Source organism: Myxocyprinus asiaticus, chromosome 21 (genome assembly GCF_019703515.2).
Source record: "Myxocyprinus asiaticus isolate MX2 ecotype Aquarium Trade chromosome 21, UBuf_Myxa_2, whole genome shotgun sequence".
NCBI classification, from domain to species: domain Eukaryota; kingdom Metazoa; phylum Chordata; class Actinopteri; order Cypriniformes; family Catostomidae; genus Myxocyprinus; species Myxocyprinus asiaticus.
The window spans coordinates 17,348,191-17,473,853 of NC_059364.1; the positions used below are offsets into that span (position 1 = coordinate 17,348,191).

General features: G+C 37.6%; 6 protein-coding genes and 1 pseudogene across 8 annotated transcripts in view; 3 read left to right on the plus strand and 4 right to left on the minus strand.

The window, feature by feature from the left end:
- Nucleotides 1-6,435: 6,435 nt before the first annotated feature.
- Nucleotides 6,436-32,980, minus strand: LOC127412085 (protein kinase C eta type-like). Its single transcript, XM_051648135.1, has 14 exons — nt 32,281-32,980; nt 24,234-24,297; nt 23,117-23,270; nt 22,337-22,371; nt 22,152-22,234; nt 21,389-21,518; nt 21,143-21,276; nt 19,988-20,128; nt 19,338-19,511; nt 16,130-16,284; nt 13,793-13,931; nt 12,441-12,629; nt 10,691-10,837; nt 6,436-8,485 (listed from the first exon to the last, which is right to left on the minus strand). The coding sequence occupies exons 1-14, from the start codon at nt 32,629-32,631 to the stop codon at nt 8,282-8,284; spliced, it is 2,100 nt and encodes a 699-aa protein (XP_051504095.1). The 5' UTR covers nt 32,632-32,980; the 3' UTR covers nt 6,436-8,281.
- Nucleotides 32,981-37,081: 4,101 nt separating this feature from the next.
- LOC127412217 (probable sodium-coupled neutral amino acid transporter 6) lies at nt 37,082-53,499 on the minus strand (annotated as a pseudogene).
- LOC127412216 (tRNA (guanine(37)-N1)-methyltransferase-like) lies at nt 53,494-56,550 on the plus strand. Its single transcript, XM_051648421.1, has 5 exons — nt 53,494-53,524; nt 54,072-54,718; nt 55,014-55,138; nt 55,257-55,908; nt 56,392-56,550. Exons 1-5 carry the CDS (start codon nt 53,505-53,507, stop codon nt 56,445-56,447), a joined length of 1,500 nt encoding a protein of 499 aa, XP_051504381.1. The 5' UTR covers nt 53,494-53,504; the 3' UTR covers nt 56,448-56,550.
- Nucleotides 56,551-57,735: 1,185 nt separating this feature from the next.
- Nucleotides 57,736-90,751, minus strand: mnat1 (MNAT1 component of CDK activating kinase). 2 transcript variants are annotated; one of them, XM_051648512.1, is made up of 8 exons: nt 90,563-90,751; nt 86,213-86,365; nt 86,041-86,114; nt 85,810-85,913; nt 78,636-78,776; nt 77,141-77,272; nt 66,541-66,662; nt 57,736-58,122 (listed from the first exon to the last, which is right to left on the minus strand). In XM_051648512.1, the coding sequence occupies exons 1-8, from the start codon at nt 90,649-90,651 to the stop codon at nt 58,008-58,010; spliced, it is 930 nt and encodes a 309-aa protein (XP_051504472.1). In that variant the 5' UTR covers nt 90,652-90,751; the 3' UTR covers nt 57,736-58,007. The 2 variants fall into 2 exon arrangements, with proteins under 2 accessions (XP_051504472.1, XP_051504473.1); XM_051648513.1 differs by having other exon boundaries at nt 86,213-86,410; nt 90,563-90,709.
- Nucleotides 90,752-91,772: 1,021 nt separating this feature from the next.
- LOC127412402 (homeobox protein SIX4-like) lies at nt 91,773-102,449 on the plus strand. Its single transcript, XM_051648720.1, has 3 exons — nt 91,773-92,936; nt 97,362-98,044; nt 99,941-102,449. Exons 1-3 carry the CDS (start codon nt 92,152-92,154, stop codon nt 100,459-100,461), a joined length of 1,989 nt encoding a protein of 662 aa, XP_051504680.1. The 5' UTR covers nt 91,773-92,151; the 3' UTR covers nt 100,462-102,449.
- Nucleotides 102,450-108,723: 6,274 nt separating this feature from the next.
- six1a (SIX homeobox 1a) lies at nt 108,724-111,631 on the plus strand. The gene is made up of 2 exons (XM_051648133.1): nt 108,724-109,552; nt 110,648-111,631. Exons 1-2 carry the CDS (start codon nt 108,993-108,995, stop codon nt 110,940-110,942), a joined length of 855 nt encoding a protein of 284 aa, XP_051504093.1. The 5' UTR covers nt 108,724-108,992; the 3' UTR covers nt 110,943-111,631.
- Nucleotides 111,632-114,756: 3,125 nt separating this feature from the next.
- six6a (SIX homeobox 6a) overlaps nt 114,757-125,663 on the minus strand; it is a 12,047-nt gene continuing 1,140 nt past the window's right edge. Inside the window, exons 2-4 of one of the 2 annotated variants that reach the window (XM_051648712.1) lie at nt 125,211-125,304; nt 115,489-115,565; nt 114,757-115,384 (exon numbers count right to left, since the gene is read on the minus strand). In XM_051648712.1, the coding sequence (XP_051504672.1) occupies nt 115,351-115,384; nt 115,489-115,565; nt 125,211-125,304 (205 nt within the window). In that variant the 3' untranslated portion in view covers nt 114,757-115,350. Of the gene's footprint in view, nt 115,385-115,488; nt 115,566-124,833; nt 125,305-125,663 lie in introns of those variants that run through there. The other variant, XM_051648713.1, reaches the window with a different exon arrangement.

Sequence of the window (125,663 nt, forward strand, 5' to 3'; positions counted from 1 at the left end):
CATATTTTTGACGGGACTGAAAACGAGGCTGTGAGGGAAAGAAATCAATGAACTGAACAGCTGTTTACATTGTGTTTGATCGTTCCACTGACAAAACATTTAAAAAAAAAAAAAAGAAAACCGTAGCCAAAAAAACATCTACAACAACAGGAGTTGTGAAAATTAGATGTGATGTAGGACATTTATATAACTTCCACATCCACACTAATTTGTTTTCAGTTTCCTAACGTCATCATTTTCCTGAGTAAAAACCTTATTCACAGTAGGGCCACGTTTGATTTTTGACGGGAATGAAAACGAGGCTGTGTGGGAAAACTTTCAGTCTCTTCAATAGCATGCATAGCCTATATAAAGCTCCAAGATCACATCTAATTTTCCAAAACTCATGTTTTCTGTAGTTTTTATTTATTTATTTTATTTTTATTTTTTTGACTACTGCAATGTTTTGAAAAGGTGTTTATTTCTCTTCAATGTTTCGTCTGCAGAACGATCCAAAACACACTTTAAACAATAGTAAACCCCACTGAAAAGTCTGTACGTCTATCCCTCACAGCCTTGTCTTCATTCCCGTCAAAAATTACGTGCTTTACTGTGAATAAGGTCAAAAAGCTCTGTTTTTGGTGGAGGAACCAAACTACTTTGGTGTGTAGGCCTATTAGAGGCGTAAACATCGCAAAATTAATGCGTTTTCAAAGGAAAACGTATTAGTGTGGACGTGGCTTTATACAGAGCATGCCATTGATCAACATCCACACTAATACCTTTTTGTTTGAAAACGCATTGATTTCACTATGTTTATACCTCTAGAACACTTAAAGCATTTTCCTCCACCGAAAATGGGGCATTTCGAAAACGCTTTCCATTACTGCATACTTTGGAAAACTATGATTAGTGTGGTTGTGGCCTAAAGCCCCGGCCACACTAGGCTTTGAGTAGGCTACGCTGAATTATTTCAGTCAATGCACCGGACCAGTGTATCTCATGCACGAGGGCTTCTGCTTTTAACAAATAATAAATCCCAAATAATATTATATGCAAAATGTTAGAATATACAGTCTAACTCAATTTCCAGCAACAAAATAAAAATATGCAGCTTGGAAATATGTAACCTTTACATTGAGACAAGAGGTCAGTGTGTGATGTTTTGATCTTATATTGGTCTCACGTCTTCTTGTCATCTGGATATGCATTTCAAAGTTCACCAAACTTCAACTTTCCTCCGCCGCATAGCACGAAATTTCTTCGCTTGAGCTTGCATTTCTGGTCTCCCGTGCTCGGATGCGCTTGAATGTGAGTAAATGGAGTGAGAAGTGTAGTGTGACCAGTGAGTACCCCTTCGGTCCATCCATCACAGCCTCATTTTCATTCCTGTTAAATATGCTGCTACTCTGAATAAGGTCTATATTCCATGAAGGACCTGTAAATTTAGCCTACCATGGTAAAACACTGTTTAGCCAAAACATTCTAGTCCCTTATTTTGTGTTATTGCTGTAAAACCATAACTAATTAAAACGGGAAATTCTGGGCCTGGAGTCACGAGTTCGAATCCAGGGCATGCTGAGTGACTCCAGCTAGGTTTCCTGAGCAACCAAATTGTCCCGGATGCTAGGGTGGGGTAATCTCCTCCTGGTCGCTATAATGTGTGGTTCTCGCTCTCGGTGGGGTGCGTGGTGAGGCGTGGATGCTGCGGAGACTAGCGTGGGCCTCCACACGCACTACGTCTCCGTGGTAAAGCTCTTAATAAGCCATGTGATAAGATGCACAGTTTGAAGGTCTTATACGTGGAGGCAACTGAGATTCGTCCTCCGCCACCCGGATTGAGGCAAGTCACTATGCCACCACGAGGACTTAGAGTGCATTGGGAATTGGGCATTCCAAATTGGGGAGAAAAGAAATTCTGCCTCTAACCAGTTTCCACCAAAAAAATCATAGTTCCTACTGTTTGTGTTATTGTTGCAAAACCAATTAATATGGTTTTATATGGCAATTAACATGGAATATCAGAATCTATGTCATTTTCTTTACTAGATTTTTTATGGCAATGGTGGCTAATAATACGTTGCCAAAGAAACAATAACTGTAAAACTAGGGTATTTTGGCAGACACTATGACTTTTATGGTACATTTTTGTTAGGGAACAGATTTTGATGTTGCAACTAGGTCTTATAATTGACATGAATCAGCTAGGCAACTTTTCATGTATAAAACCTTTTTTTTTTTTTTTTTTTTTTAAGCATTTTCCAACCCCCTGAAAATCTGGAAAGCAGTTATTTTCCACAAATTCCATCCCCCTGACCAGGATGAATCGTGCAGACCAGCATACACCGTCTGTCTCATCCTTTTCCACACAGGCCAATGGAAAACCCTGAAGATATTTCCCCGAAACCAGCAACTGCAAACACTTGTGTGGACTGTTTAGAGTGTTTAAACATGTTACATTTAACATTTGCACTGCCTCTCCAGAATAATTGAGGGATATTAGAGTGCACCTTTCTCATTGTAATGCTTTGAAAGTCACAATGTACCTGTGGCATGGGGGGCGTGGTCATGTGTCAGTCTGCGGGAGAGGGAGAGCGGTAAAGCTCGTCACTTGGCTCATAATTATTTCTAACACCTGTCTCTCATTATAGTGATGGCAGAGGGAGGCTTAAAAGGCACGCCAAAGCATCAGAGGGGGAGAGAGTGTTCATCAAGCACGACAGCCTGTACACAGAGAGAGCTTGTGTTTGCTTATGTTTAGAGTGCTTTCAGTTATTAGAAATCTTATTCCTTTGTTATCGATGGCTACCGTCGATGGTATGGTTCAGAAGGACAATAAAAGGACTGACCTTGAACCTGCTTCGTTGGCTCCTGACTCCTCCATTGCCCCGAACTAAGAACTTGTTACAGTACTCTTTTCACATTTTCAGGTTTGGAACATAGAAGTTAACTATAGCAGGGTAGATTTTTATAGAGTTGCATGAGGGACCATAGCAATATGTCGTCTTCCCATTTGCTCCACCAGCAAAAGGAAAAATTCCACTATTCCATTTTCATGACTTTCCAAAAGAAGAAAAAACTCGAAGATTATGACAGTCAGAAGAGACAAAAAATCTTAAAATAACTTTCACTTCATCAAACAACTACATTTAAAACACCGTTGCAGTTGTGTTGATTTTTTTTTATTTTATTTTTTTTATGTCAGGGTAAAATTAACATTAAAGAGCCCATATTATGCTCATTTACAGGTTCATAATTTTATTTTGGAGGTTTACCTGCTTTAATTTTAAAAATTAAAAATGTTAATTTTTTAAGCCCAGACTGCTCTGATTGGTCAGCTGGCCCAGTCTGTTGTGATTGGTCAACCGATTAGAGCATGTGGCGGAAATGTAACGTCCCTTACCATAACCAAGTTTCAGTTTCCAAAGCTTCCTGAGGCAGGCATTATGCAAATGTAATACATAGTTCTTGCTTTGTAACTTTGCAGACCTTTTACATGCAAAAGTAGCTATATGACACACTAAAGGAAAGGTTAAATCCCAAAATGCATAATAGGGCCTCTTTAAATAATTTAATAAAAAAATTATAATAATTAAAAAAAAAAAAAAACCTTGATTTACACTGCTAAATTAAGGCAGATATGCACCATCAGTCTGTGAAAATGGTCTATTAGAAATTCTGTAAAAGGAAGCTGAAGAACATTTCTATAATACGTACAGGCAGCTTCAGGCTCGGACTTGTTCAGTTTCTTAGCAGTGAGTTTTTTGAATCAAGCTTTAAATCAAGGGGCTGTTCAAGGGAGAGCATGGTGGGCAACAACAGAGCTAAATGAGTGCACAGTCATGCTCCAACTCCACTGTGTCCTTGAGGGAAACATTTGATCCTGTGCAGAATTCCAATGCAGGGACTGTCCGTGTCCTTGGCCTACTATACAGTATATTGTTTTTAGATGAAAGTTTCCCTGCAAAATTACATTTTCAATTTATTAACAGAGCCGCTGCCGGATTGTAGTAAAGAACGGTAATTCTGTGTGCGTATGAATGAGGAAAGCAGATGGACCTGTGCCAGCTCTAATCTGCAATCATTTTCTCCATCCTCCTATTTAGAGATGATTCCTCCCATCTCTCAGCAGAGGCTGGATGGACACAAAGGGACTTTAAAGAGAGGGATCAAAGAAACATCTTTCATGCAACTCTTTGGTGAAGTAGCACAAAGAACATCAAGCTGCACACACACAAACATGTATTATTGCTGTGTCAAGCCTCATTAGGCAACAAACAGAAGCTTAGTGAACACTGAAGAGCTGCTCTACAGGTGAAGGACGGGTTTGTACACAACTGCCCCTTAAAACACAATAAGATAAAAATGTGGCTATGATATATTTGAATGCACCAGAACCGTCAGGCACAGGAACAGTTTTTTCCCTCAGGCTATCCATCTCATGAACAGTTAAATTGCCCCATTGGGCAATAACTATGTGCAATACACAGTTTAGTTTTTTTATATTTATCCAACACATCCAACCTCTTCTGCCATTTCATTCCTCTAAAAAAAATAAAAATACATTTGCACAGTACATAACAGATTGTATTAGATTTGCACTACCCATGTGTATGTATGTATATGTATGTGTGTCTGTACGTATGTGTATAATTATTTTTTATTTTTTATTATTATCTATGTCTTGCTGCTGTTTTTGTATTGTTTTTGTATGGTTGTACACTGGAAGCTCCTGTCACCAAGACAAATTCCTTGTAAGTGTAAGCATACTTGGCAATAAAGCTCATTCTGATTCTGATTCTGATTCTGAATGAGCAGAGTCCACCAGGCTGAGACTCCTCTTGATGTCTTTTTCACCACAGGGACTCCTGATCAAACCGTTACTACCCTTTATTTATCAGGACAAAATCAATAGAATAAACATAATCGGTCAAAAGACGAGTGTTTAGGGCTGAAGTGGTGCCAAGACTGAAATGGATTTTCTGCATCCAATAAGGCAGATCTGAACTGGAAAAAGAGAAATCAATAAAATGTAATTATGGTCCATTGGACCTGGGAATGGCTAGAAAATGATCTGTCACCAAGGCCCTTTAAGAGGCGCATTACGGAGGGCTAATTTTATAACAGCTTGAATGAGCTGGGAGGGCATCTGTCTTTCGCCAGCACACAAACTGACAATTAAATCTGGACCACACACTTCCATATCAGCTTGTTCAGTGCATTTATACTGACATGCATTCTAAACAGCCACATTATCAGTGTTGGGTGTAATCTGACTACAAAGTAATTAGTTACTGTAATCTAATCACCTTTTAAGTTAAAAAGTAGTGTAAAATTACATTAAAATTTTTTGTAATCAGATAACAGTTACTGACTTTCAATTAATTTAAAGTACATTTTTAAAATATTTATGTAGAATACATTTAAACATGACTTATGTTCATTTGTACATCTGTTTGTATTTCTGTGTCACAAAAAGCAAAAGTGAGATAATAGAGCATTAACCTTAAAAACCTCATCTTTTTTTCTAGTTTTAAATACAAAAAAAAAAAAAAATCGATGTCCCTACCCTATAGACTACACCTAAACATAACCGATAGTGTCATAAAAGCAAAAGTGAGATCATTCTGTGGTGCTTTTATGACACTTTCAGTGGACGTGTCAACTTGCGTGCTTTGGGGAGTCATTTTAATACAAGTGGTCCATCTTGGGCTAAACAGTCTTTGATTACATTAAATGTGTTTAGATGTCATTAGATTGCATTATGTGAGAAACAGAGCAAAAAATACATGTATATGAAGGGTTAATCTGCCATTTTACTAGTGATTTGTAAGAAAGTGAATAAAGCTTGTTGTTGTAGCGTATCTACTGTTTATTTCACCAGAAAACTGCTGGGATGCGTAGAATGAGGCACGTAAATCTAATTTTGCAAAAATTTAGTTATAGTAACATAATTCAAGAAGACCAGGTTGTTCTTTCATGCAATGAGAGTGAATGGTGACTCAGGCTAACATTCTGCCTATAATTCCCTTTTGTGTTCCACAGAAACTCTTAAGGGTCTGGAACAACATGAGTGTGTGTAAATGAAGACAGAATTTTCATTTTTGGTTAAACTCTTTAAGGAAGCTGAATGTCATAATAATGGAACCAGACTTTAGAATTTAAGAAATACAACCTGAAATGAAATGCTACTAATTTCTGTACTCCTGCGATATTTGTAATTTGAAAATAAGCGACTTGCTATGTACTGTACCAAAATAGGATTTTCAACATGGGCAGTCAAGCAGGGAACAGAGCAAACTCCCAGCATGAAAATTTTGATATGGTGAACAGTTTAGACATTGTTTGTGAAGAGAACATCACATTTTGCATCCACAGCAGCCAAAATCAACATCCCTAAAGATACAAAGGACCATAGTAAAGGAATAGGGGAGGTTGTGAGGTATGGCAAAAAGATGGATAGATGTTTGAAGAAGAATAAAGGGGTGATATTATGCAAGACAAAAATGACAATGTACTGTATAATATTTGTGGTAACTGGTAAGGAAGGACCAGGGATCTCCTCTGTGTAGGCCAATGTAAGCAAAGTCATCCAAGGGCCACAAGAGACCATCCATGACCAAACAAGGATTTCCTAGTCCGCCTACCTTCACCTGTTGCCAATGACTGTAAATGACTTAACACAGCTCTCAGTGTATGTGAGGTGTATGTTGGCTCTCAGGGGTGCTGTCTCCCATAGGAAGGTGATGTGGATTCTCTAGCAAACCTTCCTCTGATGTAATTAGGGCTGGGCCAGACTTGTATGGGCAAGTTGCTTAATCAGATCTCCCATGACATCTTGAATGTTTTTCACACTCGAGACCAGAGATCTGTTGCTAATTCTTCCATTTGCATCAATTCTTCATCCCTAGCAAAATGATGCAAGCATGTTATGGCAGAAGTCTTTGACAAACTCATTACTGTTTTTATTAGTATAATATCTTTTCTTCAAACCTTTAGACACCTACCTCTAACCTTTCAGACTTGTCTGAGTTGAGTCTCTGATTCTAAGGTTAATGAGGATTCCAACTTATCCTTTTGACTGTTCAAAGTTTTGTTTACAATCTTAATAACAATTATTTAAAGAATTGTAATGGTGGCATGGCCAGATTAACCATAAGTGGTTACATCACCCTCCATTTCCCTATGGAATTACTGTGGAATGAGTCACTACCATAAAATGGATGAATATGTGTTATACTATACATAGAGAAGTTTGATAGAGATTACACACAAAGTTGCTCTTGCTCTCTTTCTGCTCTGGCTCTTATAGACATTGTAAAACTACTGCACAAAAAGTAATAACTGGAAATCAGTGACCAGTATGTACTAACATGGAAACATACACCGAAATAAATTTTGCTCTGCCCGGACTGAGAAAGTCCAAATAAGTGACTGTAAAGAATGATGAGGACAAGACGGAAGCAATGCTGGCCTTATTTTAAAGAATTTAAACGGGTCAAAGTCTCATCTGAGTGTGTTATCCTTTTAACCCCTCAGAGGGCTTTTGATGGAGTCACAGACACAGAAGGTCTTACTGCAGAGTACTTAATTCTACAACCTTTATGAACAATAAAAACTTCTACAGATACTTGGGCTAAATCACAGATGAAATTCTGACCTGAAATGTAATACCAATCAAACAAACAACCAACCAAACAAACAAAGTAATAAATGGCCCAGAGAAACACAGAAATGTGTGCATATATTAAACAAAACTAGAGCTTCCATTCATACATTCACCTGAGAGTAATTTTCCTTGTTCATGGACAGCAATGCTAAGAGAAATAGTGATGCTGCTGCTCCATGTTTGGATGTGGTAGACACAGCAAGTGCAGAGAGATCAAATCAAGTCTTCTAAACATTTGGAACTGAACACTGGGGCAAACCAACAAGATCGGTGCGATTTGGAACAGAGTAGTTCATGATCAGCTCTCAGATGCTGCTGTATAAAGCAGCCCTGCTTGAGGGCAGAATTGGTGTCTTCTGGGGTAGAGTGCATGTAAAGTCTCTCATGAAGATCTCTCTGTATCCCTCATGATGCTTCTGACCCAAAGACACATTAACCTACATCATGTCAAAGCAGTAGCGTAGGCCTAAACAATAACAGTTTAGGTACAGACTAAAATGCTAACCGAAAAAAACGTTGTTTTCTCAGACATAACCACTGAAGTTGACTTAAAGTCTTTCACCTGTTTCAATAAGCCAGTACCTACAGTAGATGTTCCTAGAACTTCCAAAAGTTTCCATTTTGACATCACAATTAGTTTGGTTCCATGGCATCATATATTTCTTCGCCTCTGCCCTGTGTCTCAGAAACCAATTTCAAAAGTTCAGGAGAGGTGAAAGAAAAGTCACAGAACTCGTCCTGACTGACTGAGGGGATGGGGGAGTCATCAATGGGGGTAAGAGTGGGATCCTCTTGGGTGAAGTCTGGATCAAAGTTATTCACGTCTTCTGCAGTTTTCTGCGAGAGAAACAAACAAAAAGTTTTAGATGCAGTAACCCCGTAGACCCCGGGGCCAGGAGTGAGTAATACGTTTATGCCTTAAATGTAAAAGTCACTGGGTATATAAATAGTCATATGTGGTACCATTTGAAAGCTTGGAATATACATTTTTCACAGAATTCCATCCGTTTTTGCATTTATGTTACATAAAATAACAAGATAAGACCTGAGATCCGTGTTGCAAATGAGCACTACCCTGCAGTAATGATATAGAAATAGAACTATAAAATTTTTCCAAATAGCACTAAAATAAGGGGGTATTCACACTTGGTCACTTCATGCGTATTTACTGATCGGATTGCTATCCCATTGAATAAGCACATTCCATTTACACTTGGCCACATCAATGGCTCTCCGTCAAATGGATATAAATCCAATCTTCAATTCCTGCGCTTTATGCAAATAAAATGGTGTTCACTCCCATGATTATGTTAATGCCTGGCAGCGAATTTAAAAGATGTGATATATTAATAGATTCCAAGTGACTTTGCTCAGTGTGCGTGCATGTCTGTGTGTTTGCACTCTGTGTATATTTCCCCTCTGGGCTTCTTGAAGGTAAGACTCGTCATAGGTGATGGGTCATTCATGAACGATTCATTCATTTTGAACAAATCTTTTATATGACTTGGAAGAACAAGTAGTCTTAGAGAGTGATTCATTAATTTTGTCACAGCCACGCATGTGCAAAATCTGTGCTTGTGTTTCGTTCATTTGGCACAGGGACAACTCTGCACAGGAAACAGAACTGATTAGTTCACCTCCTGAGTCAGCCTTCGGGTATAAATTGTACACTGACAGCCGCAAAGTCTCTGTATTGCAAACAGAAGTTACTTTATGCTTCTTAATACTGCCAACAAGCGGACTGAGATGGGTTTTTTTTTCGTTTTTTTTTTTTTTTCGTTTTTTGCCCTTACAGTCACATGAAGTGTTTCTGTTCACTAATTTTAGCTTCTTTATTTCTTGCAATTCATAACTTTGTGAATATTTCTGTCATGATGTTTTTCCCATCCCATTGAATCTGGTACTAAAGAGTAATGTTTTAAACTTTGAATGACTTATCTTCTCACCAGAAAATATCAGACTACAAGAGCTATAAGGAAACCCCATATTATTTACTTGTTTATTGAGTTTATTTATTTTTCCTTCATGATGCATCCCATCGTTGTATTATTTATTTATTTATTCTTATGTTCTTGTTGGGAATAGACCCAAAATCAAGCATTAATTATTTATTAATTAATTGTACATTTGGGATAAAATATCGTGTCTACACTTCCTGCATGAAATACATGAAAATAATTAATCATGACGATTCATATGATTTTAAAAAGTCATTTATTGCCGTACTGATCACAATACAACACTGACTGTGAGCTGTAAAGAGAAAAATAATGAAAAAAGACCAGTTATTGTCATTCGTGAATGAGTGCTGAGCCTGAAGGTCACATGTCAAATGAACGAAGACTCAGATCCGAACTCCGAAGACCGACTCGGGAGGTGAACTAAACAGTTCTGTTTCCTGTAGAGCCTATGTCACATGATGAACGAAATGAACGAAATTACTTAAAAAAGATTCGTTCATTTTGCTGAGCGAGACTGGATTTTGCTGATCCAAGTCAGTGAAATTATCCGATCTTCCCATCACTACTTGTCATGCGCACGTGTTTAGTTTCAGTTTCGACAACAATCTGCATCAAGTAAATAAAAAAAAAAGTTCTGTCTCTCCTACAACTTGCATCCGTTTCATAATTTGTTATTATTTATTGCGCAATGCGAACCCGATGCAAATATTCGGTTACAGCTATTATGTTTCACATTTTCCCAATGCTGGCGTGGCACTGTTTGGGCAAAGTGAAGAGGTTTGAGTGATGGTTGAGTGATGAAGTTGGTTTGAGCGTCTTGGAGGGCATTCGCACTTGATCTTTTCACGATCGGATAGTTATCCGATCAGCAAAAACTCATGAAGTGACCAAGTGTAAATACCCTCTAAGGGGCATACAGCAAGCAAAGCCTGAATTGTAGGCTTTTAAAGACAGGATAAAATATTTATTTTCATCATAAGACTTTAAACACATACAGTTTAAGGTGTTAAAATGTGAAAGTTAGGTTAAATTCGATGATTTTAAAATGAATTTTACATTTTAAGGTGAATTTAAAACTCACAATTCTGGGCTTGAAAGGCGGTTCTAGCTCTCGACGATTAAGTTTGTCCCAGTCAATGCCAGTGAAAAATAGGTGACGGGTAACAGCACTCTCTCCGCCATCTGCAGCCACGCAACCCAGGCGGCGAGATGGATTCTTCATCAGAAACTGAGAAAAATAAAACAAAAAGTGAGATCTCGTTCTATTGAGACAGATATGTATGCATATGTTAGATGCAAACCTTTTTTTGATATGCTGCTTTTTCAAATGTTCATGAGTTAATGTTTCTAAAAACGGATTTACTAGCAAACAAATCTGAAAGTGCCCAAAAGTGAATGTTAAACAGTAAGATTAAACCCATTTCACATCAGTAATCAGAGTCTGACTATGACTATCTCCACACTAAGAGAATAGAGACAACATAACACACACTCAATCTCTTGTGGGAGGTTATGTCGAGAGTATCAATGTGCGCTATTAAATATAACTAAATTAGATTAAATCAAATCAAATTCTGCCCTCCTTCTATAGCTATATAACACAAACATGCACGTGTTCAAACACACACACACACACACACACACACACACACACACACACTCTTGGTAAATCTATTACCCTTTGGGAAGTGCAGCTGGGTACAACTCATCATCTCTAAACAGCAACAAACTGTTCAGAGGGATAATCCAGTTTTACAGAGCAAAAACATTATAAAAAATAAACCAAATCCACTGCGTGTATGGCTTCAACAAATGCAATAAATAAAGTGCTATTTAACCAACACTTGTTTAACAAACAATAGCTTCCTGTAGGTCAACTGGAAGAGCAAATTACTCGTAATACCAAGGTCACTGGTTCGATTTCCAGCTAACGAATGTACTAATAAAAATGTATAGCTGGAATACACTTATGGGATAGAAGTGTCTGCCAAATGCATAAATGTAAACGCAAACACAGCACATAACATTTGTGTTGTATGTGTATTGAATAAATGATTTACAAAATCAAGGTCATTGATGGAAAATTAAGATGACCTTCACATTTAGCTACAGAAGAACCTTCAGGACACTCTCTGTACTATGGATCAGTCATGAACTGTGCTTGGAAGGTCCATTTCTCTACTCAAAACTGATATTTCTGGTTTATCTACATCAGATTACACAGCATTGCAATAGGACTGAGGTCTGCCACTCTATAAATAGAACTCTGTTTGAGTAACTCTATTGATCGATTGAATCTTTGTTTGGCCAATGTCATGTTGGATGACCCAAATTTTAGTTTTTCATCATAGGCAGCCATCCTGACATTCAGCTGTAGAATTTCCTCGATACAACTGGGAATTACTTGGACCTTTAATAATTGCAAGTTGCTCTGAGGCGGAATAAAAATCAGCCCAAGCACTATTATAGCTCCTCCACTATGCCTCACAGTCAAACAGACATTATAGAGTAAGAACAGGCATCTGTGTGCATGTGTACATTTGATGTGAAGGCTCTTTATTTTTAGCTACAGTCATGTGAGAGCTGTGGATTGTGGATCGAGGCTAAATATAGTTACATAAGAGAGAGAGCAAAAGGGGCAGAGAGAAATCAGATGGTAGGTAATTACTGTTTGCTGATGTTCTTTGATGCATGCAAAGATCTGACACGGTTTCATTCACACCATATGCTTCTCTCCAGTTAAGATGTATAAACAATCATTGTCCATTCAAGGTGATCTACTGTGTGTCTGTATTAAGCCAGGGCTCTTAAACGACCACTGAGCAACTCACCGCTTTGAGTATGTCAACAGCACTGGCGCTCAGCCAGGATGCGTAAATGATCTCTTCGTTCAGGATGGACTCAAACAGATCATCCTCATTTTCTGCCTCAAATGGGGCGTGGCCAGATAGCATCTCATACAGAAGCACACCGAGAGCCCACCAATCAACCGAAGGCCCATACAGCATCTCCTGGAGGATCTATACGTGCATTTTAATACACAAAATTACATTTGCAATCCTGTCATACCGGATTTATACACGCATATACAAAATTACATTCACTATCAAAAATACAATCACTATCATACACACAATCTCACTCATATTTTACATAATGTAATGTATATTTATTTTTAAATATGTAATGGGTGTGTATTCTACATTGCTTAGTTGAGTTGTATCATGTGTTCTAGATTCTTTGGTATGTGATCTAATAATGTATTTTAGCATATGTGGCAGGTTCTAAAGGCCAATTCAACCTGCCCCATCAAACTCCAATAAACACGTCAGTGTGTTCACCCTGTTGGTGTTTGTTGGGGCAGTTTGACAATAACAGTTATGCTTCTCAACATTCTAAATCCAACAGCCAAGCGTGTTGGAGTTTGTTGGGGCAGTGCGAATTGGACTTAAAGGAATATTCCGGGTTCAAAACAAGTTAAGCTCAATCAACAGAAGTTGTGGCATAATATTGAATACCACATAAATGAATTTAGACTTACTCCTCCTTTTCTTTAAAAAAAGCACAAATCGAGGTTCCAGTGAGGCACTTACAATGGAAGTGAATGAGGGACAATTTTTAAATGTTTAAAATACTCACTTTTTCAAAAGTATAGCCACAACACAAAAACAATATGCGTGTTAATATGATTTTAGTGTGATAAAATTGCTTACTAACCTTTTCTGTGTAAAGTTATAGCCTGTTTTACAACTTCATTGCCATGATGATGTCAACAAACCCTAAAACCCTAAAATGACTGTCGAAATGACAATTTAAACAACTTTACAGCTCATATAATACATGAGTTTTAACAGAAGAATTAATGTGTGCTTTTATAAAAGTATACACTTCACATTTTAGTCTTTACTCCCTCTAAAAATTGGCCCCATTCACATCCATTGTTAGTGCCACACTGTAACCTGGATTATTACTTTTTTTAAAGAAAAGGAGGGACGAGTCGAAATTAATTTTTGTGGTAATCAATATTATGCTACAAATGCTGTCACTTGAGCTCAAATTGTATTGAACTCGGAATATTCCTTTAATACATTATGTGAAGAATCCTTTAATACATAATCTCTAGAATTCTGTGATGAATGTGTGGATGTGTGTGTTTAGAATGTCATGGAGTTTTTAATATCACCTCAGGAGCAATGTAATCTGGGGTTCCACAGAAGGTTCCTGTGACAACACCCTCAAACATTCCCTCCTTACACATGCCAAAGTCAGCCAGTTTACAATGACCATCCTTATCCAGCAGAACATTATCTAACTTCAGATCCCTGAAACACAAACACACATAACACTATATCCAGATTCAGAACACAACTGCATAAACACACACATGGGTTAATGATGTGATGCTAATTTTCTGTCTGGATCTATTAAATTAAATATATATATATATATATATATATATATATATATATATATATATATATATATATATATATATATATATATATATATATATATATATATATATATATACACACACACACAGTATATATTTTGTCTTATTGTGTATTCTATATATACTTTATTTTCTATTAAATTTAATTCCATTTTTATTTTTATTCAATTTGTATTTATTTATTTATTAATTATTTTTAATTATTATCTCTGTCTTGTTGCTGTATTGTATTGTTGTGCACTGGAAGATCCTGTCACCAAGACAAATTCCTTGTATGTGTAAGCATACCTAGCAATAAAGCTGATTCTGATTATTCAATAATACATTCAAAATGCAATTCACACAAAAAAGTTAGTTGAATACAAAGTTTAAAGTAATTTTGATATTTTTTCACCTAGAAAAGTAAAAAAAAAGTATCAATTAAAGCTGAATTTCTCAAAAACAAAAACAAGTGTTGGCATAAGTAGTATGGAATAATCTTTTATTATCATTTATTTTAAAAACAAATAAGCAGTGAAACACTTTTATTAAATTTTTTGTAATATTTGAATGCAGGTACCCATTCTGTTTGTGTCATGTGACACCAAAAAAAGACCCCTTTGTCTGAAGTTTTTTTTTTTTTATATATATATATATATATATAAATAAATATGAAAAGTTCAGGTCATTTTGTTCAGGTCAAATGGAGTAACCCTATGAAAACATGATATTCGTGACTCAAAAAATATTTTTTACCTTGAAAAATGCTGTAAATGTTTCTCAAAAATGTATATAAAAAAACAATATGGACACAAAGATTATATTTCTATAAATTTGAAGCATTTTAAAGTACATTTATCAACATTTTTCATTTTTATCACCTCGGACAACCTTACTTCTCAATGACCCACACAGGTCTCTCTCTATACCCTTGTAATTCAGAATAAACAGGAACCAGTAAGCAATTGTAAAAACATAAAAAATATACAATATATGTAATTTTTCAAAATAATGTTTACACTTAAAGGAAAGAAAAACAAGAAACAACAAATTTTCACCCAAAAATAAGAATTCTCTCATCATTTACTCACCCTCATGCCATCCCATATGTGTATGGCTTACTTTCTTCTACTGAACACAAACAAAACATTTTAGAAGAATATCTCAGCCCTGTAGGTCCATACAAAAAAATTTAATTTTTAAAAGCACATAAAGGCAGCATAAAAGTAATCCATAAGACTCCAGTGGTTAAACCTATATCTTCAGAAGTGATATAATAGGTGTGGGTGTGAAACAGATCAATATTTAAGTCCTTTTTTTTTTACTATAAATTATCCTCTTTGCCCAGTAGGTGGCGATATGCATGAAGAATGTGAATTGCCAAAAACAAAAGAAGAATGTGAAAGTGGAGACTGATAGTAAAAAAGGATTTAAATATTTATCTGTTTCTCACCCACACCAATCATATCACTTCTGAAGACATGGATTTAACAACTGGAGTGCATTGCATTGTTTGGACCTACAGAGCTGAGATATTCTTCTAAAAATCTTTGTTTGTGTTCAGCAGAAGAAAGAAAGTCATACACATCTGGGATGGCATGAGAGTGAGTACATGATGAGAGAAATTGTTTATTTTTTGGGGTGAGCTATCCCTTTAATGTCATAAAATTAAATTCATAGTGCATGATCACCGTTATAAAACAATGTCAATTTACTGAATTAATGAAAGCCAACACTAGCATATTTGCCCCAGAGTAACATGAGGTCATGATGACACAGGTGCCCCAGTTTAATAAAGGATCATTTGAGATTTGAGTGTCTGTGTGGATTTCAGATCAGCTCTGTGTTTCAGTGGCAGTGCTGTTTGAAGCTGTTTGAGCAGTTTTAGACTGCAGCTTTAAAGGGCTATGTAGTAAAAGGTTTGTATTAATGGAAATGCTGAGGCACGGATCAGAGTCTGGTAGTTTTAATGAATCTCAGGGGACACTGAAGTGGCAGTTTAAAAATAAAAGTAAAAACACACTTCATAGAATTCAGAGACATTAATAGAAAACAATTCTGTTGGGTGTGTGTTTGTGTGTATCTAACCTGTATACGATCCCCTTGCTGTGAAGGAATATGAGAGCAGAAGTGATTTCCGCAGAGTAGAATCTCGCTCTGTTCTCCTCAAACTTTCTGGATTTCTGAATATGAAACATCAGATCTCCTCCATTCACAAACTCCATCACAAAAAACAGACGCTCCTGTGAAAGAGCACAGAAGAAAATATAGAAATGCTGGTATATCTGTTTCAGACCCATTTCAGATGACTAAATTGCTTATAAAAAACAAAGCAAACAGTGGCTGCTCGTTTTACATGTCAGTCAGAAGATTTTATATTGGCCAGAATATTGAGCAAAGTGTACCAGATTTTATGCAAGTCAAAATTCTGGCTTTGAGAGACTAATCAATCTCTAACTGAATTTTTTTGCAACAAATAACATCTTTATTTTGCTTTTTTGTTGTTTTTTTTTTTTTTTATCAGAAACCCATGGCATGTCCACTAATGACAAAACCCATCACATTAACACTCATGGACACACACATACACACTTCAACAATCCCAAACATGGCAGGCCCTCTGAGATCATCGATTTTTACAGCCACAATGCAACACAATCTGATGTAACTTGGCCCCTATGGGGTCACGAGGGTGCTTTGTATGTCGCTCACGTGTGAACGGTTTACAAGACTGATTGTGTGTGTCAGGGCTGTGAAGTACAGAAGACAAACTGGTTCATAAATTCTTCTTCTCATTAAAAACACACGAACACATGCATGTACATGGTAGCGAGACCTTGAGGATGTTCCTGCACATACATGTTCATGTGGACTCTGCAGTAATAAATCCAGAGAGGTCATCATGTCAGATCTGTTCTGCTCGACTGAACGTCTAAGTCTTTAAATCCTTTTGCAAGCTGTGCCAAATGTCCCCACAAGCATAACAAAACCTGATATTACCTACACTGTGGGCACCAGCCAACAGTTGCCATAAGGAAAATGGTTGAATAAACATACTAAAAAATTTAAATCTTAAAATTTCTTAATGAAAATATAAAAGTGCAAAAAGGTTTATGTAAGCATTAGGGTTAGAGGACAGAAAATATAATTAATTCTGTTTAAAAACAACAGAAGTCAATGAAATGTCCCCACCATGAACATGTGTGTTTAGTTCTCAATAAAGCCTTGTGTACACTTAATGTAAAGTAAAATTACTCTACATTAAGTGAATATAAGGTTTTGCCATTTTACATCACATTCAACACTGAAAACACTGATCTTAATGTAAGATTACAGATGTTACAGTGTGTGTGCGTGCGTGTGCACGCACGTGTGTGTGTGTGTGTGTGTGTTGCGTCAATTGGGTATCAATGACTATAAAAGCTTTAAAGACTATTTTAGACTTCTAACGATTCTACAGGCTTCAAGAGAAACACACGCAAGCAGATTACAGCTGACCTCTAACCTTTCACAACACAGAGAAAGAGAGCGACAATACACATACATTGAAAATGCAGTGTAAAGTGTTAACCAGATTTACATGTACTAATGAAGCTCAACCTGTGCTTAATTTTCTAGTGCCCCCTACTGAAGGTTCTACAAACCACTGGTTTTGCTTCAGGATTCAGATTATACATTGAACATCGAGTGGTAACCCTACATAACAATATTTATCATACAAAAGTAACAAAAGCATCCTTAAAATAAAACATGAAATGTATTAATAATATAATGGGTGGGCCTGGGTAGCTCAGCGAGTAAAGACGCTGACTATCACCACTGGAGTCGCAAGTTCGAATCCAGGGCGTGCTGAGTGACTCCAGCCAGGTCTCCTAAGCAACCAAATTGGCCCGGTTGCTAGGGAGGGTAGATTCACATGGGGTAACCTCCTCGTGGTCGCTATAATGTGGTTCGCTCTCGGTGGGGCGCGTGGTGAGTTGTGCGTGGATGCCGCGGAGCATAGCGTGAAGCCTCCACACGCGTTTATGTCTCCATGGTAACGCGCTCAACAAGCCACATGATAAGATGCGCAGATTGGCGGTCTCAGATGTGGAGGCAACTGAGATTTGTCTTCCACCACCCGGATTGAGGTGAGTCACTATGCCACCATGAGGACTTAGAGCGCATTGGGAATTGGGCATTCCAAATTGGGGAGAAAAAGGGGAGAAAATAAAAAATAATAATAATAATAATAATATTTTAATGGAATGCCTATTAATTTAATGAATATTACAATAGTCCCAACAATGTCAACATTCTTAAAGGAATAATTAAGAAGTTAATAAGTGTGGATGAGAAAAGGATCAATATTTAAGTCCATTTTTACTTAACATTTCTTTCCTGCCCAGTAGGTGGCGATATGCACAAAGAATGCAAATTGCCCAAAACAGAAGAAGAATGTGAGCGTGAACTTGAAAGAGTAGATTGATAGTAAAAAAAAACACTTAAATATTGATCTGTTTCTCACCTCCACCTATTATATCGCTTCAGAAGATATGGATTTAACCACTAGAGTCATATTGATTACTTTAATGCTGCATTAATGTGCTTTTGGAGCTTTAAAATTTGTGTACCCATTCACTTGAATTGTATGAACCTACAGAGCTGAGTTATTCTTCTAAAAATATTTGTTTGTGTTAAGCAGAAGAAAGAACGACATGCCCTCATGCCATCCCAGATGTGTAAGTAAATGATGAGAAAATTTTCACTTTTGGGTGAACTATCCCTCTAGCATGAAATAAGCTGTCTAGGAAAGCTGACAATAGTGTAAATGTGTAAAACATGGCAGAAGTGTGATTTCCCAGGCATTCAATGCATGGAACAAACACCGGGCCAAATACTGTAGCAGTATTAGCCATATGCAAAATGACAGTTCAAACAGTTTGATTGGTTGCATGTCCTTTGATATCAACAACAAAAGATACGGCATATACACCTTGATAAGCAAATAGATGCAAAAAATGTTCCTCCATTTTAAAAGTTGGTAAGCCTATTTATTTTGTACTACTTATTTGTTTTGTACAACTGCACTTATATGGTTAGCAACATTCTATAATTTGCATTTAGCATTGTTTTTCCTCTGCTGACCCTATCAGAACAGTGCTGTGATATAATCTTGGGTCATGACTCACCAGTTGAGAACTATTCCTTTAAACTACATGGCCACATTCAGAGAACAGCTTGAGACTAGCCTTTCAAACATCAGTACAGGTACAGTATGTGTGTGTGTGTGTGTGTGTGTGTGTGTGTGTCTCACCGGTGTCTGGAAGCAGCAGTAGAGCTGAGTGAGGTAAGGATGAGAAGATGCGAGTGTTAACACTCGTTTTTCTGTCATAGTGCACTCCACATCATCATCCTGCAGAATGATGTCTTTCTTCAAGACCTTCACTGCAAACACCCGATCAGAACAGTTTAACCGGACCAGCATCACCTAGAAACACACAACACAAACAGTGTGAAAGAGCATGCTGCATTGTTTCTTTATTTTGCACACTATATGCCTGTTCACATCAAGTCAAAAATTACAGCAGGATAATATTTTATAATGAAACACTGTTTCACCCTTAAAATGTCCAAAAGCCTAAACATCCTAAATCCTAAAGAGTGTCGGTTGATTTTAACCCCACCAGAAAATACTTACCGACCACTAAGATATTAACTTTTGGGTCATTTTGCATAAAAGCAAGTGAATCTTGATTGTCAGAAATGTATGATTTTGCATGAAAGTGAGTGATTGAATGCATTTCACTTTCGTTCAAGTATACAATTTGTTTTTCAGAGAATGACAAAAATGCATGATTCATGAGCCATGATGAATACTTTTTATCAAAACAATTGTTTGCAAACTTTTATGCTATTTATTCACATTGGAGGTGGTGAGAACAAGAATAATTCTTTCACACAGACCTTGCCGAAGCTGCCTTTCCCCAACACTTGCAGGAGTGTGAAGTTTGAGACTCCCAACTTTTGACTCTTCTCTTGGTTAGATTCCCCTCGATATCCTCTCACACTCAACGTCCGGGACTGAAAGTCCAAACCTGCAGGACCCTAAGAAGAGAGAAAGGCATCATTCACTTTCTTTCAATGGAAAAAAATAAATAAATATATACATATATAGTAAGACGAACATACTATATATGTTAAATAACATACAAAATAACAGAATTTTCATTTTTGGGGGGGGTGAACTATCACTTTAACTTGTTTAATAATAATCAATTTTATCATTTTGGTATTTATTTTTTGTGTATGGTCTTTTGTTACTTTTCTTAACCCTCCTTTTGCGTTCAGAATCTGCATACACCTTTTGCATGGAATTCAAGCTTATAAATCATTCATAACCTGATGGTTTTCATCTAAATTGATTTTTAGAAATAATAAGTGTATAAATTCTTTGACATTTCAAAACATGCATACAGCAAAACCAGCAGTGTAATGTACAATTTCTGTAAAATTGTATATTTTTTTATATTTACATTTATTTTATGTGAGAATTACTAGTAATTTGAATGAATTTCCTATTATAACTGCTCAAAGAGTTTTTGAAACCAACATATTCTTTTTTTTTTAACCTAACATCATCAAAACAATTTTACAACTCAAGTATACACCATTATTAATACTTCTTTACTATGTTTTTAAGCTAAATCTATTCGATTTACTTGCATGTACTGCCAAATGTTGATGCGCGAGTATGTTGCAAGCTGGTTCGGGATCAAATGGCTGCATAGTAAAATGTGGACAATTTCCTATTTAAATAAAAATTTTACGAAAATAATTATGTGCATTTTTATAGTCTTGACAAAGTCACAAAGTTTTGTTTCTGTGCTAAAAACTATGTTGTATTTAAAAATTACAATCTACCTCTCCCAGGTCAAAAATGACCTGAACGAAATAGGAGGGTTAATATTTGTATATCGTTTTGTATTATTTTCATTGTATGAAGGCAATCTGCGAATACATTTTGCAATACAAATATAAAGTTATTTGTGATGGCAATAATGCACAAACAGATTTTTCAATTTTTGAAAGATTATGTACACATGAGTATATGTAATGTACCAGTGTGTTGCGTTTGGTCATTCCTCCTGGTTGGAGACCCATTTCTGCCAGTTTATTGGCCAGATCTACGTTGTTAACTCCACAGTTCGGTGCAACATTTCCCTTACAGCGGATATGGACATTCATCTTACAAACTACAAGCATAAAACCACAATGCACAAAATGAGTAGCAAAAAACACTATCAATAAGATCGATGTGTGGATTACTGATGACCTAAATGAGGAGACAGAATGAGAGAGGAGTACTTTTACAGTGTAGTCCCTGTCGTATGAGGCCCCAAAGCAAAGAACCACAGTGGTCACAGAAGGTAGGAACCTTATAATTGTGGATGTTGAACTTATGGGGAATGTTTATACTGAAACCCTGATTTGTAGTCTGAAAAGAAATGAAACAAAAACATAGGGTGAAAATCTGTGTAGAAAATATCAGCAGCTTCTTTCCTGGCCAGCAGGTGGAGAAACAGCCTTTGTGTTCATAAGGACAGAGTCAGAAGTCATTTCAATAATATAATACACAATTGAGAATGGGTTGAGAGAAAATGATGAAGTTTGTCTTTGTGTGTTTCTCTATAAATGCAGGGGCGAGATTTCTAAAAATGACTAGAGATGAACAGCAAAATCCCCACAGGGGCTTGTGTGTTAGAGAGTGTGTGTGTGTGTGTGGTTTACGAGGACATTTTTTTAGGTTACAAACTGGTAATTACAAGGGTATTATGCTATAAATGTGGTTTATGAGGACATTTCTAGTGTCCCCATAATTCAGATCGCTTAAAAAAAAAAACAATAAAAAAAAAAAAAAAACATACTAAATGTTTTTTTGAAAATGTAAAAATGCAGAACATTTTTTGTAAGGTTTAGGTTTAGGGGTAGGGTTAGGGGATAGAATCTATAGTTCGTACAGTATAAAAAATGTCTGTGGAAAGTCCTCATAAGGATAGCCGCACCAACATGTGTGTGTGTGTGTGTGTGTGTGTGTGTGTGTGTGTGTGTGTGTGTGTGTGTGTGTTACCTGTTCCTTTGCAGGTTTCTTCATGCGTGGACAGACTGTAACCACAAACTGATGACATCGCTTGTGTACAACACAGGTGCACACTGTTATGCACACACAAACACACACATTTGTTAATAATCTAGACCACAACCAGTTTAATACAGATCATGAATTATTGATTTATAGAGAAAATGTCTACTAACCTTGACATTGGTATCCTTGTTTCCCAAATACACCCCTTAAAACACACAAACACAAACATCAAGTTGGATGTAACTCACTCACATTGTGTTTGTGCACATATTTCCCTGTAAAGCACTTTTTAAACACTGTTTTAAACAAAAACTGAAATTACTATAAAAGTACAAGTTAATTGTAATTATTAAATGTTACGTTATGTAATGTAGTTCTACATAAAATATTAAAAAAATATATATATTTTTAAATGTCCGACAGAATTCATTTGTTGTCACGTGGACAAAATTTTTTATTTAAAAAGTTCAGCTACCACAGATTAAACTATACCTGACATTCTACAATGTTTTGGTTTTTACCAATTACTAATTTGTCATTTAAATAAAGCTGATGTTAAAAGCAACTTACAGTACACTTACTGTAGAGTTACAGGGAAAGTCCCCCAGTAAAAACCTGAGGTTAAGTGTCTTGAACAATGGCACATAGCTAGTGGATAAACCCACATTGGCTCAGAACCTATACGCTTTCAGCTACTAGCCAAGTTACCAGACCACTACACATTTTCCACTGCGTGTTTCAAAAACCTCACAGAGGATTGGTTCACCAATAAATTAAACAGCAATCATAGGTCATCAGCTATTGTAATTCTTGAAAATATCTCCTTTTGTGTTCCAGTAGAAGAAAGAAAGTCATATGGTTTTGGAATGACATGAGGGTGAGTAAATAATGCCAGAAGTTTCATATTTGGGTGAACGATTTACTGTACGTATCCGTTAAAAGCAAACTACCATATAAACTCTTTGCAGTGGAAACAGAACGTCGGCTGTTTAAGGAAGGTCGACATAAACTTGTGTCCATTGACTTGGTGGATTCTCCTTCGAACTGCCTGCTGCCGTTTTCGGTTGAATTCCTTGTAGGGACGTGTGTTTCCTGCAGCATCCTCTATAAAATAAATAAATAAATAAATAAAATAAAAAAGGAAGGAGAGAGCATAATTATTATAGTATAGAGGAACAAGGCAACATCAGAAATATGCAAATGAACACATATTTCCTGCAATAACACTCTGTTGACTGTGTGTGTGGAAAAGAGTGATAAATGAGCCCCCTGGTTTACTGGTATTAAGTCTGGTCTATTCTCTGCAGGCCTAACCACAGCACTTGAAAGGAAGCCTGTTACACTCCCCCCTACACAGTGGGTGTGCAATTCACACATAAGATATTTTGACAGATGTAGACTAAAAACAAATTTGACCAAAGGTGGCATTGTGTGTGTTGGTGGGGCACTGCAATATTAATGTGCTGACAAAATACAATTATGGTAACAGTTTAAAAAAAAGAGTAAATACATTATACACAAGTGCACCAATATTTCCACAGCAAAAGGCGATAAATTAGGATGACTTTTTGCACACACTCAACATACAGTGTAGCACATGTGTGTGATGGCCTAGAGAATGTAATCCTTCAAGAAGATCTTTATATTTTAATTTTTAACACAATAAACAGGTCCAGTTTTATCTGTGCTAAGCTGAAGTGGCTCTCCATTGCTTTCTGACTAAAGCCAAACTGATTGTTGAATGATTGCTTTAAAATGGAACTTACTAGAAGATTTAATTTCTATTTTTGCATAAGTGAGTTAAATGAAAGCATTTGTTTGCTTGTCTTTTAACAAGTAAAACTACAGTACAATATATAAGTTTAAAATCCATTTTTAATACAAAAAAAATATCTACAACTGATTCTGAGTGGACTTGAAAAACCTTAAAGAGTGTCAGCAGAATAAAATTTTCTCAGAGGACTAGAATACCGCAGTCCAATAAAATGTGTTTGTTAAATAAAAGAGAGACAGAGAAAGAAAGGGAGTGTTAGGGAGAGTTAGAGAGACAATGTGAGAGTGACTTACCATCTGTAAATGAGCCTGTGAGAGTAACCAGGATGTAAACCTTACCCTCAGGTTCAAGGTCAACCTAAACACAAACAAAACCAGTTATAAATAGACAATAATAACTTTAAATTAGATGTTGGGGATTAATTATCAAAAAAGTGATCAGTTAAAAGTTGACACATACGCATTAATAAACACTGTAATAATAAACAAATGGAACAATATGGGAACTGCAAATCAAACCAGTTTTATATATTAGCTTCTTCAAGGTAGCCAACCTTTGCCTAGATTACAGATCTGTACACTCTGGGAATTATCCCAACCAACTTCATAAGGTATCCCCCTGGGATGCTTTTTAAACAGTATTGAAGGAATTCTGTATATACACTCACTGAGCACTTTATTAGGAACACTATGGTCCTAATAATGTGCCCAACATGGTTTTCTGTTGTTTTTGCCCATCCGGCTCAATGTTCAACATGATGTGCATTCTGAAAAAAGCTATTCTGCTCACTATAAATGTACATAGTGGTTATCTGCATTATCATAGCCTTTCTGTCAGCTCGAACCAGTCTGGCCATTCTCCGTTGACCTCTCTCATCAACAAGTTGTTTCCATCTGCAGAACTGCCACTCACTGGATGTTTTTTTGTTTTTGGCACTGTTCTGAGTAAACTCTAGAGGTATGAAAATCCCAGGAGACCAGCAGTTACAGAAATACTCAAACCAGCCCATCTGGCACCAACAATCATGCCATGGTTGAAATCACTGAGATCAAATTTTTTCCCCATTTACATTTATGCATTTTGGCAGATGCTTTTATCCAAAGTGACTTACAGTGTCCTTATTACAGGGACAATCCCCCTGGAGCAACCTGGAGTTAAGTGCCTTGCTCAAGAACACAATGGTGGTGGCTGTGGGGATTGAACCAACAACCTTCTGCTTACCAGTTCAGTGCTTTAGTCCACTACACCACCCCCCCATTCTGATGGTTGATGTGAACATAAATTGAAGCTCCTGACCCATATCTGCATAATTTTATGCATTGCACTGCAGCCACACGATTGGCTGATTAAATAATCTCATTAATAAGTAGGTGTACAGGTGTTCCTAATAAAGTGCGCAGTGAGTGTAAATAGGAATTTAATATATATATATATATATATATATATATATATTGGGCACTTGCTGTCTGTTTTCCCTTCACTATCCAGTCCAAATTACCTATATAAAAATTAATAAATACTATATTTTAGTTTTGCAAAGAAATTCATATATAGACAATTTATTTTTGTCTACAAAACTACTGTCAAGCATTTAAGCATCAATGTTATGATCAAAAGGTTTTAAAGATTGAGAAATAAATGAAATCAAGTATGTTCAAACTTTTGACTGGTACTGTATAACAAGACAAAGCACACAAACTGAAGGCAAGATCTCTGAGAAATGCAACCAATCATGCAACCAATTCTGCTCACTAAACATTTTACCCTACTGAAAACGTAAATGAATTTGGGCAGAAGCTTAATATATAAGCTGGACTGTATAGCAAAAAGGAGAAGCGTGAGAATGGAATAAAAGACCCAGAAATGGAAAGAGCGAGCGAGAAGTAAAGGGGGGCGTTTATGAGCCTGTGGTAAAATGCAGTTTGTAGAAAACCAACTTTATTGGCATGTGTAGGCCTGCATGTCATACATAACTAAAACCTTTGTGTGTGTGTGTGTGGGTGGGTGTGTGTGTGTTGTGTGTGTCAGGCTGTCTCATCTTCATAACACACCACTCCCATTTTACATACTTTTGATGCTAGTTTCACTGACTGAGAAAGAAAAACATAACAGAAACTGTTGGATTCCTAAAGGCAGTTCCCATATACAGTAGGAAACAGGCACACACACACACACACACACACACAGAGGAACACAGTACTGTTTTGAACAGTATGTTTCGCTACATGCCATCTGTCCCAAAAACCTCAGGCTCTACACACACACAGGAGACTGAAGCTTGGCACAGAACACCCACAGCACAGACAGAATATAGGCAGAGTATCATTAATTAGCAGTTATGTGATCTGTAGTTGCAGATACAATAAAAAACCCATTTGTGAGATAAATGAAATGTTCACACTTTTTTAAATTTTTACACATTATTTATGAATGTCAATGTTTGGCCTTTAAAGTGTGACACTGGTGTCAAAGTAAAAAAAAAAAGTATCATTATATGAACTCTATAATTTATACAACACAACGACTGTCCTGTACTGACTAATTAGTGCACACTTCAGTCTTATGCCCAGACCCTCTAGATTCTCATGAAACTTGTCAAGAAAATGTCCTGTTCATATTTAACCCCAAATCAATAAAAATAAATAAATAAATAAATATGACATTTTATTTTGGATAAAGAAAATGAGGCCTACATATCATCAGGATCATTAAGATTGCATTGTGATAATTTTCAGGACACTTGAGCACATTTGTACCCCCAATTCTCATTGCTATAACACGTCCAGACCGATTTACTTGTTTCTATTCCCATTGTTTTTATTGATGATTCTCATTACCATAACACAGTAATTTTTCAAATGTATTACTGTACAAAAGAAGCTGTTGTGCAATGATTTAAAAAAAATAAAAATAATAAATGACAGTGTCAAGTGAGTACAACTGTGATGTACCCTCACTGAGCACTTTATTAGGAACACCTGTACACTTATTTATTCATGTGATTATCTAATCAGTCAACAGTGGTAGCAGTGCAATACATAAAATCATGCAGTAGTTAGCAGAATAGCATCTCAGAATGCACAACACGTCAAGCCTTGAGGCGGATGGGCTACAACTGCAGAAGACCACGTCGGACACTTTATTAGGACCACAGTGTTCCTAATAAAGTGCTCAGTGTGTGTATAAATATTTAAATACATTTTTTTAAATCACATTGTAATAATGACCATCCTTTTTTGCATTGCGGTAATCAGAATTAGGGGGTAAAATGTGTGTAACCGTCTTGAGAATAATGACCCTAAAAATAGGCCTAATTTTTTATATGCAATATATGATTCTTTATAACTGTTTCTATTGATTTTGAAGTTAAATAGGACCAGGACATTTTCTTGGCAGGTTTCATGAGAATCACCCTCCCGTTTTTCCCAGGATAGTTCTTTATTTGAAACCCTTTTCTCACGTGCCCCAACTTAGCTGTCACTAATAAATAATGACTTATTTACTTACATCAAAGGCATTTGAAACTAGCTTGAAACTGAAAAGTAGCTTAAATGACATTTTAAGCAATGATAAAACTGTCCAGCAGTGTGACATGCTACACTGTATCTACATCAAAAAAATGACACATATTGGGTAATTATTATACATGCAGTTTTTATAAGATCATATTAATATTTGTACTTTTTAAAAATGCATTTTTCATACAACAGGACTATTTAAGTAAACTGTGAAAAAAAACACTTTCCCTTATGCATATACAGTTGTGCTCAAAAGTTTGCATACCCTGGCAGAAATTGTGGCATTGATTTTGAAAATATGACTGATCATGCAAAAAAAACTGTCTTTTATTTAAGGATAGTGATCATATGAAGCCATTTATTATCACATAGTTTTTTGGCTCCTCTTTAAATCATAATGGTAACAGAAATCACCCAAATGGCCCTGATCAAAAGTTTACATACCTTTGAATGTTTGGCCTTGTTACAGACACACAAGGTGACACACACCGGTTTAAATGGCAATTTAAGGTTAATTTCCCACACCTGTGGCTTTTTAAATTACAATTAGTGTCTGTGTATAAACAGTCAATGAGTTTGTTAGTTCTCACGTGGATGCACTGAGCAAGCTAGATACTGAGCCATGGGGAGCAGAAAAGTACTGTCAAAAGACCTGCGTAACAAGGAAATGGAACTTTATAAAGATGGAAAAGGATATAAAAAGATATCCAAAGTACTGTTCAATCACTTATTATGAAGTGGAAAATTCGGGGATCTCTTGATACCAAGCCAAGGTCAGGTAGACCAAGAAAGATTTCAGCCACAACTGCCAGAAGAATTGTTCAGGATACAAAGAAAAACCCACAGGTAACCTCAGGAGAAATACAGGCTGCTCTGAAAAAAGATGGTGTGGTTGTTTTAGGGAGCATAATACAATGATACTGGAACAAAAATGAGCTGCATGGTTGAGTTGCCAGAAAGAAGCCTTTACTGCCCCAATGCCACAAAAAAGCCCGGTTACAATATGCCCGACAACACCTTGACACGCCTCACAGCTTCTGGCACACTGTAATTTGGAGTGACGAAACCAAAATAGAGCTTTATGGTCACAACCATAAGCGCTATGTTTGGAGAGGGGTCAACAAGGCCTTTAGTGAAAAGAATACCATCCCCACTGTGAAGCATGGTGGTGGCTCACTGATGTTTTGGGGGTGTGTGAGCTCTAAAGGCACGGGGAATCTTGTGAAAATTGACTGCAAAATGAATGCAGCATGTTATCAGAAAATACTGGCAGACAATTTGCATTCTTCTGCATGAAAGCTGCGCATGAGACGCTCTTGGACTTTCCAGCACGATATTGACCCTAAGCACAAGGCCAAGTTGACCCTCCAGTGGTTACAGCAGAAAAAGGTGAAGGTTCTGGAGTAGCCATCACAGTCTCCTGATCTTAATATCATCGAGCCACTCTGGGGAGATCTCAAATGTGCGGTTCATGCAAGACGACCAAAGACTTTGCATGACCTGGAGGCATTTTGCCAAGACAAATGGGCAGCTATACCACCTGCAAGAATTTGGGGCCTCACAGACAACTATTACAAAAGACTGCACGCTGTCATTGATGCTAAAGGGGGCAATACAGAGTATTAAGAACTAAGGGAATGCAGACTTTTGAACAGGGGTCATTTCATTTTTTTCTTTGTTGCCATGTTTTGTTTTATGATTGTGGCATTCTGTTATAACATACAGCTGAATATGAATCCCGTAAGAAATAAAAGAAATGTGTTTTGCCTGCTCACTCATGTTTTCTTTAAAAATGGTACATATATTACCAATTCTCCAAGGGTATGCAAACTTTTGAGCACAACTGTATACACTTATAATTTTTTCTTTTTACCTAAAATCTTGATGTTGATTAAAAATCAAATAAAAAAATCATGTTATTTGATAACTACACAGTTGTTTAATAGATGGACAAATGTTTATATTTGTCAGGACATGTAAAAACAGGATGACTGGTCATCCTGAAACTAAAGTTCCTGTGCAGAGACATTTTTGGGAAAGGAGAACTAATACACTTGGGCTAAACATAAAGTTATGAGAAGACATTCATCACTTCTGCTGAAGACAAGCACATTGTCAAATGAGAATTTACAGAATGCATGTTGGGCCTGGTCACTAAGATGCTGACCCAAGAGATTTAAAACTCCTATGCTGCACAGCTGTCCAAATCATTGTGTGTATCTGCAGCAGTAGAGTTAGCTGGCTGACACTAGTTTAGAGGGTTAGTGTGCAGACATGGAAATTGTGTTGTATGACCACAGAATATGCTGGAGCCACAGAGCAAGATGTTCAGCTTCCACCAACCTACAAATACAGACTGAGAGGTGAGATATCAAACTCTGTGTCCAAGCTGTCTTGACTGACTCTGCATTAGGCCTAACTTCCTGCGCTTAACCACTGACTGCGCATCAGCTTTATGAATATTTTATCAGAGTCTAAGGCTGCAGTCAAAAACCTGATTCTGGAACAGCGAGCAATGCACTGATGGACTTGTGGGCGTAAGTGTGAAGCCACATTTAAAATTATCTCACTCATAATCGCACTGCAGTTCTTCTGGTCACACACACAGAGGAAACACAAAACAGCACAAAACAGTACTCAACAAAAAAGTAAAACAACGCACAATACAACAGAATAGAATAGAACAGAACAAAAACAGAAGAACATAATACATCAGAACAAAACAGACAAAACACAATAAAACTGAACAAAACAAAAAGTACACTATACACTACAACAGACAAAACAAAACAACAATATCCAAAAACACAATGCAATACAACAGGTTACAATGAAACAAAGGAAAACAACACAATACAAAACAAAATAATTGAAAAGAAAAATGGCTTTAACAGAACAGGACACCATACAAAGAGCACAGCAAGAACTCTATCTGCTGTGCTCACACATTAGCACAGCATCATATCCACAAAAGACATTGAGGTGGATACATTCTCCCCAGTATTCAGATTAGTGGTCAATCAATATGGACTGTTTAATGGCCGGTTCTTAAACTTTTACATTTGGTATCTCACAATCTTGAATATTTGGTTGCATAACAATAGCATCAAACAGAAAATCCCCTTATCTGCCACCTCTCTAGTTCCAAACACAATATTAAAGTGTTAATTCACCCAAAAATGAAAAACTCTCATCATTTACTCACCCTCATGCCATCCCAGATGTGTATGACCTTCTTTCTTCTGCAGAACACAAACAAATATTTTTAGAAGAATATATCAGCTCTGTAGGTCCATACAATGCAAGTGAATGGTGGTCAGAACCTTGAAGGTCCAAAAAGCACATAAAGGCAGCAGACAAATCGCCAGTGGTTAAATCTTTGTCTTCAGAAGCAATATGATAGGTATGGGTGAGAAACAGATCAATATTAAAGTCTTTTTTTTTTTTACCACAAATTCTCCTCCCTACCCAGAAGGTGGAGATATGCCCAAAGAATGCAAATCGCCAAAAACAAAAAACAAAACAAAGAAGAAAGAGAAAGTTGACATTTATAGTAAAAATGGACTTTATCTGTTTCTCTCTCACACTTATATAGCTTCTGAAGATGTGGATTTAACCACTGGAGTCTTATATTGATTACTTTTCTGTGCTTTTTTTGAGATTTAAAATTGTGGCCACCATTTACTTGCATTGTATGGACCTACAGAGCTGAGATATTTTTCTAAAATCTTTATATTTGTTCAGCAGAAGAAAGAAAGTCATACACATCTGGAATGGGATGAGGGTGAGTAAATGATGAGAGAATTTTCATTTTTGGGTGAACTATCCCTTTTAGTATTAGTATTTGCATGTGTTCAGTTTACTGACAGTTTATGATCCAAAACTATTATGTCTAGTTGTCTTCGACATGAACCTTAGTGTATATTAGTTATGTACAAACAAAAAACAATGCTGAGTTGTTTAGTTTAACCATCAATAAAGTCCACAACTCTTTTCATTATATAAAGTATAACAGGACCGTAATTCCATCTTCAGCTGTACACTGTCTACAACGCTTAAAGGAATATTACAGGTTCAATACAAGTTAGGCTCAATCGACAGCATTTGTGGCATAATATTGATTACCACAAAAATGTATTTTGTTTTGCCCCTGACTTAAAAAAAGAAAAAGAAAAAGAAAATCTGGGTTAAAGACAAAGAAGCATTTACAATGGAAGTGAATGGGGCCAAACGGCAAACGTTAAAATACTCACTGTTTCAAAAGTATAGCCACAAGATATACACAACATGAGTGTTAACATGATTTTAGTGTGATAAAATCACTTACTAACCTTTTCTGTTTAAAGTTATAGCCAATTTTACAACTTCATTGCCATGACGATGTTGTGTTAACAATCCCGAAAACCCTAAAATGACTGTCAAAATGACAATTTAAACAACTTTACAGCTCAAATAATACATGACTTTTAACAGAAGAATTAATGTAAATGCTTTTATTAAATTGTGAGTTTCACATTTCTGCCTTTAAACCCTCTAAATTTGGCCCCATTCACTTCCATTGTAAATGCCTCACAGTAACCTTAAATTGGGATTTTTTTAAAGAGGGAGGGAGTCGAAATATTTTTTGTATCAATCAACATTAGGTTTCACCAAAAATGCGTAATTGTGCTTAACAACACGAATCAATGCAAAACAATACAACAACAAAGGTCATATCAAATCTCCACCAAATGAAAGCATATCAGTTTCCACAAACTTTGGATAAACTTCTGATCTGTGATCAGGTGTGTGAGAGATAAAGAAAGGGGACAACGTTCCTCACCCATCCTTCAAAAGACTCCTCTGTGTTTGTACTTTTCATCAGATCATCAAACTGGATGGTACAGTTGGCCACGAAGTCATCATACCCGATCGGTGCGTCATGGAAAACAGCCAACTCTACGTGCTTGCCGTCGTTCACATGAACGGAGAACTCCTCATTGTAAGTGGGCATGCTGGTTTTCTGCTTAGTGTGCGTCTGTCCAATCTTATACTCGTCCACTTTCACTACGATGTACGGGTCCAGAGTCTGGCTCGCCTTATTGAACATCATGGAGTGGCGCATCGAGGTGGTCGTGGGCTTCAGGTCCACCGCTTCGCCTATGCGCAACTTAAGATACCCGTTAAACTTCATCGTGTCTTTCAAGTGGAGCCTTACAAATCTAAGCCTAACTAGCTTAGTGAATGTATGGCATTGTAATGGAGAAAAGGAAAATGCTCAAATGCACACCAGGTAGAAAGCCTCCGCATCTATGCATCAAACGCACTGAATAAACAAATGGTGTTATTAACAACAACGACGCTCTCTCTCTCTCGCAGGTACAAATGAATCCTGACCCACACCGGTTCGCGTTTCAGACCTTCTGTCTGTGCAAATAAAAAAAGAATCCATTAGAAGTTATAGGCAGTCGTGATGGACAGGTCTTTATGTGAGCAGAAGACAATAAGGCGCTGTTTTTAAACACCTGCTTTGCGGAAGAACTTAAACGAGTGCACAGAAAGGGGAAGTGAAGGGGTTTACGCTTGATTACACGTCTGTCTCGCTCAAGGGATTCAATCACAACAATAAAGGTCCCTATCGCGCTCTGAAAACCTTCCTGGTTCGTCAGGCAACTCAGATGAGAGATCGGCTCTGCCAAGTTCACCTTATTCACATATTCATGATCCGTTCATATTTATTGAAGTTTGACTTTAACATGGTTAAGTGTAGACAGGTTTCAGCATATACATTTCTGATACATGCCTGACTGATTCCCAGGGTGCTACAGAAACTGCATTTTGAGTTTGTCCAGCTATTTTTTTTTTTTCTACCAACATTACCACATGTGCCCCATCTTGAAAGAACCTGCCCATGGAAATATAAATGGACTTGGAAAAAAAAAAACACACCTGTTGTATTGTAAATATGGAGAAACACCGCCACCTTCCGGCAGAGGTTATTTATTATCTTGATGAGAATCTTCCCATTCTCATAAAGACATTCAGTAAATAAATAAATAGTTATTTAAACGTTAGAGATAGATATGTAGTATGTAGGGATAGTTCAATTAAAAAAATGAAAATTCTCTCATCATTTACTCATGCTCATGCCATCTCAGATGTGTATGACTTTCTTTCTTCTGCTGAACACAAACAAATATTTTTAGAATAATATATCAGCTCTGTAGGTCCAAACAATGCAAGTGGATGGTGGCCAGAACTTTGAAGGTCCAAAAATCACATAAAGGCAGCATAAAAGTAATCCATACGACTCCAGTGGTTAAATCCATATCTACACAAGCAATATGATAGGTGTGGGTGAAAAACAGATCAATATTTAAGTCCTTTTTTACTATTAATTATCCTCCCTACCCAGTAGGTGGCACATAGGATGTGACTCACCAAAAACAAAAGAAGAATTAAAGAAGAATTAAATATTTATCTGTTTCTCACTTGCACTGTATGGACCCACAAAGCTGAGGTATCTTTCTAAAAATCTTCAAGTTCAGCAAAAAAAAGAAAGCCATACACATCTGGGATGGCATGAGGGTGAGTAAATGTGGTAATTGGTCTACAGTTATTAAATATTGAGAATGATGAGAGAATTCTAATTTTTGGGTGAACTATCCCTTTAAGTCCCAATCAACACACATTTCATTAAACATTAGTAAAATAAAATCAAACAGAAAATTGCTATTTGTCAGTTGCTGAGTAAAAAAAAGTGCTTAAGACAATGAGAACATGCTTGTTTTTATTTTAAGAGAATTTTGATTATTTAGTAAATTAGGATAGGGATTGGACTTTTTATTATCTAGCTTTGAAAGCAATAATGAGAGAATGTCTCTAGAAATGATTTAGAGATGTACGATTTGTACCTCATAATTATTCATGAAAAAAGTTTGGCTTTAACCTACTGAATGACAGGTGCTTTTTCTGTCATCCTGAAGCATGGGCCAAAGTGCTTTTGTATGGTATAAGAACAAAGTTGCATGTGACCGACACCTCTGAAATGTTTGTTTGCAACATGTGTTTTACAGAAGAATGTCTAAAATTATGTACAGGTGGACGAGGGCTTGTTTGAAATACATAATTTCCAATGTAGGATGCAAATACAAACAGTTTGACATTTATTTGTGCATTCATTTAGAAACTAAATTTAAAACAGAAACCAAATGCCCTGTGTGTATTTGTGAATTGGATTAAGCACTTTCAATGTAGTGTATTAATTTTGGTAGCTACATGCACACATGGCTAGAGGATACATAGATTTTTATTTAAACTACTTTATAGTTAGACAACATATATACATGTTTACAAATATAGAGAACATACAGCACCTCCAAATGTTTTTTAAAGGGATAGTTCACCCAAAAATGAAAATGTTCTCATCATTTACTCATCCTCATGCCATCCCAGATATGTTTGACTTTTTTCATCTGCCGAACACAAAGATTTTTAGAAGAATATTTCAGCTCTATAGGTCCATACAATGCAAGTGAATGGTGACCACAATTTTGAAGTTAAAAACAAACTTATAAAGGCAGCATAAGAGTAATCCATAAGACTCCAGTGGTTTAATCCATATCTTTAGAAGTGATATGATATGTGTGGGTGAGAAACAGATCAATATTTAAACCCTTTTTAACTATCAATCTTCACTTTCACATTCTTCTTCTTTTGTTTTTGGCAATTCACATTCTTTGTGCATATTGCCACCTACTGAGAACGGAGGAGAATTTATGGTAAAAACTGACTTAAATATTAAGCTGTTTCTCACCCACACCTATTATATCACTTCAGAAGACATGGATTTAACCACTGGAGTCACATTGATTAATTTTATGGTGCCTTTATGTGCATTTTGGAGCTTCACCATTTTGGTACCCATTCATTTTGTATTGCATTGTATGGACCTACAGAGCTAAGATATGTTTCTAAAAATCTTTGTTTGTGTTCAACAGAAGAAAGTAAGTCATACATCTGGGATGGCATGAGGGTGGCATTTTTGGGTGAACTATCCCTTTAAGATTGGATGTGGAGTCTTTTTCAATTGATATCATTTTTGTAAGGCAAAAATTGCATTGCTCAGTTATTTACCCCCAGTGTCTCTTTGAAAGTAAAGTTATTTCTATATGAGGTCACATGAGGAACAGGACTGCACTGTCTTCAATGTATGTAGTTCTACCTGGTTAGGCCTGCATGTCGCACATATTTCAAATTCAGACCGCTCTTTAAAAATATAGGAACATAATTAGTAAAAATTGCATACTAGTTATTCCCTTTGGTTGATTGGCGATGTAATCAAGAATGTAATCATGAATTTTATAAAAATGTAACTGTAATCTGATTATGCACATTATAAAATGTAATCCAATTATAAGTACTTGATTTTTGTAATCTGATTACATAATCCAGATTAGTATAGGCCTACAATACATACACTAGTATCAGTAAAATGTTTGTGGATGCACTTAACTGAATTTACTGAATTGACTAAATCTCTCATGATCTTGAAAATCTTTTAATCTAAAGGTGCATCCTAAAATGCTTGAAATTAATTGTGTAGATAAATATTGAGTAAACTGTGACTACACAGAATTTCTTTACAAAAAATTAATTAATTCATTCATTCATTAATTAATGATAAAATTAGACAAATGCCCACACTGTAAAAAATTCCTGTAAATTTACAGCCAAATTCCTACAGCAATCTACTGTGATTCTTAAATACAGTAGTTTGCTGTTAAAAATGTTGCATTCTGGGAGATCAAGAGCAGGCTCACTGTGAAGTGACTAGTTTTACAGTAAATAGCTATTCTATGCAAGGCACTGGGGGAAAATGAACATTTAAAATCATGATATCATCTTGGTGAAAGCTATAGTGACATTTTGAAACTTTCAACATTTTGTGGCACATGGTTAGTGTTCATGATGTTTCTGACCAATTCCTCTATTCTTTATCATCTCACATCAGCCTTCACTTGTCTGTCTAATGAGAAGTCAAATAAAAAAAATCAACCTTAGAAGCAATGTACATGTTAAATGTACAATTTTGCCAGGATTGAACAGTGTATTTTTTTATGAAAAAAAAACAACAACAATCTGTACACAGTAAAATAACAGTATAGCACTGCATTCTGGGTTATAATGGTGAAATACCCATAAACCTTTGCGCTTGAATAAATATGTGTGCTTTGGCAATGCATTGGAGCTACAAAAATTTAAAAAAATAAAATAAAAAATGTAAATAAATAAAAAAACACGTACAAAATTATTTATTCAGACTTAATAGAAGTCTTATTTTAATTAGTGTTGTTGTTTTGTTATCAGTAGTTGTATTTTGATTGAAGTCACCATTACGGTGATTAGTGATCTCTTGAGCTTGCACCTTGGACCTTCTTTGTTATTATATTATGTTCTTCCAGCCAGTCAATTTATGTTTAAGTAAAACACAAGTTATTGCACTGTGCTATTTGGAAGATAAAACCTAAGGTCAGACTAAATATCTGATCATACCTTGCAAATGGCACTATATGTGGCAATAGTGATGCATTACACAAAAGCAAAAACAGTAAAGGATATTTCAGCAAAATTATATCAGCAAATTGAGTGTTTGATGTTTTTAATGAACTTACAGCATAACTCGGAGTTGTAATCAAGACACACACAGAAATGAACTCTCAGCATACAAAATGCAACAGTGGTGACAATTAAACATACTTTTACATAAATAAGTAAGAGCTGAACATTAAAATCCAAGTAATTTAGACTACAACAAAAACAACATCAAAATAAACCAGTAAATATTCAAAAATAAGTAGTAATTTCTTCATGCCGCAGTGCATGCTGGGAACATAGCTGTTAATTTCAATAACAGAAGATAGTATGTAATTTGACAGCTTTATGCTGCTAAATTACAGTTGAAAATTGTAGCTGTCAAAACAGTATCTAGCTGTTAATTTCAGCAACAGCAAGACACCGTTAATTTTACAGTAACATGCTGGCAATTCTGCTGCCAGTTCTTTACTGTTTTTTGACGAGAAAATGTTTGAGTGCAGCATACTGTATATAGAAACTATGGTGGATAGGCCCAGAGTGTGCAGAGCTATAATCTAAGACAAGGATGGAAGCTTTCACAATTTAGGTCACTACATAATTCCCATACTTGTGTTATTTCATAGTTTTGATGACTTTACTGTCATTCTAAAATTTGGAAAACAACAATAATAAAGAATGGGTAGGTGTGTACAAACTTTTGACTGGTAGACTGGAATGGTCTAAGATGTATTTGGGGAGCTGAAACACAAAGCTAGAGCTCTAGGCTAGATCCTCTGACACACACATGGGTTGAGCGTGTGTGGGCTCTGACTGAGTCTGCCCAGTCAATCCATAAAGCCATGGGATGAAAGGCTCATTGGTGTCAGAAGTGACCTTTGACCTCTCTCTATTTCTTTCCCAGCTGGTGTAAATTCAAAGGGGAGACTCCAAACACTCTTGTCTGTCTGGATTCAGTGTTCTGAGAGCAAGAAAGTGAGGGATGAAGCAGAGATAAGCGTTTATGGCGATGTGGTGATGAAGAGCTTCAGGGGATGGTAAGATTTTACCTTTCCACACTGTTGATTCTGGAGTAAAACCAGAAATAGCCAGCAGGGATCAGTCATTCTCAACTTTACTGCAGCTAGTGTAATAATGAATAATCTAAAAAGATTATTCAAACAAAACACCAAATATGGAATGGCAGAATATCTCAGAAAAACACAAACCCATCCCATCATTATGTACGTTATATAAATGTTCTTGGACAGCTTTTTAGCATTACTCATAAATAGTAGTAGCTGAGCTGTCCCTTATCTCTCTCTCTCTCTCTCTAGAGTTTTTTAGGCATGAAAATTTATTCAGCACCAAATCACCTGTAATGGGTTTCATGCTTTAAACCCCTCATGAGTCAAACTGCCCTTTTAACCAGCAGCAGAGTGTGGGAGAGTTGAAGTTCTGGCCACTGCACGGACAGGGCTTGCTTTTTTCATATGGAGTAAAATTTTTCATTTAAATCAGGCAGTTCACATACTTCCTTAACTTCCAGCAAACTTTATGTTCATGTGCTATTCTGTATGAGTATGCATTCATTACAGAAAAAACAAAAGTGTGTGTGTGTGTGTGTGTGTATGGTGCTTTTGCGCATGGTCAAAAGACTTACCACACAAATCTGAACCATACCTGAACTCACACAAACCATGCAAAATTTCAGTCTTGTTCAGCTCTCTCCCCCAGCTCTCATATATAATTTCACACACACACTGTAGCAGGGAGTTTGAAATTGTTCCCAATCTCTTATTCTCTCTCTCTCTCACTCACTCACACACACACACACACACACACACTTATACTTATTGAACTCTTGCTATATCATGTCAGGGTGTGTGCCCTGTCGAGGTGGGGGTGAGGTATTTGTAAGTAAAAGGTCATTACTCTCTGTCTCTGTGTGTGTGTGTGTGTGTGTGTCTACTGGCTGGTATTACTCAGTATTTCGGAATGGCAACAGCTGCAGCAGGAGGGCTTTAATAGAAGTAAAAACAAAAATCTGAGAAAGAAAGAGAAAGTAAATGATGGAGTGAGTGTTTGGGGAGACGAGTAACAAAAGAGTGACAGGGAGAGAGAGCAGAGGGGACAGAACAGGAGTGTTTGAGAGCAGAGGAGAACGTATGTGACATGGGGCAGGATAAGTGCGTGTGTTCTGGTAAAAGGAACTCCAGATGTGATGTGGTCTCTGCTCTGACCAAGCACAATTAAAGGGCACAGAGAGAGAGGGAGGGAGGGCGAGAGAGAGAGAGAGAGAGGAATCTCAGAGAACAATAATATATCACTTCGGTGCTAAGAAAGAGTGTGTGATTGTGTGTGTGTTGCAGCCTCTTAACAGAGTCTTCAGAATGATTTACTGAATGTCTATGACACAGGGATCACAGTTACTGATAGACCATGAAAATCAATTCAGGACAAAAGACTAGAAAAGTTCAGGAAAAAAGCAGATGTTAGCTTAAAAGGACCAATCAGCATGAATAGAAATCAGACAGACACAGTAAAATCGCTTTCTGTAGGCAACAGCTAACATTCAGCAGATGTTTCTGCTGGTAAAAGAGTGTACGAATATAGACTGTGGTCTAAAGGTAAAGTAGCAGGACTGAAAGCAGGCCAGAAAGAGAAAGAACCACTAATACAATGCGTATTTAATTTTCTTCTTTTCTCATTTCCCAGCATGAAATGTTGTTTTAAAAGGCTCTTTCCCTGTGCAATCTCAGCCAAGTTTACCCAGAACACCCAGATTACCCAGTTTACCTAATTTATAAACACTCAAGATTTAACCCTTAAATGCATGGGAATTTCATCAAGCACTTTTACATGTTCGGGTCTTTAGAGACCCAGCACTTATCTTAGCACTTATATCTATTACAAATGGTTCTACAAAATGCCAAGAGTGTCAAATTTTCTAAATACCTTCAAGACATGTGTTGTACTTGCTATAGTTTACTTCCATGTTGTTTCTTCATCAAATAGCAATGTCAAATGTAAATCAAGTCAATCACTGAAACATCAGTGCCACCTTGAGTAACAAATAGCATGTGATGGTACGTGTACACGCATATGGAATACTGATGTTGCACAGAAAATCAACGTGATATATTTATTTTTATGAATTTGGAACTCACTCCTCTTGTAATAAACAAAGAAATAGATATCATGTGAAAGTAAACGTATATACATGTGAAATAATACAAAATATATAATTTATGTTAGTGCAAAAAAAAGAAAAGAAAAATCACACACACTCTCTTACATACCTAGAGTCTCTAATGACCCTATACACTTTTGGTACTTAAACCGTTTTATATATAATATATATAAAATGTGTTGCAATTTTGGAACTTTTTTGTGTGTTATTTATATTTATAAGAGAGAGATCAAGGAATACTAAAGAGGTGTGGGCACAGGAGGTGAAATGGGGTCCCGAGTCACTAAAGACCCGAGGTATGCGTTTAAGAGTTAGTGAAAGGACAAATCTCATGAAATCTGTGAAGAACATCTCCATAGCATTTCACCCCAAAATCAATAGGAAAAAAATCAGAAATTAAATTTAGCAAAATTATGAAGCCTATTTTTTGGGTCCATTAAGATTGTTTTGTATTGTGGCATTATTTTCATGACAATTAAACACATTTCTCCCCCAATTATTATTGCAGTAATGTGAAAATCTTATACTCATTACTGTAAAGAAAAAAAAAATAAATAAAATCAAAGCATTATGGTAGTATACATTATGGTAGTGCATTTTATGGTAGTTTTCAATTATTGCTAATTGCATGTTTGTATTTTTGTACCGTTTTTACTGCCAAAAATTCCTGCATTACAGTAATGACCATCTATGGGAATTTAAAACAATGTCCAGATACATTGTGGTTATGCAACTTTGGGGGAGAATTTTTTTTCCTCATTTAAAAAGTTTGACTCCTAAAGACGTGTATTACAATGTAATTTTGCAATATATGTAGGAAATCATGACCAGTTACATTAAAATGATGACTCTAGTCATATAAGTTACCTTATAAAAGCTGTTTTATTCTATATGGAGAGGATCCGCACATGGGGGCTGCCATTTTAGAATCACATGACCAGCCAAATACTACTCGCTTAATCTCAGCATCCATCCTGTTATTTGACACTTTCACTCATTGATTAAATTTATCATGGCTGACTGTGATTACTACATTTCTACAATGGCATCTGAAAGTGAAAACTATTGATTTTAAATGATGCTGCATCCAAGACGCTATGTGTCAGTGTATGTCCAAGATGACACAATGAAAAAAGTTACTGAGTGCGCCTTTAATTGTCATGAAAATAAAATGGAGAAAAATTAAATAATCTTCATTTTCTATCATTTTTGGGTAAAATGTGACTTGGACATGTTTTCGTGAGATTAATCGAAATACCAGTCATCCGCAATGCATCAACCACTTGATGCCAGTACATCATGGTTTTTACCACGTGTTTGGTGATATTACACAAAGCAGTTACGTACCTGCTTTGTGGTATCACTCAAGGTACTTGTGTTTCTGCTTTATGTCATGCAAGTATGTGCCTGCTTAATGATGTCACATAATGCAGTTATATACCTGCTATATGATGTCACACAAAGCATGTATTTGCCATGTAAATCTTTTGTCTTATCCTTGACCACTATATACACCTCTTACCTGCAGCCAAATATATCTGTAATATTGTCTAAGATCCTGCCCTTGGCTGTCAAATGAAGAAATATCTAACTTGTGGAAATTCTTAATAGAATGTTGCTTTAATTACATAGCCCAGAAATTGTGCAAGTACATAAACCTAACTGCCACATTTCACCATGCATGTGAGTGTGTGTTTTGAACTGCCTTACTTTGGGCGGTCTCTCAAGCTAATCCAGCATATTAGAAACAGCAGGAGAGAGCAAAGGCCAAAGACTACACAGACACGCACACACACAAACTCACACACACTCACAGAGCATTTGTTTTCCATTATCTGACTGACAGAGAACCCTCTGTCTAAATCAATGAAGAAAAATCAGCCCGTCCTTCAATTTTACTCAAACACACACACAGCCATGCAAACCAGCAAAAACACACACTAAAGCTTAGATATGTTAGACTAAACATGGATTACAGACTCTTCTATTCCAGATGCCACAATACATGACAAGGAAATCAGAAAACAGTTTTAATTGTTACTTCCCTTTATTTAATTAATTCAACATAAAAATATCAAATATATTTAAAAATCCCTGAATTCTCCTCTTGGACAGATAAGATATCATTGTAGCAATGTTAAAAGCATTACAGTTCTGGATGTTTCAATGGGAATTTAAAAGAGTAAATAGATGGAAAAACTTGCATTCTAATTGTAAATCATCACAGAAATTCTTTGGGATGTGTTATAGAGAATTCCTAAATCCTTTCAAAAATCTTCATAAATGGAATCCACATCAACACACTCTGATTTGACTTTTAAAGGCAGTAGCATAATCATTAACCCAGAGTTTGTCAGCCAGGCAAACAGATGTTCCGATCCATTAACAAACATCTGTGTAAATTGAAGGCAGCTTAACCGCCTTCAAGTTATTTTACCCCAAACCACATACTCAGCTATTGTGAACAACTCCATTCATTAGTCTCATCTGTTTTTCCAAGACTCACAGCAGCTGTCTTGTCTGATTAAGAGATTGTCATACTCTGTTGTTCAGTCATTCAGTTTTGATTATTAAGCATTTCATTGCTGTGCTGGAAATTTTCACATCATGCATTTGATTGTGCCTCTGTCTACTGCATTGTTTGGAACACAAGTGTTATAACACTGTTATAGGAGCATTATAAGTGTGTCATAACAGCACAGTTGTCTCATCTCAACAAGACTTCGTGGAAGAGTCATTTTAAGTAGTATTTGATACAGTAAATAGAGTCTGACCAGTGTGTAACCTGTAAAACAAGGTTCCTCTACAAGGCAGCAGGGATAGAGCTTACAACTCATGCAATGAATCCCACAATGATGAATTTAAATATCAGGGACCTTGAACCCAGGATACAATGACGACACACAGACTCAGCACACCCACAATCAAACCGATCACCAACAGAGACACAGCCTTGAGAGAGAGTGAGTGTGTGTTAGGAGGTAAGATTATAGAACCAAAAAACAGAAGCAAGCAACAAAATAATCAACACACACACACATATATATATATATATATATATATATATATATATATATATATATATATATATATATATATATATATATATATATATATATTACACACAGTTGTACTAGGTTGTTGTAACTTAGTGAATTGCACTCGATTTTACATGTCCTACATAGAGCTATGACTTTTTATGGTTATATATATACAGTTGTGCTCAAAAGTTTGCATACCCTGGCAGAAATTGTGAAATTTTGGCATTGATTTTGAAAATATGACTGATCATGGATCAGTCTTTTAGAAACAACCACACCGTCTTTTTGCAGCCTGTATTTCTCCTGAGCTTACCTGTGGGTTTTTCCTTTGTATCCCGAACAATTCTTCTGGCAGTTGTGGCTGAAATCTTTCTTGGTCTACCTGACCGTGGCTTGGTATCAAGAGATCCCTGAATTTTCCACTTGTTAGTAAGTGTTTGAACAGAACTGACTGGCATTTTCAAGGCTTTGGATATCTTTTTATATCCTTTTCCATCTTTATAAAGTTTCATTACCTTGTTACACAGGTCTTTTGACAGTTCTTTTCTGCTCCCCATGGCTTAATATCTAGCCTGCTCAGTGCATCCATGTGAGAGCTTACAAACTCATTGACTATTTATACACAGACACTAATTGCAATTTAAAAAGCCACAGGTGTGGGAAATTAACCTTTAATTGACATTTAAACCTGTGTGTGTCACCTTGTGTGTCTGTAACAAGGCCAAACATTCAAGGGTATGTAAACTTTTGATCAGGGCCATTTGGGTGATTTCTGTTATCATTATGATTTAAAAAGGAGCCAAACAACTATGTGATAATAAATGGTTTCATATGATCACTATCCTTAAATAAAAGACAGTTTTTTTGCATGATCAGTCATATTTTCAAAATCAATGCCAAAATTTCACAATTTCTGCCAGGGTATGCAAACTTTTGAGCACAACTGTATATATATAACCATAAAAAGTCATAGCTCTATGTAGGACATGTAAAATCGAGTGCAATTCACTAAGTTCCAACAACCTAGTGCAAAGCAAGTTGTGTATGTGGTACCAAGTGTGTAGAGTGGAATAGATTTGAAAGATTGTAGATACCCCAGCTGAGTTGAGTGATCTGATTGTCTCAGAGCTGATTCACAAAAAGAACATTCCCGGATACAAAAACAACAAACATGTAGAGGTCGTAGAACCTGGAAACACAGAGAACAGTTGCTGGTGGACACATGTAAAACAGAGACCCCAAAAGATATTTAGTCACTTAAACCAAAAGGTGTCAAGGTGATTTTTAGTGGATGTATGACATCAGTTCACCTCAAGTTCACATAGGTACCCTTGCAGAGTAACTACAGATGTAGTCTATTACATTAACTATGGACATGTTCTAGAAAGTCTATCAGAAAATCTACTGGGTCATCATTTGAAGCCTTACAAACCTGGTTTGATATTTTGTTATACTAAAGACATTCCCACATTTTTAAGTGACTTAAGTGTCCATATATGTTTTGGGGCCACTGTATCTTTACAGTTAAAGAATAAAGCACATAAAGAGCATGTGCACACCCACCGAAGACATTCCTGATGTCAGGGACAAAAATTGCGAGCAGCAGCACAAGAGTGATGATGAAAATACAGGAAAGACAATGAGAGAGCCAGCAGAACTCCCTCTCTCCCCTGAATAACATCAACAAAGCCTTATGTGCCTGAGAAAGAGAAAATAATTTAAGCTGGGCACTGACACATGGGTGTATTTTCTGGATATCTTATATGAATCGTTCAGAGACTCACTGGGAAGTGAATGAGTGGCACGGTGAGCAGGACAGCAAGACGCACTGACATCCCGTGGTAAGTAGTTATCATATCCTAGCAACAGCTGATACTACATGTGCTGTAGATAAATATGTTTGATCAGATCAGTCCACTGATCATAGCCATTTACAGATTTAAGGGGCTCAAAAAGTAGAGAATATATTCCAGGGGTGCTCAGTCTACCTCCTGGAGTTCTACCTTCCAGCAGAGGTTAGATCAAACTCTAATCAAACATACCTGAAACAGCTAATCAAGGTATTGTTTGGAATTAAATACCAGCACACCGTTTACTGCACACTGCACAGTATAAACTGAATACTGCCTACAATTTTTTTTCAATAATATGGATGCATCCGAAAGCTGACAAATGCTGCCTTGAGAGGCTGTATATGGAATTAGGAAGGCATCATGGCACGTTCAAATCCAATTTTTGTGTCAAAGACAGACGGACGGGCGGGTGTTGCATTTTTATCCAATTTTGTGTTACAACATCAGGCAGTCTGATCAAATAACAAATAATAATAAAATTGTGACTAATATTACTACATTTGTGATACTAAAAAATAGAAGATCTGGAAAGCAATTACATTGTGGGATATACAATTTGCAAAATGTAGGTCATCCAAGTACTGTATTTTTGCATAATTTGCATACTCTGCACAGTATAAATACTGCATTCCTTTTTTCTTTTCTTTTTTATCTCCCCTTTTCTCCCCAATTTGGCATGCCCAATTCCCAATCAAAGTCCTCGTGGTGGCGTAGTGACTCGCCTCAATCCGGGTGGCGGAGGATGAATCTCAGTTGCCTCTGCATCTGAGACAGTCAATCCGTGCATCTTATCACATGGCTAGCACGTGTGGAGGCTCACGATATTCTCCGCAGCATTCACGCACAACTCACCACACGCCCCACCGAGAGCGAGAACCACATTATAGCAACCACGAGGAGGTTCACCCAATGTGACTCTACCCACCCTAGCAACTGGTCCAACTGGTTGCTTAGGAAGCCTGACTGAAGTCACTCAGCATGCCCTGGATTCGAACTTGCGACTCCAGGTGTGGTAGTCAGCGTCTTTACTTGCTGAGCTACACAGACCCCCCAAATACTGCATTCTTAAGATATAGTAAGGTGGTAGGTATGGTAGCATGCTATTTTCAATATAGTAAAGATTTTGGGATTGGCTTAAAAATGACAGGTGTGTTAGAGCAGGGCAAAAACTAAACTCTAAAGAGGCAGGATTGAGCACCCCTAATATATGATTTGGGTTATAATTTTTTGTGTATCTTGTGAAACTTTCCTACCATAGAAAGTGAGATAGCCAAAAAGTGCAGAGATCAAGTAAACCAAAAAACTAAGAAAGATGCTGACATTTGTCACATTCTGCATTCTCCGCTTAGTGGGTCTGCAATACACACATACATACACTCAGTAAAGAAACAACAGACTATACTGTATTTAATATGCTAGATGTACAGAAACAATCCTGCAGAGTGTACTGACCTGTGTAGTTCACAGTAAATGGGTAAAACTGCTGTATGGCATAGGAAGGAGAAAGCCATGGTAGGGATGGCATAAGCACTCTGCAATGCACACACACAGTCATTTCTCACCCTCCTGGTGTGTGTAAGGTTATGCTATTATATTACCACTAATATTTGTGTTCCTAATAGTCCTGAAAGGCGGTCTTAAAAAAAACAAAATAGATTTCTCATTTCTCAGTAAAATACACACACTCACCTTACTAGAGATCACAAACAGCTGTGGGGTACACTCAGAGGTATTTAAGATCTGGGGGTAGAAAAATCTAATGCTTAAATTAATTGATGTGAAGGTAAATTGGCACAAAATCAGGATAGCAAAAGAATAAAAAGCTGCTCTATGTTTTGGATATTTAGGTCACTATAACTGTAAGCTGAATATTGACACACTTTCGCCATACAGCATAAGGAACTAAAGGCATTGGTCTCTGGCTCAAGGGGGTCAAAGGTCACTTCCAGCATTAAGACAGAGCTACTTCCTGTCTATGGAGGGCTGGATCACATCAACCTGCACAGATTATCTGAGTGTGTCTGTGTTTGTAAAAGATTAACGGCTATATATAATTGATGTCTCTGTCAAAAAGGTGACTGGCTCTTTTACCTGTAAAGCGGGACTTTCTTTTTGGGCGTTCCATTCATTTTAATACAAATGGTCCATCTGAGCTAAACTGTCTCTGGTTATGTGGAGGTTCAAGATTAACTGTATTGTTTTCTTATATTCTGGTGTGGTCTAGGTTGTGTTTTAGATATCCAGGCATTTAGAGCATGTGAGTGTGTGTGAGGGTGTGTGTGGGTCTTTACCAGGTTCATAGTGGAATTAATTGGGAGAGGGCATAGAATGGACCATTTTTTCATCACCACCTGTGAGAAAGAACAAAACATCAGCACGGGTGTGAGAGAGAGAGAGCAAAAAAGAACTAAAGAAATAATGAAATACTCACCACTACAGTGAAGAACAACATGAAGAGGAATGCAAGACTGCTGGTGTATCCCAGGAAACCTGAAAAAAAAAAAATATAATGGAGACACTCACTCGCTCGCTCAAACATTAAGAATAACACACTTGCTAGAGTTAAAAATAAATAAATAAAATAAACCTGAAAATACTTACCAATCTTTGGAAGTAGAGCCAATGGCAACACCACAAATACAGTGACTAAAATGACAAAGTGAGAGAGACTTCTCAGTTTGTAATTTTGTAATCTGTTCATGTATTTGCATGTGAAATCAAAATAGCAATTTTGAGGCTTTAATGTCTATAGAGTGCAACAGTGCCCACCGACATTTTCAGCCATCTTTGTTACCGAAGTATTTTTCCAATTCACTTTTTCCATAGGGATTTCATTAAATTCTTAATAAAAAATAAAAGAATTCCAAGCCGTGAACCAAACCAACCAGCTCTGAGGTGAATCACAACATAACAAACTTTGATTTAAAGCAAAAAGAATTTGAAAATCGGACCAAGGTACAAGACCGTGTACTTAAAGAATGTAGATATTTTGATGAAGATGTGTTGTTTTTTTGAGTCCATACAATGTCAATGGGGTCCAACACTTTCAAGCTCCAAAAAGGACATAAAGGCAGCATAATGGTAATCCATACAACTCGAGTGGTTTAATCCATGTCTTCTGAAGTGATATGATCGGTTTTGGGTGGGAAACAGACCAAAATGTAATTTTTTTTTTTTTTTTTTTACTATAAAACTGTGTGATCATGACGCATTGACGCATTCTCTGATTAGTGGATCTTTCTCTGCTGGATCACGGATAGTGTAGTTCTTCACCAGGAATTCCACTATTTAACATGATTTTTAAACAATAAAGTTGAAAAAAGTGATGGCTTCAACAGAGGAATACACAAATGATTAACAACCTCGGAGCTCACAGTAGGTCTGTCTTTAAAAGTTTACTTAACATAAACTCAAGGCTATTGGCTATTTGAGAAGTGTCCTCTGATCTAGAGTTGGTCTCCTGTGGTTCTCTTTCATAAACAAGGAGGTACTAGACAGCCCGGCTGATCCACTTGCAGAAATGAAGATTAATTACTCCACTGAAAGAAAAATGTTATTTTACGGTAAATGACCAAACTTTCAAGCGGTTATACTGTGGCAGGGCTCTGCTTTTTCCTCTTCCCAGAGAGGCAGAGTTGTGATGTTTGTGTGTGTCTGGGTCTGTTCACAGTAATTGTGCTGCTGAAGGGGATCTTGGGCAGGCATGACTCTCATTGGGCGGAACGTGTGAGTGAGATTTACACGAAACGGACCCGTAATGCAAACCAGCTGTGAGAGGACGGGGCACAGTCGAACCACAGCGGCTAATAAAATAATGACCGTTACATTCTTTAGCCTGGAATATTTTCTTTTTTCTCTCTTTAGGAAACCTGCTTAAAAGGCAGAGGAAGGGTGTTTTGATGTGTGAACGTGTAACTATTTCTCTCTTCCTCACAGATTTTCCTGCGATCATGACTTTTAACACACCCTACTATATTCAAATGTAATGCCTTTCTCCTCCATGTTTCGATCTTAAAGGAAAAGCTTACCCAAAAACTAAAATTCTTTCATAATGTGTAAACTGTGTTGTGTATATCAGAAGTTTATTGTAATTGCCATACTGCTATGTTGCTTGGAACTGCACCCAAGACTTTCACCCACTGTTGCACTTGTGTATATGGTTGAGTGACAATAAAGGGATTTGATTGATGTTCGATTTGATAATTTCCTCGCCCTCATATCTTTCCACACCCATTTTACTTTCTTTCTTACGCAGAACATAAAAGGAAAAATTTTTATGAACATCCCGGTCTATCTTTCCAGTACAATGGCAGTTGATAATGACTCACTTTACATAGTGACTTGCTAACTCACTTTTCAACGAGTTATTGTGTGAGCAATCCACAATGAATGAGCTTCTCTCATGCATTCATGAACATGCAAACAAACAAAGATTTTTACTGGAAAAATAACTTACATTTTGGGTTGTTTCTTGAAACCTACCATATGCCTAAGGAAGACTTGAAATACGACGCCTGAGCCATCTCCTTTCGACTTCCGCATAAGAAAGTCATAAGGGTTTGGAACAACATGAGGGTAAGTAAATTATGACAATTTTCATTTTTGGATCAACTTTTCCTTTAAGATCTCTGTCTTAACTGTAGTATACTTAACAGTTTCTTAAAATTTACACATGCTCTAAATGCACAGCCACAATGCGCTAACGCATCCAACGATGCATTACATATTTTCCATTTTGCTGGGTTTTTGTCTTAACCAGCTACAAAAGCCTTGTGCAACAAGACATAATTGGTTGCTTAGTATCTATTTTTGTTATGCTGTGCAGGATAGCTCCGCCCACAGAGAAATAGAATTGGAAGAAAAAAATCTCTTGCTCCACATAGTTGTATATGAAACATGTAATTTTGTCACTTCATACAGAATATCGCTTTTAGTGATGACAGAAATATAACTTGACAATGTGGGCTTGGATTGCTTCTAGTAAGGACAAAATGTTAAGATGCGATACAGCCAAAATATATATTATTTACCCAGAGGCCTCTGTGCTCATGAAGCTGGTGATGGAGTCAGGCAGTTCAGTCTTAAAGATGAACATGGCTAAAGAAACGGAGAAAAAGAGTTAGGTGTTGTATTAGAATCTACACCTCATGATAAAAAACACATTAATCCCCTCCGACACAATGCCAGAGCATCACCGTATGTACTCTGAACTAACACTAACATGCTAACAGCCATGAGAGAGAAAAATAACCAATATAGTCACACAAACACATAATCACACTGTGTAACAAGGTTAAGGTTGGAAAGGAGGAAGCGGGAACCGGCTGAACTGTCAAAATAATGTTTAATGCAAACCAAGACACACAGAACACAAACACACCCATGGCAGCTGCATGTGGCTCTCTCTCTCCCGAACTGCCACATTCGCTGTACTTATCCCTCTCCTCGGCTGATTAGCCTGATTGGGGGCCGGGCGTGCGTAGTCACAGCCCGGCCCCTCCCTCCTCCTCGTCACATACTGATAATTAACACATAGCTGATGCAATGATTGCATTGCAACCTGACTGCAGCCAAAAACCACATGTAAATGCACACTCTATAACTGGCATTCTAAAGACAAACGTACACAACATTAAAGTGTGATGGATTTACTGGTAAGTCAGAACAAAATACTCACTACTGTTCATTCAGCCAGCAGTGTAGAGAGAAAGACAGACAGCAAAAGAAGAGAGATTTTTATCATTCTTTCTTTTCTATTATTTTTACACCATTCTTTACTATAGCCATAGTTTGCAGCTAAACTGCTATTGTTTTGGCAGTACCAATGAACAGTTATATATCTAGCCAATAAAGCACAATTAAGCTGTGGGAGATAAGACAGACAGACAGAAACTGCATCAGGCTGTGTAATAATAATAATAATGGGTAACTGTGTTGAACTTTTAATTATCATTTATAAATGAGCTCATGTGTCTCTCCAAAGCATACACAAACATATTTATATATATAATAACAGAGAATAGAAAGAATAAACACAATAGAAGGGAACACATTTAAACATTTACATTAAAGGAATATTTCAGGTTCAGTACAATTTAAGCTCAATCGACAGCATTTGTGGCATAAACCACAAAAGTTGTTGACATTACATCATAGCAACGAAGTTGTAAAATTGGCTATAACTTTTCACAGAAAAGGTTATCACACTAAAATCATGTTAACATGCATATTGTTTATGTTTTATGGATATACTTTTGACATAGGATTTTAACGTTTACGGTTTGGCCCCATTCACTTCCATTGTAGGTGCCTCACTGACACAGATTGTTTTGTTTTTTAAGAAAAGGTGATTTTGTGATAAATCAACATTATGCCATAAATGCTGTCGAATAAGCTTAACTTGTATTGAACCCGGAATATTCCTTTAACATCAATGGTGAAATCAAGCTCAGAGTTCAAAGGTTATATAATATGGTTTTCACCATATAAACAACTACATGTGAAAAACCTCACCTCCAATATTCTGAATCGGAATAGTACAGGCCACCAGAATCTGCACAAAACAAATAAATAAGAAAAACAGGACATAATAATTCAACTGTGAATTCAATTATGAGTTTTCGTTTATCAAAACGAAACATTCCATTTTATCATTCCAACTTAACTAAAGGTAAAGTGTTGATATTTGGCTGGCTTTAACATACTTTTTTGTGAGATAACTGACCTTGCCAGGTCTCCTGAAGGCTATCTCACCAAGAGCTTCATATGAGCGGATGCCTAACACACATACGTGCAAAAGTGAGTTTTGCCAATATTCTGCATTTTTTCAATGTAAATTAGCTACATTTTCACAGTCAGTCAGCATAAATTTAAGATTTAAGAAAAAGTATCCAGAGTAAACAGGAGTGAGTAGGGTAAGAAGGAGGTCAAAGGAAAGAGCTGATGTTACCTGTTTTGTCACAGAGGAGCAGCAGGAGATGAATAGATTAAGCAGCCAAACTGGAGACCACCAGCAACAGAATACTGTGGAAAAACACACACCCGCAGGGTTGAGAATACACAATTTGTACAAAGTATTTGCAACAGGCTTAAATGTGCATGTGTGTGTATACCTGAACCCAGTATTGGCCATGGCATATGAAAGTCCCAGGATTCCACTGTCCATGATGGCATTCATTAGATTAAATGCGGACGAGGTAAAGGATGCGCCTCTAAACTGAACATCCTGTGGGACAGATAAACATTTAGTCTACAACCGAACCAAGATATTAAATATGACAGCTCAGCTCTTTGATAACATGACAATACTGACAGTATGTTTATATCAGTGGTATGACTTGTGTGTGAGAAATGTAAATATTAAGCATGACACATTATTATGCCTCAGAGGCTGCGTCCATTCTTATTCCAACACGTAAGGGTTAGAACATATCTATTTATTTACCAGGTTCCAAAGTTGACAATACAACACTGATGCTGTTGAATATCACGAACTAGAGTAGGCAAGACAAAGTGGAGCAAAACATTTGTAAAGATGCAGTAAAATGACACCATATCTGCATGTGATGATGTGGAAGTGACTAGAAATGCCTAAGGCAGCAGATCACACGTGAAAAAGATATCTTCCATCCATTCCCATTGAAAGCATTTGGGCACAGTAATTTTTTTTTAAGAATGGTGCCCAATGCCATGTGTAACTGACAGCACGGCCACTAAACACTGCCTATGAAGTTACACTGTAGGCCTAGATTTCTTTACCATTATGTTTCATGGTGTACACTGCCAAAATAGTAATAAAGTTACACTGGTTTAAACTGGCTTTTATTAATGACGTACATTTCCCCTACATTTCTTCCCTTTTTACATTTGTAATGTTTTGCTTAAATCCCAACGTAGAAATTAAAAAAATGATGACAGTAATTTTTGTCAATGACAGACTGTCGTGTACCTGCGCCAAGTTATTTTATTTATCTGTACACCTGTATTTTTATTTTTTTCATTTATATTTTTTTTTTTTGGTTAATCTCCTGGCAATAAATAAATGAACAAACAGATTACCTGCGCTAACAGCGGTGTGTTCTCTTCTCCGATGGGCTCATACTCGCTCTCCACCTGCATGGTGCGGTTTGCGCCGTTTCTCCCCATTTTCCACCTTTTACTGTCTCTTTACTTTCCTCCACTGAAAAACAGCCCGCCTCTTGCTCTTAAACTCTACCGGGCCGTCGGTAAATGTGCCCGGGATCATTCCGCTCTCATATCACCGGCTCCTGTGCATCTCCGCAAACATAAACATTTCAATTCACGTGATACACGGTCAGGTGTGCACCTTGATGGCGTCACAGATCCCGCCAGCCAATCATGTCTCGCAGAGCTTCGTCCGCTAGTGATGACGTAAGACCGTGAACGCATGGCAGCTGGATGGAGAGAGTGAGCAGTGACTGTTTACTTTATTCACACATACTGTGTTTTTAAAATGAAACTTACATTTATGTTTTAAGTTGTGCTGCATAATAACTCTATTGCTAAAGTGTCCACAGCCTGTCGTTAATTTTGAGGTGTAGATATCAGTCTGCTGCTGTATGTTATTATGAAATTGTGTATTGATCTAAATAGTTTTGACTGTCTGGTGTGGTTCGTGTTTTGACTACATTGTGGGGATCAAATGTCCTTAGGAGGATAGTAAAACCTGAAACTTCTACATTGGTGGGGACCAGCCAACTCTCCTGTACTAAAGGTCTTGAATGAAAATCAAATAATGCAGCCAAAAAACTAAAAAAATCTGAAAGGGTTATTTAGCGTTAGGTATAGGTTTAGGGGATAGAAATATAATTAGCTGAGTATAAGACAATAAAAGAGAGTGTGTTTTAAAGAAAAAATATCTATGCAAAAACAATTCAAATCAGTTTTCTGTTCTTCTGATGTCATTACACACTGTTGCACAGGGCTTGACTCAATCTCTCTTTTTCCCAATCAGAGCTTGCAGACTCCTGTTCATGCTGCAGAGATATTACAGTTGTATCTCTCTCCATCTAATTTGCTGTACTCAGAATTTGAACCAGTTTGTGAAAAATTCCTTCCAGTTCTCTTCGGTGCTCCATTCTCAGAAAGGCATGACTGACCAACCCCAAATATCAACTAACCTGGGGCTCTACAAGCCCCCTCCCACAGTCCGGGGGATGACAGAACTGGACAGAGGTGCTTTCAGCCAGACAGTCAGTGTTCCTGCCATACGGATACCAACCGGTGTTCTCAACAAAGTGGTGAAGAGTTTGAAGAAAGTGGCACTACAGAGGCCGGGATTTAAGCGGGTCGTCGAAGATGGTAATAAAGATGGGAAAGATTGCAGTAATGGGGAACATCGGCTGCTGTTATTGGATCCAAACAGCATAACGTCGTCAGAATCATTTGGCAGTGAGGAGGCAGCAGCTTTGCAAGCATTTGGGGTTCCTCAGGAGATCCAGCAATACGAACTGAAACTCACCTATGAAAACCTTAAAAGTGAAGAGGTACTGCGAGCTGTACTTCCTGAGGGACAGGACGTGACATCAGGATTTAGCAGAGTGGGCCACATTGCCCACATGAACCTGAGAGACCACCAACTCCCCTACAGAAAATTGATTGGTGAGAGATAAAGAGAAAGATAATGGAGTAAATTGTTATCTGTTTATGACCAATATTGTTCTTTATGACCAAACCGTTACTGACTTGGTGTCCGATAAACAGTATGCTTAACCATTTTTTAATTAATGTTTAATGTCAGCTTTTGAGTTTTTGGGTGCTATTCTTCATAGATCCACCATTGCATTTATCTGTAGACTCAATATTTAAGAACGGGTTAAGTAGAAAAGTGAATATATGCAAGTAAATAAAATATAGGTCAAACTGATTATCTCTAGTTTATGATGTTCTGTTCTAGGTCAGGTAATCATAGATAAGAACCCTGGCATTACCTGCGTGGTAAACAAGACCAACACCATTGACTCCACTTACAGGAACTTCCAAATGGAGGTTTTGGCTGGAGAAAATAACATGGTAGCAAAGGTTAGCTCGCCTGACATGTGGAGTCAGCATACACATCCATGATCAATAAATCTGTACGCTTCAATCTGTAATCTTAATTTACATTTAGACATCCCTTGACTTATTTTCTTTGTCTCAGGTACGTGAGAATGGCGTATTTTACGAGTTTGATTTTTCGCAAGTGTACTGGAACTCTCGACTCAGCACAGAACACGAGCGTATTGTTGCTCTCCTTCAACGTGGTGAAACAGTAGTGGACGTTTTTGCCGGGGTTGGTCCATTTGCGATACCAGCAGCCCATCGAGGCTGTGAGGTCCTCGCTAATGACTTGAACCCAGAGTCTTTCCACTGGCTCCAGCACAATGTTAAGCTCAACAAGGTCCACCAAAAGATTACATGCTTTAACATGGATGGACGGGACTTCATCCGGGGACCAGTGCGAGAGCGCCTGCCTGCTCTAATGAAGGGATCACAAAAGATTCATATGGTAATGAATCTCCCTGCACTTGCTCTAGAGTTCCTCGATGCTTTCAAGGATCTGCTGGGCTCAGAGCCAGATCAGGGTCTCTCCTTCAAGGAAAACCTGCCTCGGGTTCATTGCTATGGGTTCTCAAAGGAGGATGATCCCCAGAAGGATGTAGTGGAGCGGGCAGAGGCAAGTTTAAAGGTTTCCCTGCAAGGACAGTGTTCTGTGCACATGGTGAGGAATGTGGCACCTAATAAGGAGATGATGTGTGTTAGTTTCACTCTGCCAAAAGGAGTTCTGTACAGCAAGCACACCCAAGATAGAGGTAAGAGAGACACACCTTGAATTGTCATATGACAATAGGTAAAAGGATAGTTCACCCAAAGATGAAAATGTTGTCATTATTTACCCACCCTCAAATTGTTCCAAACCAGTATGAATTACTTTCTTATGTGGAACACAAAAATGAGATGTTAGGCCTAATGCTGGCTTCAGTCACCATTCACTTTCATTTGATGGAAAAAAGATGCATAAAAAGGGAATGGTGACTACAGCTAACATTCTGCCTAACATGAGGTTTGAAAAACCATGAGGGTGTGACAGGATTTTCAGGTTTGGGTGAATTGGTCCTTTATTAAACAAACTGGGCCATACATACTAAACACAGTATTAAAAAATGTCACACATTGAACAAATGTCACACATCATGAACAAGTTGAAAGTCACATGGCAGGTCATTTCTTCGCTGGTATATCTGGGAACAACTATATTTCAGCTGTATTAAATGTTTTTCTCTCTCCCTCCATAGACAGCTCAGAGGAGCCGTGTCCAAAGAAACTGAAGTGTGAAGATCTGACAGACTGAAGAAACTTAAGTTTCTTAACTTTAGTTCACCCAAAAATGAAAATTCTCTCATCAATTACTCAACCTAGTGCCATCCTAGATGTTTATGACTTTCTTTCCTCTGCTGAACAAAAACTAAGATTTTAGAAGAATATTTCAGCTCTGTAAGTCCTCACAATGCAAGTGAATGGTTACCAAAATTTAGAAGTTTCAAAAAGCACATTATGGCAGTGTAAAAGTAATTCATAAAACACTAGTGGTTAATCCATGTCTTCAGAAGTGATAAGATAGGTGTGGGTGGGGGGACCTGGGTAGCTCAGTGGAAAAAGACGCTGGCTACCACCCCTGGAGTTCACTAGTTCGAATCCCAGGGTGTGCTGAGTGACTCCAGTCAGGTCTCCTAAGCAACCAAATTGGCCCGGTTGCTAGGGAGGGTAGAGTCACATGGGGTAACCTCCTCGTGGTCGCTATAATGTGGTTTGTTCTCGGTGGGGCGCATGGTGAGTTGAGCGTGGATGCCGCGGTGGATGGCGTGAAGCCTCCACACACGCTATGTCTCCGTGGCAATGCGCTCAACAAGCCACGTGATAAAGATGCGCAGGCTGGCGGTCTCAGACGCGGAGGCAGCTGGGATTCGTCCTCCGCCACCCAGATTGAGGCAAATCACTACGCGACCATGAGGACTTAAAAGCGCATAGGGCATTCCAAATTGGGGGGAAAAGGAAAAAAATAAATAAATAAATAAGATAGGTGTGGGTGAGAAACAGATCATTATTTAGGTCCTTTTGTAATTTAAATTCTCCTCCCTGCCCAGTAGGTGGCGATATGCACGAAGAATGTGAAAGTGAAATTGGGGATTGATTGTAAAAAAAGACTTAAATACTGATCTGTTTCCCACCCACACCTGTCATATCGCTTCTGAAGACATGGATTAACCACTAGAGTTTTATGAATTACTTTAACGCTGCCTTTGTGATTTTTGAGCTTTAAAATTTGGTACCCATTCACTTGCATTGTAAGGACCTACAGAGCTGAAATATTCTTCTAAAATCTTCATTTTTGTTCAGCAGAGGAAAGAAAGTCATACACCTCAAGGATGGCATGAGGGTGAGTAAATGATGAGAATTTTCATTTTTGGGTGAACTATCCCTTTAACATGTCTGTGTTAAATTCACTGTTTAAACTGTTTCTGTAACATTGGAGTATTTAGTTTTTCTTTAGTTTTATTTATTTTTTTAAATAAATTATCATTCCATCAGGATTGCTGTTATACTTCTGTGAATCACATTACCAAAACTGACACAAAGAAAAAGTTTTTCTCATTTATTTAACTGAAATGTTACAAAAATATCAATAACACCTATCAAAGCTTGTTCATATCACACGTCAATAAACCCCAGATGTCTGTATATTCTGAACTCGGCCTGCTGAAAGCGTCATGTTCACATGATGGAGTCCTCAAAAGGAATCTATCCCATGATTCTTGTGAATCTAAACACTTTCAGCCTCTCTCTTTTATGTGAGAGACTTTCCCTGGACATAGACAGATGGACAGGAGGAGCAGAAGTCCCTGTAGTTTTGTCATGAGGGGAAAAGGCCACTAAAAGCATCCTGGATGGCACGGTGGCATGCCAGTCCCGATGAATAACCACCAGCCTGGTCCTGTAGAGACGCTGTGCGCACATGATTCAGATACCTGCACAGAGACAGTGGACAATACAGAACAGGTTTAACAGCTCTTCACAGGTTTTCCAAGCCCACAAATTTTGCTTTCTGTGTATTCTGGTTAATCCTCTAGAGGGAGCAGTTCTGTTGTCCTGCATTTATAAGTCCATGGATTTGGACTCTTCACACACTTAAAGTAATACTCCGGGTTCAATACAAGTTAAGCTCAGCATTTGTGCATTTGAGCATTTTATTTGTGGCATAATATTTATTACCGCAAAAATCAGGTTACAGTGAGGCACTTACATTGGAACTGAATTGGGCCAATCCATGAACATTAAAATACTCACTATTTTAAAATTATAGCCACAAGACATAAACCATATGCATGTTAACATGATTTTGGTGTGATAGCCAATTTTACAGCACCATTGCCATGAAGATGTAATGTCATCAAACCCTAAAATGACTGTAAAAATGACAATTTAAACAAATTTACAGCTCAAATAATACACGAGTTTTAACAAGTATTAATGTTAATGCTTTTATAAAATTATAAGCTTCACATTTCTGCCTTTAAACCCTCCAAAAACTGGCCCCATTCACTTCCATTGTAAGTGCCTCACTGTAACCTACATTTTTGCTTTTTTTTAAAGAAAAGGAGGGATGAGTCGAAATTATTTTTATGTTGTAATTGGCATTATGCCACAAATGCTGTCGATTGAGCTTAACTTGTATTGAACCCAGAAGATTCCTTTAATACTTTAAGAATGTCATTGCATTAAATAACTATTATTTCAATGTTTAAAGATAAAAATATAACTGTCAGCTACCCACAAACCAGAAGGACAAGTATCACTTAAACCCAGCAATGCCTAGCAATTCCAAAGTGTTAAGATAAAATTCTCAAGCAGCCAAAGTCCACAATGGCCATTCATTAAGTGGGAACTGAGAATTACATGTAAACTAAAACTAATGAGAGAGGAAGGGAAAGACGGAAAAAGAGCGAGAGGAGAGGAAAGGGGGTCAGGTATCATCGGAAACACTTAAGCTCCTCTCAGCTTCACACACTTTCTAAACAAACAGAGATTAATGAAGCGCTCGACCATGAGCTCATGCACACAGAATGCTGCTTCAGTTCTGAATCATTAATCCAAAAACTACACGCACACACATTCCACAGGTAAATCACTGTCATCATGTTTCATCTATCTTCTTTCTGTTCTTTCCATTTTAGTTTTGCCTAAAGTACTTCAGTGTTTGATGACAATGATAAAAGCACTAATGGTCAGAACATAATTGCAATATTCGCCAAGCATAACACTTTGGCACTTTCCAGAAAAGGGTACAAAATAAGGCTTAAAACTTCTTAAAAAAAAAAAAAAAAAATCATTTTTGTTTTTGAATATAGGGTCAGTAAAAGGAGGTGCTTAGCCTTCAGGAAAAAATATATATATATATTTTGTGCACCTCAGATGGTCAAAAAAAAAAAAGTGAGTTGATTTTTATCTTCAATTTATTTTATATTAGGCTTGCAATTTTTAAAAATCTGTTACCAAAATTTGAAATGTATAAATACCATCTAAAACCCTTGCATGATTTTGTTATATTCTAGCAATAAAACATTTAATAAACATAAAAATTAAATACAATTTAAAGGTCAGATCAGTCACTTTATATATTGGTTTTTGGTTTTATTGATAAACTTATGTTTTCAATTGAATAAAAAAAAAATATATATATATATATATATATATACATAAATGTAAAAGAATGTCAATATTATGACAATGTTTGATGCAGTTGAGAAGGTCAAGGTCAAGAGGTGGGACAGGCCAAAATCACCATTTCAAAATCACGATCAGTTTATGTTAGATAATAGTTTAACACATCTAAAAAAAATATGTTACAATTTTATGAAGTTCTCACTTCAAAGAACAAGGGATTTATTGCCTTTAAAAAAAAAGTAATGGGACACCAAGCTGTACTGTATTCAAGGAAAGTGCCTCATCGCAAAGTGAAAGGAGAAAGCATCCAAAAGAAAGAAAAGATTTGGAAGAACATTTGAAAGTAATTGATGTGAGAGTTTGAACTATGAATACAAGGTTTGGGATGGTTTTATTGGCTGTTACTGCTGCTGGTGGTCCAACTTTTTATCCATCTTTCGCAAGACGAACATTTTGTTGACTGCTTATGTGCTCAAATGAATTATATTTGAGTTGAAATTTTGGCATGAACTGAACTGTGTTTTAAGTTAAAATGTGCAATTCGATCATTACAGACACACATTTAGTGATGCTTGTGTGTGTGTGTGTGTGTGTGTGTTCTCTGGAACTGTTCTGTCAGTGTGGATATCTGTTTTATACCAGCCTTTACTGTCTAAAGAATTGTCCATGTGTATTTAAGAGAGTTTGAGTAAGAAGTTCCAAGCATAGGATTTAGCTCATAATGTTCCCCTCAGTAAGCAGAAGACATGTGCACACATGGACAGCTGCTGAACAATCTGTCATTTTAACAGGGTCAGTGTCAAACTGTCAGCCTCTCTCTCTCCCCCTCACACACACACATTCCAGAAGCAGATCAGGTTGCCCACACAGCTATGTCAGACACACATATATCAAACTACAACTCATCCACCATACAAATATCCTCAACGGAGGTCAAAGAGCAAACTCATCTACACGGGAGCCAAGAGACAACCTGGGTTCCACCAGGACATAATGCATCATTAAAACCTACTGGTCCAAACGTATATGGCAGTTTACAGAGGAATCGTGTGTCCATAGTCTATAAAAAGACTGATGTTTATCACAGTGCTTGTGTGGTTTATATTGTTAGGACAGATGGCAACAAACTCCGACACGCACAGTCTGAATGAAGCAAACCGAAACACAAAAACATACACACATTCACAGCTGGGAGTGCATGTGTGTGTATGTGTGTGTGTGAACATTCTTTGCCACACAGTCTGAAATGCAAAATTCACTCAAATCTGTGGACTGAGAGAGAGAGAGAGAGAAAAGATGAACAAGTTCAGTCTGTCCATTTCCATCATGCACGCTGAGGGTAGATTTGAAAAGTTCAACTCGCTCTTACTACCTATTCCTCACACAGAAACGGGAACTATTTGCAAGCCAAATTTACTTTTGATGCCCAGGCTAGAATCTTTGGTTTAAGCTTATTTGCATATGCAAATGTTCAGACAGACCCCTTAAAATGTAGGTTCCAAAAAACTTACAAATACAGACAGAGAGGAGAGAAAGAGAAAGAGTGGACCCACAATACATTGCTGATTTAATTTCAACAGTGCTTGACCTCTTTCAGATGCATTATGTGTGTGTGTGTGTGTGTGTGTGTGTGTGTGTGTGTGTATGTGTGTATCCATTTCAGAGTCTGCACTTAACGTCATCTCGTTTGAAATAATAATCCTTCTCTGCTGATGCTGTGGATTTTGTTACTGATATATTGTTTATTCTCTGCAGTGTATGAGTGTGTGACATGAATTCTCGCTGATTAAAAAAAAAAAAAGCCTTCTACTGTAGGAAATTATTCACAAATTATAAAACAGATACAGCAGCTCTGGTCCTCGATGCTAAATGGTCAATACAGCATTCTAGCCATTTTAAAATACACAAAATAGTAACAGCTATGTTGTAGATTGTAAATACTCCACTGCTTGTGCCTAACAACACACTTTAGCCATGACTACATTCACAATGTAGTACTGCTTTTTTGTACATTGCTTGCTTAAACAATAATAGACCAGATTTATGTCGAAAAACACAATAAAGCTACTGACCCTTACCACACACAAACACGCTCTCTTCTGACCTGCTGATGGATTACTTCCTGTCTGGTGCATGATGACTTCCTGTATGGCAAAGTGTGTTTCTCTAAAAATTGTAGCCTAAACATTGCCATGGCGATGAAAGAAAAGACCTCGGCAACCACTTCAGCATCCCCCCATCCCACTTCTGTCCACTACAGGAAAAAAAGAAAACTTAAAAAGAGAAACTTAAGAGAAGAAATGAGGCGAAATAAAGAAATAAATGATCTCATCACAGTTATGATGCTATTTTGAGAGTGATCATGCCACCAACATGCACACACTGCAGCTGCAGAAGAATTCTTGTGGTCTCTTTATCAGTTCCTTTTTTGCTCTCTCAAATGTTTTGTTTTTGATGTGAATGATTGGCCTGACTAATAGTGATTTGCATTACCAAAGCAGTTGTAGGTCACACAGTACATACAGTGATGGGATTCATAAGTCTGAGATTACATTGGAAATCTGGAATTTTCTTTTGATTTAGGACAGAAAAAAGTTATGACAAAATATTTAATAAGTATTAAGATTTGTACTATTTCTAGGTCACTAATCAAATGTAAGTATTTGTGACACTGACCATTATAATTCATTATTACAAAAGGTCAGATTTCCTTGTTTCCATTCACTGAAAAAAATAAATAAAAATGAGTTCACTGTTCTTCAGTGGCCTTTCCAGTCACCGGATCTGAATCCAATAGAATACCTTTGGGATGTGGTAGAATGGGAGATCCGCAGCATGAATGTGCATCTGACAAATCTGCAGAAATTGTGTGATGCAATCATGTCAACATGGACCAGAATCTCAAAAGAATTTTGTGGAATCATGCCATGAATAATTGAGGCTGTTTTGAGAGCAAAGGGAGGCCATACCCAGTATTAGTATAGTGTTACTAATAAAGTGCTCAGTGAGCGTAATATGTTCACGTAATTTCAACATAATGGAATTAAGTTATTTTTAAATGACCCGAATAAGTAGCCTCAAAGTGATTTTATATGTGTCCCTAACATGATTAATTTCTTTAGTTTTACATATATTTTTGTGTCACATTACTGATTTATGTTATAAAGTTATGCTAGTTTGCAAGCAAAAGCTCCACTCTTCACCAAAAGGGTAACTTAGCGTATCAGAATCAGTTCTAAATCCCAAAATAACAACATTAAACACCACTAAGTCTCCCCCTTCTCTTATTTTGCACAAAAATGCATAAAATAACACTTAATTTCAAAAATGTTACTCTCTGCATCAAGTCCCATACAAAGCATGCTAAGAACTACCAATCCCCTGCCAAAATCCCCTTGCCCATGTTATTGAAAATAACTGATTGGATCAAATAGACCCCACATAATTTAATCTAGTAGAGTGCACATTTTAGATAATTATATGAATCAAAAGCAAAGAAAACAAGTTTAGAAGAGAAACACAATTTTGTTGTGGAGATCACAAATAATATGATTTAGTCAATCGGACAACCTGCGTTTTCCCGTAATTTCAGAGTTGAAGCACACAGGATGCTCTTTGGAACATTCTTAAATCATGATGGGATAACATGGATCATCAGGTTTTGCACAAACATGTGGAGTCCATGCCAGCTTGATAGCATGCTGTCACTGAAGCAAAAGGGTGATATACCAAATACTAAAAAATTCTGAAATTCCTTTTAAATTTCCAATTAAACTTTTCACTCAAATTGTTATGTTGAGAATATAATTTGTAATGAAAAAACAAACAAGCTGTGTCCTGTCCAAAGCGAATGCCTCTAACTAATTTCATATCCAGTGCACTGTAGATGTAGACACATCTCTAAACTTACCAGAGACGTCACTCAGCACTAACCTGAATGCCTCTCTCTCTCTGTGTGTTTGTGTGTGTGTTCTTAGAATGTTTGATAGTAAGAATAATGATCCATCAAGGGGCTTGATAGTGTCTGGTGGTATTAGACTTAGCACAGCCTAACAGATATACTCAAGGGCGTAGGAACGGAAGGGACACAAAGGATAGTTCACCCAAAAATAAAAATTCTGCCATCATTTACTCACCCTCATGCTGTAACCTGTATGGCTTTGCACTTTGGTGGCACACAAAATAAGTTGTTAGGCAGCCTAAGTCACCATTCACATTTACTAGATGGAAAAAAAGATGCAATAAAAGTGAATATTGGCAGAGGCTGTCAGTCCCTCACTTTCTGCCGAACATCTCCTTTTGTGTTCCATGGAAGGAAGAAAGTCATACAGGTTTGGAACATCATGAGGATGAACAAATAGTGACAGAATGTTTGTTTTTGGTAAACCTATCCTTTTAAGACATAGGTATTGATCTCCAAAAAATTAAGGAGAAAAACACATAAATGTCAGCAGAGGCGGCTGACTGCTCTTGAAAAATGTTTTGTGTGGAAGAGAGGAAAGTTAAACTCAATCACCTCCTTTCAAGACACACGCACACAGCTGACTTTAATAAAACGCCCCACCCAATCTGTATTTATACAGGTACAGAACAGGGACAGTGAGGCAGAGAGAGAGAGAGAGAGAGAGAGAGGACGGGGTTTGCCCAAGGGGTGAGGAGGAAGTGAATACATACATGACCCTCCAAAAACACAAACCATTCCAACATAAATCTCCACTAACTCGCTGTCAAAACATACCAAGACAAATAGCGAAAAAAGCGCAGTCTCTCTTTTAACCTCACACAAACATACACGCAAACACTCATCCACATTCTGCTCCAGAGTTTAAAAGACTGAAGCTGGTCAAATACTTTGATGAAAAAAAACAGAGGCAAGAAAAAAATATGAATTCAGAATGAAGGAGAAAAAGAAACAAAGAGAGAGGGATCCACCCTGTCCTCTCTTTTCATAACCTCATTCTTTTTCTCCTTCTGTCCTCTGCTTTTCAGCTCAAACCACATCACAAGATTCTCTGCTGGAAGGAGACCAGGACACTGTGTGTGTGTATGTGTGTGTGTGTGTGCATATGAAGGAATATTCAGGGTAAAATACAAGTTAAGCCCTATCGATGGCATCTGTGCCAGAAATGCACAAACAATGGAAGTCAACAGGGGCAATCGTAAATTTTTATGCACAGACTAAAGGGATACTTCATCAAAAAATGAACATTTTCCCATGTCGTTTCAAACCCACATGACTCTCTATCTTCCATGGAACACAAAAGGAGTTGTAAGGCAGCATGTTAATCTTCAGTCACCATTCACTTTCATTGTATGGAGAACAGATGCAATGAAAGTGAATGGTGATTGAGACTAAAATACTTCTTTGGGTGAACTACCCAATTTAACCCTTGTATTTGACTCTAAATGTTCCTTTAAAATAGAAACATACATGAAGCATGCACTGCATGTGTGTATGTAGTATTGTGTCTTATGAAGAACCTCAAGCTAAAGTGAAGCGTGACACTGCAGGCATAGCAAAAATGTCAGCAGACTTCCTGTTTACCCTGGGAGCAATGCACCATGGGAGATGTGGTTTATTTGTCTAAATAAGAGGTCATTTATCTCTGTCAAACACACACACATACACACACACACACACACACACACATACCCTTACTGACAGAGAGAGAGGGTAAAAAATGAAATGGAAACCCTATGCAATAATGAAAAACCATATGTAATACATAAGACATAAGCCTCCAAAATTGTATTCAAGTACATGTAGTATGTTCCCAAATGCTCATTATTTCAATTTCATTCTGCTAATATCAAACCATTTCGCTTAAGCCCCATTCACATCGCCAGCTACATTGCGTGAGACAGTGACACCATCCCATTCATTTTCAATGAGAGCACAGCGACTTCCGATGACACGAGCTGTCAAAACACTTTTGTTGGCGCAGAGATCGCCGTGGGGAGCGACAAGACAAGTTGAGAAAATTTCAACTTTATGCAAATGACGAGCAACATTCGCGAGCGTCTACCAATGAGTGTGAATACAGAGGAGTTTACGTCATCCGTCTCCAGGCAGGGTGAGTGTGAGATACTGGAGTCGACTTGAGTGCAGGCAAGACGGAGGAGAAGTTAAAAGTTTCTGTGAGCGATTTCACTGTTCTATATCATTTGTCTTTAACCACATACATAGATATGGCCTAATAAAATGATGTGTGGAAAACCGTGTCGGCATCCTGAGTGAGTTTGATTCATATATCGATATAACATTTTTCTTGTTTAATGATACGATGCATTAAGCAATGCTGCAGGTTATATATAATGCTCTCCCCTGCAGAATGTGCATTTTTAGAGGCAAAAGAACTGATTCCTTGTCAAATTTGTATGATATCTTAGTTTTATCAGCAGTATCATCTTTAAACAGCATTTAAAACGCTACTATGGCCAGTTGTGTAGTCCACCAATAATGTCAGAGCGGCGGAAACAGAAGGAACGCCCACCAGCAACACGGATCGGCTTTAGCACACTTTCTGCACTAATTCACCATGAATATATTGTTATTTCATGTAGTCTGAGATCATATCGATAGTATTTGGACACTGTTTTTGTCCAGTTCAAATATAATGTTCTACTTATGCTGTATTCCCTCTGAATCTTGAATTGAAATTGTGTTAGTGTTTTTGCATGTAACACAACTGCTTCTCATCTGTGTTCTAGGTGATTCTTACCCAAGTCGACCCAACTGATCCAGTTCTGGAATGGGCGGGCCATATGTGTCAATGTACACAGGCTGATAGACATACAACACTTCCTCCACATGAGTCACAGGAGCCAAAGACACTGTCTGACCCTGCGTGAGAGAGAAAAAGAGAGAGAAAGACAGTGAGTGAACCTATTTTCACTACTACTGGCATTGGCTGAATGTGGGCATTGTCCCGTGACCCGAATAAATAAAGAAATAACAACCACGATAATAATATAATCTACTCTGGTTTGGTTAAACAAGCACCTTTTGAGCGCAAGGAACAACTTCCTTGGTATATACAGCACTTACAGTTAAAAAGACTCACGGTTCTCTGCCATTGTTTATTTTTTTATCCACTGTTTGAATGCGACATCTTATGGGATAGTAAAGTGTCCAGTCAATCTGCACTTCAGAATCTCACCAGAAATAGTATGCAACTCGGGTATTTCTCACTTACTGTTTTATGAATCCTAAGGATTTGGACATACTACTCCACTGGCATACTGTTTTTGGCATTTTGGACACACCTTTAGTTTAAAAAAAAAAAAAAAAAAGTCCTGTTAAATTACTGTTACCGTCATAATCTATTCCTTTTTGCGAAATTTTCTGATTGTTCATTCTGAATGTTACTTTCTTCTAAATATTCAAATTTGTAATTTTATTTTAGTATTTTATTTTAGTTTATACTATTGTTTTGTTCAATTTATTAATACTACTTCACTACATAGTATTTTTATTTTGGTTATTTTGCACTGCTTTGGCGATACAAATGTACAGGTTTTTTTGTAATGTCAATTACTGTAACTAAGAGAGAGAGAGAGAGAGAGAGAGAAAGAAAGAAAGAAAGAAAGACAGAGATTTATCTGGGGCTGTTGAATATGTCTGTTCAAATTTACACTCACTCACACAAAACAATTTGACAATTGTCTTAATACTCTATTTATCTGTGTTATTGGGCAGTCACACAACACTTCGTGCTCCATTCACTCCCATTCAAATGCATCAAAATGCAGGAGACCCCAAATGCAAGCTCGTGTGAAACAATTTCGTACAGTGCTTCGTACCAAAGTTCAAGTTTGGTAAACTCTAAACTGCGAATCTGCACGACGAGAGGATACGTGACCAATAGAAGATCGAATCATCACACACTGACCTCTTGGCTCAATTTAAAGGATACATATTTCAAAGCTGTGTGTTTTTGATGCTGCTGGAAAGTGAGCAGACAGTATATTTTCACATTTTTGTTATATTTTTTATTATTTGTGAAGTGTTATTTATTTACTAAAACCAGAAGCTCTCCCACGTGACATCATATCCTGGTCCATTGCATTGTCTGAAAAAAAATTGCATACTCAAAGCCTAGTGTGACCACCCCTTTACACTGGAAATAAAAGTTAGGAAAAATAATTTTCATAATGATGTATTTGTACATTTAAGACCATTGTCAATTTGCTTTGTGTGAATGAGTGTAAATTTGATGTGGGTATATATTTAACATACACTCATTACCGCATTTCCACTATCGGGCCAAATGAGGGCATGCTAGTGTGTGCCAGGGCCAGTTGCATCTTCACTGTCCCTTCCGGGGCTTCATCATGTCTCCTTGGGACTTTCTCGTGGCTAACGGCCAATGCCCTTTGGCCCACCGATTACACTTGGGCCAAACAAGGCCAAACAGGGATTGAGGCGGGTTCAATGTCAAAGGCGGACTGTCGCCGAACTTGCCAGGTTGTGTATCCATCGCACAGCGGTACAATTTCAGAGAAAAAATTAATGTAAAAAAATACAGGGACAGTACAAATCCATTAAAATGCACAATGGACAAAGCGGTGCCCAAAGAAATTACTTCCATGGTTCAGTGAACTTTCATAGACAGTGTGCTGGGACATCATCCCACTGTTAGTGGAGAGACCACTTGGGACACCATGGCAGTTACAATCGGTGAGGTGTCAACGCTAACTTATCTTGCTAGCTAGCTAAGGTTTACATTCGATATAAATTTGATATTCCAGATAACTAGATTACATGATACCTCAGCTTGAGCTTCCCTCTTGCTTGTGAAATGGGCGGGCACTGGAGCGGCGCATTATTAAAAAAATATGCGCATATGTGGGGTTATTGGCCTGATGGCGGAAACACAGATTGATTTTTGTCTTGTGGCTCGAGGTCCGAGGCTATTGGCCCCGGCTGGCCAGTTGATAGCCCTGGCTCGCCCTGGCTCGCACTGGCCCGATAGTGGAAAAGCAGCTATTGTCAATTCGGACTGAACAGTTAAAGAAGATGACCTCATTTAAACAACATGAACAGACATTCTGTCTGAAATCAGGTCACACATAAATGCATGAGCACCAACACACACACCTACCCCTCCACAGATCCAGATCCAAGCAGGGGATCTAAAGATGAATGACAACACCACTCACTGCCAACACACACATATACACATGCACACACATAGGCAACATACACGAGGGAGACTGAACTTGCTGGAGACAGACAGAAACCGCGGCATGGAGGGAGTACCAGCGAGTTTGTGTGTGTGTGTGTGTGGAGAGGGAATTTCCATGGGAGAGCTTCTCTTTACTTTGGCCTGACACTACTGCATGAATGTGAATTGCAACAAAACTGAGAGAGCAATGAAAGAGAAACAATGGAGATATAGAAAAACAGGATGAAAATAAGCACAAAGAGGAAGTTTTTATAATGTGTTAATTTACCGTAAAATAAACCATTCCTGAATGAGGGCAACTGCAACACGTACAAAAATGGTCCAAATTTATCTTTCTACCATGCTGGCTGAATTGAGAACATTTATGGGCCATACATATTCCTTGCTGGCAATGAAACTCTATTTTTCATTATTTTCATTAAAAATATCTCTTTCTCCCAGTGACAATGTGATTATTTAGCAGATTTTCTCCTGTATATTTGTGACAAACAAGTCGTGTCACTCACAGCATCACAAAATTAGTCTCAAAAATCTCAAAACAAATATAGCAGTTTTTACAATTTTAATTACCAGCCAACTGGCAAGTAAGTTGTATTTACTTGCCAAAGCTATTTTTTTTTTAATCACATTTGGTGCTTGCAAAATTAAAAAATCAACACATTTATTTTGCATCATTGGATATGGACATTTGTTTAATCTTAAACAGCACATGAGTGAATCTCACAAAAACATGACAAAATTATATCTTGCATAAAGAAAAGCCTATTTTAGGACCAAATGTTTTTTTTTCACCCAATTTGGAATGCCCAATTCCCAGTGCGCTTTTAAGTCCTCGTGGTCGCGTAGTGACTCGCCTCAATCCTGGTGGCGGAGGAGGAATCCCAGCTGCCTCCGCATCTGAGACCATCAACCAGCGCATCTTATCACGTGGCTTGTTGAGCGTGTTGCCACGGAGACATAGCGCGTGTGGAGGCTTCACGCCATCCACTGCGGCATCTGCGCTCAACTCACCACGCTCCCCACCGAGAACGAACCACATTATAGCGACCACGAGGAGGTTACCCCATGTGACTCTACCCTCCCTAGCAACAGGGCCAATTTGGTTGCTTAGGAGACCTGGCTGGAGTCACTCAGCATGCCCTGGGATTCGAACTAGCGAACTCCAGGGGTTATTTTAGGACCATTAAGATTTGCATTGTGACATTACTGTCATCCTTACAAATCCTCATTACTGTAATGCATCTAAACGGTTTACCTTTATGATTTTTTTGTGATTCTCATTCTAAATTGTGATTCTCATTAGATTCTCACTACAGTAATACAGTCCTTTTTACTGTATTACACAAATATACTGCAATACAAAGATTTGTTTATTTAAATCATTTTAAAGTAAAGGCAGTACATCTAATGCTACCATGATGTAATTCTTTACTATTTAAATATGTAGTTTTTGTTTAGTTTATTTGCACTACTGAGAATTGGGGGGGGGCTTAATTGTCATGAAAATAATATACTTAATTTTCTCTATGTAAAATGCATTTTCTTATATCTTTCTTTTGATTTTGGCCTAAATATGAGATATGCAGGCCCACACTGAATCTATTTTTGTATGCACAAAATGGAGAGAAAAGTGTTCATTTGGTACATAAAATGCAGAAGCAGCACTGCAATTTCATAATGTAACACATAAACCACAAAAAGGTCACCTTCTTTATGTATGTGTGCAGAAAGTTTATTATAAGTTGTAGACATAATAACAAACATATAAATTCTCTTGTCCACCAGCTGCTGATCAGTTCCAAACTCCCCTCTCACCACAAACACACACATGCACACAATCCCTTCTCAGATTATCCTGTCAACAGCCAGATACCAGTGGAAAACTCTTCAGAACTTCACTATACACAAACACACACCAACCACAATACACCACTACCCCATCTTTACACGTCTTAATCAGTTGACAAATGAACATCTGCTCTTGACATTAATTTGAGGTGTCGTGTATATGTGTGCATGTGTACAGAGTAATGCTGCTGATTCTGTGTATCTTAAGTGACCACAGATACATATTCACTCCCCAGCGCCCCAAAAACAGAGCTGCCGGCTCGATCCATCTTCATTACAGTGCAGGAGAGGTGAGGGAAGGAAATCCCTGAACTAACCCCCCACCCCTGATACTCTGTGCATTCAGAGTTCCACTTTGAGCGTTACACACTGTTTAATGGGCCTTGTGTTCAAATCAATCATATATCTGCTGTGGTTTGACATTCAGTACTGTCCACAGCTTTAACCTCACTCCTGCCTGGGTTGTGAATCAGTCCATGTGTATAAAACTAACACACAGTAATCTTTTTTACGATGTGTAGTTGAATTTTATTTATTTTTTAATAAACGTTCTCCTCTGTTTTCTGTCTTGGGAGGCACATTACATTACGACTGGCAAAGGAATTTTACAGTTATTTATGTATTTATTTATTGCATTTTCCAGGTGTGATAATTATTCTTCTCATAACAACAAATACTGGATATTTTTAATAAGGTGTGTTTGTCTTCTTGCCAACCTTTAGCTACAAGTATCAACCAGAATGCAAGAACTGACTGGGGAAATCTGTAATAAACTATATTTTCTCAAAGTTGGTTTTGGGAAATGGACCAAAAGAAGGTTCAAAAACAGATACCGAATTTTTAAGGGGCCATAATCTACATTTTTGTAACATTTTACTGAAATCCATTTATAATGTTAGGCTTCCTAATTTCTCAGAATGTATTTTTACATGACCATTTCCACCTTCCCTTTGACAAAATAAAACAGGCATTTTTTTGTAACTATACCTTAAAGACTTCTTTACATAAATGACCTCCTTTATAATTTCTATAGAGTGCAACAGTCTGGTTCTGGAAGTAAAAATTCCATTAATTTTGTCCATAAGGGAAATGGTTTTTAAGGATAACTAATAAAACCTTAAAGACTGACCTTCTGTGAGCTCCAAGGTTGTTAATCTATGGCATATGCTTCTGTTGAAGCCATCAGTCCACGTTATTTCAACTTTTAGAATTCCTGGAGAAAAACTACACAACCCATAAATCCTGAAGGGAAAAGTGACCAGTCAGAATTGCGGCAAAGGAGCTTTGCAGTGACCGCCTACCCCCATGACTCACTGTGAATGATGCCATCGAGTCGGTCTCCCTACAATCTCAAACTATTTATATTTTTGTATATTTAAATATTTTGCTTGAAAAACTTAAAATATACAATTTATACATTTATAAACAACTTAAAGGCATAGTTCACCAAAAAATTAACATTCTCTCATAATTTACTCACCCTCATGTCATCTTAGATGTGTATGGCTTTCTTTCTTCTGCTGAACACAAACAAAGATCTTTAGAAGAATATTTCAGCTCCATAGGTCCTCACAATGCAAGTGAGTGGTGATCAGGCCTTTAAAGCTCCAAAAAGCAGATAAAGTCAGCATAAACATAATCCATATGACTTCAGTGGTTTAAACAATGTTTTCTCCAGTTGGTTTTGGGTGAGAACAAACCAAAATCAAAAAAAAAAAAAATTCTCTTTACAGCTTGCCATTGCAGTCTCTAGGCACAATCATGATTTCAAGCTTGATTACACTTCCTATTGATTGAAGCATGTGCTGTAGAAGGTGCAATCGTTCTTGAAATCATGATTGCCAAGGAGACTTCTCTCAAGATGTACAGTGAAAAAGGAGTTATATTTTGATCTGTTTTCACCCAAAACCAACTGGATCGCTTCAGAAGACATTGATTAAACCACTGGAGTCAGATGGATTATGTTTATGCTGACTTTATCAGAGCCTGATCACAATTCACTTGCACTGTGTAAACAGAGCTGAGATATTCTTCTAAAACTCTAGGGCAATGCTCTACCAGTTGAGCTATAAGAATGCTATTATGTTGTGATGACTAGGATTACAGAGGTTTCCAAAAATAAAGATTGTCAATCAAGAGTTTTTTCTTCACAAAAACTGTTGTCCACCATCAACACACCATAAAAACACTTGTTCTGATGATCAAATAAAAAAAATAAAATAAAAAAAATAAAAAAAACTTTTCTGTTAAAACAAGAGGAATGTGAGAGAATGCAAAAGGTTTTTGTTTCACATGGGCATTAGTTGGGAGAAAGCGTCAGGTCTCTGACTATGCAAGTCTTCCTCTCCAAGGTCAACAAATATAAACTGTCTATCAGCACCTCTGCTGACCTTCACAAACACATGCACCTCAGATCAGCACATTTTAAAATGATCACACACTCACACGGCTACTCTTTTATTCGGGGCAAAAGAGAAAATCCTTCCCACAAACTCACAAAGATATTAACAAAAAAATATACTTGCTCATACAAGAATAAATACAAATTATCTTACATGCCTTGTCTTGTCTTATGCCCAGCAAATACTCATCAGTCACTGAAGAAACACTGAAGTGGCCCTGAATTTATCGTGTAACACTAGTGAACATACACACACACATACGTTCAGTAGGGATATAGTAAGTCTTGTGGACCATCCAGCTGGCATTAACTGAGCTCAAGTAACAAGTGTTTGAGCCAATGTCCTCTCCATGCCCTGTAACACACACTCGCAAACACTATTTTCACCTCAAAGCCCCTACTGGCTCTCTCCACATACGCTGAGTATGTATCTGCCTGCAAAAAGTCACACCACCACACACACTGCTTAACTGCATTGCTCAGAAACATCCTGTGTGTGTAGGTGTGTTAAATATAACCTTATAAGCATGGCTCCTGCCTTGGAGTGTAAAGCTACGTAAAGCTGACAAACACTTTTTCCTCTGTACTACCCTCACTGTGCTAAAATCCATGCCGACACACACATACACTCCACTTATATTTCCATGCCAACCAAAAGACAAATTTGTGTAAACATATGCACTTATTATTACACATGTTTACTTAGCTATCTAAATGAGTACACACCACAGACTCCTATTCTTTTTAAAGCTAATAATAATTACTATAGACTAACCCTAACCTAAACATAACCCTACCTCTTATAGAAAACTGTTTGCATTATTTATATTCAAACAATTGTATTTATTAATTGTTTTTCCAAATGAGGACATCCCCAAATGTCCCCAAAGGGAGGTTTGATCATGTTTAGCCAACTTCTGGGGACAAATGTGTATAATTTTTTCCAAGTAATCCCCCACCCCCCTACACACCCACACAAACAGGTTTACACACTTTGTCCTTATTCCCCTGTTTATACTCTCAAATGGCAGTTTTTCATATGTATTGCTTTCCCCCAACACTTCCTCTTTCACATGCACATTCATGACATGTTGGTTCAGGCCTATGTCCTTCGCAGTGACCGCTGAAGGGATTTTTTTTTTTTAAAAGAACAAACCTGTTTTACCTGCTCTACACCACAAAATGGTATAAACACTCACACTCCCACGTCATACTCAAACACTGGCTAATACAAACATGTTGGCGTGTCTGTGTGCACGAGCCACTGTGCTGAATATAACTATGGTAAACAGCAAAATAACAAGCTTTTAAATAAAAGGCATTCATGAAATATTACAAAAGGTTTATAAAGTCGTAATATGAGCTCATACGATGTCATCTGTGTGTCCTATTATTTTGACAACAATTTTAATCAAAATTACAATATTATATATATATATACAGTGGCAAAACGTATGTGAACCCTTTGGAATTAGCTTTTTCTTTGTGTGTGTTAATTGGTCATAAAATGTGATCTCATCTTCATCAAAGTCACAAGTATAGACAAACAGAATGCGCTTAAGCTAACAACAGTAAAAAAGTAAATGAACCCTTGAATTTAATAACTGGTTGATCCTCCTTTGGCAGCAATAATCTCAACCAAACATTCCTGGTAGTTGCAGATTAGACCTGCACAATGTTCAGAAGGAATTTTGGACCATTCTTCCTTACAGAACTGCTTCAGCTCAGACATATTCTTAAAATGTCTGGTGTGAACGGCTCTCCTGAGGTCATTCCACAGCATCTCTGTTGGCTTAAGGTCTGGGCACTGACTGGGCCACTCCAAAAGGTGGATTTTCTTTTTTTAAGCCATTCTGTAGTGGATTTACTTCAATGTTTAGGGTTATTGTCCTGCTGCATCAAGCAACTTCTACAGAGCTTCAGCTGGTGCACAGCGACCCAGACATTATCCTGTAGGATATCCTGGTAAACTTGGGAATTCCTTTTTCCCCTCGATGATGGCAAGCGGTCCAGACCCCGAACAGCAAAGCAGCCCCAAATCATGATGCTCCCTCCACCGTACTTCACTGTTGGGATGATGTTTTCATGTTGGTATGCGGTGCCCTTTTTACACCATACGTAGTGCTGCGTGTTCTTCCCAAACAATTCAACCTTAGTTTCATCAGTCCACAAAACATTTTCTCAGTAGCGTTGTGGAGTGCCAAGGTGGTCTTTGGCAAACTTCAGGCACACATCAATGATTTTGTTGGAAAGCAGGGGCTTTTTTCGTGTCCTGCCATGGACACCATGCCTGTTTAATCTTTTCCATATAGAAGGCTCATGAACAGTGATGTTAACCAGTTCCAATGATTCCATCAAGTCTTTAGCTCTAGGGTTCACTCTAGTCACTCTAGCGTTATTTTTTTTTACCTCACTGAGCATTCTTCGGTGTGCCATTTGAGTCATCTTGGCTGGTCAACCACTTATAGGGAGAGTAGCCACAGTACTTTCTCCATTTATACACAATTTGTCTAACTGTGGACAGATTAATATCTATGCTCTTCGAGATAACTTTTTAACCCTTTCTAGCTTAATGCAAAGCAACAATTTTTGATCATAGGTCTTCTGAGATCTCTTTTTTGCAAGGCATGGTCCACATCAGCAGATGCTTCTTGTGAATAGCAAACTCAAAATGTTTGAGTGCTATTTTTAAGTCAAAGCAGCTCTAACCCAAACCTCCAATCTAGTTTCGTTAATTGGATGCCAGGTTTGCCAACTTTTGACTCTAATTAGCTTTTGTTGACGTCAATAACCAAGGGCTTCACATACTTTTTCCAACCTAAACTGTGAATATTTGAATGATCTATTCAATGTGTACAAGAACAATACAATCATTTGTGTGTTATTAGTTAAAACAGATTGTGCTTGAAATTTAATGTGTAAAAAAATGTAACGCAATTAGTTCAGTATCCGTTTTTTTTCCACTTAATGAAAATTTACTATTATTTTTTTGCCCACTTCCTGGCTAAAATTGGCATATAAAAATTTCCAGGAGGTACACACTCAACTGGACTGCACATTCAAGCACAGAAACTGAATTTGTGAAGCAGTGCATGCTTATTCATTAAGCACGATGCATGTACCAGGCATAAAAACCACGGAAGTGGATTTACTGTAAGGAGAATGGAGACTTCACCCACAAGTGGTGAGCCAGATGTGTGAGAGATATGGGCAAACTGCCATATCTCTTTGCATCACCTGAAAACGCTCACTCACTGTCATCTAAACCAGTGTCAAAACAGAAACTGCAAGAAAGAGACCCAGCATGTACGCAATAGAGACTGAACGGCAGCCAGAGAAAATAATACTTGTGAGATTTTAAACTTCAAGCATTAAACCTTAGCATTACATTTGTTTTATATCTGTATGTATAGTGCAACATAGTGTCTAATAATGCATCAGCAATGTACATGAGTTTATCTTGCCAATAAAGCTTGATATGATTGAATCTGCCCATTTGATCCATTTGCCCATTTGAATTACAGCATTTGTCCACTGATTTTATGGCATGTACACATCTACTTTTATTAAAATATTTATACCTGTATAAATGTGTCAAATTAACTCTTTCTGCAAATTTTTTAACATGTACATATTTAAATAATTAAAATAAGTGACGATTCACCAATTTCTTGCAAGTTCTTTCAAACAAAGTATAAAGTTAATATATTTATGATTATATATTAATGTTTTAATGTACCATGATTAATTGCGATTAATTAGTAAAAATAATAATAATCGATTCACAGCCCTAATAATAATACATAAAATATTATTATTATTACTATTATAAATATATTCCAATTGTGGTCCTATTGTGCGTTTGTCCATGTGTTGTTCGCTCACCATCAGTATTCCAGTAGAGAAGAGGTTTGTTGGTTTGACGTTCCGTTTCTGTTTTTCTATCTGGGTTCCCAGTTGGGTGGCTCGATCTTTATGTTGGGCCAAGAGCACAGCCGCAGGTAACTGGGAACTCTCCTGCACACACAACATTCATAACAGGATATGCTTTTAAACTTTGGCTTTATTTTTGGCCTTTCTGCCACTTTTATTGATATTGAGGTGCAGTATATAGAAAGGACAAGAAATGATAGGGAAAATAGGGGAAACTGGATCAGGAGCTGGATTTGAACATGAGCACCATAGCTCAGTGTGTCAGAGCCCTTATCTACTGCCACGGGCCCATGACTTTGACCAGATAAGGATATTCTTTTACACAGTGTGTGTCAGAACTGCAGTTAATGAACATTTAGCTACAGGCTCACTTCCAGACATATAAAAGATGTAATCTAAAATTAGATTCACATCTTAAAGGCATAGTTCACCGAAAAATGAAAATTCTGTCCTCATTTTCTCAACCTCATGCCACCCTAAACTCATCCAACTTTCTTTCTTCTGTGCAACACAAAAGAAGATATTTTGAAGAATGTCTCCGCTGTTTTTGTCCATACAATGCAAGTTGACCATGGTCCAAAACTTTCAAGACCCAAAAGGACATAAAGGCAGCATAAAAGTATGAAAAATTGGTCCATTGGTTTAATCCATGACTTCTGAAGAGATATAATCGCTTTGAGTGAGAAACAGACCAAAATGTAAGTCCTTTTTCACTATAAATCTTGACATCCGCAGTCTACATGGTGCGTTCATGAGAGAAGCTCGTTCACACAATTCCTCGCACTTGAACCATACGCAGAGCGCTGTACACAAACTAGACTCCGTGTTGCCAGGCTCACGGTTTTCACAGCCAGTTTGGCTATTTTGGAAATGCAGACGTGATTTAAATGATATAGCCGCTGGTTGAGTATTTTGGGGATACTTGTACCACGGTTGCCAAAAGGTTGATGGTAAACATTAGAAAATGAAAATGCAACATCTTATTAATGTATAATGATACGGGGATTAAATATCTGGCAACCGAGTGCAGCATCAAAGCACTACCATCTTGACACAGGCACTGTGTTTAAATTGTGCCACATGTTAAGATTTATAGTAAATAATGACTTATATTTTGGTCTTTTTCTCATCCAATGTGATCATATCACTTCAGAAGACTTGGAATATACCACTCGAATTGAAAGGATTACTTTTATGATATCTTTATGTGCTTTTGGAGCTTGAAGGTTTTGATCCCCATTGACTTGCATTGTATGGAGAAAAAAAATACCTCATCCATTCTTCAAAATAGCTTCGTGTTCCGCAAAAAAAAAGAAAGTCAGATGGGTTTGGAATGGCATGAGGGCGAGTAAATGATAAGATTATTAAAAATTTTGGGTGAACTGTCCCTTTAATTAAGGTAGGCCATGAGACCAATGTGAGTGTGTGTAGGTGTATGTGTTAGCACCAGCTCATCCAGCAGGGCCTGTTTGTTTTTTCTCTTGGCCTGTAGTTGTCTTTGTTCCTCCTGGAGGGTCTCCAGTCTCCTCTGCTCTGAATCCTGCTGCTCCTGTAACAACAGCTCCTCCAACTCCTCCTGCTCACGGGTCTAACAGAGAAAGAAAGAGAGAGAGAGACAGAGAGAGAGAGAGAGAGAGAGAGAGAGATTACTTATTACTCACCAACACACTGAAAAAGAAAAAACAGGCAACATCTGAGTTACGTTCTTATTGAAGAAGATAACTCCACCACTTTCACCAGAAAGTTAATAACACACGTTCTGTACTTTGGGACACGAACATTATTTATTATACACGTTATCATTATTAGCACGTTGCACAGAGGTGCTTAAAGGAATAGTTCACCCAAAAATGAAAATTCTCTCATCATTTACTCACCCTCATGCCATCCCAGATGTATATGACTTCCTTTCTTCAGAAGAACACATTTCAAGAAAAATAGAAAAATATCTCAGCTCAGTAGGTCCTTATAATGCATGTGGAAGGTAACACGATTTTTGATGCTCCAAAAAGCACAGACAATCAGCATTAATGTCATCCATATGACTCCAGTGGTTAAATTAATGTCTTATAAAGCGATACAATAGCTTTTGTTATGAAAAATATAAATATTTAAGTAATTTTTAACTATTAATCATCGCGACCGGTAAGCAGCAGTATGCGCGTTCACGATAGGGCTGAGGTCACGAGGTCTTTCCAGTGATGGCATGGCAATGTTCCATTCATTGCAGCAGACACTCTCTACCTCAGTTGGCATTGCCTACATGTGCACCACCATGTTTCCTGAGCTCTCTGTCTCTCTGAGGCTTGTTGGTCCAGCCTCCTCCATCTCCCTGTGCTCCTGGTCAGAGTACTCAGGTTCAAACGAAAATGACTGTGCAAAAACTTGTATCTCCTCTTAGATTTCAAAATCTTCTGACATCTTTGTTTAAATTTGCTTCAATTTGTTTACGGCGTTCCGTCTGAACAGTGTTCCTCCTACTCAGTTGTAATCAGCGCTGCACTTCCAGGTGTGTCACTTATCACGTGAACATGCTAACGCCAATACGTCACATGAGAGATTGCGTCTCGTGAACGCGCATACCACTGCTTAACAGAAGCAATTATTTATAGTTAAAAAATCTTCGTTTGTGTTCAGCAGAAGATGCATGTCATACACATCTGGGATGACATGAGGGTGAGGGTGACTAAAACTTACCAAAAAAATCAAAAGCCACAACATGTATGTTAGATCCAATACCAACTAAGCTCTTAAAACTGGTATTCCCAGTAATCTCAGAACCTCTTCTTAATATTATTAACTTCTCGCTATCCTTAGGACATGTCCCAAGAAACTTTCAAATGGCAGTTATCAAACCGCTTACAGCTTGCCACAGCTTGATCCAGAGAATTGGCTAGTTACAGACCGATTTCAAATCTACCATTTATGTCGAAAATACTAGAAAAAGTAGTGTCCTCCCAACTATGTTCATTTCTACAGAGAAATGGAATATATGAAGAATTTCAGTCAGGATTTAGGCCCCATCACAGTACAGAGACTGCACTTATAAGAGTTACAAATGACTTACTCTTATCATCTGATCGCAGCTGCATTTCACTTCTAGTGCTTTTAGATCTTAGTGCTGCATTCGACAAGACAGATCACGACATTCTCTTGAATAGGCTGGAGAATTATGTTGGCATTAGTGGACTTGCATTAGCATGGTTCAGGTCCTATTTATCAGACTGCTACCACTTTGTATGTGTAAACGAGGAATTGTCAAATCAAACAAAAGTATGGAGTGCCACAGGGATCAATTTAGGACTTCTGCTTTTCTCCTTATACATGCTAACCCTGAGAGATATTATCAGGAATCATGGAATAAGTTTCCACTGTTATGCCAACAATACCCAACTTTATATTTCTTCTAAACCCAATGAAAATTCACATTTCTCCAAATTAGCAGTGTATCAATGAAATCAAAGATTGGATGTTCAGAAATTTCCTTCTCCTCAATTCCGACAAAACAGAGGTACTAATGATTGGACCAAAAACCTCTAAAAATAAGCAGCTAAAATACAATTTGACACTCGATGGATGTACTGTTACATCGTCTTCTACAGCAAAGAACTTAGGTGTTATATTTGATACCAATCTGTCCTTTGAATATCAAATTTCCAATGTTTGTAGAACAGCATTCTTCCACCTGAGAAATATTGCTAAATTACAACACATGCTCTCTGATGCAGATGCCGAAAAACTAATTAATGCATTCATGACCTCAAGACTAGATTATTGTAATGCATTACAGGGAGGATGTCCAGCAAGTTCAATAAATAAACTTCAATTGGTTCAAAATGCAGCTGCCAGATTGCTGACTAGAATCAAGAAATATAATCATGAGCCCCATTCTATCATCGTTACATTGGCTACCTGTTAAATGTTGTATTCATTGTAAAATTCTGTTAACTACATACAAAGCTTTGAATGGTCTAGCTCCGTAGTACTAAAGTGACCTTCTGACATGCTATATTCATTCACGTTCATTACGATCACAAAATTCTGGCTTGTTAATAATTCCAAGAATATCAAAATCCACAAAAGGAGGAAGATCCTTTTCATACTTGGGTCCTAAACTATGGAATAGTCTCCCAAACACTGTTCGGGATGCAGACACACTCACTCAGTTTAAGTCTACACTAAAGACTCATCTGTTTAGCCAGGCATACACCTAATTTATCCTTCAACTCACAATTAGGCTGCTTTAGTTAGCTCTGCCGGAATCAGAAACATCCATCGTGATCTATAACTCTGCATAAAATTGAATGGCATTTAGGCTAATATAAAAAAAAAAAATTCCAGGATTCATATCCCGAGGTTACCAGAGCCAGCCAGATCCAGCTCCATTCCTGCCTGGTGTCGGACTCCACTGCTACGTGTCACTGAAAGATGACGACAAACTACAGCCGATGCCAACCAGACATCACTTCAGATTTTGACTTCAGAGGATGGACTGATGCCAAATCCAACCGTAAGACATGGGATACTTCATATGCCACAGCCTGAACCTTGGATTTAGGATGGACCCCACCGAACCTCATCGAAATGACCTGCAGGGTGAACTGCAATGCACCTCATTAATCTCTGCCCACATCACCTTTGTCTACTGATGGACTACAGTCTTAAAATGGAATACATAGACTATAAATTAATTGCAAACAAAAGCCTTCATCAGTCAACTAACAAAAGACAATGCATCAATGAACTTCTACAGTTAATCCAGGATTGACTTCAAAGACATTATTCATTAATCTTAAAGTTCAAAAAAGTTTTTTGGGTTTTTTTTTTAAACACTTACTTAATTTACAAATTTAAAACCATGACTTGCACTGCACATAAATAACTAATATTGCCATAATATTCATGTTGTTTAGCCAGAGGGTAACTGGCCCCCACAGTGAACCTGGTTTCTCCAAAGGTTATTTTTCTCCATTAACCAACATCTTATGGAGTTTTGTGTTCATGACACAGTTGCCTTCAGCTTGCTCACAGGGGTTCTAAATACAATTATTATTTAATTTCTATTCACAATTTACATTCAAATTTAATCAAACTACATAAACTACACAGATAGTTACAAGATGGTGCCACGGATGGCCTCCTCGGTGTGTAGCTCTTCGGTTCTTTTGTTGTTTTTGTTTGTTTGTCCTGTGTTTAGTAATATTTTTCCAGTCAGTTTTACCAGGGACGAACTGCTGAACATTCGGCAGTATATACCAGACAACCTTTTCCCGGTTTTTGAATATTCGGACGTTTTGCTGGACATTTTAGTCAGAGGCACGGCTGTGTTGTTTAAATGCGCTATGAGACGCAGGCAAGGGAGACGAGCAGGTGCGCTGGTAAGGTTCCATCGGCACGGCTTTCGAACAGCACTGCCGAGTATTCATCTAGCGAATCTCCGCTCTCTTCCTAACAAAATGGACGAACTACATCTCCTCACCCACACAAACAAGGACTATTCAACCTCTGCTGCCTTGTACTTCACAGAAACCTGGCTGAGTGAAGCCATTCTGGACAGCGCATTACATCTGCCGGGCTTTGAGCTGTTCAGAGCGGATCGCATCACGGAGTTAATGGGTAAAACGAGAGGCGGTGGAACATGCTTTTACATCAATGAAAGTAGGTGTACAGATGTAACAACAGTAAAGAGGATATGCTGTCCTAATTTGGAAGCGCTCTTTATTAACTGTAAGCCGTTCTACTCGCCACTCGTTTATTCTGGTGAGTGTGTATATCGCGCCAAACGCGTGTGTGTGAACACAGCGCTGCAACAGCTGACTGATCAAATCACAGACACAGAACAACAATACCCGGACTCAGTTATTATTATTCTTGGGGATTTTAACAAAGCAAACCTAAGACGTGAACTGCCCAAATACAAACAGGACATTACATGCCCCACCAGAGCCAGGAACATACTGGATCACTGCTACACAACAATAAAGGATGCATATCGCTCTATCCCTAGAGCAGCTTTGGGACTCTCTGATCACTGTCTGGTTCATCTTCTTCCAACCTACAAGCAGAAATTAAAATCAACCAAGCCAGTAGTAAGGACTGTAAAGAGATGGACCAATGAAGCAGAGCAGGAACTACAAGCCTGCTTCGATTGCACGGATTGGAGTGTTTTTGAGGCTGCAGACACCAATCTGGACGAGCTCACAGATACTGTTACATCATATATCAGTTTCTGTGAGGATATGTGCATTCCTACTAGGACTTATTTAAAGTTCAACAATGATAAACCGTGGTTTACAGCAGAGCTCAGACAGCTTCGTCAGGCCAAAGAGGATGCTTACAGGGGTGGGGATAAAGTCTTGTACAATCAGGCCAGGAAAACACTGAACAAGGAAATCAGAGTGGCTAAAAGAAGATACTCTGAGAAGCTGAAAAACAAGTTTTCACCTAATGACCCTGCATCAGTGTGGAGTGGCATGAAACAACTCACAAATTAAAGGACTCCTACCCCCAATCCTGTGGTGGACCAACGACTGGCTGACGACCTGAATGTGTTCTACTGCAGATTTGAAAGGCCCAATCTCACACCCCACACCCACTCTGACCTTCACTTACACAAACACCAACACCTCCTGCAACCCCCCTCCTCCCACCTCCTTCCCCCTCCTGCTACTCAATCTGCACTTAAGATCTGTGAAGATGATGTGAACCGGGTCTTTCGGAAACAAAAGATGAGGAAAGCTTCAGGCCCAGACGGTGTCTCACCTGCCTGTCTGAAAGTCTGTGCTAACCAGCTGGCCCCCATCTTCACACAGATCTTCAATAGATCACTGGAGCAGTGTGAAGTCCCATGCTGTTTCAAACGCTCAATCATTATTCCTGTCCCAAAGAAACCAAAAATCACAGGACTTAATGACTACAGACCTGTCGCCCTGACGTCTGTGGTCATGAAATCATTTGAGAAACTGGTGTTGGCCCACCTGAAGGACATCACTGGACCCTTACTAGATCCCCTTCAATTTGCTTATCAAGCAAACAGGTCTGTGGATGATGCAGTCAACATGGGATTGCATCATATTCTGCAACATCTGGACAGACCAGGGATATATGCAAGGATCCTTTTTGTGGACTTCAGTTCGGCTTTCAACACCATCATCCCAGCTATACTCCAGAATAAATTACACCAACTCTCTGTTCCCATGTCTATCTGTCAGTGGATTACCAGCTTTCTGACGGACAGGCAGCAGCTTGTGAAACAGGGGAAACTCACTTCCAGTACCTGTACAATCAGCACTGGTGCCCCCCCAGGGATGTGTGCTCTCCCCACTACTCTTCTCCCTCTACACCAATGACTGCATCGCCATGGACCCCTCTGTCAAGCTACTGAAGTTTGCAGATGACACAACTGACATCGGCCTCATCCGAGATGATGATGAGTCTGCATACAGAAGGGAGGTTGAACAGCTGACTGTCTGGTGCAGTCAAAACAACCATGAGCTGAACACACTCAAAATGGTGGAGATGATTGTGGACTTTAGGAGGAACACCCCAACACTGACCCCCCTCACCATTCTAAACAGCATTGTGGCAGCAGTGGAGTCATTCAGGTTCCTGGGCACTACCATCTCACAGGACCTAAAGTGGGAGACACACATTGACTTCATTGTGAAAAAGGCCCAGCAGAGGTTGTACTTCCTTCACCAGCTGAAGAAGTGCAACCTGCCACAGGTGCTGCTGGTACAGTTCTACTCAGCAGTCACTGAGTCTGTCCTCTGCACTTTAATATCTGTCTGGTTTGGTTCAGCCACCAAATCAGACATCAGAAGCGGATGAGCAGATTATTGGTTGCCACCTGCCCCCCCTTCAAGTACTATACACTTCCAGAGTGAGGAAAAAGGCTGGAAAAATCACTCTGGACCCCACTCACCCTGCCCATTACCTTTTTGAACTGTTGCCTTCTGGCCGATGCTTTAGAGCTCTGAGCAACAGTTTTTTCCCTCAGGCTATCCATCTCATGAACAGTTAAATTGCCCCATTGAGCAATAACTATGTGAAATACACAGTTTAGTCTTTTTATATTTATCCAACACATCCACCTCTTCTGCCATTTCATTCCTCTGAGAAAAAAAAATAAAAAAATTTGCAAATGTACATAACAGATTGTATTTGCACTGTACATAACAGATTTATATTAGATTTGCACTATGTATGTGTATGTGTGTATGTATGTTTGTATGTGTATAATTATTTTTTATTTTGTATTATTATCTATGTCTTGCTGCTGTTTTTGTATTGTTTTTGTATTGTTGTATACTGGAAGCTCCTGTCACCAAGACAAATTCCTTGTATGTGTAAGCATACTTGGCAATAAAGCTCATTCTGATTCTGATTCTGACAATGATCACTCTAAGACTTTATAGATATTACAGTTTCATTTTTTGTTAATGCATGATTTCCCGTAAAGCTGTTTTGAAACAATGCGTGTTGTGAAAAGTGCTATACAAATAAAAATGACTTGACTTGACTAAATGATGAAATCATTTTTGGGTGAACTATTCCTTTAAATGAGGTTCTCATTCAAGTGAAATCATTCATCTGTCAAATCAGAACACACACATACACACCAGTTTGGCTTTGTTTCTCTGTATAATGTCTCGGTTGTCTCGCTGGTACTGTTCCATAATCTGCTTTGTCCTTTCAGTATCCACGTTATTAGTCAAGTTAAACACTGGACACACACACAGGAGCACACATCTAAATAGTCATCCAGAACGTCAGACACTGAAAATTATTTTACAAGATTATTTGAAACAACTACAAATATGAATGAATAAATTATTATATAATTATCTCACCAATCTCTTCCACCTGCTCCAGGTAGTCATTATATTCTTTCAGAGTGGAGAAATCAAACTCTCTCTTATTATAACTGATTGATGAAGGAAACAAAAGAGACACATTTAAAACATTATAATTAGGTATAAAGATGACCTCTTTGGATGCATACACACTTTCTCTTTCACATACATTTTAAGAACCTTCTTGCGGATCTCCACCTCTTTATCAATGGCTGGATCTTCGAAGAGCTGAATGCGAAAATTACTCTTTCTGAGAGGTGTGTTACACTGCACACAGTTACCTGAGCCGCGGACAAAGAGCATCTCCACACAGCTCTCACACCTGCAACACACACACATATGATTACTCCCACTGGCGGACGTTCAGCTGAGAGAGAGAGAGAGAGAGAGAGAGAGAGAGAGAGAAAGAGAGAGAGAGTCAAAACAAATAGTCATGAAATGTGAAATCTGCTGGAAAAACCATCAGAAGCGATTCCACACAAACACACATTTCAATCATCTCGCTGCTTTAGAGGATGAAATTTGGCCCCAGAAACTTTCCAAACAGAGTCGAGTTAGACTAATGGATAAAACAGAAGTCTGATGTCTGATGTGTGTGTGTCTGTGTGTGTGTGTGTGTGTGTGTGTGTGTGTGTGGTGGTGGTCTTATTTAATCATAGTGGGGTGATGATGGAAGCTCATGTTTGAAGCAAAGCAGACATACATATTAAAGGCTGACAAAATGCTGTTTGCACATGTGTGGGTTTGAAACCAATGTTACATCTAGCCAAGGATTATGCATACAACTAGTTCTGATTTTCTAGATTCTCTAAAGAATAGGGTAAACATCCTTTTATTTTCCACTGAGCAGTTTAACTTTGCTTCTATTTCGTTTTTTTTCTTCCTCCTTTCGATCAGCTATCTTTCCGATCTATGATTTGTGCCTGTTTATAATGAGAGATAGTTTGTGTGAAACAGCATTGACAACATTGTAGCAAGTGAACATGCATGTTTTGTTTTTTTGGACAAATATAATAGAGACAAGTTTGAAATATGCAAGCCATTTGAAGGGACTGTCACTTGGATTTCTGTGATGTACTAAACATTGTTGTTGTGAATTATGCTAATTAAAATATGTCACCAAGTTAACATTATATAGCTGGCTAACATAGCCTAGATTAGTTTTTGTCAAAAAAACCTTGTGATATTCCTGGAACCATTAGCCTAGTTAGAATAGGTTCAAACAAATAATGTTTTGCACCCTACGCCATTGTTTTCAAGCAAAGGTGTGAATCCAGGGTTCAATAATAAGGATGGCCTGCTGGCTCGGGACCACTGTGAGTTTCAGACCAGTAGACAGAACTACCACTACCCTGTGTTTTTACAAAATCTTACATTTAGATTTCTGTGATGTATTGAAATTTTTGTTGCAAATTCTTCGGATTTAAATTTATCACCAAGGTATCTAGCTGACTAACATAGATGAGGTTTTGTAGAAACTTATCATTTTGAAGGCATTGATCGTATTTTAGAGCTCCTTGTTTGAAAATGACAAAGCAATCAGTATCATTTTGCATTGTATGCCATCGTTTTCCAGCAAATCTATTATTTTTGTAAAGAAAACATTTTGTGAAAAATAAATAGCTTAAGACAAAAATGTTCATAGTAAAAATGTTGGCAGGGCAAGAAAAAAAAACTCCTTACCACTGAGTCCTAGAATGTGATTATGAATTTAAAGTGGTCATGGAGTTAGGCTTCATTATAGCTGAATCATTGTAAATGAGAAACCTAATAAGCCTAAATTATTTGCTGTGAATTATTTTTGGTACAGAAAACTTAAGGAATAGTTTGCCCAAAAATGAAAATTCTCACATCATATACTCACCCAAACAACGATTTTCAGAAGAATATTTCAGCTCTGTAGGTCCATATAATGCAAGTGAATTGTGACCAGAACTTTGAAGCTCCAAAAAAAAAAAAAAAAGGCAGCATAAAATGTAGTCCATAAGACTCCAGTGGTTTAATCCATGTCTTCTGAAGCAATCCCATCAGTTTTAGGTCAGAACAGACCAAAACGTAACTCCTTTTTCAAAATAAACCTTGACATCCGCAGTCTCCTTGGCGATCATGATTTCAAGCTTGCTTACACTTCCTAGCACCATCTAGCACACTGCGCATGCATCATCAAGCACCAGGAAGTGTAATCGAGCTTTAAAAAAATCATGATCGTGCCTAGACACCATCAATAAGGACATTTATAGGAAATGATAAAACTTCGCATTAAGGAAAATTGCCAGAGCTAAATTTACCATTATTTTCAAAAGGGTCGTTTTCACATGTGACCTCTAAACTGGAAATTGTAGGTAATTTTCTGGAAAGGGCTGTATGTGTGAATGCAGCTATAGTATTTTGGTCTGTTCTCACACAAAATTGATTAGATCGCTTAAAACATGGATTAAACCACTGGAGTCATATGGATTTATTTTATACTGTCTTTGTGTTTTTTGAAGCTTCAAAGTTTTGATCACATTTCACTTGCATTGTATGGACCTACAGAGCTGAAATATTCTTCTTAAAATCTTCGTTTGTGTTCTGGGATGGCATGAGGTAAATGATGAGTGAGTTTAAAGTGACCTATTCCTTTAACATAAAAATACAAATATATTTAAATAAATATTTATTTTTCTGACACATATTAAAGTATATTTCTAAAAATAAAATGTATAGTTTTTTTTTTTTTTTTTTTTATGCTGACAGAGCAAGTAAAAACTACTTGTACAAAGGGGCCAGTAGAGCAAATCCTTATTATTGAGCCCTAAAATGGGATCGAGACATATTGCAGGCAAGGTTTGAACCTGTGTAACCCACATGAGCATCACATCTCAACATGTTAGGAGCATGTGTACTAACCACTGCACCACAAATAGGCTGGTGTCTGACTTGAGCTGCACAGCTATTAGTAACCAATAATTACAAACAATCTCCTCTGAGTAACCAGCCACATTTTTCTGTCTTTTTCTGAGGGGTTACTTCCACAGATCTCAAGGTGGGATCTATGCCGTGCTGTCTCATGGGTCACATACTTTAGAGGTAACTTTCCCCTTCTCCCAGACCAATGACTTGAACGGATATAAGTTGACCTCAAAAATCCTATACTGTACATGTAAATCCTAACAGTATATGCAAGTACGCACAGACTCTCAGGTGAATAGATGTTAGACATTTCATGCTTGTTCCACCTGATCTGTGTTTGTCAGCATGTTGCACACAGAGGTTACTACACTCCTCCAACTCAGCACAACTCGCTCCATCACACACACACACACACACACACACACACACAAAATCTGCAAACCCCTGCATTTCAGACAAACACACAAATAGCTACCTGTGTCCCTCTCATCAACTATCTCACACACACACACATACTTGTGTCCTTCCCTCTTCGTTCCTGCAGGTCATGAGGACACACTCAGCATCAGCCTTTAATATACACACACACGCAACATCATTCCCTCAACTGTATTTAATCACAGGTTGCTATTATTTATCAGACTGTGAGATTTTCTTCATAGATTGACTGTGTGTGTGTGTGTTTCATTGGACTGTATCCACCAGGTTGTCATCAGTGTGTAATATATTCATACAGTCTCTGAGGCCTGGGTCAGCAGTCCTTCCATTCTCTGCAGGTCAAGGGCATCCAAAACACAAGGAGTCACATGACTTCACACACAAATCACCCATGAGCTTGACACACTACACCCTCTCTGTGCACATTTCCAAGCCTGAATGACACTGAACATCTTAAAAAAACACACTGCTGTTTATCACACTTTTAAAGGACTGATAAAACTGTCCTCAAGCATTAAATGAATAGCTAGAGTTTGAGTCCATATGTTTGCCTGTGAACATCCTTACAAAACTGACTATGGTATTAGTTTCCACCATAGTTACTTACTAGTTACTAGTTACTAAAATAAAAATGTGGTAACTTGATATCAGCCACAACTGACATAAAAAAGAAATTAAAAGCTGTAAGCTTGAACTGTTTAAAGGTGATCACATATGCATTTATCGTTATTTTAAAGTAGCAATAGCAATTACTGTATTACCTATTGTATTATGGCTGAAACTATGGTAAACATGTTGACGTTTACCATTGTTGTTGTTGTTTTTTTTTTTTTTTTGTTTGTTTGTTTTTTTAATGTGAGATTATGTATTTGTTCAGAGATCCCAAATCAGCAATAACATAACTCTGCAAAAACAGTGAATGGCTTAGGCTATACCATATTAGGATTCATATGTTATATAAAAATAGGTGAGAAATAGAAGTGGGTGAGTGATGCAGCTGTCATAAAAACATCTGTTTACTGCAATCAGATGTTGAAACACTGACCTGACAGCACATTTAACCACACCAGAAGCAAATAATATCACTTTTTGTCTTGTGAAGATATGTAAAGCCGCACATCTAGGTATGTGAATGTTTACATTGATATCTGTACAGGTTCAAATGAGAGATCTGACAACAGTTACTCACAGCGTGTGACCACACACATTGACCATCAGCTTTAGAGATGGATTTCTGTATTTCGTCGTCTTGCACCTCGGGCATCCCTGATCATCCATTATTAATAATATTTGTTAGAGATATTTGAGTCCGTCTGCAAAAGAACAAACAGAAATCAACAGAGCTCACAGTGGTGTTATAATCAAATTCTTCCTGGAGGAAACAAACACGTGTCATAGAAAGTTCCTACTCAAGCGATCTGCTGGACTTTGAGCACTGTACAGCGCTGACGGACAGACAGACAGACAGACAGACAGACAGACAGACAGACAGATAGATAGAATTTTAATTTTAAAATAAATATCAAAGAAATAATTTTGTCCAGCTCGGATGGATGGATGGATGGATGTCCATGTTGCCCATGCCAAAATCCGCCCCTGGTTTCAAAAGTATAGCCACAAGACTTAAAATGTGCCTGCTAACATAATTTTAGTTTGATAAAATCACTTACAAAGCTTTTCTGTGTAAAGTTATGTCAAATTTTTACGATGTTATGTCAACAAACCCTAAAATGACTGTTAAAATGATGATTTAAAAAACTTTTAGCTCAAATATTACATGAGTTTTAAAAGAAGAATTAATGTAAGTGCTTTTATAAAATTAGAAGCTTCATATTTCTGTCTTCAAACCCTCCAAAAGCCCCATTCACTTCCATTGTAAATGTCTCAATGTAACCCAGTTTTTTGCTTTTTATAAAGAAAAGGAGAGGAAAGACAAAATAATTTTTTGGAGTAATCAATAATACGCCACAGATGCTGTTGATTGAGCTTAACTTGTATTAAACCCGCAATATTACTTTAAAGGTAAAATGTGAAAAACTACATTTTTTTTTTATTATTAAATTTTGTTAAAAATTGCATAGTTTGGGCTAATTTGATGGAATCTTGTAATGTAATTGAATTGCGTAACTCTTAAAAATAGGCTAAAACATTTTCCAATGTAGCCAATAAATTAATTTGATTATTTTATTATGAATATAACTAAATTCAGTTTGAAGATCCCATATTAGCCATATTCTTTTGATACTTACAATATTTGCAGTATGGTTTATGGCACAGACATTGGTTACCATGTAAAAAATGTGTGAAGGATATTGCCATAAGAAGAACAGCTTCTAAAACAAGAACCCCATTTCAAACAGACATGAACTGAATTGAAAGGGTAGGGCTCGTCGTTTTTTTTTTTTTTCTGTGTCGTTTGAAGTGTCTGTATGAGCAGTCTGAATCTCTTGAGCTCAAAGTAAACAGAGCACCACACAAAAGGCTCGACGTCTCACCTAGCGCAGGTGAGCCGCGGGAGCGCGTCACGGTTGAGTGACAGCCGAATTTTAATGGCTCGCCTTTGATCTGTGTTCGCTCCACCCTTTTCGAATCTTCGTTTAGCCAATCACGTGTCCCGCAATCTAGTTGCGGAGAAGTCGCGCTGGAGCGAAAGGCATAAGCTATCCACTTACAGAGACACCCGATATCAATCGCATGGCGCACGGGTAACCCGATCGGCTTGGGCAAAAACGAGGCGGGGTGAAAGACTAAAGAAATCTGAACTGTAGAATAATAACAATGTCTGTTTCCTCTAGTGAAGTGACAGTGGCAAGCGACATCAAAAAGGAAAATGTGAAGTACACGGAGCCTCTCGAGAGCTCCAAGGGGAGTATGGAGCACGTCAGACTCCTGACTCTGGACACTCCGGTGGCCGCCGGGATGCTCGTAAGGCAGCAGCAGCAGACCTCTCCACCGGAGCGCAAGATGCACATTATGGACTCTTTGTCTACGCATAGTTCTCCCACAGCCACCTCTTTGGCTTTCTCGCCGGAGCAGGTTGCTTGCGTTTGCGAGGCGCTTCAGCAGGGAGGCAACGTGGATCGGCTCGCCCGGTTTCTGTGGTCTCTCCCACAGAGCGACTTACTGCGCGGTAACGAGAGTATCCTCCGCGCTCAGGCGCTGGTAGCTTTCCACCAAGCGCGCTACCAGGAGCTCTACAGTATCCTGGAGAGCCACAGCTTCAGCCCTTCGTGCCACTCTGCCCTGCAGGACTTATGGTACAAAGCGCGTTACACAGAGGCGGAGAAGGCCCGCGGAAGACCGCTGGGCGCAGTGGATAAATATCGCCTGCGACGGAAGTATCCTCTGCCCCGGACCATCTGGGATGGAGAGGAGACGGTGTACTGCTTCAAAGAACGCTCCAGGAACGCGCTGAAGGACCTCTATAAGCAGAACCGGTACCCGTCCCCAGCCGAGAAGAGGAATCTGGCCAAAATCACAGGACTATCTCTGACACAGGTCAGCAACTGGTTCAAAAACAGGAGGCAGAGAGACAGAAACCCCTCCGAGGCGCAGTCCAAAAGGTGAGCAAAGTTATGAACCCACCAGGTTCACAAATAGCTACAACACTAAAAGAAAGAATGAATGAATGGAGAAACAGTCCAGACCAAGTATGATGAAGTTTTATTGACAACATGACTACTGATATACACAACAGTTAAATCAATAATTGATAGCTATTATCCAAATGCCACATTTCATTATTTAAAACAAGGTACCGTGTCTCCTTGGCTTATCATGTGTGCTATGCTGAAAGCGTGGGTATGCTCATTTCCACATTTGACAGAGTTAATGAATAACACAATTCCAGCGGTCTCAGGTAGTCTACTTGACCCTGATGTTTGGATACTGGGAGCTTAATTTAGCTGCCTGTGCGCCGAGGACGCACAAAAATTACAAAATTGCTGGTTGGCTGTCATTTTAAAGTTTGTCTTAACGGTTGTGTTGCCAAATTATTGTAGGCTCAATTTAAAAGCATATTTGCACACATTTTTAAAGGCAACTTCTGTAGTTCCAAACGTGTGCATTGAATGTATCGCGTGAGTCGCTCCCTCGTGCGTGTTAATATGCGCGCGCGGGGTATGTGTGTGTTTATTTTGAGTGAGTACTTGGGATCCATTGACGCTTACGATTTGCCCCACCATATAAATCTCTCTGAACTATTTACTTATTTATTTTTAGCCAGAGGGAATAGGAAAACCTCCTCTTCAGCACTCCATTTTAACACAAGTCCTCGCGCGCACACACATACACACTGGGAATACAGCAATCACTTTAATGTTTTTCTGTTTTGTGAAAATAGTCCAAGTGCACCTGGTGGAGGTGACCTCCCGTACGATATCACACGAATTAGCCAAATTTAGAAAAGTCGTATGAATCCTTACGATTTCGCCGTGAGAGTAGCAAACATTTCAACAAAAGCAAAACATCCTCACCAGGCCCTTTGTGTCCACTGTACTGAACATATATGTTTTTGTCAATATCTCCGAGCACACAGGTCACATACATTTGCTTTTAAGACGACATCCTTGGCTTTTCAGTGATACCAAACGTTTGTGGTCTCAAGTAAAGACAAGAGCTTTTAAAGAGTATATAAAAAGAAGAATATAAGGTTTAAATTAGAAGCATACTATTTGTGTAAAGGTATAGAGTTAGGCTATATAAAAGTAATAAGATATAGACATAGGTGAACACGAAATATACAAAAGTACAATTAATAATAATGATGGTGCAGTGACGCATTCAAAAGTGTGGCACATAATATTGAGATAATAATAGTAAGAAAATATGTACCATAGTGTCAGTTGGAAGTTTAAACTTTAGGAGCTGCACTTTGGGGCCTTAGTTTCAAAATACTTCTAGGCATTTCACATTTCTTTCAGAAGTTATAGTTTCAATCAATTGTTCAAACAATAACAGCTCGTTATAGGATCACATAACCAAATTCAAAAGAACATTAAACTCCCCAATCACTGATGTGCACATGTAAGGGGAGCCAGCTGGTAGGTAGCTGCAGCAGTATGTAAACCTGCTCCCCTGGCCTCAAGAGGCGCACTAGCGACTGACGCTAGGGGCTGTAGCCTTTAGCCTCCTCCATAGCCCACCACCTGCCTCTCATGCTGGCTGACTCCGGTTCGAATCCCGCTCGGAGCAGGACACCGGTCCTGGTGCCGTGACCCGGATGGGAGTGAGGTTTATGGGGGTGAGTGTAATGGGAGCCAGCTGGTAGGTGGCTGTGCAGTATGTAAACCTCACTCCCTTGGCCTCAAGAGAGGCACAAGAGACTGATGCTAGGAGCTGTAGACTTTAGCCTCGCTGTTAGTGTGCGCACCTCTCATGCTGGAGACTACGCTCAAATTCCACTTGGAGCGGGTCGGCAGGACTGGTTACACACAGCACGGGGGCAGCATGTGTGCAAGCCCCTTTCATTCACAAATCTAAAGGTGCCATTTTGGTCGTCCAGAAAAAGGGGAAACATTTTAAATATTAAATTAAAATAGTTAAATAAAACAAAGTTAAAATCTCGTCATAATTTCACAATAACAGTAATAATGTGTTATTATGAGATTTCTTTGTAATTCGCAGGCGTATTAAAGAAAATTAAGCGGAGGTGCCTTTAAGAGCGTGCTACAGCACATCGGGGGCGGATGTCAATCGCAAGTGATCCTCTCTAAGATACTTTAAAAAAAATACCATGGTTTTACTTTGACACGTATGGGGTTATCACAGACCATGTCTGAAAATAAATAAATAAACAAGTGTATTACCATGGTGCTTTTTGTGAGAAATATAATAGAATAGGCTATTATTTGAGATAAAGGAAAAATGGGAAAAAATATGTACAGTATATACTGTATATACAAGAAAATGATTAAATACTCAAAATGCAAATACATTAGTTAAGTATTTATAATTACTATTCATACCAAAAAAAAAACAACAAAAAAAAATCAGTGCCCTTTTTTTATCCCTCAGCCCCTGACCCTGCTAAGGTCTGTGCACGTGACTGTCCCAAATTAAGGGTAACTTTAAATAAAACATTGTAATTTAACACAAAACTACATAATTAACACTAAACGGACCAGAATTATAACCCCCGATTTCTTATAAATGACAGTAAATAACATTCCTAAACAGTCCACAAACTTCGCACAGACCTACCCCATTAATTATTAAATATAGCTAGTCCCAAAGCATAATCAGCAACAGCAGGCGTTACAATACCAATACACCATGCGTTATTATAATGATATATTGTGATAACAAAACATAATGGGGCGTTCACACAGAATTTGCTTTGTGTTCTATAACTGATGAACAGAGCGCAACGGAATGGAACAGAATTCAGGGGGTCTCGAGATGTAAAAGTTGAAGTATTTTTGCACGTGAGAGAGTTATGGAAGCCTTGTCGGAGTCGCACAGCTGCTGCGGTCATTCATTAAACGAACCCCCTCTCTCAGCTACACGAATTTATGTTTGAACAGCTAAAGTTACTGTGAAATAACGTTTTCAGAGGACAGCTGAAGCTAATCAGTGGAAGAATTACGCTGTATCGGACTTTATGTTGACTAAAAAATCAGCTAAATTTAACCTCTCGTCACTTGCGATCCATCCCCGTTTGGCGAAGACCCTTCGGAAATAAAGCACCATTTGTGAAATCATGCTGTGATTGCGGTGTTGTGTCGCCACAGGACTTATTGCACCAAATGGTTTGTGTCAGTGTGTGTGTTTGTGTGTGTTTGTGTGTGTGTGTGTGTGTGTGTGAGAGAGAGAGAGAGAGAGAGAGAGAGTCAGTAGTATAAACAGGATCTATTTAGAATTACTGCTGACACAAATTAAGGCTGTGATCATGGTCCTGCGGTGTTTAGTGGACACTCACATCTCCATTTGTCTCTGCGCACCCCCATGTTCTTACAGTTGCGTCATTCCGCGTTCATGTACATTTTAGAAAAGAAGAGATATGGTTTTCATTTAGATTGCTTTTAATATTGAAGGTGCACATTCCTCAATTGTTTACTCTGAAAAAAGATGTTAACCTTAAAAAATGTGCTTCATAACATCTAAATGAACTAGTTTGATTCAAGCATAAATAGCTCCTTAAAAATGGAAAATTCTCTAATCATTTACTCACCCTCATGCCATCCCAGGTGTGTATGACTGACTTTCTTCTGCAGAACACAAACGAAGATTTTTTTTGAAGAATATTTAAGCTCTGTAGGTCCTTTCAATGCAAGTGAATGGTGGTCAGAACTTTGAAGGTCCAAAAATCACATAAAGGCAGCATAAAAGTAATCCATAAGACTCTAGTGGTTTAATTTATGTCTTCTTAAGCGATGCAATCACTTTGGGTGAGATCAGATCAATATTTAAATCCTTTTTTACATAAATCTCCACTTTCGCTTTCTCTTTCAGAATGTGGAAGTGGACATTTACAGTAAAAAATGGATTTAAACAGGGGCGGACTGGCCATAGGGGGAACCGGGACTTTTCACGAACGGGCCGCGACTGGCTGAAGAGGACCGCAAAACGGCACAGCGATATTCAGAAGGGAGCCGCGATATGCAGAAAAGGACTACGACAACCACCAACCCCAACAACTTTTGGGCCAGCGAAACATTTCACTTGCATTTTATGGATCAACAGAGCTGAAATATTTTTCTAAAAATGTTCATTTGAGTTCAGCAGAAGAAAGTAAGTCAAAAACATCTGGGATGGCATGAGGGTGAATAAATGATGAGAACATTTTCATTTCCTTTAAGGTAATGAATGCAGGTTACCATTTTTAACAGTAATAAAACTGCTCCAAAAACAGTTTATAACACATTCCGTTGGTATAAATAACAACATTCAACATGGTTACAATTTAAAAAATAACACGCAATATCAAATATTCTCTCTCTCTCTCTATTTCTCTCTCTTAATTTTTGGATTAAATTTCTTTTTCTTAGTGAGTCTGATGGAAATCACAGCACAGACGACGAGAGTAGTAAAGGTCAAGAGTCTTTGTCTCCGTGTCCAATGTCTAACTGCGCAGATGGCACCGTGGTTAATGCTGCTATACCTCTCTGCTCTGGAGCTCTGGAGGCTGGAGTAATCGTCCAGAAGGTTGGAGACTGCAGGAACTCTGTTTCACCACCTTCCGTCATCTTTAATGGTGCCTCTGCCAACACGTCCACCACTGTTTTCCACAACGGCACCCCTTCCTTCCTGTCCTCCACGGGACATGTCCTCTTCAGTGGCATGAACTTAGGACTCCAGCCTCTGGCTTGCAAGTCTGCAGTGGATGTAGAGCTGGATGGTGAAGGACATGATAAAGGGGTAGCTGTGTCATCAAGGGCGACAGTCCCTGCAATGGCATACCCCTCGTTTTACTGCAGTGTGAATGGGTCAGAGGTGGAGGTGAAAGCAGTGACAGTGGGGCAGGATATGTCAGCCCAGGACCGGGCCGCATCCATGAGCTCGGCATTCAGCACTACCACCTCTAATGGATCTCTACAGCTTGATGGTTACAGCTTGGTGACTGTACCAGGAGCACATCCTGATGGCACCGGGACCTCACTGCTTAGCAGTAAGTTGGTACTTCCTCCCTTGCAACTCCCATCGTCTTCTTCCCCCTCAACAATAACACAAGGTGAGTCAGCATCTTCAAACACAATCAAAGAGAACATTTTTCAGAACACAATTCATATATTGATTGTATATTAATAATATATCCTTAATTACCACATTGATTTTAATTTTTTTTTGTCAGGTAGTATACACTTTAAATAGTAACGCCGTTCAGGAAAGTGACAACATAAATTAGTCGAGACATTACAGTAATTAATATAAACCCAAAATGGCAAAATGACATAATCCCTACTTTCAATCTAACTAAATTAGCTTATTTTCAGCATAAACCATTAATTAGGGCATTTTATGTTTTTGATTAATATTAATGTATTAGTATACGAGCCTTTATTAAGCATATATAACATTAAAAATAAAGTTGAAATGCTCACTATTTGGCAAGTATTGCATGGAGGTCACCTTTTTATTCATGTTGTTATAACTGCATATTGATGCTTTATAATGCATTTGTAAATGACTTATTAGTTATTAGTAATCACCTTCATAAACCCTTAAGAAAGGGAATAGCTCAGTGGTAAAAACACTGGCTACCACCCCTAGAGTTCGTTAGTTCTTTAGTTCGAATCCCACGGCGTGCTGAGTGACTCCAGCCAGGTACCAAGAAAAAGATCTCTAATAATATTTGCAATTTAAATCTTGCTTGCAATAAATTTTGTTTCGTGAGGGTACACGGTTACTTTTCAAAACGTGATCCAACACTGAATGCTCAAGCAGCCTAATTTACAATTAGAAGACTCCTGATATTGCTACAACAATGAAAAAAACACTTACCAATTTTCTTGAAGTGAAAATCAGCCCTCATTTCCTGTTTAATTAATCAATCGCACGATCATGCAGAACAACTCAGGTTTTTAAATCCATAAGGATCTCTTTCTCAACAGCAATAACAGCAGTCATGGCATCCGACTCGTCAGCAAGATCTCGTGCTCTTCGCTTTCAAATTATGTACATCACTTAAAGCTAGAGGGCCTGGACTAGGACATATCCTAAAGACCACGCCTACCAAGAACAAATAAATCAGTCTGATTGGCTGATTAATCTGACAGTCTGACTTTAGATGCCTATTCACTGCGGTGTTGAGGGATTCTGTGGAAATTCTGAAGGCATAACGGGGTGGAGCTCAGACTTACGCGATGCTTCGGCTAAGGAGCATGTGATTTGTGAAACAGTTATCACACTTTGCTTGTTAGCATCAAGGAATAAATTCTAACTGGATAAACTTTTTGTTTTTTGCTATTCGTTTGTAGATGAATTACAAGTGGAAGCCATTGAAAATACATTGGCAAAAAGGTCAATGAGAATAAAAGGATGAAAATGTAATTATTTATTAGGCATGTTACGTCAGCAGAGAAGGCTTTGCTGGCCCTGAGAAATCGCCACTGATTGATGTACAGTGTTACCCTAATGTTTAAGGGTTATAACTTGTTTAAAACATGTCTTCAGAAGCGATATGATAGGTGTGGGTGAAAAACAGATTAATATTTAAGTACCTTTTTACTATAAATTCTCCTCCCTGCCCAGTAGGTGGCGATATGCACGATGAATGTGAATTGCCAAAAACAAAAGAAGAATGTGAAAGTGGAGATTGATAGGAAAAAGAAGAACTGTGATCAATGATATATAATCCATTTTTAAATTACTTATTAGTCATCAATGATCACCTTTATGAACCCTTAACAAAGGGAACATCAATGTACAGTGTTAACCTAATTTTTAAGGGTTACATCAGGAAGAAACATCTCCTCAAGGTAGCAATTGCATACTACCAATTTTTAAGTACATTGTAAAATCTCAATATTCATTCTGAATGGTGGATTTTTTTTTATGTTGTTTAGTGTGTTTTTATGCAACAAAAAGCATTTGAGAGCTTGATCTTCTCTCTCATATGGTTTTTTAGGTGCTGTATCATTGAGTAGTGTCGGTGGCAACACTACTTTTACCTCTCTGTGCCACCTCCAAGTGGAGGAGCAGGACAAGCTCCGGCTGACCACTCTGGAGCCTAGCACAGTGCTCTACAGCCTGGGTACCTCTGTCAAGAAGGAACCTCTGGAGAGTGCTGATGGATATCTTTACCACCATGCACTTCATCTGGAGCAGGCTGGCCACCTAGGTTACGCAGACACCCCTGACCCAACCCACAGATCCCCCACCTCACTTAACACTACCATGACAACGACCCAGCAAGAGTACACCACTCTCACAGTGAGTTCACCCTTATTCACCCAAACGGACCTAACTGGTGAGTTCAGAGGTCATGATGCCCAGGTGGCCTCGGACCTAAGTGGTGACTTCCTGTGTGCGGTTTCAGAGGTGGGGGAGGTTACAGGCGAGATGGTGAGAGAAATGGAGGAAAAAGAGGAAAAGCAACTGACTAAACTAAAAACAGTCCATATAGAGGAAGAGATGGCTGACCTTTGAACTTGCTGGATAATATTTTTGATTTTTTTTTTCTTCCCAATTTGGAATGCTCAAATCCCAATGTGCTCTAAGTCCTCGTGGTGGCATAGTGACTCGCCTCAATCCGGGTGGCAGAGGACGAATCTCAGTTGCCTCCGCATCTGAGACCGTCAATCCGCGCATCTTATCACGTGGCTTGTTGAGTGCGTTACCGTGGAGACATAGTGCGTGTGGAGGCTTCACGCTATTCTCCGCGGCATCCACGCACAACTCACCACGTGCCTCACCGACAGCGAGAACCACATTTTAGTGACCACTAGGAGGTTACCCCATGTGACTCTACCCTCCCTAGCAACCGGGCCAGTTTGTTTGCTTAGGAGACCTGGCTGGAGACACTCAGCACGCCCTGGATTCGAACTTGCGACTACAGGGGTGGTAGTCAGCGTCTTTACTTGCTGAGCTACCCAGGCCCCAATATTTTTGATTATTGAGTTTGTTTGTTTTTTAGGTTTTGAGCCTCTGAATGTTTTGTTTTTATTGTAAGTATTAATTTATTTTTGGTGAATCTGTCCTCCACTTGGCTTGATAGTGCACTCCAGTTTGGTTTGGATAATTATGCAAAGTCATATTCATAGATTTTAAGTGTTTATTTGTTTGAACTTTTTCTCATTTCTCTCTCTTTCTTTCAGTAGTCAAGTATAATACAATAATACCTTTCTATATTTCTTCAATATCTCCAACTCTCTTTTCACTTTCTTTCAAATGTGTTTACAACTTTCAAGCTCCAGATACTAATTCTAGCATCAAAGTCAGACAGTCTATGCCTCTTTCTCTGTGGGGAGTGTGGACGCATGTGTATTTTATGGGAGACACCTGCTAGTTTCTGCCAAGAATAGTTGAGTTTAGCAGACAGGTGGACATCTGGTCATGTGACATCCATGTTCTACAGTCCTGCAGGGTCATCTGGGTCGAACCATAAAGGTCACCCTCCCCAACGCACACCCTCATGCACAGACACACTTGATTTCCATGCAGATTAAAATATTTAACGAATCTGTGTTAGTCATAACATTGGCTGCAGCATTAAACTACATTAATGATATGCAAATTATATGCATATTAGGAAGCCATTACTGATGCTGATGATGAACAGTTTATCGGTACAAATGTTACAGTTTCAATATGTTATACAGCTGTCATGAACAGTTTTAGGGCATTATGTGTACACAGTATCTTGTATCATATGCTTAGCATTAGTGGGGTTTTTTTAGATGCAAACTGGGACAACAATACGAATAACTTAAAACTTCACCAGGTCAGTCATGAGTAAAGGGAATCGTTTTTCCCCAAGCATTTGAATAAACTCACCATTTGGGTTTTATAGTGATCCAGCAATCCAAAGACAGACACAAGCCGACCATGTAAAGAGCAAAAGATTTGCTGACAGACTGAATGTCATGTTAAAACCAGCAATAAGGCAAATGCAACTATTAATTTACATTTAAAACCAAAACAAAATGTCAATAGATTGTAATAAGACATGTCAGCACAGTTGTAAATGTGAAAAAGATTTATATGATATCCTATGTGTTAGTTGGAATGTTTGCAAAGCGTGCAAGTGAATGTGTTTGTGTGGGTTGACTTTTTGCCTTCCAGCTTCCTGAGGCTCGACATTTGATTGGACGTCAGTGTACCTGTCATTTTTGTTATTGGTGCTGGTGTAACATTTGCAGTATTTAACTCCATAACAATAATTATGCAGTCATTCTGGGATTGTTGGATGACTTTAGAGATAATATCAATGCTATTTGCATTTGTAAACTGTAAAAGTGTCTTACAGGATTATCAGAAATGAAAAGCATATAGATGTGAAAAATAAACTAATACAAAGTTGTAAATGTATGATCAAAAAGAAAAACAGCCTTTGTGAATATTATTTTAGCATGAACAAAAATGTTAAAAGTTTAAGACAATATGATGTATTTTTCTAAAAAAAAAAAAAAATAATTGTTCCATTAAATATTTATATTCAATAAATATAGCCTCATCCAATTTATTTCATTCATGACTGTGAGGGGATTTGAAAACTCTTGACATGGACGTTAGAAGTCCAAATTTGAGATTTGTTTGTGTTTTAATGTTATGTCTACAATGCATGTTAAAAATTCCGACAGACAGGAAACATGCAAATAAAAAAAATTAAGTAGCCAGGGAGGGGTGGGGAGACCTGATACAGAAAGGCCAGGCCGGGTGCTGGAAAATCAGTGGTGATCGTTTGCACATGCCTGGTGGTCTGGAGCTTGTTAGCAAGCTGCTCTTGTCTCAGACTCCTAAATTCAAATAAACAGGAGGGCGATTTCTGGAGGCCCTTCTGTCTCCTGTTGGGGGGGGGGGTGTCCAGAAAGAGGTAAAGAAACAGACATACAGACAGAGAAATTCTTTCTGATTTGAAAATAAGTGTTATAGATGGCACTGAGCCGCAATGGTGTTTCTCAAACAAATTCCTATAGTTTTAAGGGCACTAAACCATGCCAAGGCAGCCAAACAATTTCTGATCCCAAAACTTTTATCTGATCTAAATGCTTCATGAGCATTTGATTGACACACTGACAGAATTGGCTGAGTGACAGGCTGAATTGGGCTGATTCAAAGGCCAAACTAACTTCTAGAAGGCTGAATATGTCATTGTGAATACTCTAGCATCTCAGCAATAATGTTGGGACTCTTCCAGTATTGTAGTTCATGGCTCCTTTCACTGAGAAGGGAAAAACAGAACAAGTTATCAGAGAAAGAGTGGTAGAGAGATAATTGGAACAGATTGTATGAGGAGAGGAAATAGGAGCATTGTCACCTGTTCCCAAACAGCCTAGGTGACCCCGTTGCCATGAGAGATGGCTGGGTATCAGATAACACCAGCTTGAACAATGAACGCAGTGAAATAGAAAATTGAAGAGACCTCCTGTTTGTGTGTGTTGTTAGAGTTTAGAATGAACTAATTGTAATTTGCAGAATTCTGATGCTGTAGAATGTGAATGGTTTTATGTCTTATTTTCACATTAACCACATGCAAATGAAAATGAGATTGTGATCGAAACGAAACATACATGTCAAACAAACCTCACACTGAGCAACAGAACAAACAGAGAACATACAATATAAAATATGAACCTCTCAACCGAGCTTTATTAATCCTCTTACTGTCTTAAGACAGATAAAGAATATGTTATAAACACTACATATATTTGTCAAGACCATCAATACAAACAAAATAAAAAAAGAACATAGATTTTTTTTTATAGAATTGGTTAAGAGAAATAAGAATTTAAAACAAATTGTTTCTTCCATTGTCTAAACAGGTCAATTTTGACCCATATAGGAAGAATCATTTGTAACCTTTCACCTCCTGACTTTCTGGATTATTGTACATCTATGACTCAATTTTGACCTATATATATTTTTTTTTCTCAAATTTAGTTGCTAGCCCCATCCTGTTTTCTAGCTTTCCTTCCTGCTCCACTGGGTACTGCATCTTTCCTACAAATTGCATACTTTCCTCTCAAACAGAGTTTGTGCACACATGCACATGTGCACACATACACACACACAGAGGTTTTTTTTATATATATATTTTTGAACATCCTAAACCCCTGTAACACTGCAACAAATTGATTGACATTAGTGGGAAGGAATTGATTTGTTGCAATGGATGTGTAAAATGGGCCCAATTTAACTTCTGGAGAAGGCAATAGAGATGAATTTGTGAAATGGCAATGTGCTAAAATTGTAACTCTTAAATGTACACTGTTTTTCTACAAGCAGAATAAATAAAAAATTATTGTTATATAATTAAGATATTAAAAATGCCAAAAGTGATTGAAATAAACGTAAATGAGACATCCTTGGACAATTTCTTTACCTTTTTTTTTTTTTTTTTTTTTTTTGTGTTACTCTATTAATTTTCTGTATATATAATTTTACCCCCTATCATTATACACTATGGGTCAAAAATGACCCGAAATAAAAAAGGAGGGTACAGTTTCTTAAAACAATAGGAGGGTAAAAAACTATGACCTCTCACCTCTTGAGTTCTTAAAGCAGGGGGGTTTAACCCTGGATGGCAAACAGAGAACTGGATTTGTAACCTGAACCTATCCTCACACCCCCACTAATGAGCTCTGTGCCTTTCCTCAGCTGTGTTTCATACCTGTGTGTGAGAGAGAGAATAATGAATATGAACCAGACCTGCTGTGTAACTGTGTAAGTGTGAGCATGTAAATGTACATAAATGTAGAGTGCTAGATATACATGCAGACAATGATTTTTTATTTTTTTTATTGATTTTTTTTTTTAGATTTGCTGATTGCAAATATATTGTATATATATATATATATATATATATATATATATATATATATATATATATATATATATATAATTTTTTGTATCTACATAATTTATCAAATGGATAAACTATGTATCCATTGTATCTGTTCGCTGAAGTGTGTTTCTGCAAACAGCAAAAAAGTAAAGTAAAAGTAAAATGCAAAAATGTTTTCTTTTAGGAGAAGTGTTTGGGTTAGGGTTAGTCTTTGGTCATTAGTAAACTAGATAGCTAGGTAAACGTCTGTGTAACTGAAAGGGATGGGTTGTTAAAAATGAAGAGAATGAGCATATGTATTTTAGTGAAGCACATATACACATAGAGGTTAATCTATGCCCCCTGGTGAAATATAGGACAACAGAGGGAGAGACCTACAGAAACTGTCCTTTCATGACTTCTTTCAAAAGCCCCCACACCATTTTGTAAGAGTGAAAGACATACATTATTCTTGAATTAATCAAAAATATTTTACTTTGTTGTTAAGCTTGTCAGTTTATGAGCTGAAACCTCATCTGCATTCTGATCAAGCCACACTTGCATTCCTTCAAAAAAAGTGAAGCACAAACGTCATGACAAAAACCACTGACTTATTTTACGAATAAAATGCACATTTCAAATTAATCACAAAGAAGCCTACTGTATTTTAAAAAAGCCGATGGAGTTTTATATAAAATGAGTTTGTCTAGTTGTGGCATACACAAATAAGTTGTCACTGACTGGCGCCCTCTTCATGTAGTAGAAAAATATGACACATTCAGTCCGGTTCTAGAAATTAAATTGTAGCCTAATAATAATAATAATAATAAATTCTTATCAAATAATTGGCTTGAAGACTATTTTAATATAATAGGTTACAAATTCAAAACAAAACCTAAAACACGTTAATGACTCTTTGTCTAATTAGAAAGGTATAAGTTTTATCAATAACCAAATATATTTCATTTTCATTTTCATTTTCTAAGCACCAGATTGGTTGTTGAGAATGTTTAAACCTGCTAAAGCACAACTACAGGAATCAAAACACGTGTCTGAGCAGAAAGTTACATCCTCTCCAATTCTACACCATCTGTTTTCTTTTCCCATGCTAATATTGTAGTTTTCCATATTGCTTACATCATAAAAAAGTAGGCCAAACCATTTCAATAATCTCAGTTCAGAATAATTTATACGAATAATAAAATAGGCTATAACATTGTAAAGCGTTCTGTAAATCATGACAAATTATGCCAAAATGTAGGGTTATATATTGACTTTATCGCAACTAATTGCATGTCCCCCTCAGTTAAAACGGTTGCAACGCCCCTGCATACAAGCAATAGGCTATAACAATCTATAAATATACTATTAATAATAATTGTATTCATGTTATTATTGCGGTATATCCTCTATATAGTAGGTCTCATTTCGGACAGATGAAGTTTAAGAGCCTTAAGAAATAATAATCTTAGCTGTAATATTTTATTTATTAAGGTATCTAATTAGAATTTTCTAAAAAAAAAAAAAATAATAATAATAATAATAATAATAATAATAATAAAACACCATGAATGTATTGTGAGCTTTTTAGTGTTTTATTATTAACTTTTATATAGGCCTCACATTACTTATTGCATATGTATATAGGCTTGTATAATTGTTAAATGCTAAAAGTTGGTTTAAAAGCAGGCTATGCCTATTTATAGGCCTATTGCTTTAATTTAATTATTGTATAGTCTATTTGCTAGAAAATGCACAATGTGGCCCGTCTTTGGAACATTTGGTCTGTGTGAAACCGTGTGGTTTGTAAGGTGGGTCTGAAACACTAAACCGATCCATTAGCGAATAACTTGTGAGCTTGACGAGCTCTTAGTCTCTCGTCACAGCTCTTTATCTCTCAAGATATCTGTAACACGATACCGGGACTTCCAGATGGGCCCGCCTGAGGTTGTTTTACTTTTTGGAAAAATATTACCCTTATTTTTATGGGTTCGAGGACGAAGACAGTGTGAGGACTTAGGACTCTAAATATGTCCTAATGCTAATTAGTATCAGTGTAATCTTTAATTGGCCCCTGAACACCTGGGAAAACAATCAGTCGTGTTCAATCTAACAAGGGGGCGTTTGTCTGCCTCTCTCTCTCTTAATGGTTTTTTAATGCTATTGAATAGAAACGGTTTACTCAACTGGCAGACTTTAATTATAGCCTATATTTTAGAATGATATGGGCATACTTAATAGAAATATTCTACCAACAATCAAAACATGTCGATTATTTGAGGGCGTTTCTATTTACTCATGTCATGGTGTGTGTTTACTGGCCAGTTCGATTAGAAGTATTCTGTAAAGAGTTGTATCCTACATTATACAGAGCCAACGTACTACGTGTAGCTAGCTAGAATTAATTACTCTGTTCATTTAAAAAACACTTCGCGATTACAAACATTTCAACAAATTATTAAAAAAGTTAATACATAGTAGTTATTTAATTACTTTTGTAAATTATCTGTAACGTGAACGTTGTAATGTAAAGTGTGACCCAATTAAAAATATAATAATAATAATAAATAAATAAATAAATACATTTTAATAAATGTTTCTGTATACTGCTGCCTACACCCGTATCCTCTGTCCTGAGCAGTAAACGGGGGCCGATAACTGCTCAGGTTACGGTAATATGTCCAGCACAATGCACTCCCTCCATCCCACATCAGATCCTTTACCAGCCCCCAGCCAAAGGGACGTGCCCTCTCTCAGGTCATGATCATTTCAAGATGTTCCATCTTGTGGACCAACAGAAGCGCGCACACCCTCATAGTTCACCAAAGAGCCCTACTGTGATGATACAGGACACACACACACACACACACACACACACACACACATATACACACACACCTAAAGTGCATTCTAATAAGCACAACATAAATGTCACCATATTTCATGTTCAATCACCTGTGTGCCACCACTGTGAAGGTGTAAACTGTTTTTCTTGTGTGTGTGTGTGTGTTTATGAGTTTTTGTGTAGCCTAAATGAAAGACTGAGCAGACGAGGATCTACCACTAATTAGGTGTTGTTGCAGCCGTTTACAAAATTTCAGCCTACATATACAAACGATTTCAATGTAAAAAATATATATATATTTAGCTGAAAATGAAGTTTTAAATTGTATTTTAATTCGTATTAAACAGCAACTAAATTTGGCAAATATAATGCATTGTTTAATGCGATTTGTTTTTAAACAGATTATTTAGTTTCGTTTGTTTCATTGAAGGTCTGTGATTTATCAATTAGCAAAAATGTAATAATAATAATAATAATAATAATAATAATAATAATAATTTATTAGCGGATCTTCATAATTCATTTTCGGGGTGCGTAACTGAATTATAAAATAGTATGTGTCCAGAAAAGCATGCTATGTCTTTCTGTTGCTAAAGAGTAATTTCCCACCTCGTGAACACACTCTTGAATCCATCATCACACCACCGACCCACTCTAATATTAACAAGGTGTGAAAATGCCACCAAAACAGGCGCCTAGTATAATACATGGCTTCGTTTGATATATAATATATCATAGAAAATAATATGGAATAGTTTTAAAATAACTTAAATGAGTTATGTGAAACAATTATGATTAATAGACTTGTGATATCAGGAGGCACAGAAGGCAATTTAGATGCTGCATGCAAGGCGGTGGAGGTGCTTGTGAGGGATTTGTGATAATTTAATAATTGATTTGTAGCCTATCAACAGGAGTGTGAGTGAGTGTGTGTGTGTGTGTGTGTGTGTGTGTGTGTGTGTGTGTGTGTTCAGGGTCTCTAGTTTCAGGCCTTGACGTCCGCCCTCCGGGGAGGAAACGGAACGGATCTGTAGATGCAGTTCTGCTCTGCTGACCGGTTCTAGCACAGACCGGGACGAGCTAATAACGGAATGACGCTGTGCTTGGTTTCTGTCATATACCAACACGGACAATCCACATCCAAATCTAAAGTGTAGAGTGAAAATAGACCCACAAAACCTGACAACGGACGGTTGTCAATATTGGAGCTGCATCAACAGATCCAGGATTTTGATATCAAAGGGGAACTCTGGACGTGGCACTGGGCTTTTATCTTGGGGCTCATTTTGAGAGGAATACCTACAGAGCCTTGGCTTGGGGGGATTACGTGGTGGATTTGATCGAGACACCATGTCAATCTTGCCCTCTTTCGGATTCACGCAGGAGCAGGTCGCATGCGTCTGCGAAGTGCTACAGCAGGGAGGGAACATGGAGAGGCTCGGACGTTTCCTCTGGTCCCTGCCAGCCTGTGACCACCTCCACAAGAACGAATCCGTGCTCAAAGCGAAGGCCGTTGTGGCCTTCCATCGGGGAAATTTCCGTGAGCTCTTTAAGATCCTGGAGAGCCACCAGTTCTCTGCTCACAACCACCCTAAACTGCAGCAGCTGTGGCTGAAGGCGCACTACGTGGAGGCGGAAAAGTTGCGGGGCCGCCCGCTCGGGGCTGTGGGCAAATACCGTGTGCGCAGGAAATTCCCTTTGCCCCGTACGATCTGGGACGGTGAGGAGACCAGTTACTGCTTTAAAGAAAAGTCTCGGGGTGTGCTACGTGAATGGTACACGCACAATCCGTATCCATCTCCACGAGAGAAGAGGGAGCTGGCGGATGCAACGGGACTGACCACCACGCAGGTCAGCAACTGGTTTAAAAACAGGAGACAGAGAGACCGGGCAGCCGAGGCAAAAGAGAGGTGAGATCTTGATTCAAATACAAATACAAATACAGGTTAGCCAACAGATTTGTAGGCTAAGTGAAGTCCAGGAACTAAAGTTGTCCAAACTAGCATACAGCCATTATAATTTGCAAAAAAAAATTATAGAGAGTAATATTATAAACCAATGAAAGATAGACAGACAGATAGATAGATAGATAGATAGATAGATAGATAGATAGATAGATAGATAGATAGATAGATTGATTGATTGATTATCAATTTTATCAAATTTAGAGAATTTTATGACTAGGCCTTTATAAAAACCACCACAGTTTATTTCATAATTGTATATAGCTTATATTATTTTCATCATAATTTAATTGGGATTTAAAACTTCTCTTTTTTTACAAATAGGCTACAAGAGAGAGAGAGAAAAAAAACTTTTTTAGACAGTTTTATGTTACAATTTATTACAGCAATGCCAGCCTATACTTGGTGTTCATTTCATTTTAATATTGAATTATTTTTACATATATATTTATACATTTGTTAGACGCTTTTACCCATGACCTTGGCGTTGTTAGCACCTTGCTGTAGTTGAGCTACAGGAACCCCCTATATATTTGACCATATTTAATTTAATGTAATGTTATTTTCTCTAAAATAGTATTATTGTTTTAAGCTGAAAGATTCTAAATCTTTTCTTTCGTAAATATGAGTAAAAATAAACAATACAAATACACATTCAATGATGTTGTCATATTGGCGAAATTTTGTGCTAATAGACAATCAGGAGGACGTGAGAAAGAATTTAAATAACCACAATCCTTTATTACATTATCATTCCTCAAAAAGACAAAAGAGAGTGGTTAAAAAAAAAATTCATCTTCTAATTTTTGAGAAAATGAAAAGAGAGAGGGAAAGGGAGGATGGGGTTTTTGTCTTGTGTTTTCGAAAAATTGTGTTTTTTGTCAGTTTTTATAATTATTATTTATTTATGTGATCATTATTTTCTGGTTAAACTCTTTTAAACAATTAAATCATAACACTATAGTAAAGTTAATTACTTTCTAGCACAGTAATATTGGACCTATTCATAATACGTAAAAATATGTGATATTCCTCCAACAGAGAGAACAGCGAGAACAACGGCCTTGGCGGTAATAAACAGAACCAGCGGTCCCCGCTCGACGGAGGAAAGTCGCTCATGTCCAGCTCGGAGGATGAGTTCTCTCCGCCGCAGAGCCCCGAGCACAACCCCGTGCTTCTGCTGCAGGGGAACATGAACCATCCCGGAGCTCCCACATACCCAATGCCCGGTCTCGGTGCACAGCATTCGGTACACAGTATGCAAGGACATCCGCACCAGATCCAGGATTCGCTGTTGGGATCTCTGACATCCAGCCTTGTGGATTTAGGATCTTAGTTCACATTTTAAGAGACAAGACTTGAACACGTTATGAACGTACGCCTAACATTACGGTATTACTGCATAACCTGTTCTTATGACGCAGAGGACGTTTGCTGAAATAAACTATTCTGTTGCAAAATGCTTAGAAAAGGGAGAAAATCAAAAGAGTTTGGGGAATTTTGATTACTGGATAAGTGCGAAAAAATTGGTAAAACTAGCGAGGGTGACATTTAAGAATATTCACGGTATTGCCCAACAGTAACCTTAAATAACTTTTAATAATTTATGAGGTTTTCCTTAAAGATTATCTATAGAAATTGCTCTGTATTGGACAGCACGAAGAGCAGGATTTTTTTCATGTGAAAATCACTGCATCAAACATCTTTAACTTAACACTATGATTGTGGACAACTTTGTTCATTTTTTTTTTTTTTTGTATTCAGTTAAGACAAATGTATATGAAGCCACTACATTTAATTTCTATTTCTAAAAAAGAATGTGGTTCTCCAACACCTCAAGGATTTATTTTATTAACTCTTGAAGTCATCATCATCACGGTTTTGAACATTTGTCTTTAACAAAAAATAAAAATAAAACCGTAGACCTAATAATCAAAACAAAACAATTTTCGGAAAAGTACAAATATATATATATATATATATATATATATATATATATATATATATATATATATATATAAAGCTACAAAAAAAAAAAGGAAAAAAAAAGAAAGAAAAAGAAAAGAAAAACCTATGCCAATCCACGTGACGCGTCCCAACCGGAAGAGGGCATGAGCGCGTGAAAAATGAGAACGTCTGAAACGTCAACAAGAAAAATTGGTTCTTGTAGAGGGGCAGAGAGACGGCCAAGAGGCGCCAGTCTGCGAGTATGGCAAACTGTAACTTTTTGTCTGTTAGATTATGCAATCAAAAACTCAACACACTATGTTATATGTAACTTACAGTCTAATAAAGATTTATTACATTAATTACATTGACTGAACTCACAAAAAATGCTAGAGAGGTGAGTGAGAAAGAGAGAAATCGGTAAAGGGAATATTTTTGTTCTGGGCTACCGAAAACTGACAGGGGTCGGAACACTGCAGCCAAACCACTACAAAATACTGGGTGTTTTTTTTTTTTTTTTTTTTTTTTTTTTTTTTAAATGCTTCCACTAGTATCAATTTAACACAACTTAAAACGATTGTCAACTTGGGTTTAAATAAAATTAACCGTTCATTAAGACCACAAGAAACCAAACACTGCACATGAGACATGAGACAAGAAACGAAAACGTTGAATTTGTTGCACTTAAAGAGATTAAGAAAGATAGAAAGATTAAATAAAACAGCACATTTCCAGTTAGGCATTTCCGCATAAATAAATGAAAACTAAAGTTTCAGGATCAGGAATATAGTGCTGCGATCAGCTCGAAATCTCATGATACTGTGTTGGCCCACCCCATAACAACTCTTTCTTGTGTCAGGGTAATTGATTCTGAACAGAGAGCGCAGAGGGTTTCCGGACTCTAATTAAAACCATTCTCCGGGTGTAGTATGGCTTGATTGCATGAACTGGGGGACACCTTTCCTGCTTCCATCCTCAGGGTGATGCACTGCACAACAGGGATATGTCTGTCTGTCTATCCTGAAAATTCCGGTTTCGTTTAGCAATAAACACAGGCATCTAAGGACTTTTAATCAAATATGTTTAGAATTAGGATCGATTATCGCAGTGGTTCTCAACCTTTTTGACTCCAAGGCCCCCCACTGTCCAAGACAATATTTGAAGGCCTCCTCGCCCCAAGCTAGACGTGTCTGATTAAAATAATTAATCATGGATCATTTTGTACTCTAGAAGTTTCAGAACAAGTCGGTTTATAATTTGTGGGCATACATCTTAAAGTAATTTTAGCATTTTAATTAAGTTGGATTATTTTAATATTTCTTATTTTAAATAAATTTTAAGTCATATTGAGGCTCCCTTGGAAGTGTGCTGAGGTCCCCTAGTGGGTCCCGGTCCCCTGGTTGAGAACCACTGGATTATCGTGCTGGGCCTGACCCAAACTCAAGAACTCATTCAATTCTTCCATGAACAATACGCCAAAGTTGGGCATGAACGTCACTTGTGGGTTTTAATCAGCGGGTTAATGCAAGACGCATAGACATTCCTTACATTTGCTTTCTTCATGTTGGTAGTTTCTACAAAACTAACAGAAATGTTCAGAAATCTAATAATAAAGTCTCACATAAAAACACAAATAGGCTTCTTTTTTTTTTTTTTTTTTTTTTGTCTTGGTGACGTGGCCAATTGTCATGAATATCTTCATGTGTCTACACACGGTTAAAACAAGAAACTTTAGCAATATTTGAGGCTGTTCGTATTCCTGCACTTTTCTATGCTCTGGACACCACTTTTTTTGTACATTGACGCCGTTCAAAACACCTTTTCATGCTTCAAACAAAATGAAGCAAATAAATTAATATGGGACGATGTTAAAGTATTAATCCGAATATTATTAAGTGGCATTACTGACCTCTCAGAGGTGCAGACAAAATACCACAGAATACTTGCAAACCTGTGATATTCAATCCTACACTCTAGGATTTGGTAGCTTCACCTGCACAGGTAGCCACTCATCCAGAACTCTCAAGGAAACTGATCCATATGGGTTTTGTTTTTTTTTTTTTTTTATGGAGAGGGGGGCAGCACTGAAGGAGCTTTTTAAGCAAGTCTGAAGAGAGCCAGAAGAGAGGGATTCTGTTACCAGTGATGCATGGACCTGACAACACTTTAACCAGACCCTCACTGAAGGCATGTGTTTGTGTGAAAGGGATATGGGTGATACATTCGTTTTGAAATCTGAAGCAGACATTTCTCACTGGTCTATCGGGACACACACACATCTCAGAAATAACTAATGCTGATAGTGCCACAGATGAGACAAATAATAATACATTGGTTTCACTTTTTACGTTTGAAACAGGTCCAGTCATAACCATTGTAAACTATATTGTATATAGTCAAATACATCAGCACTAGTAACACCTGTAAAAGTAATTCCACTCATGAATTGCACATAAAATATATCTTTGAAAAGAGGTGTGTAAAAATGAAAAAAATGAAATTAATGTAATTAAATTTCAATCCCCAGAAATAGAGAGAAAATTATAAAACTCTAGATGGCTTCATTAAAGAAAAACTCAGGAAATTAAAAAAGAAATATGATAGCTTCCTGTTTTTCATAGGGACTTGGAGCATGCTCCTTTAAGGGTTTACTTATTAGCTACAATGAATTTGGTGTGATATATTCCAAAATGTTCAACAAACTTTACAAGCATGCCCTCAACTCTGCCTGCATGGTGCTGACATTCCAGTGGCAATCTCAGTCATGGTGATCTAGATTCACATTGATTATGGAATTCTGGTAAAGTCCAGAGACAATGGGAGAACTGCAGTTCATGTTCATTGACAAACTTTAGTATTCCTAAATGGTTTCCCAGCAGGTACAACAAAAGGGCCTTTCCTCTCTTTTTGCTCTCTCATTTTTCAGTCCACTCACATCAACCTGTCCTTATTGTGGAACTCTTTTTACCTGAATATTGAAGATTTTTAAACAACACCGTACAGAATGTACAGAAACCCAGGGGACCTGTGGTTAAATACTATCAACCAACCCCTCAGTGGACAAAAGATTTGTCAGCACCTACTGTACATAATAAAACCTTATACATTTATTGTATAATAGTGCAATAAACTAAGCAAGACAGGCCTAATGTGTACACGTGTGTTGAAATATAAAACAATTTAAAGATGAAGAAGCTTCCAGCACACAAAGGAGAAAATTTACGAGCATCCATATACACACATTTCTCTTTCACAAAAATGTACACAACACTTGTACGTTTTAAATCTCCAAACTCTTTGTTTTACTAACACATTGAATGTATGGTCATCATGATGTCAGCACAAGTCGGTAGGATCTTAATTACTGTGGTTACAGTCTGTTACTCACTGTAAAACATAGTCTCTTCTGCTATCTAGTGGTAATGTTAGGCATCACATAATGTTATCAAAATGGCTTGGTATTGAGACTACATTCTAAAAAATAAATAAATAAAAATCTATCTGACAATTCCACCAATTTAATAATGTGTTTAGAATTAAAAATCGGTCAATCTATACCTTAAAAATCTGAACATTAAAAGGAAAATCCCAGAGAAAGAAAGAGAAACTGCTCTTGTTAATGAGGAAACTGAGCCTTTAAACTGCACATGTAGCTTCTGTATAGTTTAAGTGTGTCAGTGTTCACAGGACACTGAGATACTCTAGAAAGACTTGTAGACTGGTGGATAATAAACTAATTAGATGCTTATTTTATGATAAGAAGAGCAGGTGTTTAGCAGTCCTCAGTGATACCTTTGTTACATTATATCCAAATGGCGAGGCCTTTCTGCCCTGTAAGGGAACAGAGGTCTTAAAAAAAACTACATAGCCATCTGGGTAGCTGGAATAGCAAAAATCATTAACATATATCCAAAATAATTTCTTATAAACAATACCTGTGAGATAGTGCTTCTCTGAATCCAAAATTCCAGAGACCTTGCGCTGCTGATCTAAGAGTCAGACTTTTACAACACTGTGTTGGAACACAGAATAGAATGGGTAAATAAACCATTGAGAAAGCACAACAGAGAGCATTAGTAGTTAACTTGTTAAACATTAAACAGCAGCATATAAAAACAACACATCATTAAACTTTACTCAATAATAGTAAGAAGAATAATGGCTTTGGTAAGAAAGGGTTAAACACGGTCACACAAATCTCATTAAATAACATCAGTAACGTATGTATAAGGATGATGTGTTTATTTATAAGTTTAAAAACTGTTACAAGGTCAAAGTTGTGAAATTAATATTATTGTAATTGTACTTTTGTAAGAATTTTGTTATGAAAAGTAGGCCAAAGATACCCTATTGTCTGTCATTCAAGGCTATGGCATGCACAGACTGTGGGGTGTCATTAAAAAGTTTATTTTATTTTATTTTTTATCTCAAATATAGTGAACAATGGCTTTGCCGTAATCATATATATACTGTATATCGTTTATATGTTTGTGTCTTCCTCGTATGTCTCCGATAAAAAGTGAAAAAAAGCAGAAATATTTAATTATGTTGCACATAGTGGACGAAACTCTTGTTAATTTACGAACGATTAAGTAAACCTACTACGTGTTGTGCTACTAATTTAGTGCTTCAGGAAACCAAGCCTAAAGGAACTGACTAAACTTTGATCAAGAGACTTGTCTCCCCCTTTTGAACAATAGGAGGAATTGCATCATAAACACTTGACAAAACACTGACCCGTTATTACTCTAGTCCTACGTTTAATACAACAGACCACATTTTTATGAACTTTAAAGCTATGGTAGTGCTGAGGGATGTCCCTTTTGCTATTGTTTATGTATTGCTTTGAAATCTCAAATGAGTGGATTGGGTCTCTAGCCCAGTGCAGTATACATAAATGTGCTTCACACTGAGTGAATGAGCCTATTGCTATAGTAGGCATATCAGATATTACAAACTATTAATTTTATTCTTGTGAATACTTCCCAGTCTGAAATTTAGTGTTACAATGTACATTTTAAGTGAGCAGTAAAATAATTCAGATTTAAATTCAATCAAGGTTGCCAGTGTGAAGCTAAACCTATTTATGTACAAGCCTTACCCTCTCTAGCTCTACTTAGACATGAGGCAAGAGTGAGAAACACTCATGCAACAAAGGCTGAGTGTGGCAATACCCTTTTAAGGTTTAAATAAAATAAATGATCAGGAAGAGGACTTCAGGTGGACTGGTGCGGCTTAGTGTACCAGGGCTTGTTAGAACTTCAGAATAAGCAATTCCTGAATTGTCACAGTTGCTCTTTACATCTATAACTGTTAGTGGACTTGCTAAATGACGAGTAATGAGTTATGGATGACCATTTTTCGACTGTTACATTTGTGCTCAAAAGTTTGCATACCCTTGGAGAATTGATAATATATGTACCATTTTTAAAGAAAACATGAGTAAGCAGGCAAAACATATTTCTTTTATTTCTTATGGGATTCATTTTCAACTGTAGGTTATAACAGAATGGCACAATCATAAAACAAAACATGGCAACAAAGAAAAAAAATGAAATGACCCCTGTTCAAAAGTCTGCATAGCCTTAGTTCTTAATACTGTGTATTGACCCCTTTAGCACCAATGACAGCGTGCAGTCTTTTGTAATAGTTGTCTATGAGGCCCCAAATTCTTGCAGGTGGTATAGCTGCCCATTCGTCTTGGCAAAATGCCTCCAGGTCATGCAAAGTTTGGTCGTCTTGCATGAACTGCACGTTTGAGATCTTCCCAGAGTGGCTCGATGATATTAAGGTCAGGAGACTGTGATGGCCACTCCAGAACCTTCACCTTTTTCTGCTGTAACCACTGGAGGGTCAACTTGGCCTTGTGTTTAGAGTCATTGTCATGCTGGAAAGTCCGAGAGCGTCCCACGCGCAGCTTTCGTGTAGAAGAATGCAAATTGTCTGCCAGTATTTTCTGATAACATGCTGCATTCATCTTGCCATCAATTTTCACAAGATTCCCCGTGCCTTTAGAGCTCACACACCCCCAAAACATCAGTGAGCCACCACCATGCTTCACAGTGGGGATGGTATTCTTTTCACTATAGGCCTTGTTGACCCCTCTCCAAACATAGCGCTTATGGTTGTAAACATAAAGCTCTATTTTGGTCTCGTCACTCCAAATTACAGTGTGCCAAAAGCTGTGAGCTGTGACAAAGTGTTGTCGGGCATATTGTAACCGAGCTTTTTTGTGGCCTTGGCGCAGTAAAGGCTTCTTTCTGGCAACTCGATGCATCATGCATCTCATTTATGTTCAAGTATCGTCGTATTATGCTCCTTGAAACAACCACACTGTCTTTTTCCAGAGCAGCCTGTATTTCTCCTGAGGTTACCTGTGGGTTTTTCTTTGTATCCCAAACAATTCTGGCAGTTGTGGCTGAAATCTTTCTTGGTCTACTTGACCTTGGATTGGTATCAAGAGATCCTCAAATGTTCCACTTCTTAATATGTGATTGAACAGTACTGACTGGCATTTTCAAGGCTTTGGATATCTTTTTATATCCTTTTCCATCTTTATAAGTTCAATTACCTTGTTATGCAGGTCTTTTGACAGTTCTTTTCTGCTCCCCATGGCTCAGTATCTAGCCTGCTCAGTGCATCCACGTGAGAGCTTACAAACTCATTGACTATTTACACACAGACACTAATAGCAATTTGAAAAGCCACAGGTGTGGGAAATTAACCTTTAATTGCCATTTAAACCTGTGTGTGTCACCTTGTGTGTCTGTAACAAGGCCAAACATTCAAGGATATGTAAACTTTTGATCAGGGTCATTTGGGTGATTTCTGTTATCATTATGATTTAAAAAGGAGCCAAACAACTATGTGATAATAAATGGCTTCATATGATCACAATCCTTAAATAAAAGACAGTTTTTTTGCATGATCAGTCATAATTTCAAAATCAATTCCAAAATTTCACAATTTCTGCCAGGGTATGCAAACTTTTGAGCACAACTGTAAGTCTCGTGGACCCTGAACAGCTCACAGTCGCACACAAGTAACTTAAGTTTATTGAGAAGCTGTCAAGCTTTGAGACTCTCAAGCTTCAGATCGAGCATAATTTGCTGGTGACTATCGTTTTTCAATAACATACTATCATGCCAGTTTTTGCTCTCTCTTGTTTGCTCTTACGTTAAATTATTTGTCTGCTGCAATTTTTATGAATGCAAGTGATGGCAACCATTTGTCAAAACAATATGTACTTACCTCCAGTTATTGTCGGATTGAAATTCACATTACTTTTCTTGACAGTTCCTTTTTGAGGTAGTTACGAGGCCTCGCCTGAAAGGCAGTATATTATCTTACCAACCTCATGGATTTATATGATGACAGACAGACGAGAACAGACTGTGATTATTGATTTGTCTGGAATGATCTGACCAGAAACAGACAGAAGACGATAACTTACATTTATGATGCTCAGTCTTTAATTGCTCAAACATACCTTTGAGAACCTCAAGTTTATGATGTGTTCAGATGAAGAAAAACCTCATAGTGAAATTGTTGTACTTTATGACACTCTAGTTAATACAGTTCAATTGTTTGGCAGCAAACTGATTTGTTCATCACATATAGATGGAGATTTGTCATATCATACACAAAATTTACCCACAGGGGAAATGGCTCATAGGGAAGATTTGATAGATGAAAAATGCAGGATTTCAGTGACGTAAAATGGTATAAATGAATAGTAGGGTTCAACGGGGCTAAAGCCCCCCCCCCCCCAAAAAGGCACTTTTGATTTTATTTTCTCCCAAAACACTAAATCAGCAACAAAAAATACCACAGTACTTTCCTTAACACTTGTTTGTCACTATACACTGCAAAAATGTCCTGATGTAGGAGATATTTGCATGCATTGTCTAAAGTTTGATTTTGAGGTAACTGTATCTCATATTTAATCATTTTTTTTAAATGTTGCAAATTTATGTAGCTAATGAGAATCCCTGAAATTATCACATTTATTTTGAGACAAAATACTTATTTGTCATTTTCAGTTTTGTTCAAGGTGATTAAATCAAAGGTTTTTAATAACTGTCCAATAAGTGAAAGGATAGTATTTGAGGTAAAAAGCACCCCTGTTGCAGGGGCTAAAGGCCCCTATAAAACACATTATTTATCTTAGGTGGGGTGAATATACTGTATTTGTTGTGTAGAATGTTCATTGGGTGGCTCACATATACTGATCCAATCACAATAGAGATTAATTTGTTTATAGAATACTTGAGATGTTATGAAATGCCAAATGTGATTGAAATTAACAGAAAATTGGCTATTTTGTGAATTTGTTCCTCAAAAAAAAAAAAGAAAAAAAAAGAAAAAAAAAAGCATCTTGCTGTCTCAAAAGTAAGTTGACAAATTTTGCCCTATAACTATTGTCCCTATATTTACACGATATCACTTTAAACCCCCTGGAGACCCTTTTTTACGTTATTATTTATTTTCGCACAAATTAGGTTGCTCCATAAATATTCAATAAAAAGAAATGTATTTGTTCAATCTTGATACACCTTGTGACCAAAAAAAAAAAACAACAAAAAAACATTGTCCTTAATTAAGGTGTGTTTTTAGCCCCGTTGTACCCTACATATAACGCAATGCTACGGGAACCTGTTAATTATACGGAAAAGAAGGTGTTTCTTGGCACGTTGCTGTCCAAGGTGCTGAATGTCGGCTCGTTCAGTGCGATTCTATCTGATTGACTTGGACAACTACAATCGTTTTGGTGATTTAGGTCACATCTATAGACATTCAAGTATGTAGACCATATATAATATTATACGGTGGCCGTGAAGTGCAAAACAAAACAACAAATCTAAAAACACAACAGCAAATCAGAAAACACAACAGCAATTCAGAAAACACAACAGCAAGACGGAAAACACAACAGCAATTCAGTCGAAACGGAAAGGGTAGGTACTATAGCTTCTCACCTGATTGGCTGTGTGGAGAATACCTAGTCCTTTCCTCAGGACTGGTTCTTTGCCCACTTGCGCAATTATTTCAAAATTAATTCCAAATGCTCAATTACTGAAAATTGTGAGTGGTTTGTCACTCAGCAAAACAGTAATGGGACACTTTAGAACACAGAGCGCAAAAACAGCTAGCGGGAAAAGTTTGAAGTACGATGTTCGTCTATGGTGTGTAAGGGACCATCTAAAAATGTCACAAACTGCGCTAAAACGCCAGTGTCCTAGCGTTCATTCAATTGACTTGTATATTTTAACATAAACGCTATTATTAAAAAAGTATTTTCTCATTCTAAAGGTTGCAGTAGACTGCCGGCGTGATGGCTCACTTTCTACATTTGAAGCCAACATGTCCAATTATGAGTACAGTGTTTAATTATTTTAGAAACAAATGCTGAAATTTTACCAATATATTATATTCATATTGTAAAGGTTGTAGAAGGCTGCTATTAGATATGCTGACTTACTCTAGAAGAGATCGAGAACGAACCACATTATAGCGATCACGAGGAGGTTGCCCCATGTGACTCTACCCTCCTAGCAACCGGGGCAATTTGGTTGCTTAGGAGACCTGGCTGGAGTCAAACAACAGTGTTTTTAAGTTAGGACATGCAAACTGAATGAATGCTTGGATGCCACCAACATTTTAGCGTGTTTGTGGACTTTAAGACGGTCCCTAACGCACTAGATGAACCATGAGACCATAGATGAACATCGTACCTAAAACTAACTTTTCCCACTCGCTGTTTTTACTGTCTGTGTTATAAAATTTACTGTTACTGTTTTCCCGAGAGAGAAAACACTTCAAATGATTTAGTTTTGCAGTCAATGTCCTTTTGGCATGGATTTTGATATAATCAGTGAAACAGTCCTGAAGAAAGGACTAGGTCTCATTCACACAGCCAATCAGGTGAGAAGCTATGGCACCTACCCTTTCCATTTCGACTGAATTGTTGTTGTGTTTTCTGATTTGCTGTTGTGTTTTCTAACTTGTTGTTTAGTTTCTGGATTTGGTGTTGTGTTCTCTGATTTGCTCTTTTGTTTTCTGATTTGCCGTTGTGTTTTATGATTTGTTGATGTGTTTCTGAATTGTTATTTTGTCTTTGTATTTGCAGTTGTGTTTTTTGTTTTGTTGTTTTGTTTTGCACTTCACGGCCACCGTAATATTAAGCTAACCTAATAGGTCTGTATACGTCGAGCCAAAACAACACTTTCGTGAACATTTGATTCACAACGGCTCTTTTTGACACATACTTATAATCCAAAATAAACCTCTACTATTAAACTACTGTTTCACTGGAGGTTTACTGTGTTACACCTATAATCTGTTCAAAGCCGTAGCAATTTTGGAATTCATTATAGCGGCACTGATTAATTCATAATTTTAAGTCATATGGGGGGGGGGGGGGGGGGGGTGAAACCGCCTGCTAAGTAAATAAAATTTGGAACAATAAAAAAATAATAAAAAATAAATCCGAATTATACTTATAGCTGAGAGTTTGTGGCCTAGTTTCAGTAGGATGATGCCGGAAATAGAACTGTCTAAAAGCACAGTGGTTGGGGGTTGTACAACACCACATTTGACCACCAGAGGGAGCATTAAAAAAAAATTAAAAATAAATAAAAAACATGAAAAAATGTTGGATAATCCAGTTGTGAACACTGAATACATATATTAATTCAAGTAAGCTATAAACACGTCTTGAGACTCATTCTACAGATTTATCAGGTCAATGTGATCATCACAAATAAAATAAAAATCAATAGGATTACAATTGTACTTTTTTTAAGGGTATGTTTTGAGATTTTGCCTGTAAGGAAATCTGGCATTAAAAAGTATCCGTACAAGGTGACGTTTTGTTGTGGTGTGACTACAGAAAAAAAAAATTAAAAAAAAAAAAAATATATATATATATATATATACAGTTAGCCTATATTTGGCATGCATGCTGCTTTTCCATTCACAGCGGTCGCACAAATTGTCCAATGCTTGTTGCTGAACAATTCGTTTTTCACAGGGGCATAAACAGGGTTTATCTATATAATCACCCACACTTAAGAGTAAGTTTTATACACCTGTGCATCCACCTCCAACCTTCAACAATCTGGATTTTGTACCAAATACATCACCAAAACACTTTTTAAAATTGTGTATTATTATGGGTAATTTGAGCATACATGCAGCATATGACTAGTTGAACTAAAGAAACGTTTTAGTAACAGTTACTTTATCTAGCCTATATGCGTATCCATTAATTCCAGGACATAAAGCTGACATTGCAGTTTAACGTAATTTTAAATTTAGCTATAGATTACTTGTATTTTTCCTTGCTAATTAATTTTCCAAAAAGCACTTTGAGCTACAGTGTTATCATGAAAGGTGATCTATAAATTCAGTATTCTTTGTTATTACTACTACCATGATCTCTGGGCAGTAAAGGGTTAAAATAAACGATCGAGAAAGTGACACACGCACTCACACTAATGAAAAAAGTTTGGATTTCTGTACTTTTAGCAAACCCAGCTTGAGTTTGCATGCTGAGGCTTTGGCGAGGGGAGGGCGGGTGCTTCTTTGTTATCTCGGCGCTCTCCAACTCGTCATTAGTGCTGATTACCGTTGACCAGTTTGACAGCCTTATTGACTGCTAAAAAGACTTTTTCATAGTCCCACCCTGCACTCCCCAGAGCTCAAAAGGAACGGAAATTTTCCACCATTCTGTATCCAGTGTTTAAATAAAGCCGTGCTCCTTTCCCTTCCCTTGAGTTGCCTCCTATTTTTCTCTTTTTTCTTGGAAGGAACACTTGGTTTGGCCCCGCCGTTGTTCGGACTGAAAGAAGTTTGAAAAATACAGCTTGTGCTTTTTATTGGGAGAATTAATGAATGGCGCGGGTTAAACCCAGGTGCGCACCCTGAACTCTTCAGGCAGTTGGGAAACAGAGGCGCCGTGCTCCTTCACTCATTTACGAAGCAAACATGTTACAAAATATTTATAGCCTTTGATTATTCCTCTAAACCTGAAGAATTATATATATATATATATATATATATATATATATATATATATATATATATATATATATATATATATATATATATATATAAACTACTTTTACGTTTGATGGTTGTGACATTTTTCTTTGTTTCTGCCACTTGACAAAAATGAAAATAAATTAAATCTTATGAAAATCATTAATTAAAAACAATACGTTAGAGACATATTTATTTATATATTAATAGCTATATATTTCATGACATATATTCTAGGTAATACTATGTTGTTATTATATAACAGCTGATTAATGAAAATCAGAACGATTATCTGGATAGGATACATCAATGCTACAAGGCGAATATCCAGCCACGTTTTCAATTGTATAGCCATGTAGCTGCTAAATCAATTTAGTGAAATACATAACAGAATTGCTATCAAAATAAAAATAAAATCGTGTGCATCTACAGGAAATTATATTGCAATTAAGTACAATATAGTAATATTTGTCCAGCAAATCTTAGCACTGCCAGTTCTCATTTGATCAATTATTTTTACCGAACCTTGGTTGGACCACTAGTAGGCTATATCTCCTTTATCTGCTCTGGGTGTACACGCGAAAAAACCTCCATGAAGATTAAGGAAACAGGTTTGTGTTGACATCCAGGAGAGAGTCTCGGCCTTTCGCTGACCTCGTGCTGTCAGAGCGCATTACACCACGGGAAGCATTTTAGCCAATTACTGCTGGAGTGTGAGAGAGAAAGAGCTCGCAGAGAGGCATTAAAACATGCAACATATTTGATCCCCGTCTGTTCCAAATTTGTTATGGAATGTGCAATGTTCCGCAGCATATGACATTCACATTTTGAAATGCATGTGTTCAGTTTCGGGTAAACACACTGGGCCATGTTGAATATAGACATGAAATAACATTACACATATAGCCCAATTCGACTTAAGCTAGACTCGTTAATACACAATAAAACGTAGCCTACCATAAATAAAATACCTCTCTGAATCTGCGGTCATTGCTAAGGTCAACAGTGACTTTATTCTTTTTAATCGTGGTTATCCTTTTTCCAGAACTTTCACGACGCGCAGTATCTACGCACAACAGAAATGATATAAAAAAAAAAAAAAATCACACAAATAAAAGGCCAAAAAGCCGATGATATTTTAAATATATTAAGTAAATAAACATCGTATGTATGTGTGTGTATATATATATATATATATATATATATATATATATATATATAAACAAGTGAACATTAAAACATTATTCAGTCTTTTCATCATGAAGTACGCACACATACAACAGTAAATATAGGTTTGGCCCAGACATTTAAGGTTTTTGTTTTTCCCAAAAGCTCCCTATTCCTGTCGTCACAAAAAGTAGCCTACATTTCTTTTGCTGATCATATCAACAACTGGAGATTGAATTTAAGTCACGCATTCCTTTCATCCTTCACGTTTTAGCCTATGTGCTCCCTTTTGGGCCGGTTACAGGCACTAAAGTTTTCGCTTTTGTTGTTTGATTGTCTCTTACAGTTCTCCTGTTTGCTCTTTTGAAGCCTGACGTTAGATGTCGCATTCACTGTCGCTAGAGGTGATGGAGATGGCGGAGGTGGCTGCCTTGCTTGAGAGACTGACCTCAGGGCTTGAGGAAGGACCCAGACGGTCTACTGTTGTGTCATCGTCCCCCAGCGATCTGACCGAGCCACCGGACAGAACCTGCTGCTGTAGCCTACAGGGATGAAGAGAGACAGTCAAAATGTCAACGAGGATGCATTAATGGTGGAACCCTAAACAAGCTGATACATATTTGAAATATCTGAGTAAAAAATTTTTTTAATACTATATGTTGTAATGTCCTGCCTGTCAGACACACAAAGACACATGAAAATATTTCCTTGAATAATCCAAAAAAAAAAAAAAAACATGTTGATAAACATTTTTCCGAATACAAGCGCAAATCACGTGTTCGAAAATTTAAAGCAACCTACATAAAAAAATAAATGCATTCCGTTATTTTGACCATCTGTCATCGATTTAGAAATTTAGCCATATGACAGTTCGAGGTATAGTATAAATCAGAGCAGATCT

What these genes read in the sequence shown, in the direction of transcription:
- LOC127412085 (XM_051648135.1), bottom strand. Translation starts at nt 32,631, where the DNA reads ATGAAGTTTAACGGGTATCTTAAGTTGCGCATAGGCGAAGCGGTGGAC. An exon ending in ACAGGGACTACACTGTAAAA is followed by an intron (nt 21,277 to 21,388) that starts GTACTCCTCTCT and finishes TTATGCTTGTAG; the next exon opens with TTTGTAAGATGAATGTCCAT. An exon ending in GGAAAGGCAGCTTCGGCAAG is followed by an intron (nt 19,512 to 19,987) that starts GTCTGTGTGAAA and finishes GTGTGTTTCTAG; the next exon opens with GTGATGCTGGTCCGGTTAAA.
- LOC127412216 (XM_051648421.1), top strand. Translation starts at nt 53,505, where the DNA reads ATGGCAGCTGGATGGAGAGA. An exon ending in CCCCTACAGAAAATTGATTG is followed by an intron (nt 54,719 to 55,013) that starts GTGAGAGATAAA and finishes GTTCTGTTCTAG; the next exon opens with GTCAGGTAATCATAGATAAG. An exon ending in CAAGCACACCCAAGATAGAG is followed by an intron (nt 55,909 to 56,391) that starts GTAAGAGAGACA and finishes CTCCCTCCATAG; the next exon opens with ACAGCTCAGAGGAGCCGTGT.
- mnat1 (XM_051648512.1), bottom strand. Translation starts at nt 90,651, where the DNA reads ATGGATGATCAGGGATGCCCGAGGTGCAAGACGACGAAATACAGAAAT. An exon ending in GGAGCAGGTGGAAGAGATTG is followed by an intron (nt 85,914 to 86,040) that starts GTGAGATAATTA and finishes GTGTGTGTCCAG; the next exon opens with TGTTTAACTTGACTAATAAC. An exon ending in TCTCTACTGGAATACTGATG is followed by an intron (nt 66,663 to 77,140) that starts GTGAGCGAACAA and finishes TCTCTCACGCAG; the next exon opens with GGTCAGACAGTGTCTTTGGC.
- LOC127412402 (XM_051648720.1), top strand. Translation starts at nt 92,152, where the DNA reads ATGTCTGTTTCCTCTAGTGAAGTGACAGTGGCAAGCGACATCAAAAAG. An exon ending in TCCGAGGCGCAGTCCAAAAG is followed by an intron (nt 92,937 to 97,361) that starts GTGAGCAAAGTT and finishes TCTTTTTCTTAG; the next exon opens with TGAGTCTGATGGAAATCACA. An exon ending in CCCCTCAACAATAACACAAG is followed by an intron (nt 98,045 to 99,940) that starts GTGAGTCAGCAT and finishes ATGGTTTTTTAG; the next exon opens with GTGCTGTATCATTGAGTAGT.
- six1a (XM_051648133.1), top strand. Translation starts at nt 108,993, where the DNA reads ATGTCAATCTTGCCCTCTTTCGGATTCACGCAGGAGCAGGTCGCATGC. An exon ending in GCAGCCGAGGCAAAAGAGAG is followed by an intron (nt 109,553 to 110,647) that starts GTGAGATCTTGA and finishes TTCCTCCAACAG; the next exon opens with AGAGAACAGCGAGAACAACG.